The sequence below is a fragment of the Eleutherodactylus coqui genome, chromosome 2, assembly GCF_035609145.1.
Source record: "Eleutherodactylus coqui strain aEleCoq1 chromosome 2, aEleCoq1.hap1, whole genome shotgun sequence".
Taxonomy (NCBI): domain Eukaryota; kingdom Metazoa; phylum Chordata; class Amphibia; order Anura; family Eleutherodactylidae; genus Eleutherodactylus; species Eleutherodactylus coqui.
In genome coordinates this window covers 46028912-46173090 of record NC_089838.1, presented here as the reverse complement: position 1 = coordinate 46173090, position 144179 = coordinate 46028912, and the positions used below count along the sequence as shown (strand labels likewise).

Sequence of the window (144179 nt, the reverse complement as noted above, 5' to 3'; positions counted from 1 at the left end):
TTGTTCACCTGGCACGGCTGCAGATACCTATCGGCACCTTCCTGAGTCACTCCTGGCCTCTCTACTGTTTGTGCGGCGCATGGTGGTTACTCTGGATATTAGCTGGTGCTCATACTAATGGGTCTCCACTATGTAGAGACCCCGCAGCCCTTGAGCCTTGCACCATTGCCCACTACTCCGCAGCATGGTACTGCAGATATTATCACACATCTGGTGTAATCACCGCAGAAAGGGTCATAATCATTAGTGAGTTGGAAACACAATATTATCTGATGACAATGTGGAGCTCAAAGTGCGCAGGAAGGAAGGAAGGCGAAATTTCCTCATCTGGATCTGAGAATTCACACCTAGGGACACAACTGCCATTAATCTGGACTATGCTTTTGGAGGGTGCACATACCTTTCTCTTCGAGGGAGTTGGGTGGAAGGGGTTGCAGGTTTGCACATATTTTCCAGGGGCTCCACATACTTTTCTGTGGGAAGCGTGCATACTTTTTAAGAAGTGAGTCATCACCAATATGTCTTGCCTTTTCTATATAAGGAGGGATTATGGGCTGCCGGCGGAATCAGCAGTGTATATGTGGATCAGTAATGACCTTGCATTATGGGCTGTGGGCGGAATCATCAGTGTATATACGAATCAGTGATGAGTTGCATTAATGGATTATAAGTTCTGTAGAGTTTGTTTCTTCGTATCGCCACTTCCTCTTGCGGTTAGGGGCTGTTTGGGGGTGACATTGAGGGCAGTGATTTACGGCGACCGATACTTGCTGGATATTTGCATATCTGGGTCCTGACTGTTTTTGGGACACTTTATTATTAGCCAAAAGTTAATAAGTAACCATCACATTTCCTGCATTGAACATTCCCATCTTGTGAAATCTCCCCCCGCATCTTGTGTTAAGTCAGTAGGAAATACAGTAACGGCGTTTGCCTTAATTTGCATATAATAATCGCAGCTCTGCGGTTGCATCACACCCTGCACCAGTGATAATAACTTTATAGCTTACTAGCTGATATACTTGGCTTCGCCCGAGATAATTTGATACTGGTGTTTATCTAGTGTTCACACGGAAAATCTTGTGAAGTCGTGATTACTTTAGAGATACCGAGGAACAAAATGTGCTCACCATTTTGCATGGTTCTTGCGTTACCCAGGAAACACCACATGGAGGTAACCATGCGACATTTTCTTTATATAAAAAGACATCAGGAAGTGAGAGAATTAGATAACGTACGTAAAATTTGGACGCTAATTCTTTTGCGCTTAGAATTGAATAATCGAGTTAGGACCCATTAGCTTTTCCTATTTATGATCGTGCCAAATTTCAAGTTTCTATGACATTGGGAAATTGGAGAATTAGGTTCCGTACGTAGAATTTGGACGCTAATTCTTTTGCGCTTAGAATTAAATAATCGAGTTGGGACCCATTAACTTTTCCTATTTATGACATAATCAATGCTCGTGCCAAAATTCATGTTTCTATGACATCAGGAAGTGAGAAAATTAGATTTCGTACATAAAATTTGGATGCTAATTCTTTTGCGCTTAGAATTGAATAATCGAGTTGGGACCCATTAGCTTTTCCTATTTATGACATAATCAATGCTCGTGCCAAATTTCAAATTTCTATGACATTGGGAAACGAGAGAATTAGATTCCGTACGTAAAATTTGGACGCTAATTCTTTTGCACTTACAATTAATTAATCAAGTTGGGAGCCCTTTACTTTTCCTATTTATGACATAATCTATGCTTGTGCCAAATTTCATGTTTCTACGACATCGGGAAGTTGGAGAATTAGTGGCAAGTCAGTCAGTCAGTCAGTCAGTGAGTGAGGGCTTTCGTCTTTATATATATATATATATATAGATAGTAAGGCTGACGGTTCGTCCGCCTACAGGATGTGGAATGCAGCGCACAGACGGACATACGGGAAAGTACAAGAGCTCCGTTATGTTACACATCATGGTATATCATGGCTACAAGACCCTCAGTGGTGATAATATCCCCTGTAATACCCCCCAGAGCGCTCCCAATGGTTTATCCTGCTGCCCATTATGAATATTATTTTGTTTTAGGAACGCAACAATAAAATGTAATAAACGTCAAGCAGCTCCAAAAAAGAATAAATCTCTGCAGATACCACCCTGTACACTGGAACCATTCTGCACACCAGAGCCACGCTGCACACAGGGACCACCCTGCACACCGGGACCACCCTTTCAGGGGCAGTTCCCAGCAGTCTAGGTCTGACTAAAGGGGTTCAAGTTTAAGGTGATCCAGCAACTTGGTGACTCACAGTCCAGTGCCCAATGGCCCAGTGGTGTAATGTCTGGTCCCCAGTAACTCATTAATGTAGTATCCAATCCCTAGTGACCCACTGACACAGTGTCCAGTCCTTAGTGACTCTATAGGTTTGCTCTTACTTTATCACTGGTCCATAAAATTCTTTGGTTCACCAAGCAAATCAATTTACCTCCTGATATCCATAAGAATAGATTTTGAGGAGTGACCTAGTGATGATGTCTTGTCCCTGGTGGGCCAGTGGAGCAATAATGATTATTACTAGTATTAATATAGTAGCTGGTATCTAGCAGATTTTAAGTTACTGGTGACCCTATGATGAAGGATATAGTTGGTGTAACTTCTAATCCCTCAAGGTGCAAAGTGTAGTCCCTGGTGACTAAGTGGTGTAATATATAGCCTCTGTCAACAAAATTATGTAATATAGAGCCCACAGTAGGATGATGTATTGTCCCTGGTAACTTAGTGGTGTGATGTATAGTCCCTGGTATCCCAGCGGTATAATGCATAGCTCCTGGTGGCACAGTGGTGTGATGCATGGTGACCCAGTGTCTGATATAAAGTGATATAATAAGGAGGGGCCATTATACGGGTGTGATGTGTGACCTCAATATTTCTATATGTACTCCCACCCCCCCATAATTCACACATTTGCTGTTGCACCAAAAGCGTGAAATAAAGTATTGTAACTTAGATTGCAGACATCTGGCACGGGGAGTCAGCATGACGTGGCATAAATCCAGAACATTATAACCCGATTATGGATTGTTGTCCTTGTTATCATTAAGATAAGGGGGCCATTCCTGGTGTGATAACAGCGCTCTGCTGTATGCAGACATTTCTGGCACTGACTTGTTACATAAGGGTGTCACGATATATCACAACTTTTCGTGTCACAAGGTCACCAGTCAGTAGTCATTAGTGAAGTCATTGGTGGCCATAAAGTTCCTGATAAGTTATGTTTGTCATCAATTGTCTATGAGGATACAAGCGCGGAGGAGGAGCCGCCCCTTTGCCTCTGCTATATATAGCCTGGCACCCGTGCCACTGCCACTGCTGCATCCCCGCAGGACACCCGCCACCATGTCTCACCCCGCAGATCTCATCCACCTCTTCAATGGCATCCCCTTCACCACACGCTCCTCCGTGGAGCTGCTCAGATCCTTGGATAGATTCCAGGCCCGGGAGGATGATCTTCTCCTCGTTTCCTACCCAAAATCCGGTATGTGCAAGTCTTCCATCTTATGTATCTAGGCTATTAGAACCGAGCCCCGCAATATGTCTCAGAAGCTGAGATATGGGGAGCTGTGTGCTGCTCACTGCTCTGCTGTCCATGACCTGGAGAGGGTGCTGCGGTCAGCCGCTTTCTCTAGGCAGATAACCCCACAAACTGTTTCTCATTGCTCAGCTTGAGAGTGTGACATGAGGAAATATTGGGGTTCACTGCTAAATCTCTAGACTTTCAGTAGAGTTTGCCCCGTGTCATCGCTTGACAGTTAAATGTTGAAGGACTGATCGTCTGATGAATGACGCAGCCGCACATATATTACTCCATATTGGCGCTTACGGTATTTCAGATCACAAGTTCTCCCTGTCCAAAGAATATCCACAGGATAGAGGTAACCTACTGCTGAGATCCCCACCGACCTCCAGAATGGGACTCCCGTGCAACGCTCTCCTGTCACTGTGGGGTTACTTCTCCTCCTACAGTGATGTTATTGTGAATGGAGCACTGGCCGAGCATGTGTGGTCTGCGCTCCACTCACTTCAATGGGTTTAGTGGGATTACCCGAGCGGGTGCCACTAGCATAGCCACAGTCCCACTAAAAGTGAATGGAGCGCTAGTGCGACCAGCACTCCACTTAGTCTCCTCTGCACTGCAGAGGTGCAGTAAACTTGCAGTGAGGAGGATGGGGGACGCGGTGCAGCGTCCGAGGAGCGAGCCCCACAGCCTAGGAGACAGCGAGGTAGAGTTTGAACCTTGTCACGATGGCTCTACTTCCTCCCACTGGGAGGGTAACGGGTGAAACGTCCAAGGGGCCGAGGACAGCCTATTAAACAGGGAAACCAAATGAGGGATTACCTAAATCCTTTGTGTCACAAGTGACGCCACCGTTCCATCCTCTGCGGTGAATCCAGTTGTTGGTTTTAAAGAGTCCACACACAGGGATTTAACTTTCTGAGGTAAACCAGGTCGGTGAAGCTCGTTTACTTGCAATAACGTGATGATACACGCCATCAGGAAAACAGTGCAAAAATGTCAAAGTGGTGTGACAGGAAGGATTCACGGGGGAACAGGAGAAACCACAGTCCTGTTGTCTGTGGGTCCTTGTTCCGGCAACACACTCTCTTTTCTCCAACTCTCTACCAGTCAACACTCACATTTGGAAAAAGGGGTGCACTGCATGATGGTTTCTCACTCTCTCCCTCCTAGCATCAAAGGGGTACGTTCACATCTCCTGGGTACAACAAGCCCAGGGCAGGCTGTAGGTTCCTTTCAGCCTCTTCCATTCTGAAGGTGCCTGTGTGGTCCTTTTGCAGCACTTCCAACACTCCCCTCTCTTGCAAGCCCAGAACAGAACTCACTTGCACACACCTTGCAAACACATATAAGAAGCATGGTCAGGTGACCACCAACTCAACATAAAACGATACATTTCCAGACACACATCTCACATACTGGTTAACTCTTTCAGTGCTGCAGCTATGCAATACACATCAATCATGCAATACAGAAGACACTGAAATTACAGTGGACAAATGCATACACACTATTATGAATGGGCGCCATTGTTCAGGGCCACTGCACACGGGACCCCTGATCTCAAGATCAGTGGTGAGACCCCACCAATCAGCATGTAATCCCCTCTCCTGTGGATGGGGACAAAACTTGCAATCTTGGTACAGCCCCTTTAAATTCCACCCAGCAAAAGTTTGCTGGTGTTAAAATCGTGAAGGTTCATAGAATCATAGACTGGTAGAGTAGGAAGGGTCCACGGGGTCAGCAGGTCCAACCCCCTGCTCAGTGCAGGATCACTAAATCATTCCAGACAGAGGTCTGTCCAGCCTTTAAAGACTTCCATTGAAGGAGAACTCACCACCTCCTGTGGGAACCTGTTCCACTCATTGATCTCCCCCACTGTCTAATACCTAATCTGTGTTTCCTCCCTTTCAGTTTCATCCCAATGCTTCTAGTCTTTCCTTGTACAAATGAGAATAGGGCTGATCCCTCTGCAGTGTGACAACCCTTCAGATATTTGTAGATAGCTACTAAGTCTCCTCTCAGCCTTCTCTTCTGCAAGCTAAACAGTCTCAGATCCTTTAACCGTTCCTCATAGGACATGATTTGCAGACCGCTCACCATCTTGGTAACTCTTTTCTGAACTTGCTCCAGTTTGTCTATGTCTTTTTTAAAGTGGGTGCCCAGAACTGGACACAGTATTCCAGATGAGGTCTGACTAAGGAAGAGTAGTGGGGGATAATTACTTCATGTGATCTAGACTCTATGCATCTCTTAATACATCCCAGAATTGGGATTGCCTTTTTGGCTGCTGCATCACATTGTTTACTCATGTTCAGTCTGTGATCTATGGTTTTAGTATACCCAAGTCTTTTTCACATGTGCTGCCTCTTAGCCCAATTCCTCCCATTCTGTATGCGTTTTTTAAAATTTTTCTTGTCCAGATGTAGGACATTGCATTTCTCCTTGTTAAATACCATTCTGTTAGTCGCCACCAACTGTTCAAGCTTTTCTAGATGTTTTTGAATCCTCTCAATAAGATCAGGGGGTCAATAGGACTCTGAAGAAGTGGAGTGGGGAGTTCATAAGTCTACAAAAGTGCAGACAGGTCATAAAGTGGTTAGTATCCATATTTCTCCCCTCCGTCCGCCAGTTGCGCCCCTCACTCCCTGCTTTGTCACTTCCTCTAGGCACTCACTGGTTGGCGGAGATCATGAAACATCTTTACTTGTCTAAAGTCGCTCTGACATCTCCCATGGAGCTCGGCGACATTTCCAAGTTGGACGAACTGAACAATATGATAGCGAAGAGAATCATCCCGACCCACCTGAGCTACGACATGCTGCCACGGGACTTCAAGGAGAAGAAGTGCAAGGTGAGTAGGCACGGCTAGAGGAGGGGCTGCAGGGGGCCATTACTTTTACAGCTGCATTTGCTCATTATATATATATATATATTTACACACACACACACATTATATAAAGTAGAACACACAGCAGCGTAAAACCTCTCCAAAACGCCACTTTTCATGTAGATTTTGAATTTATGTTTCTTGTGGATATATTTGGCGCAGAATGCAGTTGCCCTAAGTGCATTTTTAACCTCTTCGTGACATAACTAATGTTAGTCTTAAGAGCCAGTAAATTGTTTCCCTTTTTAGTTGGCAGTGTCGTGGGGCGACGCTTGTATTCTGCAGGGCGACGCCTGGATTCCGCAGGGCGACTTCTAGTTTTAAAAGATCCGATTTTGGATCCATATAAAATATTTAAAACATTTTATTAATTTTTTTGCAGAGATGACACAAAAAGGCCATTTTGGCCGTTGGTTTTGTGATTTAATCTTCCAACGTTCACCGTATGGTACGAATATTATGTTACTGTTATTATCCAGGTCATTAGTATTATGACGTGACCAAATTAACCCCTTAGTGACAGCCTATTTTGATCCTAAGGAAGCAACAATTTTTGGGGGATTTTCATCTCCACATTTCAAAAGCCATAACTTGCATTCTTCCGCTGCCGGATGAGTGTTGTGTTTTGCATGATGAGATGTAGTTGTTATTGGCACTATTTTGGGGTACATATGGCTTTTTTGATCACTTTTATTTTTTTGGGAGATGAAATGAACAAAATAAGCATTTTGGCTCAATTTTTTAATAGCATTTGCCGTGCAGGATAAAAGTGTTTAATTTATTGTTCGGGTCGCTATGAATGCAACAATATCAAATTTTTTTTAAAGTGCACACAAAAGTTTTTTCTCTACAATTTTTTACGTGTTTTTAAAAAAAAATATTTTATTTATTTACATTTTTATGCCCCTCTGGGAGATCTGAACCTATGATGCTATGATCACACTGATAATACACTGTAGTACTTCTGTACTGCAATGCATTATTGCTAATCATGGCTACCACAGGCCATAATAGACCCTGACATCATTGTCTGGTATCTGGTTGCTATGGCAACCCATCAGCCCTCTGAAATTACGTGGTGAAATGCCAATGACATCACTTAGGGAGCGCCCTCCACCCGTGAACCCTTTACATGCCGTGATTAACATTGATTGCAGCAAGTAAGGGGTTAGTTTTTATTGGTTCCATTTTGAGGTACAAAAAAGAATTTAATTATTTTTTTATTCCTGTATTTTGGCAGGTTAGTAATGCCAAAGTGCTGCAGTAATATTTTATGGTGCAGGTTGTTACGGATGTGGCGACACCAGTTATACTTAGATTTATTTTTTCAATATTTAAAGCCTTGTGTAAGAGAGAAAAACAAACAAAAAAAACAAACTTTAAAATATTTTCTCTAAAAATGTTTAGCTGCCGCAGTCGGCAATGACTGCAGCACCTTCGGGGTTAAACGGTGTAGAGGAGCAAGTTCTCATCATTTCACTCTTCTACTAAGAAAAAACCTCTTTGATTGTTTAAGGAAGTGGGGTGATAATATGAAAAAAGGTCCCTGCTCCCCACCCTCTGCTTTGCACACACTGGCTGAAATGAGAGCTGTGGATTCGGTATTCCCGACCCTACTTCAAACAGCTGCGGCTCTGTAAGTGCTACCGGCAGGCTTGTGGGGTAATTGTAAAGAGTCTGAGCTTTATAACGAATGACCCCACAAGCCTGTTGATAGCGCTGATAGAACCTGGGCTACAGCTGTATGAAGTAGATCGAGCTCTGCTCATCCACAACTGTAACGTCCCTTCCTCCAGTGAATAGAACCCATCCTGGCCATTCTATAAAAACTCTGCAGCAGCTTACGTCTGACATTGTCTGTTCCCGCAGGTGATCTACATCATCCGTAATCCTAAAGACACGGCCGTATCCTTATATCACTACTACAGAGATAATCCCAACCTGCCGACGATTGAGGCCTGGAGCACCTACCTGCACATGTTCCTGCACGGAGAAGGTGAGTCTCATTACCCTTTATTACTACTGATTAGGGACTTCACACTGGGTGGCTTTAGCAGCTGCGTCCTGACCTGAGGCGCTGGGTTCATCTCCATCCTGTTCTCTATGATAGGGAGTTATATACTGTACTTACCTTCCCCAGTGACTGATAACAGGGACTAATAAACTGTACTCACCTGTCCTACTGTCACCTCCCCCCAGTGGCTGATTACAAGGAGTAATAGACTACACTCACGTGTCCTACAGTCACCTCCTCCAGTGGCTGATAACAGGGAGTAATAGACTGTACTCACCTCCCCCAAGTGGCTGAAAATAGGGAGTAATAGACTGTACTCACCAGTCCTACAGTACCCCCCCAGCCTGACATGGCTGATAACAGGGAGTAATAGACTCCACCCCCTCAGCCTGAAGTTGTTTGTCAGCATGCGGACAGTAAAGGGTTCATACACGTGTTTAGATAAGAGTAATGTTCTGTTACACGTGTGGCAGTGGCGGCGCTGCAAGCGGACAGAACCGTCTGTTCCCTTACGTGTCTCGCCCGCCGTGTTCAGTTGGCACAAAGGTCGCGATCAGAATCTGCTGTCAGCCCGGACTTTATCATGTTATGTACTAGCCGCTGACTGACACATTGTAACGGAGAGCAACAGGCACCACTGACTCTGGAGCTGCTGGGATGTGTGGTTCCACGGCACTAGAACACCCTCCCATCCCGTCTGCACTCATCCGTGTAATAGACATTCATTTTCAAGGTATCCGCTTGCCGTCATTAAATGCAAACCCTCTGATTTACATCCACACACTAAAGATCTGCACTGCCCTAATACCTCTCCCAGCTGAGGTGTTGTTACAGTGTAGACTGATCCGTGAGCACAATCCTCTGCTGTCCTAGACCTAATCCCACAGCTGAGGGTTTGTTACAGTGTAGACTGCTGTCCTGGATACTTAGTTACTATGTCCTGCTCACACAGCTGAGGGTTTGTTACAGTGTCATCCAGTATTATTTACCCTGATTAGGTACAATTGTAACAAGCTGTCACTGTAGAGTCTTTCTATCCACTGACAGGAAGCAGAGATATTGGACGTGGTATTAAATAGAATAAAAAGTTCTGCTGCTTTCTAACCGATTTTGTTTTTACGGTGATGACGTTTCCGGACAGGGAGGTGGCCCTTTAAATATGTAATATGTAATAACCTTTCATCTTTGCTCTGTTGCAGTCGTCTGCGGTTCATGGTTCGATCACGTCTTGAGCTGGGAAGAGCACAAAAACGAGACGGGGGCGCTCTTCCTGCATTACGAGTCCATGAAGAAGGTAAGAAGACGTGATTCGCAGTGACAGCCAACATGCTACGCGTTTCTGCTTCCCATAGTAGAGATTGAGAAAAGTCTGGCGACATTTGCGCTGCTGTCTTGGATCATAGCTTGTAGAAGGAGTCTGGACAAGATTGTTCTGTTAGAGCGCAGAATACAACCCCTAGCCGGTCAGGGCATGCTGGAGATGGTAGTGCTGCGATGACCATGATTGTTCTGCCCGCAGGATCCCTTCCAGTCAGTGAGGAGGATCTGCACTTATCTGGGGATCAACCTCCACGAAAACGAGATCCACGAGATCTGCAAGAAGACGTCGTTCTCCGAGATGAAGAACAGCGTGGAGAAGGAAAACAGCGACCCGAACCAAACAGTCTGCGCCCTCACCTCCAGCAAGAAGCTCGTATTCCGGAAAGGTGAGGCAGCACATGACAGCCCCCAGCCTTCTGCAGCTTGTGCTCCAGAGCTGCTCTTCACCCGTTGGGGGGGGGGGGGGGGGGCAGTGCCACTTTGGCTCTGTGGAGAGCTGCATACGGTTCCCTCCATCCTGAGAGAGGAGCGTCCACATGACGGCCCACACACTGCGGTGCGTCAGAATCCGACTAATATATAAAACACGATTTTAGGGTGCATTTTTCTCAACTTTCACGGAAAAAAGGAGAACAGGAAATTGAGACGGAAATTGTGTGTGTGGGTGGGGCCAAACATTATAGTATATATGCACCCCAAAAGTATGTGCAATCCCTTAAAAATGAATGTGCTCCCGAAAAGTGCATGTTTGCTTCTGAAGACTGTAGGTGCGCTGCCCTGCAAAAAAATTAATTCAACCTACAAACAAAATGTGCACCACCTACCGAAACGTATGCATGCCCCCAAACAACTATGTGCCTACTAAAAAAGAGTATGTGCACTCCAGAATTATACGCAGCTTCCCTAGAAAGTATGTGCCCCCCCAAAGTGTATATGTGCGGTCCTCCAAAACGTATGTGCACCCTAAAAATAGTATGTGCCCAGAAACAATAAATGCAACCCCAAAACAGAAGTATGTGTGCCCTAAAAATATGCACAGCCACCCGAAAAGCATGTGTCCCCCAAAAACTGTGCTCCCTAAAAAAATAGCACGTACACCCAAATATGTATGTGCCCCCGAAGTGTGCACCCTCCAACAAATGTTAGTGCACTGCCCTTCAAAAACCGTGCAATCCCCGAAGAATATGTGCCCTCAAAAACTATGTGCTCCCCTCAAAAAGTTGTATATGAGCCCCAAAAATTGTCTCTAAAAAATAGCATCTGTGTCTTAAAAATTTATTGTACCCCCGCCCCCCGAAAGTATATCTACCCCAAAAGCGTGTGCAAAAATATGTATGTCCATGCCTGAAAGCGCTGCGGAATAAGTTGGCGCTATACAAATAAAGATTATTATTATTATATGTCCATGTTCAACCACCAAAGGAAGGATGTGTGCCCCGGTAATATGCACACCTCCAAAAATATGTGCAACCCACAAAAAAGAATGCAACCCCGAAAATTGTGTGCCCTCCAAAAAAAATATATGTGCATTGCCCCTGAGACTATGTGCAACACCCTTACAAAGCTTGTGCACCCCAAAAACTGTGTCCCCAAAAATAGCATGTGCACCTGAAAATGTACTAACTCTGAGGAGCCAATGTGATGATGACTGTGAAACACGTGGTCTTCTTTTTCGCTGCAGGGACGGTGGGGGAGTGGAAGCATTACTTCACCAACAAGCAGAACCGGCTGTTCGATGAGATGTACAACAGGAAGATGCATTCCAGCAGCCTGGCCAAAAACCTCCACTACGAGAACTGAAGCACTGCGGGGGAGGAGCCTCGTGCCTCATCTCCATGTTACATACAAGATGCATCGAGGTCCAAGTGGAGACTGTGGGGGTTCAAACCAGTGCTGCGGGATGCTTCAGTCATACTTCCAATCATACTTTGTGGGAGGGGCTTGGGCTCTCAGCTGTTGGGGCCACAGATGCCCCACCTTATCCTATGTGCAGGAAGCTGGTCTACACCCAGTTCTGTGGGGGTGGGGGACACAGCCAAAATATAAGGACAGCACCGTTTATTACTTTGGATCTCTACCCGATGCGTTTTGAGCTAGTTTAATCTCAGCTACAAAAACGTCTCCCTTCCTGAAAACGCGTCAGCAGGTGTGCAGATTGGACACCACAGACCTCTCATCACGGCACAACGCACTCACTTGCGCACCTTATACTGTTATATAGTTGTAGGACGGCTTGAAATGCGAGACTTAGGGCAAGCGTGAACATTGACGCGTTTTGGGCTGTAGTGTTGTAGTTTAGTAAATGACAGTACGGCTTGAAATACGTAGACACAAATGCATTTTCTGTATGGGAAGGAGCTGGAGCTGTCCTTAAACCCATGTGGGAGACGTCGCCCAGAGCACGGCCCGTCCGGGGAGGCTGGTGGAGCCACAAGGTGGCGCTGTGGATCAAGCATCAAACAATGAAGGAATCAGATAATTTTTAAATTTCGTGATTTCTGTTCTCATGGCGAGAAAGTGTTACACGCGTCAGTCATAATGACGGACAGGGTACTAGCTCTCCGGTCATCGTGTCTTATGGGAATTCTGTAGGTTTCTGTGTGCTGCTCATCCTGTCTGCAGAGCATCGCACCAGTTGCTTCGTCCTCCTGGTGGCACACACTTTACCTCTGATGCTCAGACTAGTGGGGGTACACTTGGTGGCCCATGAGAGCATAGATATATGTATATGGACTTGTAAATAAACAGTTTCCGCTCTTCATCTGCCTCTTATTTCTTATGTCCGGGGGTCATGAGGACCTCGCTCATGTCTGGGGAAGGGGGTCAGAGTACAGCAGACAATTCCGATAATCTGCCATCCTACGCACTGGACACATACATCTGCTTGCACGTATGTCCCCAGCTCCAGAGCTTTAGTAACAGGATGGCACCACCATCTTCAGGAGTTGCCAAAGAGCCAAGCGTCAGCCCATCCCGTAATCGCCGCAGCCTCCGTGGAAGCGGGGTCTCTGCCTACAGGAGCCGCGGTGGCCAGACCAGAGCTGCCTCACTGAGTAAACTACTTGCAGCCGTAATTGTTCCATAAGGCCAAAAAGAGGGTGCACTATTACCTCTGGGGGCACCACTATTATTGTGGCTATTAAGGGGGCGCACCATTATTATTGGGGCCACTAAGAGGAAGCACTATTACTTTTGGGACCGAACTATTAATATTGGGGCCACTATTACTATTGGGCCATTAAGGAGGCACACTTAATGACCACTGGGGCCAAGAGGTAACATTTTATGCTCTCAGAAGTCACACCCCATTTTAAATTGGTTGGTATTTTTTGGTGACAAAAGGTGGTAATGCTAGCAGAGAGGGGCGAGTCTGTAGGAGGATGGGGGTTAGCGACAATTTTAAGGGTGGGGGAAGGGTTGTCCACTGTGAGCGGCCGCTATCTTTACTCTGTCCCTTTGTAGACTCATTGTATCAGCATGTGACATCACGGATGGGACTGTGATGTCATCAGTCTTACAGCAGGGTCAGAAATATAATACATTATACATAAATAAGCGCGCTTAGACATAACGAAGTCACCACGTAATATTTATTCCAGCGCCATCCGGTTCCGGACGATAGAAAAGAACATGAAGCCCGACCCGGAGCATAAATAAAATCAACCAACAGATTCTCGCATTTATCCTGACACTTGTATACTTATCGAAAGATGACAATTAAGTGGTGCGACTGCGAGAGCAACGGTGCACAAAACCGTACCAACCCCATCATCTCCCTTTTCTATAAGTGATAAGAAGAGACATAAAAAGGCAACAAATAAAAGGCGCCATTCTGCTTCCTGGTTGTATTTCACAACCATTTCCGCCACCTGAACGCCGACGCAGTTGCGCTATTAAATAAAAATATAAGTTAAAACATTCGTAAATGCACCGCAGGAACTGGTGAAAAATAATGGAAAAGGCGATATGTAATCCGTAGCATAGTGCAGTGCTGAGGAAGTCGCCATCAAGACGCGCTCCATGTCCCATTATCTCCCGCTCTCCATCAGGGTTATTATGTGTTCTGCGAACTCCTCAATGGCGCCGCAGCCGCCTCCTTGTGTGCATGAAAAGCTGTCCGTCATCTTGGCAGCGGTGGATGCGTCTACTGGGACCCCACTGGTGCCGGCGAACTTTAGACACTCCACATCAGAGTCGCTGCATCCTGCAGGGGGCAGAAGACAGGGTGATTATCACAGCAATCGGGGAGGAAAGGGACCTGCAATAGGCTACGCCTGCCAGACTACATCTCCCAACATGCACTGAGACACTGATATAAGGGATACTTAACTTTACCCACCTCCTTCCCCCCCACCTACCCACACAAAATAAAAAAGGCCACCGTAAGTATCAGCCTCCATCTTCTGTCGCCTTGAACAGCAATCAATGGGAAGAGACTGATCTGTGGCTGCTAGAGCATGCTGGGGATTATAGTACCTCAAGAGCCGCAGTATTAGACAATCTCAGGGTCCCTTTAAATAACCTTATAATGATAGGTAGAGTCTCTTCCTGTATCTATGACCAGCCCGGAGGCCCCTCCCCCATTATAGCGCCATATATGTGATACGTGGGGTTTGGCATTTGTAGGTTTACATGTGTCCAGGAGACCCCGCTCCCTCCACACTCACCCATGTACGCCACCTCATAGAAAGACAGTCCCATCTCGCTCATACGCATCTGCAGCACGGCCATCTTGTTGATGGTGTTCACCTCGACCTCACACGGAAGATTCATTGTGGAGATCAGCGACGGATGGATGTTCCTCTGCGAGATTAACAGGATCTGAGAAGGACGAAAAAGTCTAGAAAAGTTAGAGGGGAAGGTGGGACAATGGCGGAGAAATCAGGGTACATGCAGCACAATACTGAGGGGAGGGCTCAATGACAGCGAAGGCAGTCGAGAGAGTGGACGGGACAGCGAAGACAGCCGGGAGAGGTGGCACAACAATAAGGGGAAAGCGGGGATATGGCGAGGGCAGTCGGGAGAGGCGGCAGGACGGCGAGGGCAGTCGGGAGAGGCGGCAGGGCGGCGAGGGCAGTCGGGAGAGGCGGCAGGGCGGCGAGGGCAGTCGGGAGAGGCGGCGCGGCGGCGAGGGCAGTCGGGAGAGGCGGCGCGGCGGCGAGGGCAGTCGGGAGAGGCGGCGCGGCGGCGAGGGCAGTCGGGAGAGGCGGCGCGGCAGCGAGAGCAGTCGGGAGAGGCGGCGCGGCAGCGAGAGCAGTCGGGAGAGGCGGCGCGGCAGCGAGAGCAGTCGGGAGAGGCGGCGCGGCAGCGAGAGCAGTCGGGAGAGGCGGCGCGGCAGCGAGAGCAGTCGGGAGAGGCGGCGCGGCAGCGAGAGCAGTCGGGAGAGGCGGCGCGGCAGCGAGAGCAGTCGGGAGAGGCGGCGCGGCAGCGAGAGCAGTCGGGAGAGGCGGCGCGGCAGCGAGAGCAGTCGGGAGAGGCGGCGCGGCAGTGGTCCAGAGTTAGTGGGGTCCCTTCATAATGTTTTGCGTCTGTCTCATGTCAGCGTTTTAGGTGTGGTGTGCATTAGAGTTATGTGTATTGCACTTCTGCAGGATTAAATGGGTTAATGTCTGGTATGTCCTGTCTTGCCTGGAAAATGTAACTTTTGTGTGTATCTTTTGTGGTCATGTGATGATGCTATGTATATGTGTTTGTAAGAATGCAAAGAGTCAGGCCCCCTGCACACGGGCGGAAATTCTGTGGTGGGATTTCCCGCAGAATTTCCACCCGTGGAAGCTGCCATAGGATTGCATAAAAAAAAAACGCAATCCTAGGCAGACGTCCGCGATTTGTCCGCGTGAAATCACACGCGGAAAACAAATTGCGGCATGCTCTCAGAGCGGGCCACATCAGAGAGCCGGAGCCGCGGGAGAAGGTGAGACCCGCACTGGTCCCTGCAGGGGCGCGGGTCGGGTCACGCTGTGAGAATTCTCGCAAGGGATCTGACCCGGCCGTGTGCAGGCGGCATTAGTGAGGGAGAGAGACGTCAGTGAGCAAGCCACACAGACTTGGTCCGTGTGAGGAGAGAATAGAGGAAGCAGGGCAATTCCCTTCTGTTTGGCCTGGGCCCAGTCTACCCAGGATAGATCGGTGTTACCACTGAGCACTGTGAGAGAGAAGGACTACTGCATGGCTAGAAGAGGGTACAACTAATGTGTGAACCGGTAGAGAGTAAAAGTGTGTGAGAGAGAGTGAGAGACGCTGGGAGAGGAATCTTACAGATAACTTGGACTGTGGATTTATCCAGATATGCTAATCCTCCCTGTTACACCACTTTATCTTGTTGCATCTATGCCAGAACTGCTGATGTAAGTTGGACGTTGCCAAGTTACAGTAAACGGACATTACCAACCGTTCCCGCTTTCGTGCAGAAAGTTTCGTGTGTGGACTACTTTATTCCATTGTCTAGATTCACTGCAGAGGATGGAACGGTGGCATAACGTGTGACAAATGAACTACAGGTAACCTCTGGTTACTTTTCCCCTGTGATCTTCCCCAGCAGTAACTTAGTCAGATCCCGAGCTACCCTCAGGGGAGGAGATGGTAGAGCCCAGTTACAAGGTCTTTATCTATCCTGCTATCTCCTCGGCTATGGGTCCGCTTCTCGCAGTGGCGGGACAGCGAGGAGAGTTGGGAGAGGCGGCGGGACAGCTGTAAGTAGTCAGGCTCCTGTCTTTAATAAAGCTGTGTGTTCCTCAGGTTGCGCTGCACTCTGTTAGGGGTGCGGAGGGCGTCTCCTTGCTTTGTAGTGTTCTCTGTGCTGCACCAATGGAGAACGCAATGACTGACCAGTCTGGTAACAGCGCTGGGAAATTTGTGTCAGGCATTACTATGTATAATGAAATGGCGCAGTAGGAGAAGGACCTTCGAGGACCTCATAGCAAGTCCGGGAGCCTCTAAGAGCTGATTCAGCCCTTGTGCAGCTACGTACCTGAAGAATTGGGGGAGTGCTGTGACCTCTGACCTGATGCTATATGAGGTGCCTGGCCCCAGGATCAGGGTGGGGTAGTGGACCTGATCTCCTCCACGATACAGCTGTCTGTTCCAGCATTAGAAACAGAGAGAGGGAGAGTAAAACTAGCACACTGGACCCGACACCATGCAGATTAAAGGGGGTCTCAGTTACTGGGCAGCCCTTCTTAATGGAATGCCCTGTGTGAAAATAATAAGCACAGATAGAAAACCCATCTGGGGTCACCGGGATTAATTTAAAACAAAAAATAGGCCCGGCTAGCATAGTGGGTGGACGTGCACCGCTGAGCTCCGTCATTCATTCCAGGAGTCATGCTGAAATCTCTGCCATCCTGCAGTGTAATGACAGACAATGCCGGGGGTCCCTGGCGGGAAGGAGTGATGACTGGATAACAACCATGCAGGCAGATCGTGGTCCAATCCCATGCTCCTTTATCAAAAAAATATTGGCCTGATCCATCCATGGTTCTGAGGGAATTGGCCAACATAAAAAAAAAAAGACTTCAAACATATTGGCTGGAGAGTCGAAGAACTAGAGGACTCTCACCAAGAACTCCTACAACACAGCGAAGTTATCCAGAGCAATCCACTAGCACAAGACCATCTTAACCAAGCGCTTTAGAGGTTTCCCCGAAACCACAGCTACTAAAGCCCTTAACTAATTTTCCAGTCCTTGTTGTGTAGAGAAAGGGCAGAAATAGTCACAATTGAAGGCATTCATAAAGCCCTTTGTCCGAAACCTTCTCCGTCAGAGCCACCCCAGATGTCATCGTAGACACCTCGCAATTCTCCAAAAAGGCTGGTAATCTCAGGAAATACTTTTTGAGAACCAAAAGATCCTAATTTTCCAAGCACGTTTGCCCCAAGGCGCATCCTGAAGCCCTTAACAGATGCTTTGTGCACAAGTAAATTACCTGTAAAATGTTTCTTCCCTTTCGGCCTGGCCACATTTAAAGCTGGTTAACAAATCAGAACACCTGAAGACCTGAAAATGCATAGAAGAAACTTTGTATCCCTCCTCTCTTGACATTCCCTCGTTGCTCCCAGTACAGATCCAACAACAGATTCCACAACTGGAAAAGCTGGAAAATTGGAAGCTCAACACCAAGACCCCAAAATACCAAGGGACTACTTAAGACTTGAGATGACACTAATGGAAATCATACTAGATGATATACCCAACCCCCAACATTAAATATACATCCTTTAAAATTAGAGGGATGAACAGCCCTCAAAAAAGGAGCCAAGTCTTCTTTCTTCTGAGGAAGTTCAACGCAGAGGTGGTGTTTCTTCAAGGGACACATCTTTGACACAACTCAAGCTCCCTACATTCTTTTATAAGCCTTGGCTCCACGGCACATACTCCTCCGCCTCTAGAGGAGTCTCAATAGTAATTGGGAAAAATATTCCCTTGATCCCCACACTTACAAAAATAGACCCTTAGGCAGATATATTTTTCTGAGGAACGCAATTACTGACAACAAAGTCTCCTTCACCAATCTATGTGCCCCAAACCAAAATCAGATTACTTCGCATTCTCACTAAATTTGCAGACTTTGCAGAGGGTGTTGCGATAGTCGGGAGGACCTCAACTTGGAGGATCCTAAACCCAGAAGCAACTACACCTACTTTGCACACATCCACTCCACTTTCCATGGAATCGATACAGGGAAACACATAAGAAACGTCAGCACAACGGATATCTGATCAATCAGTATATCAGATCACATGCCGACATCTGTGACGGTAGTTAAAGGAACCTGCCCTGTATGAGAATGAACCGCTCACAGCTCTCAGATGAACTCACAGAAGTCTTCAATCCTAATGACACTTCAGAAGTCTTAACTCCCATACTATGGGAGACACAAAGCCTAATTGGAGGCAAATTAATAGCTTTAGGCACCAGAATTAAGAAACAGCGACAAAGAAATTAATTTCTTGCCAACCCAAATCTCCAGCTCAGAAAACATTTAAAAATTCACGAAACAGCAAAATCTAAGCGGACCTGAAAAATCTAAGAGAAAAACTCAAAAACATCCTCAATATAACCCCTTAGGCCGGTATCACACGGGCGCCCCCCCCCCCCCCAAAACAAAAGCACGATTGTCTCATGATGCAACATCACTACAAATCGCATCTATGTGAAGCCCATGCTTTCCAATGGGTTCTCTCGCATTAGTGATGTATTGTAGGTTTGTATTTTCGCTGCACTGCGAAAATACAAAAACGCTGCGTGCTCTAACAGCCGCGATTTGCGATGTTTGGTAGCCCATGTTTCCCTATGGAGCCTTCCTCTATGTTGCATCACATGAAAACGCGGTTTTCGTGCGGTGCAATGCAACTTTTAAAGTAGGAATTCCTACTGTTTGAGCCCTAAAATAAGCCCTAGCTGCATGAAAAAAAAAAAAAAAAAAACACCACACACAATACATCACCTAACAGGCACAGTCCACTCCGCCGCACACCTCCTCTGCAGCTCAGGCACTTTGTCTGCAGTGTTCATCCAGCGCATTCTGGTTTGGAGGGTCGAAAACCCCGCCTCCAGGAAGAGCTGGCATCTGTGAGGGGGCAGATGGGGGGTCCCTGTATCATCTGTGAGGGGGCAGATGGGGGGGGGGGGGGGTGTCCCTGTATCATCTGTAAGAGCATCGATGGTGCTCGTTACTTGAGCGAATACCACGCCGAGTTCGACCCCTCACCGCATTACCACTTCCTGCTATGACGTGCCAGCATGTGCATGTTCACAGCGGAGAGAAAGAGAAAGAGAGAGAGAAAAAAAGTCGGCACCCAGCGGGTCCAATACAAAAATGCTCCAGTCCCCCATTGACTTCAATGGGGTTCGTTACTTGAATATTATGAAAAGCTCTACTCGAATAACGAGCACCCGAGCATTTTGGTACTCGCTCATCTCTAATAGTAACCAGAGAGGATGGAGGTGCCTAGCTAGTCAACATTTATGTAACGCTCAAGTCCGGCGCCGTCCTATGGAGTGGAAATAGTTACTGGATTGCGTTCAGTCCTCCATCCCCGTCTGTCAGCTGCTGCGCCTGAAGCTGTTGTTGCATCGCCACCCACGACATGACTTGGCTCCCATGGCCCGATGTAGGCCATTGGCGTTCTGTCTGCAGTTGCACCCCGGGCATGGCGACACATCTAGGGTGACGTGTAGGATTCCGGAAGGACTCCCGGCTCGCACTGCTGAAGAGTTCTTAATGTAAGATACTGCGAACAAGGGACAGATAAGGACACGCTCGGCCCGTCCGCAGAATCACAGGTCACTACCGTAACCGGTCCGTGTAACAACTCAAGTCTCGATGTTGGGAATAACCGTCTCTGAGCAGCATTAGTACCGTCCGCAGCGTTTACCCGCTTCGCTTGCAAAGTCCGAAAGAAGTTTGGCAGCCGTAGGCCGATACTCAGAGAAGGAACGCTGACCGCAACAACTCACAGCTTCTTTGCAGTCTGTAAAAAATTATGTTTCATTGCCCGTAGGACACGGATGCTGGTGGCCCCACAGGGCTTCAGTCTTTTTAGCGCGGCGTCTGTGCGTGCTGCTGCACACCTCCAGCAAGACTACTCTTATCATGGAAACTAGTCCAGGTCCGCATAACATCCATGAGCATAGCCGCTGGCATAGCCGCTTTACATGGCAGCAAAAAACTGAAGAGAAGGTGCTATGGCGGTGAGGCCACCAAGGACAGAGATGGTGTGACAAGGACTGTGATACATAAGACCCCCTCCGTGCACTCACCGTAACCCCTTTTTCCATCAGTTTTTGAATCCCATCAAGATCCCGCAGACTATAAGAAATGAACTCATGCTTCTGATTCACGTAGACTCGGCCGTCGGTGAGGCAGCCATCGATGTTACAGACCAACAGCTTCACCACCGTGGGCACTTCTTTACCGAAGTACCCAAACCTGCCGGCGAAAAAGAAGACGTTACCTCACCTCACCAGCAGGAGTGCCACTCCTCCCAATTATATATAAAAGGAGGCACTGGAGGAGCATGAGTTGGGGGGGGGGGGGGGTGGTGGTCTCATCTTACCTTTTAACCCTTTGTTCTGCGATCGGCCAGTCCAGGTCAACATCTATGTCTATGCTGTGCTCCGGCTTCATCTCGTAATACGCCATCTTCCCGCCCTGAAAAATAATGCAGAAGTGAGATCGCCAGCTGGCAAATGTGGCCATGTCTGGTACTACAGCTCCAACATATCGGTGTTAGCGGGCCCCAACAATCAGAGCCGGTATATTTTACTGCACATCTCTATAGACACAAAATACAAGATGAGACACTGACCTGCAGGAGGCCGCGGGAGATCAACTCTTTGGTGGCAAAGTAGAAGGAGCCGTTCTCGAATAGTTCACCTCTCCAGTCCTGGCGACGTGGCCGACAAGCAGGGTTCAGGTTCTCCGGCACTGTGCCCTCACCTGTCCGGGACATCACCAGGGTCAGTCATCATTACTCTGAGCTTCCCCCTCCATATAGGATGCTGGGACTTGTAGTGCTGCTGCCCTCCAGGACCCACTCGCCAGTTTCTGGTTACTAGGTTCCTCCTGAAGGCCCTGGCAGTTATCACTAAATAAACCATGGACCATAAGCCTGACCCTCACCTGGCACCTTCACCTCTCGCCAGCGGAACATGTGATGGCGGACGACAGCAAACACGGAGTCATAGCCTTGATTGCGGATCATATCCACCACCTTGGCGAGGTCCAAAGGGTGGAGACACGGAGAGGTGGCCTGGATGTTCCCCACGATGTCCACCTCTGCAGAAGGAAAGAGCGTCAGGCCGCGTTGCTGCAGCTTATGGAAAGTGGCGCAAGATGGCGGCAGCAACGCGCAAAATGTAATAACGTAATCACATAACTCTTGATAATGAACAACAATCATGGACCAACACAAGGGAGACTGAGACCTTCCAGTCATGAAACAGGAGGGTCAGGATGAGCATGGAAACGGCTGTGACTGCAGCGACTGCAACGGGGGAGATGACTTTTGCAGCCACTATGGATTGTAAGCTCTTAAGACAAGGTATAAAGAAGCAGAAGACAACTAGGTTAGGGGTGTAAAGTACAAATCAGGGGGTCACTAACACCCCGAGAGCAAGGGGGAAAATTTCCGAACTACCATATGACTGCCCGGCAGGCTATGGGGCGACCAGCGCGGGACTACAAGCCAACGACCAGACCTGGGTGGTGCTGCAGGAACTCCTGGATGGTCTCCAGGGAGGGGGTCGTGTCCTTGGAGACCTCGGCGCTCCTCCGATGGACCTGCGCTCCGAACTCCTTCGCCACTTTCTCAATCTCATCATTGTCTGTAGAAACCCAAACGCTGTAAGACACAGGATACCAATCTTATCATTTAGCGCAAATGTGGTGATCTTCAGAAATATTTCTCCGTTGTGGTAAAAAAAAAAATAAATAGAATCGCAGCGTTAACGACTGTCCAAAGAAGAATATGATATTTACCAGCGTCCCAACCAAGACACCATATGTGTGACGCCGTGGACTACAACTCCCAGCATCTGTGTGTCTGGGTTCCTATGTAGCGAATTAAGGCCGGCTTCAAACTGGCTAGAAATTCGGTACGAGACGCGCAAATCTCGCATGAATATAGTAATACACGATTTGTGCAAATTGTCAGCGCGTCCGATCCTTGCGAGATCTGCCCATTGAAAGCAATGGGAGAAACTCTGCGATCCTCTTTCCCGAAGTGAAACAAAAACGCCTTTCATCTGCGGAAAGATCACATGTTGGCGAGCGCAAAATCGGGCCACGATTCCCATAAATCACGCTCACCCGTGTGAAGTTGTGGATTTTCAACAGAAAAACATTAATCAAAATCAATTTCTACGCCAAAATCTGCACAACTCTAGTGGATTTTGGTGCAGATCGCAGAAGACTTCACCTCTTTAATTGAAAGGCTGCAATCTGCCGCCGATTTTGGTATGGATCTGCACAAAAATCCACCAGGTGTGGACGCACGCTACAACAGAATGGCTTTAGGGCCCTGGGGGTCCCCGTGATAATAGGGGTCAGCAGAGGCATCTCCTCAGGAACAGAAGTCACATAAGGGGATCTCCACTTGGCAAAGGTCACATTAGAGTGTCTTTTTGGCGACCTCGGTCTCCTTGGTAACGGGGGTCACATGGGGCTGTCTCCTTCGTAACAGGGGTCATGTGGGGCTGTCTCCTTGGTAACAGGGTTACATAGGATGAGGGGTGTGTTCTTGGTGATGTGGCTGTAGGTCTACCTGTCGAAGGCTTGGCTGTCCAGCGCGGCCCGCAGCACCCAGGCGATAAGTGGCCTCCCGGCCAGCTTCCTGATGTTCTTCAGTGGGATGCCCTTACTGCCACCCCGGGCCAGTATCACCGCCGCCAGGTGCCCCCGCCGCTCTCCGGAGCCGCCGGCCGCTGCCATGTTCACAAGTCAGGAAGCACCACTTCCGCACACATCAGCCAAAACCTCGGTCATGTGACTGTGGGCTAGTGACCAATTCATCTGGCCAATGATGGGAGGCGCTCCTGTAACCTTTCCACTGCTGGAGAGTTGACTTGTGCTCCAAATACAGCATTGAACCTGGGAGGACAGTTAGGAGTTTAAGAGTTAATCTGCAAGTATTCACTGCCCGGGCTGTGGAGGAAGGCACAACATTATAGGACCACTGAGGGATCTCCGACAGACAACCGCTCAGGAGCTTTCTGCAGCGACAGGCAGAAGGCAACACTGTCAGTCCATGGCAGCCATAACACAGCAACTTCTGCAGCGCTACTGGTTCTGGTAAAACAATAGAAACCTAAATTAGACGACTGTCACACTACGCTTTAGAATGCCACGGAGCAGAAGGAACTCAATACAAAATCTGTTTCATAAAAGAACTATCCCCTGTAACCAGCACTATTCTGTCCTCTACTGTCACCACTATCCTCTGTAACCAGCACTATTCTGTCCTCTATACTGTAACCCTATCCCCTGTAACCAGCACTATTCTGTCCTCTACTATCACCACTATCCCCTGTAACCAGCACTATTCTGTCCTCTACTGTCACCACTATCCCCTATAGCCAGCACTATTCTGTCCTCCATCACCACTATCCCCTGTAACCAGCACTATTCTGTCCTCTTCTGTCACCACTATCCCATGTAACCAGCACTATTCTGTCCTCTTCTGTCACAACTATCCTCTGTACCCAGCACTATTCTGTCCTCTTCTGTCACCACTATCCCCTGTAACCAGCACTATTCTGTCCTCTACTGTCACCACTATCCCCTATAACCAGCACTATTCTGTCCTCCATCACCACTATCCCCTGTAACCAGCACTATTCTGTCCTCTACTGTCACCACTATCCCCTGTAACCAGCACTATTGTGTCCTCTACTCTCACCACTATCCCCTGTAACCAGCACTATTGTGTCCTCTACTGTCACCACTATCCCATGTAACCAGCACTATTCTGTCCTCTTCTGTCACAACTATCCTCTGTAACCAGCACTATTCTGTCCTCTATACTGTAACCCTATCCCCTGTAACCAGCACTATTCTGTCCTCTACTATCACCACTATCCCCTGTAACCAGCACTATTCTGTCCTCTACTGTCACCACTATCCCCTATAGCCAGCACTATTCTGTCCTCCATCACCACTATCCCCTGTAACCAGCACTATTCTGTCCTCTTCTGTCACCACTATCCCATGTAACCAGCACTATTCTGTCCTCTTCTGTCACAACTATCCTCTGTACCCAGCACTATTCTGTCCTCTTCTGTCACCACTATCCCCTGTAACCAGCACTATTCTGTCCTCTACTGTCACCACTATCCCCTATAACCAGCACTATTCTGTCCTCCATCACCACTATCCCCTGTAACCAGCACTATTCTGTCCTCTACTGTCACCACTATCCCCTGTAACCAGCACTATTGTGTCCTCTACTCTCACCACTATCCCCTGTAACCAGCACTATTGTGTCCTCTACTGTCACCACTATCCCATGTAACCAGCACTATTCTGTCCTCTTCTGTCACAACTATCCTCTGTACCCAGCACTATTGTGTCCTCTACTGTCACCACTACCCCCTGTAACCAGCAATATTCTGTCCTCTACTGTCACCACTATCCCCTGTAACCAGCACTATTCTGTCCTCTATCACCACTATCCTCTGTAGCCAGCACTATTCTGTCCTCTACTGTCACCACTATCCCCTGTAACCAGCACTATTTTGTCCTCTTCTGTCACCAGTATCCTCTGTAACCAGCACTATTCTGTCCTCTTCTGTCACCACTATCCTCTGTAACCAGCACTATTCTGTCCTCTTCTGTCACCACTATCCTCTGTAACCAGCACTATTCTGTCCTCTACTGTCACCACTATCCTCTGTAACCAGCACTATTCTGTCCTCTCTACTGTCACCACTATCCTCTGTAACCACCACTATTCTGTCCTCTCTACTGTCACCACTATCCCCTGTAACCAGCACCATTCTGTCCTCTACTGTCACCACTATCCTTTGTAACCAGCACTATTGTGTCCTCTACTGTCACCACTATCCTTTGTAACCAGCACTATTCTGTCCTCTTCTGTCACCACTATCCTCTGTAACCAGCACTATTCTGTCCTCTACTGTCACCACTATCCTCTGTAACCAGCACTATTCTGTCCTCTCTACTCTCACCACTATCCTCTGTAACTAGCACTATTCTGTCCTCTCTACTGTCACCACTATCCCCTGTAACCAGCACTATTCTGTCCTCTATTGTCACCACTATCCTTTGTAACCAGCACTATTGTGTCCTCTACTGTCACCACTATCCCCTGTAACCAGCACTATTGTGTCCTTTACTGTCACCACTATCCTCTGTAACCAGCACTATTCTGTCTACTGTCACCACTATCCCCTGTAACCAGCACTATTCTGTCCTCTACTGTCACCACTATCCCCTGTAACCAGCACTATTCTGTCCTCTACTGTCACCACTATCCCCTGTAACCAGCACTATTCTGTCCTCTACTGTCACCACTATCCTTTGTAACTAGCACTATTCTGTCCTCTACTGTCACCACTACCCCCTGTAACCAGCACTATTCTGTCCTCCATCACCACTATCCCCTGTAACCAGCACTATTCTGTCCTCTTCTGTCACCACTATCCCCTGTAACCAGCACTATTCTGTCCTCTTCTGTCACCACTATCCTCTGTAACCAGCACTATTCTGTCCTCTTCTGTCACCACTATCCTCTGTAACCAGCACTATTCTGTCCTCTACTGTCACCACTATCTTCTGTAACCAGCACTATTCTGTCCTCTCTACTCTCACCACTATCCTCTGTAACCAGCAGTATTCTGTCGTCTACTGTCACCACTATCCCCTGTAGCCAGCACTATTCTGTCCTCTTTACTGTCACCACTATCCCCTGTAACCAGCACTATTCTGTCCTCTACTGTCACCTATATCGTTTGTAACCAGCACTATTGTGTCCTCTACTGTCACCACTATCCTTTGTAACCAGCACTATTCTGTCCTCTCTACTCTCACCACTACCCCCTGTACCCAGCACTATTCTGTCCTCTACTGTCACCACTACCCCCTGTAACCAGCACTATTCTGTCCTCCATCACCACTATCCCCTGTAACCAGCACTATTCTGTCCTCTTCTGTCACCACTATCCCCTGTAACCAGCACTATTCTGTCCTCTTCTGTCACCACTATCCTCTGTAACCAGCACTATTCTGTCCTCTTCTGTCACCACTATCCTCTGTAACCAGCACTATTCTGTCCTCTACTGTCACCACTATCTTCTGTAACCAGCACTATTCTGTCCTCTCTACTCTCACCACTATCCTTTGCAACCAGCACTATTCTGTCCTCTACTGTCACCACTATCCTCTGTAACCAGCAGTATTCTGTCGTCTACTGTCACCACTATCCCCTGTAGCCAGCACTATTCTGTCCTCTTTACTGTCACCACTATCCCCTGTAACCAGCACTATTCTGTCCTCTACTGTCACCTATATCGTTTGTAACCAGCACTATTGTGTCCTCTACTGTCACCACTATCCTTTGTAACCAGCACTATTCTGTCCTCTCTACTCTCACCACTATCCTCTGTAACTAGCACTATTCTGTCCTCTCTACTGTCACCACTATCCTTTGTAACCAGCACTATTCTGTCCTCTTCTGTCACCACTATCCTCTGTAACCAGCACTATTCTGTCCTCTACTGTCACCACTATCTTCTGTAACCAGCACTATTCTGTCCTTTCTACTCTCACCACTATCCCCTGTAACCAGCACTATTCTGTCCTGTCTACTGTCACCACTATCCTTTGTAACCACCACTATTCTGTCCTGTCTACTGTCACCACTATCCTTTGTAACCAGTACTATTCTATCCTCTCTTCTGTCACCACTATCCTTTGTAACTAGCACTATTCTATCCTCTCTACTGTCACCACTACCCCCGGTAACCAGCAGTATTCTGTCCTCTTCTATCACCACTATCCCCTGTAACCAGCACTATTCTGTCATCCACTGTCACTACTATCCTTTGTACCAGAGTCACCAAGATACCCAGGAATCAACTACTGCGATACACAGAGAAGGAAGGAAATGATCGTGTACCTCTAATAGTGACCTACAACTCACAGCTAGAGGTACTAAGGAAGATTGCAAGGAAACTCCATCATACCCTACACAAGGATGACCGTCTGAAAACCATATTCCCAGGCCCTCCCTTCTCATGTTACAGGCAACCTCCAAGTCTAAGGAACTTTATAATCAGGGGTGCATTACCCTCTGACACACAAAAAGGAACTTATCCCTGCAATGTAAGGAGCTGTAAGACCTGCTCACATGTACTTACAATGGTCGGGATACAAATCCCCAACACACAGCAAGATACCAAGGACATTCACATGTTATACATCCAATGTTGTATACCTGATCTGGTGCAGTGAATGTCCTGTTGGGGGCCTTTACGTTGGAGAAACTGAGGAAAAACTGAAAGCGAGGATGAGTTCTCACCACCACACAATTAAAGAAAGAAAGGCAGAATTACCTGTGGTTAAGAATTGTTCTAGTCACGAACACAACATAGAACATATGAAAGTCACTATATTAAAAGGCAGTTGCAAGTAACAAAGCCATATAAGAATTTGGGAGTACAAACTTATAACAACTTTTGACACTTTCAACAGAGGCCTAAATTCTTCAAGAGGATTCATGCGTGGCTGGGAAGCATGAGAAATCTATAGCACAGATAACACTCTGGCCTGGTGACCCCCTAATAATAATTCAGAGACCATCAAACTTTCACAATCAGTGCACTATTTAGGGATTTAATTATTTCTCTACTCATCCTTTTCTGGTAAAAAAAAATAAATTGCAAATTAATCACATTCATGTCTGTGCCTTGTCATAAGTATGTGTGTATATATATGTATGCCTCCTAGGATCTATTTCATTAAGCCTGAGGAAGAATCCTGAGTAGGTAGGAAAGCTCACTATAACATCATGTATTTTTGTTAGCCATTAAAAGGTATTATATCTGCAAGATTGCTTGGTTTCTCTTGCTGAGAATAATCACACATTTCTATAAGAGATAAGAAGAGACATAAAAAGGTAACAAATAAAGGTGCCATTCAACTTCCTGGTTGTATTACAAAACTGCCCCTTGTCACCTGGACGCCAACTATGATCCATCCATAGTTTCGCTATTTGGACAGTGCTGAGGAAGTCGCCATCAAGACGCGCTCCATGTCCCGTTATCTCCCGCCCTCTATCAGGGATATTATGTGTTCAGCGAACTCCTCAATGGCGCCGCAGCTGCCTCCTTGTGTGCAGGAAAAGCTGTCCGTCATCTTGGCGGCAGTGGATGCGTCTGCTGGGACCCCGCTGTTGCTGGCGAACTTCAAACACTCCACATCAGAGTCACTGTATCCTGCAGGGGGCAGAAAACAAGGTGATCATCACAGCAATGGGGGAGGAAAGGGACCTGCAATAGACTGCGTCTGCCAGACTACAACTTCCAACATGCACCGAGACACTGATATAAGGGATACTTTACACCCCTCAAAATAAAAAAGGCCACCGCAAGTATCAGCCACCATCTTCTGTTGCCCTGAACAGCAATCAATGGAAAGAGACTGACCTGTGGCTGTTAGAGTATGCTGGGGATTGTAGTACCTCAAAAGCTTAAAGGGGTTGTCCCGCGCCGAAACGTTTTTTTTTTAAATTCAATAGGCCCCCCGTTCGGCGCGAGACAAACCCAATGCATGTGTTAAAAAAAAAAAAGTTTAGTACTTATCCGAATACCCACGCTGCGGCGACTTCTTCCTTACTTTAGTAAGATGGCCGCCGGGATCTTCACCCACGATGCACCGCGGGTCTTCTCCCATGGTGCACCGTGGGCTCTGTGCGGTCCATTGCCGATTCCAGCCTCCTGATTGGCTGGAATCGGCACACGTGACGGGGCGGAGCTACGAGGACCAGCTCTCCGGCACGAGCGGCCCCATTCACCAAGGAGAAGACCGGACTGCGCAAGCGCGTCTAATCGGGCGATTAGACGCTGAAATTAGACGGCACCATGGAGACGAGGACGCCAGGAACGGAACAGGTAAGTGAATAACTTCTGTATGGCTCATAATTAATGCACGATGTACATTACAAAGTGCATTAATATGGCCATACAGAAGTGTATAACCCCACTTGCTTTCGCGGGACAACCCGTTTAAGAGCCGCAGTAGTACACTATCTCAGGGTCCCTTTAAATAACCTTATAATGATAGGTGGAGTCTCTTTCTGCATCTATGACCAGTCCAGAGGCCCCTCCCCCATTATAGCGCCATATATGTGATACGTAGAGTTTGGCATTTGTAGGTTTACATGTGTCCAGGAGACCCCGCCCCCTCCACACTCACCCATGTACGCCACCTCATTGAAGGACAGTCCTATCTCACTCATGCACTTCTGCAGCACGGCCATCTTGTTGGTAGCGTTCACCACGACCTCACACAGAAGATTCATTGTGGAGATCACGGATGGACGAATGTTCCTCTGCGAGATTAACAGGGACTGAGAAAGACAAAACAAAGTAGAGAAAAGTTAGAGGGGAAGGTGGGACAATGGTGGGGAAATAAGGGAACATACAGCACAATACTGAGGGGAAGGCAAAATGGACGCAAGGGCAGTCGGGAAAGGGGGCAGGACAGCGAAGACAGTCAGGAGAGGCGGCAGGACAGTGAGGGCAGTCGGAAGGGTGGGGCTCATAAAAATAAGGGAAAAGCGTGGAGTCAGCGAGGACACTTGGAAGAGGCAGCAGGGCAGTGAAGACAGTCAGGCGAGATGACGAGATAGTGATGATAATCAGAAAAGGTGGTGGAAAAGCTCTGACAGTCAGGAGAGGCAGCGTGACAGTTTGGACAGTCAGGAGAGGGAACTAGACAGCAAGGGCAGGCATGAGAGGTGGCAGGACAGCAAGGGCAGTCGTGAGGGGCATCAGGACAGCAAGGAAAGTTGGGAGAGGTGGCAGGTCAGCGCGGGCAGTTGTGAGAGGTGGCAGGACAGCGAGGGCAGTTGTGAGAGACAGCAGGACAGCGAGGACAGTCGGGAAAGGTGACAGAACAGCTAAGACAGTCGTGAGAGGGGGCAGGACAGTGTTGGCAGTCGAAAGAGGTGGTAGGACAGTGAAGACAGCTGAGAGAGGCAGCAGAACTGCGTGGGCAATCATAATAAGTGGCAGGACAGTGAGGAAGGTCAGAAGAGGTGGCGGGACAGTGAGGACAGCTGGGAAAGGCCTCAGAACAGCAAGGGCAGTCGGGAGAGTCGACAGGATGACAAGGACAGTTGGGAGAGGCGGCAAGACAGCAAGGGCAGTCGAGAGAGGTGGCGAAACAGCAAGGGCAGTTGAGAGAGGTGTTGGTACAGTAAGGACAGTCAGGAGAGGTGGCAGGACAGCGAGGAAGGTCGGGAGAAGTGGCTGGACAGTGAGAGCAATCAGGAGAGGTGGTAGAACAGTGAGGACAGTCGGGAGAGGCAGCGGGACAGCGAGGACAGTTGGGAGAGGTGGCTGGACAGCAAGAGCAGTCGGAAGAGGCGGGTGGGACAGTGAGGACAGTCGGGAAAGATGGTGGGACAATAAGGACAGTCGAGAGAGGCAGCAGAACAGCAAAAATAGTTGAGAGAGGCGACGGGACAGTGAGGACAGTTGGGAGAGGTGGCAGGACAGCGAGGACAGTGGGGAGAGGCGTCGGGATAGCAAGAACAGTTGAAAGAACATGGGGAGACATTGCGGGCAGTAAAAGATAGCAGGGCAGTGAGGACAGTCGGGAGAGGTGGCAGAACAATGAAGGGAAGGCAGGCAAACAGCAAGGATAGTCGAGAGAGGCAGGCAGGCAGTGAGGGCAGCAAAATGTGGCATGAGATAGCAAGGGCAGTTGGAAGAGGTGTTACAACAATGAGGGGAAGGCAGGAAAACAGCTATGAAAGTTGGGAGGGGCAGCACTTAGCAGAGGGTGTGATTGCAGCAAGGACAGTCAGATGTGGTGCAATAGTGAAGGCAGCCAGACATCGGAGAACCTACCAAAGTTGATAAACCCCTTCCTTCATTCACTCACTGTGACCCCCCTTTGTACCCACTGCGACCCCTCTGTGCACCCACCATGACCCCTTCCTGCACCCACCGTGACCCCTTCATGCACCCACCATGACCCCTTGATCCAACAGTTTCTGTATCCCATGGAGATCTCGTAGACTGTAGGAAACTAGTGCTCATGACTGGTGTAGATTTGGCCATTGGTGAGGCAGCTATCAATGTTACAGACCAACAACTTACCAAAATAACCAAACCTGCCTGGGCAAATAAAGACATTACCTCACCTCACCAGCAGGAGCACTACTCATCCCACCTATGTATACAGGAGGCATTGGAGGAGACTGAGTTGTGGTGGGTTTGGTCCCATCTTACTTTTTAATCTTTTGTCCTGCGATTGGCCAGTCCAGCTCGACATCTATGTCTACGCTGTGTTCCAGCTTCATTTTATAATACCCAATCTTTCCAGCCTCAAAAGAAATAGGATATCAAAACTGTGAGCAGCGCAGAAGTGACATCAAGAGCTATACAATAATAGGCTACAATGCTAATAAACTTGGCCTAGGATAGACCATTAGGGTGCCATTCTTATGAGTGTGGCCATGTCTGGTACTGTAGCTCCACCCTTTTAGTCTCAGCTGGTACCAACAATCAGAGCTGGTATATTTTACTGCACGGCTCTATCGAAATACTAATGACCACCTGTCCGTGAGTGACAGTGTGAGTGTGTGAGTTACATATGATGATGTCTCCGTCATGTGATCAGTCACCGGGCCTCTGAGCTCCGCCCCTGATTACATGACGGTGATATGTCCTTCATTCCTGTGCACTGAATGAGGGATTTCATGTGATCAGTTATCAGGGCTCCACACGGCTGCTGTCCGGCTCTGCTGGTTTGGCACCTGTGATGACGCCACCGTCGTGGGATCAGAGGCGTAGCTCAGAGCCTCGGTGACTGATCACTTGACGGTATATAGGCAAAGAAATTCAGCAGCACTCAATTCAATATCCTGTTTATCGAGAAGGATAATGAAAATTGCACAGCCACGTTCCAGGAGCCATGGACCTCCAGCTCCCTCCAAAGTCCAACAAGAGCGCAAGTAGTGGCAGCAACAATGGTGTAATTTCTAAGTAAAGAGACTCTTTATTGGTCCATGCTAAAAAACAGGCAAGACTTTCTGTCTTCTGGCGCATGCACTCTTGGAGCCTGAGACGCAGATGGCATCATTATAGACATGCAGTTGGCGATCTGAAGGATGGACTTATTGGTATGTTTTATCTTACAGGTGTTAATGTGGGGGTGTGCACTTGTCTTGGTGTTGATGTATGCGATATGTGTATAAAAGACTAGCATTGTGATATTTCTGCAGGCTTGAGAAAGACCCAAAGGTCGAAACATTGCCTGTGTTTTAGCTAGAGCAATAAAGATTCCCTTTTACTTGTAAATTACACTGTTGTTGCCACTACTTGCGCTGCCACTACTTGTTGATCACATGACAATGACATCGTCACAAGTCCTGTAAGCACGCAGCTGCTGTCCGGCTCTGCTGGCTTAGGACCTTTGATCAACTCCAATGCCTTCCACTATATTATATCAGTAATAGAGATCAGCAAGCACACTCGTCCGAGCTTGATACTCGTTCGAGCATTAGGGTGTTCGAGATGCTCGTTACTCGAGACGAGCACCACGCGGTACTCGAGTCAATTCCATTTCCTTTCCTGCATGCTTAGCGCCATTTTTTAGCCAATAGACATGCAGGGAAGGCATTACCACTTCCTCCTGTGACGTGCCAGCCCTATCCCACCCCACAGCAGTGAGTGGCTGGTGAGATCAAGTGACCGCCGAGTACTTAAAGCGGTCGCGCCCGCGGCTCGTCTCAGACACACACTGGGAGAGATCAGGGAGAGTGCTGCTGCTGCTATAGGGAAAGTGTTAGTGTAGGTTCCTGTCCTCAAGAACCCCAACAGTCCTTCTTAGGGCCACATCTGACCGTGTGCATTACTATTGTGGCTGCTTGGAGCAGTTTTGCACAAATTTTTTTTTTTTCATCTCGGGCTGTGCAGGCCATTACAGCTATAGCGTTCTCAGTCTGCAGTCAATTATGCAGAGTATAGGGACAGTGCTGGTGAGACAGGGACAGTGGTAGTGTAGAATCCTGTCTACAAGAACCCCAACGGTCCTTCTTAGGGCTACCTGTGACCGTCTAAATTTTACAGGGTGTCTGGTGGGAGTTGTAGTCCATCACTATTGCACAGCTAGGCCTGTTTGCAGCCTTCCGTCTAATTTTTTTCAGCCTGGAGTTTGCATTACAATACCGCTCTCAGCGACAAAGTGTACGCAAACAATTCCATGATTAATTACACCAGTCTGTGTCCGCAGTGAATTTGAGACCCACAGCGTACAGCCTACGCAGCCACTTACAGAGGTAAAGTTATATACACACTATTCAGCCTGTATTCTATTTTTTTTTTTTTAAAAAGCCCCTTCGTTGGACTACCTTTCACTGTTTTAATTTTACTGGGTGTCTGGTGGGAGTTTCAGTCTATCAGTATTGCTGTTAGGCCTGTTTGCGGCCTTCCTGACTATTTTTTTCTGCCTGCAGTTTGCCTTACAATACCGCTCTAAATGTTACAGGGGTCTGCTTATACTGCTGCTACAGAAATGTTACTGGGGTCTGCCTATACTCCTACAGAAATAGTACTGAGGTCTGCCTATACTGCTGCTACAAAAATGGTACTGGGGTCTGCCTATGCTTCTGCTACTTCTGCTACATGTCTGCTACATAAATGTTACAGGGGTCTGCTTATACTGCTGCTACAGAAATGTTACTGGGGTCTGCCTATACTTCTACTACAGAAATGGTACTGGGGTCTGCCTATACTGCTGCTACAAAAATGGTACTGGGGTCTGCCTATGCTTCTGCTACATAAATGTTACAGGGGTCTGCTTATACTGCTGCTACAGAAATGTTACTGGGGTCTGCCTATACTTCTACTACAGACATGTTACATGGGTCTGCCTATGTTTCTGCTACATAAATGTTACAGGGGTCTGCTTATACTGCTGCTACAGAAATGTTACAGGGGTCTGCCTATACGTCGGCTACAGAAATGTTACTGGGATCTGTCTATACTGTTACTACAGAAATGTTACAGGGGTCTGCGTATACTTCTGTTACAAAAATGTTACTGGGGTCTGCCTATGCTTCTGCCACGTAAATGTTCTAGGGGTCTGCCTATACTGCTGCTACAGAAATGTTACTGGGTTCTGCCTATACTTCTGCAGAAATGGTAATGGGGTCTGCGTATACTGCACCTACAAAAATGGTACTGGGGTCGGTCTATACTTCTGCTACATAAATGTTACAGGGGTCTGCCTATACTGCTGCTACAGAAATGTTAGAGGGAACTGCGTATAAACAATAAAAACATTGAACACTATTTAAAAACACACTAACGAAAAAATATAGAAACAATCTTTAAAAATGTACACATGTTAATTTTAAATGGGTGCCTTCCGGCAAAAGGAAAACAACTGTTAGAATCAAGAACTTTGGATTAGTATTACTTTTTTTTAACAATGTAGATATGAATTCCCTTCACTAAGAACATAACGGTACAATTATTTTGGTTTTAAAACATACAGTTAGGGCCAGAAATATTTGGACAGTAACACAATTTTCGCGAGTTGGGCTCTGCATGCCACCGGATTGGATTTGAAATGAAGCCTCTACAACAGAATTCAAGTGCAGATTGTAACGTTTAATTTAAAGGGTTGAACAAAAATATCTGATCGAAAATGTAGGAATTGTACACATTTCTTTACAAACACTCCACATTTTAGGAGCTCAAAAGTAATTGGACAAATAAACATAACCCAAACAAAATATATTTTTTTCAATATTTTGTTGCGAATCCTTTGGAGGCAATCACTGCCTTAAGTCTGGAACCCATGGACATCACCAAACGCTGGGTTTCCTCCTTCTTAATGCTTTGCCAGGCCTTTACAGCCGCAGCCTTCAGGTCTTGCTTGTTTGTGGGTCTTTCCGTCTGAAGTCTGGATTTGAGCAAGTGAAATGCATGCTCAATTGGGTTAAGATCTGGTGATTGACTTGGCCATTGCAGAATGTTCCACTTTTTTGCACTCATGAACTCCTGGGTAGCTTTGGCTGTATGCTTGGGGTCATTGTCCATCTGTACTGTGAAGCGCCGTCCGATCAACTTTGCAGCATTTGGCTGAATCTGGGCTGAAAGTATATCCCGGTACACTTCAGAATTCATCCGGCTACTCTTGTCTGCTGTTATGTCATCAATAAACACAAGTGACCCAGTGCCATTGAAAGCCATGCATGCCCATGCCATCACGTTGCCTCCACCATGTTTTACAGAGGATGTGGTGTGCCTTGGATCATGTGCCGTTCCCTTTCTTCTCCAAACTTTTTTCTTCCCATCATTCTGGTACAGGTTGATCTTTGTCTCATCTGTCCATAGAATACTTTTCCAGAACTGGGCTGGCTTCTTGAGGTGTTTTTCGGCAAATTTAACTCTGGCCTGTCTATTTTTGGAATTGATGAATGGTTTGCATCTAGATGTGAACCCTTTGTATTTACTTTCATGGAGTCTTCTCTTTACTGTTGACTTAGAGACAGATACACCTACTTCCCTGAGAGTGTTCTGGACTTCAGTTGATGTTGTGAACGGGTTCTTCTTCACCAAAGAAAGTATGCGGCGATCATCCACCACCGTTGTCTTCCGTGGACGCCCAGGCCTTTTTGAGTTCCCAAGCTCACCAGTGAATTCCTTTTTTCTCAGAATGTACCCGACTGTTGATTTTGCTACTCCAAGCATGTCTGCTATCTCTCTGATGGATTTTTTCTTTTTTTTCAGCCTCAGGATGTTCTGCTTCACCTCAATTGAGAGTTCCTTTGACCGCATGTTGTCTGGTCACAGCAACAGCTTCCAAATCCAAAACCACACACCTGGAATCAACCCCAGACCTTTTAACTACTTAATTGATTACAGGTTAACGAGGGAGACGCCTTCTGAGTTAATTGCAGCCCTTAGAGTCCATTGTCCAATTACTTTTGGTCCCTTGAAAAAGAGGAGGCTATGCATTACAGAGCTATGATTCCTAAACCCTTTCTCCGATTTGGATGTGGAAACTCTCATATTGCAGCTGGGAGTGTGCACTTTCAGCCCATATTATATATATAATTGTATTTCTGAACATGTTTCTGTAAACAGCTAAAATAACAAAACTTGTGTCACTGTCCAAATATTTCTGGCCCTAACTGTATAAGGGTTAAAAGCAGATGGATTATAAATGGTCGATGGATCAAACATGGCAGCTGGGTTATTGTCATGAGAGGCAGGAGCCTGAAAACTAGGTTGCAAAGGATATGATGGCCAAAAAGGGGCTGTTCCTTGTATGGGGTTTGGCTGGTTAGCTGGGGGCACACTATGAAAATTCTTGTTGTTCTGGATTGCAATCTCCTGCAGGTTATTTGACAGTAAACACAGAAGGTTTATCAGCTTTGGCATACCCACTTCTGCCACCCCAGTGCTCTGCTGCCCTACAGCTGGAAGCCCTTGTTCTGCCATCAGGTTCTCCTCTCTTTGGACATCTTCTAATATAGATAAGAATATTTCATCGGGAACATCCAGCTCCTTCTCTCTTTGTATCTTGCGGACTTTTCTGGGACAAGAAGACCAACATGTATGGTTTGGAAGAAATAGGACCAATAAAATATTAGGATGATCATCATCAAGACCTGGCCCCCCTAAGGGTTGAAGTTTGGAAGGTAATGGTTGGCATGCTGCCAGGAATAATGAAGGCTTCCATCTTGTTGGTACTGATAATTACATATTTTAGTTTACAGCTGAGGTAGGAATAGAGCCGACTAGAACACAGCATCCCTGGAGGTCTGGGGACAGAGTTACAGCAGGCACATATCCTTGGTGGAAGCAGGCCAGATGAGATCCACATACTCCCAGACTGATTCTGGACTGATGAAGCCTTTACTTGTGATCGTCTTTGGTAATTCCTGACAAAGATGAGTGGTATAGCCAGAAACTTGCATTGCAAACACTTTGAAATGCTTAATAGAAAACATATGAATGAAGCCTTTCCATATTTCAGATTGAGATGAGGAGGAGTTCTGACTTTTAGTACCTAGAATATCCTTTTTATTGCTATCAAATGCCCCTCTTGTCTCAGAAAATAATAGCTTTTCCACATAGCTGTTGTCGCTTCCACTTTTGTTTTGTGGCTTTACTTTTGTCCATTGGCTCATATTCGTATCTGAAGGTTTGATTTTGCCCATGGAGGCAAAATTAAAGGTGGAGGCGCGGAACTGAGCCTGACCCTGGGCCCGCTAACGTGCTTCCCACACAGACTTTAGCGGGTCCTGGTCATGGTGTCTTGGCCTTGTAATGCCACCTCCTCCTCCTGCTTAGGGTCAGGTGATCAGCACTGGGCATCATGTATTTTCTCCCGTGTTACCACAGTTATCTGAGACACTGGTTTGGGCCAAAGAAGAGGAGCGTTACTGCATTGATGAGACCTTCACAGCTGTACTACCATCGAGTCCGCTCTATGCCTACGATTGTTGAGGGTGTGTGCAGAGACCTATGTCCTCGGCACAGTGAAAGTCTGGCATGTTTGGGCACTATCATTTCTTCATGTTTATTACTGTCTTTGGGTTCCTTCAGCTCGCCTACGCTGTGGGTGCACAAAGACTTCCCATAGCGGTGATTTACCTGTCCGTCACAAAGTCACTGACTGACTTGGGTAGGGTGCATAGCGCAGATGGCTTTCCCCTTGCGGTGTCGATAGAGCTATCTGACACCTAGACAGAATGAATACTGTGTGGGCACATGGACTTCCCATTGCTATGTCAGTCACAACACCTTGGGTCTCACAAGGTGTTTTCTGGGACCGAGCCTGGCCAAGGGCCCGCTCACATCCTTCCCACACAGGCTACAGTGGGTCCTGGTCATGGTTTCTTGGCCTTGTAAGGCCACCTCCTCCTCTTGCTTGGGGTCAGGGGATCAGCGATGCGCATCATGTATTTCTTCTCGTATTACCAGAGTTATCTGAGAAACTCATTTGGGCCAAAGGAGAGGACGGAGCGTTACTGCATTAATGAGACGTTCACTGCTGTACTAGCAGCATCAGAGTCCGCTTCATGCCCGTGATTGCTGAGGCTGTGGGCCGAGGCCTATGTCCTGGGGGAACTGCAACTGCGCCAGGTTGGGCCTGTGGAACTTTTTCCTGGCTAATCCAGTCTTTGGAGCGGTGAAAGAAAACGTAACTGATTTAATGAGACCTTCACAGGTGTACTAGCATCGAAGTCTGCTTCATGCCTACGATTGCTGAAGCTGTGGGCCGAGACCTATGTCGTCGGCGCAGTGTAAGTCTGCCATGTTTGGCCACTCTGATTTCTTTATTGTTCATGTCTTGGGTTGCGTTGGACCCACCTATGCTGTTGGTGCACACAGACTTCCCATTGCGGTGTTTGACCTGTCTGGCACAAAGACACTGTCTGACTTGGGTAGGGGCAGAGTGCAGATGGCTTTCTCCTTGCGGTGTCGATTGAGCTTTCCGACACCTAGACACATGGATTCCCCATAGCTATGTAACTCGAGGCCACGCTTGCAGCTGCTGATGGAGGTTGGCACTTTATTGGAATGAAGATCGAACGTCAATTTCTCATTGATTCTCAACAGCATTGTGGGCTATCGCCCCCCCCCCTTTTAAAGAGGGTCGCTGCCTGGCCCTGCGAACCCTCTGCAGTGTGTGCCTCCGGTTCCTCCTCATCGCAAACGCACTTATAAATAGACATGAGGGTGGTGTGGCTATGAAGCGAGCGTGTGGCATGAGGGCAGCTGAAGGCTGCGCAGGGACACTTTTGTGTGCGCTGCGGACGCAGGGTCGTGCGCGCGCGCGCGCGGGGGGGGGGGGGTTGGGCAGCAAGTAACCCAGGAGAAGAGGCAGCGGGTGTGACCCGCAGGCAGTGATTGTGCTTGGTTGGAAGTAGTGTGGTGCTTAGCTAAGATGTGCCTTGCTACTGAGGGTTTGTCCGAAGTAAAAATTGTTAAGGGGATGGGGGCACACTCTTGCCGCTTTTGTGGCTTAATAGTGGGACCTGGGAGCCTGAGATGCAGCCGTTGCCCTATCCGTTTCTGTGGCGTTTCCATCACTTTCGTAGGTTTTCCAGATTTTCACAAGTAAAAACCTGACGTTTGCAATTGGAGGGGGCGGGGCAGGGGGTAGAGCTAAGCCCCGCCCACCCTGCCCACTCCTATTGCAAACCGCTCGGAGGGGAGGAGAGAGGCAGAGAGCAGATGAGGGTAAGGAAAGAGGGGGGGGGGGACTGCTCAGATGAAAGCGTATATCGGCCAGCCGTGAAAATGCCGATCGATATACACTCATGTAAATAAGCCCTTAAAGTTATCAAAAAAGCCGTATAATACCCCAAATGACACCCATAAAAACTACAGCTCATGTCGCAAAAAATAAGCCTTCACAGAGCTCCATCCATGGAAAAATAAAAAAATTATTGGACTTTGAATGCAGCGATTTAGAAAAAATAAAAAAAAAGGGTTTTTATTACGGAAAAGTAGAAAAACCTTACAAAAAATAGTTTTGGTATCGTTGCAATCGTACCGACCCACAGAAAAAATGTCTTGTGTCATTTATGCTGCATGATTAACGCTGTAAAAGAAAAAAAAACAATGACAGAATTGATGTGTTTTCTCTCCCTGCTATCAATAAAAGTTTTACAATATAGTCTACGCACCCAAGAATGGCAGCAATAAAAACTACAGTTCACCACGCAAAAAACAAGCCCTCATATGGCCAAGTCAACGGAAAAATAAAAAACTTATGGCTTTTAAAATTGGGGATGAAAATGCACGAAAAAATCGTTGCATCCTTAATGCCAAAATGGGCCGTGTCCTTAAAAGGGTTAAGGCTGTAAAATCCCCATAATCAATGGCAGAATTAATATTTTCTCTCACGGTTCTCCAAAAACAATTAATGAAAGTTCTACAATACATTATATGGACCCAAAGATGGTGCCAATAAAAACTACAGCTCATCATACAAATAACAACCCTCATCCGGCCGTATCGACGGAAAAACAAAAAAAGTTATGATTTTTGAAAAGTGGAGATGCATAATGCAGTACCACAAAATGAACACTGGGGGGCAGTGGAGTCACATCAGTAATCCTCATAGGGTCCAGATAGAAGAGACAAGTCAGGGGTAAACAAGAGGGGCTGATAGTAATCCACAGCGAGCGAGCTTGACTACTGTCCAAGCTGGACGTCACCACTGGTCACCCATCAAGGACTATCTGACTGCCCACATAGCAGCGGGCGGATCATTGTGTATCACTCTGCTCTGGGCAAGAAGGATACAGGGTTTCTACCCAGCTTTCCCAGAGTCATGAGTGGCGGTCCTGACTACTAAGACAGCGATACATCTGCCAGGGACACGTCTGCCGGTTTCCACATCTCGCACTCTTGTCCACGGTCGCCCCCTCTAATATGCCACCATGACTATCGTCAGAGGGAGGACCCCACAACTGTGACAGGACACGGCTGGAGAGAGTAGAGCTCAGGAGGTGAGCCAGATACCAGTCAGTGAGGACAGAGAATCCAGCGCTAGAACGTCTCGGCTCCGAGCTCCTTTAACCTTATTCTGGTTAAGTATCACGGTTGCCCACGATGCCAGGGCTGGTGCATAGACATATGTGAACCTCGTGTTGGCGGAGGGCCTGTGAGCATTATTATTTGGATAAAGCAAAAAGATCAAAAAGGTAACAGAAACTGTGAGACACGAGCGTGATGACGGGGTGGCAATTGTGAAATACTGGAAATGACTGACAGCATTTACGGAAATAAAAGAATTCTTACCCCCCATCCAGATCTGTAACTGCTGCGGTCACATCTCACACTGGGGGTCTCTTTTCCATCCAAGTGCAGGAAGAGTCAGCATTCTCCCATGACCCCGACCTCCGTGATGAGAGTCACCGCAGGCTGTGCAGCATCTCATCCTCTCTGGGGATCAGTCCTCATTACTGGGAGGGCAAACAGGAAAAGGCGCAAATTATTAGAGGGCACAAGATGCAGTCATGTAATACACAGAAGCAACAATGTATACAGAATGTAACACCCAGTATCCGTATATATACAGTGCACAGTACCATTTCTCCTCTGATTATATATATATATATATATATATATATATATATATATATATACACATACATATACACACACACACACTCGGTCAGAAAAACAATCCAGCCTCTAGAGTCCAAGTTTAGTTTGTGCGCTGACAATGCCCCTGCTTGTGTCTGGAGACCTCAGGGTGAGCACCTCAATCCTGCCCCTGCTGGTGTGATGGTCTGGGGGGGGCCATCACATACGACAATCATTCCCCCCTAGTAGTGGTACAAGGGACAATGACAGCTCAGGACATCCTGCAGCCACATGTGTTCCTCTCATGGCGGCTTCTAGCAGGATAATGCTCAGCCGCACACACAAGGGGGTCACAGGAAGCCCCCACAACATTGTCACACTTTTTTGACCGGTATGGGACCATCTGGGATGTCAACTTTCAAAGACTACAAGTTTACATGATCTAGAAGCTCAGTTACAGCAAATGTGGAGTGATATGCCGCAGGATACCATACAGAACCTGTATACCTCCATGCCCGCCTGTATCATATCTTGTATCCAAGCTAGAGGCGGTACAACAAGGTACTAAAGCCTTCATGCCCGTCTGTATCACATCTTGTATCCAAGCTAGAGGCGGTACAACAGGGTACTAAAGCCTCCATGCCCACCTGTATCACATCTTGTATCCAAGCTAAAGGTGGTCCAACAGGGTACTAGAGCCTCCATGCCCACCAGTAGGGCATCATATGACCAAGATACATGTGGTAGAACATGGTACTAGATCATCCATTCCCGCCCATATCACATCTTGCATCCAAGTTAGAGGTGGTACAACAGGGTACTAGAGTCTCCATGCCCACCCAATTCACGTCTTGTATCCAAGCTACAGGTGGTGCAATAGGGTTCTAGAGCCTCCATGCTTGCCCATATCACATCTTCTATCCAAGCTTGAGGCAGCTGAACAAGATACCAGAGCCTCCACACTCGCCCGTATCACATCTTGCATCCAAGCTAGAGGTGGCCCAACAAGGTACTAGAGCCTCCATTCCTACCTGTATCACATCTTGTATCAAAACTAGAGGTGGTACAACAGGGCACTAGAATCTCCATGCCCACCTGAATCACATCTTGTATCCAAGCTAGAGTCGGCCCAATAGGGTACTAGAACCTGCCTGGTTTTCCGTATCACATCTTGTATCCAAGCTACAGTTGATATGACAGTGTACTAGAGCCTCCATGCTTGCCCGAATCACATCTTGCATCCAAGCAAGAGGCAGCCCAACAGGAAATTAGAGCCTCCATTCCCACCCGAATCACATCTTGCATCCAAGCTAAAGACTGCCCAACAAGGTATTAGATCCTCCACGCTTGCCCATATCACATCTTGTATCCAAGATATAGGCGGTAGAACAAGGTACTAGAGCCTCTATGTCCCACTTTAACACATCTTGCATCCAAGCATGAGACAGCCCATCAAGGTACTAGAGCCTCACTGCCCACCCATATCACATCTTGTTTCCAAAGTAGAGACGGTACAACAGGGTAGTAGAGCCTCCATGTTCTCCCATATCACATCTTGTATCCAAGCTAGAGGCAGCCTAACAAGGTAATGGAGGCTCCATGCTCACCTGTATCACATTTTCTATCTAAGCTAGAGCCGGTAAAACAGGGTACTAGGGCATCCATGGATACCCATATCACCTATGCCTCAATACCCATGCGTATCACATCTTGTATCCAAGCTATAGGTGGTACAACACCGTAGTAGAGCCTCCATACCTGCCCGTATCACATCTTGTATCCAAGCTAGAGGCGTCCAACAGAGTATTAGAGCATCTCTGCCCGCCCATGTCACATCCTGTAAAAAAGCTAGAGGCAGCATTACATGGTAGTAGAGACTCCATGCCTGCCCATATCTTGTATCTATGCTAGAGACAGCCCAACAGAGTAATAGAGCCTCCATGCCCACACACATCCTATCCTGTATCCAAGTAAGAGGGGTCAAAACAGGCTACTAGAGCCTCCATACCCGCCCATATCACATCTTATATTCAAGCTAGAGGTGGCCCAACAGGGTACTACAGCCTCCATGATCATACATATCACATCTTGCATCCAAGCTTGAGGCAGGCGAAAAGGTATTAGAGCCTCTATATCTGACTATATCATATCTTCTATCCAAGCTAGAGGTCGCCCAACAAGGCACTAGAGCCTCCATGTCCGCCATATCACATCTTGTGATATGCAAGATGTGATATGGCAGGGCATGGAGGCTTTAGTACCTTGTTGAGCTGCCTCAGGGTTGGATACAAGATGTGATATGGGCGAGCATGATGGCTCTAGGACCCTTTTGGGTCGGCCCTAGCTTGGATACAAGATGTGAAAGGGGTGGGTTTGAAGGTTCTAGGACCCTGTTGTGCCACCTTTAACTTATATACAGGATGTGATATGGGCAGGCAAGGAGGCTCTAATACACGGTTGGATGCCTCTAGCTTGGAAGCAAGATGTGATGCAGGCAGCATGGAGCCTCTAGTACCCTATTTGGCTGCCTCTAGCTTAAATACAATATGTAATATGGGAGGGCATGGAGCTTTAGTACCCTGTTGGGCCACCTGTAGCTTAAATACAAGATATGGACAGGCATGGAAGCTCTACTATCATGTTGGGTGGCCTCTAGCTTGGATAGAAGATGTGATATGGTTGGACATAGAGGCTCTAGTACCCATTTGACTGCCTCAAGCTTGGGTGCAAGATGTGATGTGGATGATCATGGAAGCTCTAGTATCCTGTTAGGCCCTTTCTAGCTTGAGTGCAAGATGTGATATGGGAGAACATGGAGACTCTAGTACTCTGTTGGGCAACCTCTAGCTTGAAGGCCAGATGTGATATGGCTGGTGGGGAGGCTCTAGTACCCTGTTGGGCCACCTTTAGCTTAAATTCAAGATATGGCTCTACTACCATGTTGGGCTGCCTCAAGCTTGGATACAATATGTTATATGGGTGAGCACGGAGGCTCTAATGCAGTGTTGTACTATCTATAGCTTGGATACAAGATGTGATACGGGTGGACATGAAGGTGCTAGTACCCTGTTGGACTGCCTTTAGCTTGTATACAAGGTATGGGTGAGCATGGAGGCTCTAGTAACCTGTTGGACCTTCTCTAGTTTGGATTAAAGATATGATACAGGTGGGCATGAATGCTTTAGCACCTTGTTGTACTGCCGCTAGCTTGGTTACAAGATATAATATAGGTGGGTAAGGAATCTCTTTCACCCTGTTGGACGCCTTTAGCTTAGATATAAGATGTAATACGGGTGAGCATGAAGGCTCAAGTACCCTGTTGATTCACCTCTAGTTGGATGCAAGATGTGATACAGCAGGGCATGGAGGCTTTGGTACCCAGTTGGGCCACCTCTAGCTTGAATACACTTGAGCCTCTATTCTCACCCGTATTACATCTTGTATCCAAGCTAAAGGCGTCCAACAGGGTGAAAGAGCTTCCTTACCCACCTATATTACATCTTGTAACCAAGCTAGAGACAGTACTACAAGGTGCTAAAGCACCAATGCCCACTTGTATCATATCTTTATCCAAACTAGAGAAGGTCCAACAGGGTATTAGAGCCTCGATGCCCACCCATATGTTGTATCCAGGCTAAAGGCAATCCAACAAGGTACTAGCACCTCCATGCCCACCCGTATCACATCTTTAATCCAATCTATAGATAGTACAACACTTCACTAGAGCCTCCATGCTCATCCATATCACATCTTGTATTCAAGCTTGAGCCAGCTCAACAAGGTACTAGAGCCTCCATGCCTCCCTGTATCACATCTTGCATCCAAGCTGTAGGTGGTCTAGCAGGGTGCTAGAACCTCCATGCCCACCTGTATCACATCTTGTATCCAAGCTAGATGCAACCCAATAGGGTATTAGAGCCTTCAGGGCTATCCAAAAATCACAGAGGTGAGGAAAAAGAAAAAAAAAAACACATTATTCACTGAAAAAGCCAAAAATACAATACCTGAAGGTCTGCAAAGCAGACACAGTCGCCATAGGCACGATCGCCATAAGGCAGGCACAATCGCCACCGGCACAATCGCCGTAGGGCAGGCGCAATGGCCTTAAGCCCTGAAAATATGTAGTCAGCCAGACAATAATGTGTGGAGGAGCAGCTTGTTCCTGGCAGGCTAATATGCAGTCACCCACTCAACCCAGCCCAGATTGGGGAGGAGTGACTGCATATACTAATAGCCTGCACATGTGAACGATACCAAAGATCTCAGCCATAGATGGGTGGTGACCCACCATACAGGATAACAACCCTGGCTGATATGACAGCGGGTTGCCCTGTATCTCCAAGGTGGGCCACACTGGCTGACATCTTGGGCTCCCCCACCAACTAGCAAACTACATACAAAGATACTAATGCATACTAATGAAATGCGGGTGTTGGTACTGCATTTTGGCCAAAACGCATAGGCTGACGGACCGCGTCGAGGTCACACCGCTTCCGTCAGTACCTACGCTAACTCACAATAAATTACATAAAATCACAGAGGTGAGGAAAAAGAAAAAAAACACATTATTCACTGAAAAAGCCAAAAATACAATACCTGAAGGTCTGCAGGTATCCAGTATGGTGGGTCATATTTTCAGGGCTTAAGGCCATTGCGCCTGCCCTACGGCGATTGTGCCGATGGCGATTGTGCCTGCCTTATGGCGATCGTGCCTATGGCGACTGTGTCTGCTTTGCAGACCTTCAGGGCTATCCATATCACATCTTTTATCTAAGCTAGGGGCATCCAAAAGGGTATTACGGCCTCTATGTCCAACTGTATCACATCTTGTTTCCAAGCTAGAAGAGGCCAAATAAGGTACTAGAGCCTCCATGATCATGCATCTCACATCTTGCATCCAAGTTTGAGGCAGGCGAAAAGGTATTAGGGCCTCTATGTCCAACCATATCACATCTTCTATTCAAGCTATAAGCGGCCCAACATGGTAATAAAGCCTCCATGCCTGGCCATATCTTGCATTTAAGCTAGAGGTGGCCCAACAAGGTACTAGAGCCTCCATGCCTGCCATATCACATATTGTATTCAAGCTAGAGGTGCCCCAACAGGGTACTAAGGCCTCCTTGCCCTCCCATATTACATATTGTATCTAAGCTAGAGGGAGCCAAGTAGAGTATTAGAGGCTCCATGCTGCCTGCATCACATCTTGCTTCCAAGCTAGAGGCACCTAACCCTGTATTAGAGCCTCCTTGCCTGCCCGTATCACATCCTGTATCTAAATTAAAGGTAGTACAACCGGGTCCTAGAACCTTCAAACCCACCCATTTCACATCTTGTGTCCAAGCTAGGGCCGACCCAAAAGGGTCCTAGAGCCATCATGCTCTACCCATATCACATCTTGTATCCAACCCTGAGGTGTTAAGGTACTAGAGCCTCCATGCTCTGCTGCATCACATCTAGCATCCAAGCTAGAGGTGGCTCAACAGGATACTAGAGCCTTCATGTTCACCCGTATTACATCTTATATCCAAGCTAGAGGTGGCCCAGCAGGGTTCTAGAGCCTCTATGCTTACCCGTATTACATCTTGTGTCCAAGCTAAAGGCATCCAAAGAGTAAAAGAGCCTCCTTGCCCACCTGTATCACATCTTGTAACCAAGCTAGTGCAGTACAACAAAATACTAGAGCATCCATGTGCACCTGTATCATATCTATAATCCAAGCTAGAGGTGGACCAAGAGGGTACTAGCACCAACATGCCAGCTTGTGTCATATCTTGTATCCAAGCTAGGGGTGGTCTAACAGGGTGTTAGTGCCACCATGGCCACTAATATCTTGTATCCAAGGAAGAGGCGGACCAACAGGGTACTAGAGCTTCCTTGCCTGCACTATTCACATCTTGTATCCAAGCTAGAGGCGGCCCAACAGGGCACAAGAGCCTCCATGTTGACCCATATCACATATAATATCCAAGCTAGAGGCAGCCAAACACAGTAGTAGAGTCTCCATGCCCGCCCATATCACATCCTGTACCCAAGCTGTAGGTAGCCTTACAGGGTACTAGTGCCTCCATGCTCACAAGCACAACTTGTATCCAAGCTACAGGCAGTACAGCAGGGTCCTAGAGCCTCTATGCTGCCTATACAACATCTTCTATCCAAGCTAGAGACAGTACAAAAGGGTACTAGAGCCTTCATGCCCCCCCCCCCCCTCCGTATAACATCTTGTATCCCAGCTAGAGAGGGCCAAACAGAGTCCTAGTGCCACCTGCATCTCATCTTGTTTCCAAGCTAGAAGCATCCAATTCCACAGAGTATTAGCTGCCTGTATCACATCTTGTATTCAAGCTAGAGGCAGCCCAGCAAGGTACTAGAGCCTCCATGCCTGCGCATATCACACATTCCATCCAAGCTTGAGGCAGCCAAACAGCATACTGCAGCCTCCATGCCCACATCTTATATCCAAGCTAGATGCAGCCTACCGGGGTACTAGAGCCTCCATGCTGCCCATATCACATCTTGTTTCCAAGCTAGAAGCGTCCAACAGAGTCCAAGGTAGAGGCGGCCCGACAGCATACTAGAGCCTCCATGTTTGTCATATCTTGTACCCCTTCTAGGGGAAAGATGTTACTGACAATACTTGAATATATATATATATATATAGTTCTTCCAGTTCAGTGTTTCCCAGTATTGCATCGGAGATGTAATTATTGGTAGTCATCAGACGTTGTCACGGGTGTTCATATTATAGCATATTCTGAAAAGGTGACCTGCTATGGTCTGGAGTTGGGAAAGAGTTCCACTGTCTTGATTTCTTTTTACAATGGGGGTGTATATATATATATAGCACAGTAAAACTTCTCTTTGTTAGCTGGCGGATACTTTATTATTGCAGTTTTAAGATGAGGGTTTATTTTAGGAAGTCAAATGAAATCTTAATAAGCAGAAATTCCACACATTTCACTTTATGACTTAAACAATTTTCAACGTGAAATAAAAGTGATAAAGCCGCTGGCCTTGAGATTAGCTCTGAAGCTGGAGAACAGTGAGTGCAGCTCTGGAGTATAATTAATTGAGGATTAGTGCAGGATAAGGTGGCTATATAATAAGGGGAGTTAACACTTTATATCTTGAGCACAGGTGGAGTGCCGAGCAGCACAGAATATTTCAGATGAATGGATTTCTGTGTGCAGCATGCAGACCAGTCAGCTGTTTATTGGTATATCTGCTCCTTGGGAAGCTGAGTGAGGATGAGGATGGTCTCCATCGCAGCTATTACTTTGCTAGGACCCATCTTTCGTAGGCTGCCGAGTTGCCCCCTTATGTAGCAGGGGCCGCGTACATCCGTTGATCCGGGATCCCTCCGTACACAGGACTGATGTCGGATGGCAGGTGGGCACAGTATGGGGCAGAAGATGCCAGCCTGTGTAGGTACCGTAAGGACAGCCCTCCTCTCCCCTCTGTCCGGGGTCTCCCCACCCGCCACCGCAGGGCTGCAGCATCCCGGAGCCTGGACTGCGGTGAGTATCGGGGAGGATGGGGGTTGTCTCAGGGCGGAGGATGTTGGGGTCAGTGCTCCGGATCTGGTGTGTCAGCAGTGCTGTATGGGGGGTTATTGCAGGGAGAAGTGGAGGGTCCCTGATGGGACTGGATAGAAATAATACACCCGGTAATATGGTACTATAGAGACCTTGCACAGTATATAGGGGGTATAATGCCCCGTATATAGGGGGTATAATGCATCGTAAATAGGGGTATAATGCACAGTATAAAGGGGTATAATGCACAGTATAAAGGGGTATAATGCACAGTATAAATGGGGTATAATGCATAGTATAAAGGGGGTATCACGTACAGGGTGTATATTACCCGGTGTATACATTACACTGCATTGTGCGGTATTGCACCATCAGGTACACAGCAGCCAGCAGGGAGTGCTCTCTGCACATTCTCAGCATCAGTTCCCCTTTTGTCATGAGTGTATACATATATACTGTGTGATTACCGTTACTTTATAGACCTCCACTACTATACAATGTAAATGTCACTTGGCCCATACTATCTATAGAGACTCATACTATAGGGCTGTCTCAGTATTAGTTACTAGCACACATCAGGTGACATTACACCCAAGTTGTACCCCTAGATCAGAGGACCTTCAGCACATGTTGCATGTATACAGGATCCCTAAGATTGTGTGCCTCAACGATGCCCCATATGGTAAAGTACTTTCTGATCAGAAACCCCCAGCACCCCCAGATCAGAAGCCCTCCACTCATGTGACAGGGACCCCAGATCAGTAGTCCCAACGCAACAGATGTGCCTTGTGACAGGAACCCCCTGATCAGGAACCCCCACCGAGAACATCCCACATGACAAGGACCCTAGATCAGGAGCTCCCAAGCGATGTACTATGTGACAAGGACCCCAGATCAGGAGCACCCACCCAACAGATTGGCCATGTGACAGGGTCCCCCAGATCAGGAGCCCCACCCAACAAATGTGCCATGTGACAGGGACCCCTAGATAAGGGGCTCTGCCCAACCTATGTGATAGGGACCCTCAGATCAGGAGCCCCCACCCAGAAGATCCCAGATGACAGAGACCCCAGATCAGGCACCACCACCCAGCAGATCCCACATAACAAGGCCCCCCAGATTAGGAGCCCCACACAGTAGATGTTTCATGTGACCGGGACCCCCAGATCAGCTGCTGACGCTCCCGTTTGCTCTCATAGTTCCTAATAAGTGGAGTCTGGAGGGGGATCTGCAGGAAACTGGAGAGGAGGCAGCAGCTGATCTCACAGCCTAAAAATACTCCGAGCCGTCCTTGTGGTAGAAGCCCCCAGAGCCGGATCAGCCCTGCCTGCAGCCCCCCAGAGCCCCCATAAGGTAAGAGGCTGGGGTATTACCAGGGGTCAGTGCCGGGGGGGGGGGGGGGGGGGGGGGGGACATTATCCAGAATTTCTACACTAAGGATCAGAGTCTAGACAGTTACACAGCGCAGATTAACCCCCTGATGTCCTCTACTGGACTCTGATATTTACTAGTAAGATAAAAGTGTAAACAGTGTGATACATTGTGTCAGTGTATACATTGTATCATACTGTACATATTCTACACATTGTATCATCTTATATGTACTGTATACATTGTGTCATCCTATACACATTCTACACATTGTATCAGTGTACATAAAGCTATATACATTGTATAATTTTAAATGTACTATATACATTGTATCATCACATATGCATTTCATACATTTTATCTGTGTACAAATGAAGCTGTATACATTGCATATATGTACTGTATATGCTCTGTCATCTCATATACGGTACATTCTATACATTGTACCACCTTAGATATATTCTATACCAGAGGTGCAGAGCTCCAGTCCTCAGGGCACCCTGCCCTCCCCCAATAGGTCATGTTTTCAGAATATCCTATAGTAAGAACACCTGTGGCAATGTCTGAGGAAATCTAGAAAATCTGACCTGTTGGGGGTCCTGAGGACTGGACTGGGCACCCCTATTCCTTACAATAGCAATATTCTATTGCTTCTCTGTACAACATGGAGCTGTATACATAATATCTATCACCTTATAAGTCATGTGTACATCATATCATCCTATAAATACAGTACATACATTGTATCATCTCATACACATTCTACACACTGTATCTCCATGTAAAATAGAGCTTTATGTAGTGTAACATGTTATATGCAGTGAATACATTGTATCTACACATTAGATTATACAGTTGATATTAGTTATACTTTATACTTTAATACATAGCACAGGCATTCTACAGGAGGGTTTGTATGTGATCTGCTGGTGATATTATATACCCATCGTGTTCTGTTACCGTTGCTGCAGTTTGTTTCTTGCACTGGTTCAGCACGTTACTGGTGTTACACAATTTATCTTCATTCACCGTCTGATGAAATGTGTTTATTTTTCACAACCATTTACCGTATGATGATGACGATGAGGTGAGAGCCTGATATTAGACTATTGGCTGATGCCGTCCAGTTCTTCTGATCGAACTCTCCACATTGCTGACGTCACTCATATGTCTGATGACTGATCCTGTCAGCAGCTCTGTGCTCTACACAACATGATGTTCATACTGTGCGCCTTGTAGACCTGTAATGTCATAAACCACATATTATGGCTTATTCATTCTTGTCTCCCATATTAAGAGTACAGCAGATTCATCAACATAACTTTTCTTATCCTGTACTGATCCCGAGTTACATCCTGTAATATACCCCAGAGCTGTACTCGCTATTCTGCTGGTGGAGTCACTGTGTACATACATTACTTATCCTGTACTGATCCTGAGTTACATCCTGTATTATACTCCAGTGCTGCACTCACTATTCTGCTGGTGGAGTCACTGTGTACAGACTTATCCTGTACTAATCCTGAGTTACACCCTGTACTATACTCCGGAGCTGCACTCACTATACGGCATGCAGTTCCATCTCAGGCAGATATACAAATGATGAGAGTGGTGGTGTGATTAGATGAACAGTCTAGTCACCGGAGGCCCTATAAGTGGTTCCCCTCTTGGCCTGTAAAAGACTCTTTAAGGCTCCTCGTATATAGTGACCTCTTCTTCCGCTTCTGTAGAGCTTGTTGGCCACTAGACGCCTCTACGACGCAGAGATTTCACCCCGTTACCAGAGTCTGAGAGGGGCGCATTATTGGGATGTGAGAAGCTGGATGGTCGTATCGATGAATTGTCCCCCACTGGGCCATTATGACCAGACTGTTAGGGGGTGTTGGGACATCGAATGTGTGAGGGCACACAAGGTGACCAGGTTCAAGACGCCCCCTACAGACCACCAGTAGAGAGGAGCATTTGATCGTCCAACAAGCACCAGCAACATCAACTGTTTCGTTGTCTGCCATCCAGACACAGGGGGCACCATCATTACACCCTGGTGTCTGTCGGAACCATTTCCAGGTGCTTGGCTGAAGGACATTTGGTCTCGTGGCCCCCATTACATGTACAGCCTTTGTTACCCACCGCCATTTGCAGTTTTGTTGTGAACGATGAAACTGGACACTACGGAGGGGAACCAGGTTGTCTTAAGCGATGTATCCAGGTTTGGTTAGGGGAGAGATGTTACTAACAATGAGTGTGTATGTAGAGCGATTCAATATAGCTGTAGTAACAGTAATAGCTCTTTTGGCTTCCTGTTAGCTCTCAGGTATCAGAACTTTACATCTCCTGCCGGTTCAGCTTCTGAAAGTTTTAGTTAGAGATGAGCGAGCACGCTCGGATAAAGCAGTTACTTGAGTGAGCATCGCTCTTCTCGAGTAACTGCTTACTGGTCCGAGCAGGCTTGGGGGGACGGCGGGGGTGGGCGCTAGGGGGGAGCAGGGTGGAGAGTGAGAGAGATCTCTCTCTCCCCGCCCCGCCCCCCCCCCCCCCTCCGAGCTTGCTCAGACTAGTAAGCAGTTACTCAAGAAGAGCGATGCTCACTCGAGTAATTTCTTTATCCAAGCATGCTCGCTTATCCCTAGTTGTAGTGTTTGCACTAGTAGTTGTGGATGAGGGCTAAATGTGATTGTTCTCAGTAAGAGAAATCAAGTAATCTTGTAGATATGATGCCTTTAATGGCTAACAAAAATACATACTGTTACAGCAAGCTTTTGGACCTCTCGGGGTCCTTCCTCAGGCAGAAACACATGGCTTAAACACACATGGGCACTTGCGCTTATATGCTCCCGGCTACAAAGCGTATTACTACATGAAATGGGGTTTTCTTTCTTTGACTATTCAAACTCTGCACTAAAAAAGCGGGAAGATAGGTCCAGATCTATCTTTGTTGCACGTAGTATTAATGCGCGAGTATCCTGATAGTCCAACTGAAACCATTGAAATCAATGGTTTTGTTTCATCCTGTTTTGTGGCTGTATTTTCTCAGCCGCAAAATGGGACAAAAACACACCAATCTGTTTAAGCCCTAAGTGTAGAAGATACTACATTATAGTGGGTGGGAGTAGTCAATGCTGGATTAACCCTGTGGCGACCGCTGGGCAGGAGGAATCTCAGGACCCCTCGCAGATTATTTTACACAGCGTCTGTAATTTCACCAACCAGCAATTATAAGAAACTGATTTTGTGACGCAAACAAACCGTAACAATTATTAATGTTATTAAACAAGTGACCCATTGTTACTATTCATAACTCTGCTGCACTCTAGTCGACACTTTTCTACATTTTTTTGTTGGCAAGAATTTTTAGGATATGTGTTGGAAATGTTTCTTATACATCGTATAAAGCTGCCATAATGGCGGTGAGTTCAGTCGTTGTTGTGTCGTTGCCGATCGCTGACTATTTTTTAGCAGTTTCAACTTTGAAAAAGTTTGTTCACCAACAGCGTTTGCGATCACAAAAACACCTAGAAATTCTTAATGCTGCCAGAACATTTGGAACCTTAATTGCTGACGATGCTGACAATGCTGGCGCCGCTAATGATGCTGGTGCTGCTGGCGCTGTTGACCAAGCTGTTGCTGTTAGCAATGCTGACGCTGCTGAAGATGCTGGCACTACCAGCTATAGTATGTTGCCAATCTTGACCATGCTGGTTCTGCTGGCGATACTGACACAATTTCATCAGCTTTGAAATCTCCTGTGATATGAAATACTGTCAGGGAACGGTTTGACCCCCGGACTGGAGTGCAAGGTCTTTTATTTAGTGTTTCTGTTTCTTTGAGTTGATTCTTTTATTCTGTTTTTTGAAAACAATTTCAGAAAGTTTGTAATTTTTTTTCAAGATTAAATCAATGTAATTCTTATCTGTTGTCACAGGGACCCAGAAAGGTACAGAGCCCACAGTCCAGTGCCTAATCTGACTATTTGGTGGCAGCAGCAATGTGACTGCAGCTCTGGATGTGGCTGGAGGATTAGACAGGATGTAACAGCAGAATAGAGACTGTAGCTCTGGATGTGACTGGAGGATTAGATAGGATGTTACAGCAGAATAGTGACTGCAGCTCTGGTGGTGACTGGAGGATAAGACATGATGTAACAGCAGAATAGTGACTGCAGCTCTGGATGTGACTGGAGGATTAGACAGGATGTTACAGCAGAATAGTGACTGCAGCTCTGCATGTGGCTGGAAGATTAGACAGCATGTAACAGAAGAATAGTGACTGTAGCTCTGCATGTGGCTGGAGGATTAGAGAGGATGTTACAGCAGAATAGTGACTGCAGCTCTGGAGGTGACTGGAGTATGAGACATGAAGTGACATCACAACTGTGATTGCAGTGATTCTCTGCTTTTCGTGTTTCAGGGAGAATGAGCCTCTCGTTCTGCGGTAATGACACCAACACCTCCTACAATGTGAATAACGGCGTGCTGAACAACATCTGCTTCCTGGACGCCCTGAACCTCGTGCCTCACGTCTTCCTGCTCTTCATAACTTTTCCAATTCTGTTCATAGGTGAGTCCAGAATCTGCTGCTGGAGGTCAGAATCCCATGGTTACCTGGGGGATGTATACATACATGTAATCTGCATCCGGTTACTTGGGGGATGTATACATACATGTAGGCTGCACCCAGTTACCTGTGGGATGTATACATAGATGTAGGCTGCACGCGGTTACCTGAGTGATGTATACATGCATGTAGGCTGCACCCGGTTACCTGTAGGATGTATACATACATGTAGGCTGCACGCGGTTACCCGGGGAATGTATACATACATGTAATCTGCACTCGGTTACCTGCGTGATGTATACATACATGTATGCTGCACCCGGTTACCTGTGGGATGTATACATACATGTAGGCTGCACCCGGTTACCTGTAGGATGCATACGGACATGTAGGCTGCATCCGGTTACCTGTGGGATGTATACATACATGTAGGCTGCACCCGGTTACCTGTGGGATGTATACATACATGTAGGCTGCACCCGGTTACCTGTAGGATGTATACATACATGTAGGCTGCACGCGGTTACCTGGGGGATGTATACATACATGTAGGCTGGATCTGGTTACCTGGCGGATGTATACATACATGCAATCTGCATCCGGTTACCTGAGGGATGTATACATACATATAGGCTGCACCCGGTTACCTGTGTGATGTATACATATATGTATGCTGCACTCGGTTACCTGGGGGATGTATACATACATGTATGCTGCACTGGGTTACCTGTGGGATGTATACATACATGTAGGCTGCACGCGGTTACCTGGGGGATGTATACATGCATGTAGGCTGCACCCGGTTACCTGGGGGATGTATACATACATGTAGGCTGGATCCGGTTACCTGGCGGATGTATACATACATGCAATCTGCATCCGGTTACCTGTGGGATGTATACATACATGTAGGCTGCACCCGGTTACCTGTGGGATGTATACATACATGTAGGCTGCACGCGGTTACCTGGGGGATGTATACATACATGTAGGCTGGATCTGGTTACCTGGCGGATGTATACATACATGCAATCTGCATCCGGTTACCTGTGGGATGTATACATACATATATAGGCTGCACCCGGTTACCTGTGTGATGTATACATACATGTATGCTGCACCCGGTTACCTGGGGATGTATACATACATGTATGCTGCACCGGGTTACCTGTGGGATGTATACATACATGTAGGCTGCACGCGGTTACCTGGGGGATGTATACATGCATGTAGGCTGCACCCGGTTACCTGGAGGATGTATACATACATGTAGGCAGGACCCAGTTACCTGTAGGATGTATACATACCTGCAATCTGCATCCGCTTACCTGTAGGATGTATACATACATGTAGGCTGCACGCGGTTACCCGGAGAATGTATACATACATGTAATCTGCACCCGGTTACCTGTGTGATGTATACATACGTGTAATCTGCACCCGGTTACCTGTGTGATGTATACATACATGTATGCTGCACCCGGTTACCTGGGGGATGTATACATACATCTAGCCTGGATCCAGTTACCTAGTGGATATATTCATACATGCAATCTGCATCTGGTTACCTGTGGGATGTATACATACATGTAAGCTGCACCCAGTTACCTGTGGGATGTATGCATACATGAAGGCTGCACGCGGTGACCTGGGGGATGTATACATACATGTAGGCTGCACCTGGTGACCTGGGGGATGTATACATACTTGTATGCTACACCCAGTTACCTGGGGGATGGATACATACATGTATGCTGCACCGGGTTACCTGTGGCATGTATACATATATGTAGGCTGCACGCGGTTACCCGAGGGTTGTATACATACATTTAGGCTTCACCTGGTTACCTGGGGGGTGTATACATACATGTATGCTGCACCCGGTTACCTGGGGGATGTATACATACATGTATGCTGCACCGCGTTACCTGTGGGATGTATACATATATGTAGGCTGCACGCGGTTACCCGAGGGTTGTATACATACATTTAGGCTTCACCTGGTTACCTGGGGGGTGTATACATACATGTATGCTGCACCCGGTTACCTGGGGGATGTATACATACATGTATGCTGCACCGCGTTACCTGTGGGATGTATACATACATGTAGGCTGCACGCGGTTACCTGGGGGATGTATACATGCATGTAGGCTGCACCCGGTTACCTGGAGGATGTATACATACATGTAGGCAGGACCCGGTTACCTGGAGGATGTATACATACATGCAATCTGCATCCGGTTACCTGGAGGATGTATACATACATGTAGGCTGCACCCGGTTACCTGTAGGATGTATACATACATGTAGGCTGCACGCGGTTACCCGGAGAATGTATACATACATGTAATCTGCACCCGGTTACCTGGGGAATGTATAGATACATGTATGCTGCACCCGGTTACCTGGGGGATGTTTACATACATGTATGCTGCACCTGGTTACCTGGGGGATGTATACATACATGTAGGCTGGATCCGGTTACCTGGCGGATGTATACATACATGCAATCTGCATCCGGTTACCTGTGTGATGTATAAATACATATAAGCTGCACCTGGTTACCTGTGGGATGTATACATACATGTAGGCTGCACCCGGTTACCTGTGGGATGTATACATACATGTAGGATGCACCCAGTTACCAGTGGGATGTATACATACATGTATGCTGCACCCAGTTACCTGTGGGATGTATACATACATGTAGGCTGCACGCGGTTACCTGGGGGATGTATACATGCATGTAGGCTGCACGCGGTTACCTGGAGGATGTATACATACATGTAGGCAGGACCCGGTTACCTGTAGGATGTATACATACATGCAATCTGCATCCGGTTACCTGTAGGATGTATACATACATGTAGGCTGCACCCGGTTACCTGTAGGATGTATACATACATATAGGCTGCACGCGGTTACCCGGAGAATGTATACATACATGTAATCTGCACCCGGTTACCTGGGGGATGTATAGATACATGTATGCTGCACCCGGTTACCAGGGGGATGTTTACATACATGTATGCTGCACCCGGTTACCTGGGGGATGTATACATACATGTAGGCTGGATCCGGTTACCTGGCGGATGTATACATACATGCAATCTGCATCCGGTTACCTGTGGGATGTATACATACATGTAGGCTGCACCTGGTTACCTGTGTGATGTATACATACATGTAGGCTGCACCCGGTTACCTGTGGGATGTATACATACATGTACGCTGCACCCAGTTACCTGTGGGATGTATGCATAAATGTAGGCTGCACCCGGTTATCTGGGGGGTGTATACATACATGTAGGCTGCACCCAGTTACCTGTGTGATGTATACATACATGTATGCTGCACCCAGTTACCTGGGGGATGTATACATACATGTAGGCTGCACCCGGTTACCTGGGGCATGTATACATACATCTAGGCTGCACCCAGGTACCTGTGGGATGTTTACATACATGTAGGCTGCATGCGGTTTCCTGTCGGATGTATACATACATGTAGGCTGCAACTTTTTACCCCGGTGATATATACATATATGTAATCAGCACCCGGTTACCTGGGGGATGTATGCATACATGTAGGCTGCACCCGGTTACCTGGGGGACGTATGCATACATGTAGGCTGCACCCGGTTATCTGGGGGATGTATACATACATGTAATCTGCACCCTGTTACCTGGGCCGATCTATACATACATGTAGGCTGCACCCGGTTACCTGTGTGATGTATACATACATGTATGCTGCACCCGGTTACCTGGGGGATGTTTACATACATCTAGCCTTGATCCAGTTACCTAGTGGATGTATTCATACATGCAATCTGCATCCGGTTACCTGTGGGATGTATACATACATGTAAGCTGCACCCAGTTACCTGTGGGATGTATGCATACATGAAGGCTGCACGCGGTGACCTGTGGGATGTATACATACATGTAGGCTGCACCTGGTGACCTGGGGGATGTATACATACTTGTATGCTACACCCAGTTACCTGGGGGATGGATACATACATGTATGCTGCACCCAGTTACCTGTGAGACCTATACATATATGTATGCTGCACCCAGTTACCTGTGGGATGTATGCATACATGTAGGCTGCACCCGGTTATTTGGGGAGTGTATACATACATGTAGGCTGCACCCGGTTACCTGGGGGATGTATACATACTTGTATGCTACACCCAGTTACCTGGGGGATGGATACATACATGTATGCTGCACCCAGTTACCTGTGAGACCTATACATACATGTATGCTGCACCGCGTTACCTGTGGGATGTATACATGCATGTAGGCTGCACCCGGTTACCTGGAGGATGTATACATACATGTAGGCAGGACCCGGTTACCTGGAGGATGTATACATACATGCAATCTGCATCCGGTTACCTGGAGGATGTATACATACATGTAGGCTGCTCTCGGTTACCTGTAGGATGTATACATACATGTAGGCTGCACGCGGTTACCCGGAGAATGTATACATACATGTAATCTGCACCCGGTTACCGGGGGGATGTATAGATACATGTAGGCTGGATCCGGTTACCTGTAGGATGTATACATACATGTAGGCTGCACGCGGTTACCCGGAGAATGTATACATACATGTAATCTGCACCCGGTTACCGGGGGGATGTATAGATACATGTAGGCTGCACCCGGTTACCTAGGGGATGTTTACATACATGTATGCTGCACCCGGTTACCTGGGGGATGTATACATACATGTAGGCTGGATCCGGTTACCTGGCGGATGTATACATACATGCAATCTGTATCCGGTTACCTCTGGGATGTATACATATATGTAGGCTGCACCTGGTTACCTGTGGGATGTATACATACATGTAGGCTGCACCCAGTTACCTGTGGGATGTATACATACATGTATGCTACACCCAGTTACCTGTGGGATGTATACATACATGTAGGCTGCACGCGGTTACCTGGGGGATGTATACATGCATGTAGGCTGCACGCGGTTACCTGGGGGATGTATACATGCATGTAGGCTGCACCCGGTTACCTGGAGGATGTATGCATACATGTAGGCAGGACCCGGTTACCTGTAGGATGTATACATACATGCAATCTGCATCCGGTTACCTGGAGGATGTATACATACATGTAGGCTGCACCCGGTTACCTGTAGGATGTATACATACATGTAGGCTGCACGCGGTTACCCGGAGAATATATACATACATGTAATCTGCACCCGGTTACCTGGGGGATGTATAGATACATGTATGCTGCACCCGGTTACCTGGGGGATGTTTACATACATGTAGGCTGGATCCGGTTACCTGGCGGATGTATACATACATGTAGGCTGCATCCAGTTACCTGTGGGATGAATACATACATGTAGGCTGCACCTGGTTACCTGTGGGATGTATACATACATGTAGGATGCACCCAGTTACCAGTGGGATGTATACATACATGTATGCTGCTCCCAGTTACCTGTGGGATGTATGCATAAATGTAGGCTGCAACCGGTTATCTGGAGGGTGTATACATACATGTAGGCTGCACCCGGTTACCTGGGGGATGTATACATACTTGTATGCTGCACTCAGTTACCTGTGGGACCTATACATATATGTATGCTGCACCCAGTTACCTGTGGGACCTATACATACATGTAAGCTGCACCGGGTTACCTGTGGGATGTATACATACATGTAGGCTGCACGCGGTTACCTGGGGGATGTTTACATACATGTAGGCTGGATCCGGTTACCTGGCGGATGTATACATACATGCAATCTGCATCCGGTTACCTGTGGGATGTATACATACATGTAGGCTGCACCTGGTTACCTGTGGGATGTATACATACATGTAGGCTGCACCCGGTTACCTGGGGGATGGATGCATACATGTATGCTGCACCCGGTTATTTGGGGAGTGTGTACATACATGTATGCTGCACCCAGTTACCTGTGGGATGTATACATACATGTAGGCTGCACGCAGTTACCTGGAGGATGTATACATGCATGTAGGCTGCACCCGGTTACCTGGAGGATGTATACATACATGTAGGCAGGACCGGGTTACCTGTAGGATGTATACATACATGCAATCTGCATCCGCTTACCTGGAGGATGTATACATACATGTAGGCTGCACCCAGTTACCTGTAGGATGTATACATACATGTAATCTGCACCCGGTTACCTGGGGGATGTATAGATACGTGTATGCTGCACGCGGTTACCTGGAGGATGTATACATGCATGTAGGCTGCACCCGGTTACCTGGAGGATGTATACATACATGTAGGCTGGATCCGGTTACCTGGTGGATGTATACATACATGCAATCTGCATCCGGTTACCTGTGGGATGTATACATACATGTAGGCTGCACCTGGTTACCTGTGGGATGTATACATACATGTAGGCTGCACCCGGTTACCAGTGGGATGTATACATACATGTATGCTGCACCCAGTTACCTGTGTGATGTATGCATAAATGTAGGCTGCACCCGGTTATCTGGAGGGTGTATACATACATGTAGGCTGCACCCGGTTATCTGGAGGGTGTATACATACATGTAGGCTGCACCCGGTTACCTGGGGGATGTATACATACTTGTATGCTGCACTCAGTTACCTGTGGGACCTATACATGTATGTATGCTGCACCGGGTTACCTGTGGGATGTATACATACATGTAGGCTGCACGCGGTTACCTGGGGGATGTTTACATACATGTAGGCTGGATCTGGTTACCTGGCGGATGTATACATACATGCAATCTGCATCCGGTTACCTGTGGGATGTATACATACATGTAGGCTGCACCTGGTTACCTGTGGGATGTATACATACATGTAGGCTGCACCCGGTTACCTGGGGGATGGATGCATACATGTATGCTGCACCCAGTTACCTGTGAGACCTATACATATATGTATGCTGCACCCAGTTACCTGTGGGATGTAGGCATACATGTAGGCTGCACCTGGTTATTTGGGGAGTGTATACATACATGTAGGCTGCACCCGGTTACCTGGGGGATGTATACATACTTGAATGCTGCACTCAGTTACCTGTGGGAGCTATACATACATGTATGCTGCACCGGGTTACCTGTGGGATGTATACATACATGTAGGCTGCACGCGGTTACCCGAGGGATCCATACATACATTTAGGCTGCACCCGGTTACCTGGGGCATGTATACATACATCTAGGCTGCTCCCAGGTACCTGTTGGATGTATACATACATGTAAGCTGCGCGCGGTTTCCTGTCGGATATATACATACATGTAGGCTGCACCTGGTTACTCGGGTGATGTATACCTATATGTAATCAGCACCCGGTTACCTAGGGGATGTATACATACATGTAGGCTGCACCCGGTTATCTGGGGGATGTATACATACATGTAATCTGCACCCGGTTAGCTGGGCGATGTATACATACATGTAGGCTGCACCCGGTTACCTGTGTGATGTATACATACATGTATGCTGCACCCGTTTACCTGGGGATGTATACATACATGTAGGCTGGACCTGGTCACCTGGGGTATGTATACGACTCGTTAATACATGTAGGCTGGACCTGGTTACCTGGGAGATGTTTACATACATTTAGGCTGCATCTGGTTACATAGGAATATGTATACATACATGTAAGCTGTACTTTGTTGCCTGGGATGATGTATACATACCTGTAGGCTGCACCCGGTTACATGGGATGATGCATACAAACATGTAGGCTGCACCTGGTTACATGGGATGATGTATCCATACATGCAGGCTGTACTTTGTTGCCTGCGATGATGTATACATACATGTAGGTTGCACCTGGTTGCCTGGGATGATGTTTACATACATGTAGGCTGCATGCGGTTACCTGGGGTATATATATATATATATATACATATGGGCTGCACTCGGTTACATGGGATGATGTATACATACATGTAGGCTGCATCCTGTTACATGGAATGATGTATACATACATGTAGGCTGCATCCTGTTACATGGAATGATGTATACATACATGTAGGCTGTATCCTGTTACATGGAATGATGTATACATACATGTTTTTGGAGAACTATGAAAGATAGTGGAGAAGCTTTCATGGTAAATGTAGTTGGAGGACCCCCACAGTCTGCATCGCCTGCCGGCTTGCTGTGTGGGGGTCATGTAACTGGTTGGATCTGGCGCATATTTGACATTTCTATATTGTTTGTAGGATGGGGGAGTCAAAGCTCCAAAGTCCAGATCCATCACAACACTTGGCTGCACTTCCCGGGACACAACCTGCGCTGGATCCTGACCTTCGTGCTGCTGTTTGTCCATGTGTGCGAGATCGCAGAGGGCATCGTGTCAGACGCGTGAGTCCACAACAGCTATATGCACACTGAAGGGTCCTGAAACAGCAGCAATCATCAGAGGGCAGAACTATGTCTACTGCAAGAACTTTACTCCAGTCACATCTAAAGCTGCAGCCATAAAGATGCTCTTGTATCATGTTTTATACTCCAGTCACCACTAGAGCTGCCGTCACAATTCTGCTATTAGATTATGTCTTATCCTCAAGTCACACCCAGAGCTGCAGTCACAACTCTGCTGTTGTATCATCTCTTATACTCCAATAAAATCCAGAGCTGCAGTCTTAATTTTTGCATCTCTTTGCTGGTATACTCATCTTTATTTGATGAATATCCTGAAGGTTTTTTGGCCAAAACCAGAGCCTTTGTATAGCGTGCAGACAACTTGGATTATCTCCTCACCTATTGTTTGTTTGTAATATATGCTGCTGAACATTTTTTACTTATTGAACATTCAGAGCTGCAGTCGTGTAGTTTATGGTATCTATAACCCAGCTCAGCTATCTTCATTGATGTGTTGTGTGCAGGAAGATGACATCGCGGCACCTCCACCTCTTCATGCCAGCCATCGTGGGGTTCATTGCAGCGACCACGTCCATTATCTACTACCACAACATCGAGACATCAAACTTCCCAAAACTGTTACTAGGTGAGAGAGCCACACAAAACCATGTAGAGCTCACAGAGAGAGGGCAGCTAGGGTCAATGTAGAAAGAGAGAGAGGGGGCAGCTAGGGTCAATGTAGAAAGAGAGAAGGGGCAGCGAGAGTCAATGTAGAGAGAGAGAGGGGGCAGCAAGAGTAAATGTAGAGAGAGAGAGGGGGGCAGCAAGAGTCAATGTAGAGAGAGAGAGGGGGGCAGCGAGAGTCAATGTAGAGAGAGAAAGAGGGGGCAGCGAGAGTCAATGTAGAGAGAGAGCGGGCAGCGAGAGTCAATGTAGATAGAGAGGGGGCAGTGATAGTCAATGTAGAAAGAGAGAGAGGGGGCAGCGAGAGTCAATGTAAAGAGAGAGAGCAGCAAAACTCAATGTAGAAAGAGAGAGGGCAGCAAGGGTCAATGTAGAGAGGGGGCAGCGAGAGTCAATAGTAAAGAGAGGACAGCGAGGGTCAATAGTAAAGAGAGAGTAGGCAGTCAATGTAGAGAGAGAGGGCTGCAAGAGTCAATGTAAAGAGAGCAACAATGTTCAATGTAGAAAGAGAAAGGGCAGCAAGGGTCAATGTAGAGAGAGAAAGGGCAGTGAGAGTCAATTAGAGAGAGAGGGCAGTGAGAGTTAATATATAGAGAGAGGGGTCAGTGAGGGTCAAAGTATAAAGGCAGAGAGGGCAGTAAAAGTCAATGTAGAAATGTAGAGAGAAGGCAATGGGAGTCAATGTAGAGAGCGAGAGGGCAGCGAGAGTCATTGTAGAGAGAGAAGGCAGTGAGATTCAATGTAGAAAGAGAGCAGGCAGTCAATGTAGAGAGAGAGGGCTGCAAGAGTCAATGTAAAGAGAGCAACAAGGCTCAATGTAGAAAGAGAAAGGGCAGCAAGGGTCAATGTAGAGAGAGAGAGAGGGCAGCAAGAGTCAATGTATAGAGAGAGAGGGCAGCGAGAGTCAGTGTATAGAGAGAAAGGGCAGCAGGATGTGGAGAGAGAGGGTACCAAGCCTCAATGTAGAAAGAGAGAAAGGTCAGCAAGGGTCAATTTAGAGAGGTAGGGCAGCAAGGGTCAATGTTGAAAGAGAGAGGGCAGTGACGGGCAATGTAGAGAGAGAAAGGGCAGCGAAAGTCAATGTATAGAGAGAGAGGGAAGCAGGAGTCAATGTATAGAGAGAGAGGGCAGCGAGAGTCAAAGTAGAAAGAGAGAGGGCAGTGATGGTCAATGTAGAGAGAGAAAGGGCAGTGAGAGTCAATGTAAAAAGAGAGAGGGTTGCGAGAGTCAATGTAGAGAGAGAGGGTACCGAGCCTCAATGTAGAAAATGAGAAAGGGCAGCAAGGGTCAATGTAGAAAACGAGAAAGGGCAGCAAGGGTCAATGTAGAGAGAGCAGACATTGAGATTCAATGTAGAGAGAGAGGGCAGTCAATATAGAGAAAGAGAGGGCAGCAAGGGTCCATATATATATAGAGAGAGGGCAGCGAGAATCAATAAAGAGAGAGAGGTGGGACAGCAAGAGTCAATGTAGAGAAAGAGAAAGTAAGAGAGCAGTGAGGCTCAATATACAAAGAGTGAGGGCAGCGAGAGTCAATGTAAAGAGAGAGGGTACCAAGGCCTCAATGTAGAAGAAGAGAAAGGGCAGCGAGAGTCAATGTAGAGAAAGAGATGGCAGCGAGGGTCAATGTTGAGAGAGTGAGAGACGGTAGTGAGAGTCAATGTAGAGAGGAAGGGCAGCAGGGGTAAATGAAGAAAAGGGCCTTTGAGGGTCAATTTCAAAAGAGAGGGCAGCGAGGGGCAATGTAGAGACAGAAAGAGGGCAGCGGGGGTAAATGAAGAGAGAGATAGAGGACAGCTAGGGTGTTTGGAGAGGGTCAATGTAGAGACAGAAGACTGCAAGGGTCAGTGTAGAGGGAAATCCTAGTGATGATCAATGTAGTTCAGTATTGGAAAAGTGCAGTGCAGTTGAATGTGAGACGAGTGTAGCACTGATCAGTGTGAAGAGAGCGCAGCGCAGTTGAGTGTAAAGAGAGCGCAGCTCAGTTGAGTCTAAAGAGAGAGCAGCTCAGTTGAGTGTAAAGAGAGCACAGCTCAGTTGAGTGTAAAGAGAGCACAGCGCAGTTGAGTGTAAAGAGAGCGCAGCTCAGTTGAGTGTAAAGAGAGCGCAGCTCAGTTGAGTGTAAAGAGAGCGCAGCGCAGTTGAGTGTAAAGAGAGCACAGCACAGTTGAGTGTAAAGAGAGCGCAGTTGAGTATAAAGAGAGCGCAGCGCAGTTGAATGTAAAGAGAGCGCAGCCCATTTGGGTTAGAGGAGTGTGCAGCCCATTTGGGCGTAAGGAGAGTGCAGCGCAGCTGGGTGTGAGGAGAGTGCAGCGCAGTTGGGTGTGAGAAGAGTGCAGCGCAATTGGGTGTAAGAACAGTTCATTGTAGTTGGGGTGAGAGCAGTGCTGTCCCCAACCGGCCTCGATCTGTGCAGTTGTGGACTGTCATGTGAATGTTACCCCTTGTGTTCCCTGACAGCGCTCTTCCTCTATTGGGTTTTGGCTTTTATCTCCAAAACCATCAAGCTGGTGAAATATTGTGAGAACGGCATCGGCGTTCACCAGCTGCGTTTCTGCATCACGGGGGCCATGGTGGTTCTTTACGGTTTACTCATGGCGGTGGAGATCAACGTCATTCGGGTGCGGGTACGTCATTGCTTTATCTACCTCCTCCTGCTCTCAGCTGCTCTTCTGATGTTGTCCCACCCTCTACTTCCAGAGATACGTGTTCTTCATGAGCCCCCAGAAAGTGAAGCCCCCCGAAGATCTCCAGGACCTGGGAGTTCGCTTCCTGCAGCCGTTCGTCAACTTACTGTCCAAAGCGACATACTGGTGGATGAACCCGCTCATCATCACTGCACACAAGCGGCCCGTTGAGCTGAGAACCATCGGCAAATTACCCATCGCCATGAGAGCGCTCACCAACTACGTCAGCCTGAAAGACGCGTATGACGAGCAGAAGGTGAGATAGCCGGTGGCGCTCACTACTGCAGCACATATACAGACATGGGGGAGCTTGTTACAATGTATCCAGTGCAGAGAAATCCTCCGGGCTCCAGACTGATACATTGGAAAATAGCTGGATGGAAGCAGAATGCTCCCATTTACTGACAGCAAGCAGAGATCTAGTGAAGAACAGAAACACAAAAGTCTGTTAGAAAGCAGCAGACGTTTTATTACTACATGAGGATTAACCCATAAATTTCTGGGGCCCCGTAGGTAGATGTGGCGCCAGCGGTGTAGACTGCGCTGCCTGGCTGGTTTCTCCCACTGCTGTCTTGTGCAGGTAGATGTGATTCCTATTTCGGCCCCTGGGTGGTGCTGCTATTGGCGGGCAATTGGAGTGTGCAGGGTTAATAATGTTATCGCCTGTCATGTTCAGATATCTGGCACTCGTTGCATTTTTCCATCGTGAGGTGAGACGCTGTTTTGAGCCGTGGTTTAAACAAGTGCCTGGACCGATGCCAATCTGATTGTAGAGTCTACGCTGCTGCTTTCGGGACGTCATCTTCACTTAGGGCACATGGACAAAAACGCGTCATAGAGCACAACTCCTCACCCAGGGCACATGGATAACATGGCGTCACGAGACGTAACACATCGCTCAGGACACATGGACAAAAGTGCGTCATTGGGCACAACACATCACTCAGGACACACGGACAACAGGGCATCACGGGTTGCAACACATCACGAAGGGCACACGGATAAAAGCGCGTCACAGCGCAAAACATCACCAAGGGCACACGACCAAAAAAGCGTCATAGGACTAAATACATCACCCAGGGCACACGGGCAAGAGTGTCACGGGGCACAACACATCACCCAGGGCACACGGACAAGAGGGCATCATGGGGCACAACAACCATAACACCCAACAGGGTCCTCTAGGAATGTGCTAAATATAACACATGTATCTGATGGGGGGTGTAGTAGTGCATGATACTGTCCGCTGAGCTGTGTATCTAATCCTGCTCTGTGATACTGTCTGGTGTATCTAATCCTGTCGTGTCTCAATGATATTAGAGGATGGGGGTTGTACTTGTGGATGACATCTTACATCTTGTGTCCTGTACAGAAGAAGGTGATGGATCAGCCCCACAAGACTCCGTCCATCTGGTTCGCCATCTATAAGGCGTTTGGGCGTCCGATCCTGCTGAGCAGCACCTTCCGGTATTTGGCTGATCTTCTGGGGTTCGCCGGTCCTCTCTGCATCTCAGGGATCGTTCAGCATCTCGGAGCCACGAATGAAACCAAAACAGAACAGGTGAGGCTATCTGTCCATTCTGTGGGGCGAGGCCATCTGTCTGTCTTGTGGGGTGTGGCCTGTCCCTGATTCTGTGGAGTGAGGCCTGTCTGTTCTGTGGGGTGTGACCAGTCTGTCCTGTGGGGCTAGGCTGTCCCTGCTTCCTGTGTTGTGAGGCCTGTCTGTCTTGTGGGGCGAGGCCATCCGTCCGTCTTGTGGAACGAGGCCTGTCTGTCCTGTATGGCAACACCTGCCTGTCCTATGGGGCAAGGCCATCTGTCTGTCCTATGGGGCAAGGCTGTCCGTCCATCCTGTGGGGCGAGGCCTGTCTGTCCTGTGGCGCAAGACCTGTCTTTTCTATGACGAGGCTGTCTGTCCATCCTTTGGGGTAAGGACGTCCGTTCTGTGGGGCAAGGCCATCTATCCTGTGGGGCGAGGCATGACCATCCTGTGGGGCGTGGCCTAGCTGTCCTGTGGGGCATAACCTGTCTGTCCTGTGGTGTGAGGCCTGTCTGTCCTCTGGGGTGCGACATGTCTGTCCTTTGGGGCCAGGCCATCCGTCCTGTGTTGTGAGGCCTGTCTGTCCTTTGGGGTGAGGCATGTCCGTCCTCTGGGGCGAGGCCTGCCTGTCCAGTGCAGCAACACCTGCCTGTCCTGTGCGGCAAGGCCATCCGTTCGTCCTGTGGGGTGAGGCCATCTGTTCCTCCTATGCGGTGGGGCCATCCGTCCGTCCTGTGGGGCGGGGCCATCCGTCCGACGTGTGGGGCGAAACCTGTCTTTCCTACCTGGCGAGGCCATTCATCCTTCTTGTGGGGCAAGGCCTGCCTGTCTGTCCTGTGGGGCGAGGCCTGCCTGTTTGTCCTGTGGGGTGAGGCCCAACTGTCTGTCTTGTGGGGCAAGGCCATCCATCCGTCCTGTGGGACGAGGCCTGTCTGTACTGTATAGCAACACCTGCCTGTTCTATTTGGCAAGGCCATCTGTCTGTCCTATGGGGCAAGGCTGTCCGTCCTGTGGGGCGAGGCCTGTCTGTCATGTGGGGTGGGACATGTCCATCCTGTGGGGTGAGGCCTGTTCATGAGTCTTGAAGTGTCACTGCTCTTACTGGAGAGAATCCTTCCCTGCTGATGACACAAGGGGTGAGGCTTCTGACATGATGGTGACTATCACTGCTGTAATAATTATATGCCCCTTGTTTTTTACCCCTAGGACCTGCCCAGCAGCCCATTCGTCAGTGTCTGCTTCCTGTCCTCTAAGGAGTTCCTGGATAATAACTTTGTCTTGGCCGTCCTCTTATTTCTGGCGCTGATTCTCCAGCGGACGTTCCTGCAGGCATCCTACTATGTGGCCATAGAGACCGGGATCAACCTCCGGGGAGCTCTCCTGGTGCATATTGCCCACTCCACCAGCCTGTAGGCCTCTGTAGATGGCGGCTGATGAGATACTGACACTTTCCTTTTCCTCCAGGCAATGATCTACAACAAGATCCTGAAGCTCTCCACCTCCAACATGTCCATGGGTGAGATGACGCTGGGCCAGATCAACAACCTGGTCGCCATCGAAACCAACCAGCTGATGTGGTTCCTCTTCCTGTGCCCCAATCTGTGGGCCATGCCTGTGCAGGTACAGCGGCCACCTAGGGGCACCTCTAATGCAGGGAGCGGGTCTGTGACAGTAATGGGTTGGGAGGAGGCTTGGACTACCTCTCAGACAGGATATACAGGCTGGTTGTCAGCAGTAATAGATGGGGGCGGGGCTGTGACTACCTCTCAGACAGGATATACAGACTTGCTGTCAGCAGTAATAGATGGGGGTGGGGTTGTGACTACCTCTCAGACAGAATATACAGGCTGGTTGTCAGCAGTAATAGATGGGGATGTGGCTGTGACTACCTCTCAGACATGATATACAGGCTGGTTGTCAGAAATAATACATTGGGCGGGGCTATGACTACCTCTCAGACAAGATATAGAGGCTGGTTGTCGGCAGTAATAGATGTGGGTGGGGCTGTGACTACTTATCAGAGAGGACATACAGGCTAGTTGTCAGCAGTAATAGATGGGGGCGGGGCTGTGACTACCTCTCAGACAAGATATAGAGGCTGGTTGTCGGCAGTAATAGATGCGGGTGGGGCTGTGACTACCTATCAGACAGGATATACAGGCTAGTTGTCAGCAGTAATAGATGGGGGTGAGGCTGTGACTACCTCTCAGACATGATATACAGGCTGGTTGTCAGCAGTAATAGATGGGGCGGGGCTGTGACTAGCTCTCAGACAGGACATACAGGCCAGTTGTTAGAAGTAATATATGGGGCAGGGCTATGACTACCTCTCAGACAAGATATAGAGGCTGGTTGTCAGCGGTAATAGATGCGGGTGGGGCTGTGACTACCTTTCAGCCAGGATATACAGGCTGGTTGTCAGCAGTGATTGATGGGGCGGGGCTGTGACTACTTCTCAGACATGATATACAGTCTGGTTGTCAGTAGTAATAGATGGGGCGGGGCTGTGACAACCTCTCAGACAGGATATACAGGCTGGATGTCAGTAGTAATAGATGGGGGCGGGGCTGTGAATACCCCTCAGATATGATATACAGGCTGGTTATCGCTTCGGGCATTGCGGTTGCTATGTATACTATATTCTGACTCTTGCTCTGTGCAGATCATTATGGGCGTCATCCTCCTCTATAAGCTGCTGGGGGTCAGCGCTCTGGTGGGCGCCGCGGTCATCGTGTTGCTCGCCCCGGTACAGTACTTCATTGCTACGAAGCTGGCGGAGGTCCAGAAGAACACGCTGGTGAGTGTGGCCCCGGGGTCCGGTCGTGACCCTCAGGCGAGGAAGTAATGTCTCTTCCTCTCTTCAGGATTATTCCACCGAGAGACTGAAGAAGACTAACGAGATCCTGAAGGGCATCAAACTGCTGAAGCTCTATGCCTGGGAGAACGTCTTCTGTGCCAGCGTGGAGGAGACCCGCATGAAGGAGCTCACCAGCCTGAAGACCTTTGCGCTGCACACCTCTCTCTCCAGTGAGTGCCAGGCAATGGGGGGGCAACAATGGGAACAGAAAATGGGAGTACATGTCTGGAAGAGGGGCTTTGGCTTCTGAGACGATACTAGAAGTCGAGGATGGGAGTCAGAGGTGTACCACTAGGAGTCGCAGGGGTTGTAATTGCAACCGGCTGTGGGTAGCACTTCGGGATCGGTGGGACATTTCCTGGGGAATTTGGCAGCCAATTAGAGGCTGCAGGCAATCCCGACACGCGGTCCTCCCTTCCACTGAGGACCTGTTGTTGTGATCTGGCTAGCCATGCCTAATACTGAGGAAGAGTGCAGAGTCTGTGGAACATGCAGAGTAACCAGGTATGTACTGTATGCAATCATATGTGTATTGCTGGTATAAATTATACTGCTTGTACACGCATAAATAATTATGTACAGGAGATACCAGGTTATACCAGCATGCTCCAGATCACTAAATAAAGGAAATGTATAACTTTTACCAGCTGTACATATATAATTATATACCAGAGATACCCAGGCTATTCCAGCATGCTCCATATCACTATACACAGGATGTATAACTTGTACCAACTGTACATATATAATTATATACTGGAGAAACCCAGGTTATACCAGCGTGTTCCATATTAATATATACAGGAAATGTATAACACATGACATCTGTACATATATAATTATATACCAGATATACCCAGGCTATTCCAGCATGCTCCATATCACTATACACAGGATGTATAACTTGTACCAACTGTACGTATATAATTATATACTGGAGATACCCAGGTTATACCAGCGTGTTCCATATTAATATATACAGGAAATGTATAACACATGACATCTGTACATATATAATTATATACCAGAGATACCCAGGTTATTCCAGCATGCTCCATATCACTATATGCAGGATGTATAACTTATACCAACTGTACATATATAATTATATACTGGAGATACCCAGGTTATACTGGCCTGCTCCATATCACTATATAAAGAATGCATAACTTATACCAGCTGTTCATATATACCCAGGTTATATCAGCTTGCTCCATATCACTATATACAGGATGTATAACTTATACCAGCTGTGCATATATAATTTTATACAGGAGATACCCAGGTTATATCAGCATGCTTCATACCTATATATATAAAGGTGAAAGCCCTTACTGACTGACTCACCACTAATTCTCTAACTTCCTGGTGTTGTACAAACGTGAAATTTGGCAGGAACATTCTTTAGGTCCTAAATAGGAAGAGTAAAGGGGTCACAACTCGATTATTCAATGCCAGTTGCAGAAGTAAGTGCACCCCTCTGTAATGTAACTTCCCAGTGTTGTACAAGCATGAAATTTGGCACAACATTCTAACTGACCTCTGTGTGTATGTACTGAGGAGAGTCCAGCTCACCTCTATGTGTATATACTAAGAACAATCTAACTAACCTCTGTGTGTATACATTGAAAGGCTGTAAAGTACAGAAGGAAGCGGCCATGGCCTGCAGGGATGGAGCCTTAAAGGCTAAGAAAGGGCTGCAACCTCCAGTCTGGGGGTAAATTTTGAATAAAATGGGTGTTACATTTAAGGGTAAAAAATGAGGAGAGTGGGAGGGGTGAATATTCTGCAGAGGGACATCGGTACATGCAGTCTGAGGAGAATCTTACACTCCTCTATGTGTATATACTTAGAAGAATCTAAGGAAGAGGACATGGACTGCAGGGATGACACATGCCTTTAAGGCTTAGAAGAGGCTGCAACTTCCTGTCTGGGGTAAAATTTAATTAAAAAGGGATGTTACCTTTAAAGTTAAAAAGTGAAGAGAGTTGGAGGGTGGCACATTCTGCAGAGGGACATTGGTACATGCAGTCTGAGGAGAATCTAACGCTCCTCTATTTGTATAGATATTTTATTCTGCGGTTCCTCTGAAGTAATCACGATGCCATAACATTTTCCATGCGAACAGCAGGTAAACACCTGGACCAAAGTAATTCGAACGAAGCCGGGTGTATCAGCTAGTCACTGGAGATATATAATTTAGTTCAGCTGTACATATATAATTATATATAGGAGATACCCAGGTTATACCAGCATGGTCTATTTCACTATATACAGTATGATTGAAGCACATGTCTGGAGGAGGGGCACTGACTCTTGGAATTACATTAAGAGCTGCGGATGCCGAGCGACATCTCAGAAACTGGGTCATTCCAACAGATGGGAATATACCGGGCAAAGCTGCAGCCTGCGGGGTGAAAGCAAGAGAGTGCCCTATTGTCTCATTGTGTAGGTGATACAGAGGAGGGGTGGCAGAATTAACCCTTTACGGATCTAACTGTATTCTAGAGAGCGGATTCTCCTCAACTGCTTGATTGTTAGTTACGAATGAAGCCTATGAAGCTTATAAAAGCAGAGCCTATAGCGTCTGGAGTCAATAGTACTGGAGCCTATAGAGCCCATAGCAGCAGATTCTATAATACTGGTGTCTATAGAGCCCATACGTGGATCCTATATCACTGTAGCCTATAGAGCGTATAGCTGCTTCCTATATCACTGGAATCTGTAGAGCCCATAGCCGGGTCCTATATCACTGGAGCCTGTAGAGTTTATAGCTGAGTCCTATATCACTGGAGCCTAAACAGAGGCCATAGCTGGATCCTATATCACTGGAGCCTAAACAGAGGCCATAGCTGGATTCTATATCACTGGAGCCTATAGAGTCAATAGCTAGATCCTATATCACTGGAGCCTGTATAGTATAGAAGTTATAGCTGGGTCGTATATCACTGGAACCTATAGAGCTTATAGCTGGATCCTATATCACTGGAGCCTAAACAGAGCCCATACGTGGATCCTATATCACTGTAGCCTATAGAGCGTATAGCTGCTTCCCAGAGCCGTAACTTGAAGTTCCCAGACCCCGATGCAAAACTTGTAACAGGGCCCCCAACTATAATGCTTTACTTATAGTACTGGGTTCCCTATATGGAGAAGAGAGGCCTTATGGGCCCCCTAAGGCTCCTGGGCCCGGGTGCAACCGCATCCCCTGCATCCTCTATAGTTACGCCCCTGCTGCTTCCTATATCACTGGAATCTGTAGAGCCCATAGCTGTGTCCTATATCACTGGAGCCTGTAGAGTTTTTATAGCTGGGTCCTATATCACTGGAGCCTAAACAGAGGCCATAGCTGGATCCTATATCACTGGAGCCTATAGAGTCCATAGCTGGATCCTATATCACTGGAGCCTATAGAGTTTATAGCTGGGTCATATATCACTGGAACCTATAGAGCTTATAGCTGGATCCTATATCACTGGAGCCTAAACAGAGCCCATATCTGGATCATATATCACTGGAGCCTATAGAGCTTATAGTTTGGTTCTATGGGGTACTTATTGGAATCAATGTATCACTGATGTGCTGAAGATAAACAGGAAACATGAAGCTGATTGCCAATGTGCAGTAATGGGGATGGGTGGTGATTGGTCATGCTGGGAGTTGTAGTTTTCACTGCTATTTTCTGTGTTTTGCAGTATTCATGAACGCAGCCATCCCCATAGCGGCCGTGCTGGCGGTAAGATCAATTTGTGCCTGGCAGGTTATATATTTGTATTCACGCTGATTGGGGATTAACACTCATCTGTCGGGGTTCATTTACTTTCCTGTGTGGCTTTGTGACGGTGGGGCCCCTGCTAATTTTTGATTGTTTCTTGCATGACCCGCAGACATTTGTGACGCATGTGTACGTGGAGGGTGTGACCCTGACTCCGGCCAGTGCCTTTGCATCCTTGTCGTTATTCCACATCCTGGTCACGCCGCTCTTCCTGCTCTCCACGGTGGTCCGGTTTGCGGTGAAGGCGCTTGTCAGGTGCGTCATCACATTCCTTATTGTTACTGGTGGCTTGTAAAAACCCATTATGACCACTTGGGGAGGGGGGGCGCCGTACTGTTACCTTAGTCAGAAGCCGATTCCACCTAAGTGATGTACATAGTAGCATATTGGATAGAGTCATCCCTTGTAGTAGTAGAACCGTACACCGTAACCCCCAGGTGCCATTTATTACATAACTATATTATCAGCGGAGGGTGTCTCTTCCATCGCTCTGGCGGTCGGATCTGTTGTTCTGTAGTCTTATGTATTCAGGTTCACTGTATACCTTGCCTTCCGCTCGGATGACATCACATCTCGGCTTCTCTCCCTGCAGCGTTCAGAAATTAAGTGAGTTCTTCACCAGCGACGAAATCAGAGATGACAGCACGAGGAACGGCGAGTCCCCGGCCCTGCTGGACGCCTGCCGGAAGCATCCTGGAATTGTACGTACCGCGCTAGTCTCAGGTCGCCGCTGACGTAAACGAAATGCTGAGGAGCAACCAGAGGCTAAAATCTGTCCTGATCTAATACTTCTCTGTGCTGAGGGTTTGTTACAATGTATCCAGTCTAGACATCCTCTGCACTCCCGGCTGATATATTGTAACAAACCCGCTGGACCGGAGGGAGATTTGTGCTGCTGAGGTGGTCGCCTCGCACTGATACATTGTCACGCTGTCTTTTGGGAAGTTTCAGGTTAAGACGGGTTTTCAACCTCTGGATGAAAGCAAGGAAGATCCAGTTCACTGACAGCAAACAGAGATCCTTAAGAGTAAAGAATGAAATGCGCAGCGTCTCATCTTTTAACCCCTGAAGGACAGGGCCTATTTTGGTTTAAAGACACAACAGTTTTTGTGGGATTTTCATTTTCATTTTTCAAGAGCCATAACTTTTTTATTTTTCTGTTGACTCGGCCGTATAAGGGCTTGTTTTTTGTGTTGCGATTCGCGAAGTATAGTTTTTATTGGTACCATCTTTGGGTGCATATGATGTATAGTAACACTTTTATTATTAATTTTTTGAGAGCAGGGAGAGAAAACACATCAATTCTGACATTTTTTCTGCAGGCGGTATGATTACAATTATACCAAAAACATTATAATTTTTTTAGGTTTTTCTACTTTTACACAATAAAAACCCTTTTTAAAAAAAACATTTAAAATTATCATTATTTTTGCATTGTTGCATTCCAAGTTATTTTTCCATTGATGGAGCTCTGTGACGGCTTGCTTTTTGCGACACGACTTGTAGTTGTAATTTGCACCATTTTGCGGTACATAATAGCTTTTTTTATCTTTTTTATTGCGCTTTTTTTGAAGGTAAAATGAATAAAATAAGCATTTTACCTCAGTTTTTTATGGCTTTTGCTGTGCAGGATAATTAGTGCGCTGAAAATATAGTACAGGTCGTTTATTTATGGACGCGATGATACCACATACGTCGGGTTTTTCTTACATTTTTTTATAATATAATTTTTTTATATTATATAAATAGGGGAAAATGCGCATAAACTCTTTTTTTTTTGAATATTTTTTATTTAAATGTTTTTTTTGTTACACTATTTCTTTAAGTTTTTTTTGTCAAATTATGTCCCTGTAGGGGACTTGTACCATGACATCTATGATCGCTATGGAAAGTCATTTCAGGACCTGTGTTCTGCAATGCCTTATCGCTGGTCATATCAATCATAGACAATGGCAAAGCAGGACGCCTGTAGCTGGTATCCTGTTGCCATGACAACCCATCGGCCCTCTGCGATTATATTGCAGGGGTCCAATGACATCACAGAGGATCGCCCTCCATCTGTGAACCTTTTACATGTCACGATCTGCATAGATCCCGAGAGATCCACATGATGTAAGGTTACATCATGTTGCCTTAAGTATCAGCTTTCCATGATGTAGCCTTACGTCCTGTGGCGGGAAGGGGTTAAAATCCTTGCGTGGAAAAAATCTGCGCCATATAGACTACCGAGCAGATTTCAACACTTTCTTGCTGTGAATTCGCTACAGGTTCCACATCAAATCCACGTCGTAATCCGTCGCAGCCTGAATAAGAGCATGGCTCTTAATCTGCTTGGCACATCTCTGAACGTCCTTAAGCCATAAATTAGTATCTACGTCAGTTATGAGCTGGTGTGGATTTCCCTTTGCGCAAACTTGCAGTGTAAGTGAGCCGGCCCCCTCCTGGTTAGCACCATTTATTTAGAAAGTCCCTGATTATTGCGCAGACTCGCTGTGAACCAAAAATTGCAAATTTCTTATGCCACAAACGTGCTGCAGATCCATTGGTAAATGTCCGTTGTCTGTTACGCAGTTGTAGCATTGCAGCTTTATTTAAACTGGTTGAGCGCGGTAGTATTGCTGTGTTAGTCGCATTAGTTATTAGTCATTGCTTTAGATGCCGACCTGAATACCGGAGTACTTAGAGACTGCAGTCACTGTAGCATAAGGGTACTGCAATGGGGTCTACTGAGATGCAGAGAAACCCCCTCACTGTACCTAGCACACAGATGGGGGCGCTGCTAACTCTGACTCATTTGTCTGCAGCACTCAAGAGCCATCAACAGGAAGCAGCCACTGAGGTACCAGCTGGACCGCTACGAATCGTCCCCACGAAGACAACTACGCCCCCAGGACAGCGAGGAGGCCGCCATCAAGGTGTCTCCCATCTGCCTTCTCAGTACATCTAGACGGCTGCGGTGTCAGTTAGAAGGATGATGGATACGTTGTACCTACCGTAACCTCTGTAAGTGGGAGGGGCTTATCTTCAGGTAGTAATGGTGGCGTTCCTTCTTTTCCAGGTGTATGGCGGATACTTCTCCTGGGGGACAGGACTAGCGACGTTATCAAATATCGATATCCAAATACCGACAGGTAAGAAATCCATCACACCAGTACCGCAGCGCTCATTGAGTTACATCATGCTTAGCCTCCAGTCACATACGGAGCTGCAGTGACAGCTTTCTATGCTGCACTGCATTGTGGGAGATGTCATGTTTTTAACCAACATTTCCATGGCAACCTGTGAAAGATTCTGTAGATTTCGGGCATCCAAGGGGCGGAGCTTTCACCTTCGGGCCCCATGATTGGCACAGTGTTACCTATATGTCTGTCGCTGTTGTCATGGAGTGGTGGTACTAATCATCAGCGTGTTGTGCGCAGGTCAGCTGACCATGGTGGTGGGACAAGTCGGATGCGGCAAATCCTCATTGCTGCTCGCCATTCTCGGAGAAATGCAGACGCTGGAGGGACGAGTGTGCTGGAGCAAGTAAGTGGCGCAAAACTCTGACTTTACAGGTGACGTCGTCTGCTGCAGTGAATTCGTGTTGAGTGGTTCGCAGCCGTGCTACACCCCCCATCATGTGCTCACTGTATCTAAGCCCGTGTGATACAGTCTCCGAGCTCTACACTACACCCCCCCTCATGTGCTCCTCAGCTGTGGTATCTAAGCTCATCCTGTGTGATACAGTCCTGATGTGGGATACTCACCTGTTTCTTCTCCAGCTTCCTGCGGTAGATTTTTCTCTGTCTCCGTCCTCCTGGCGTTCCTCTTTTGCCACCGCGTTTGTTATCTGCAGAACCCTTTCTATATAATCCCTTTCTGCTGCACATTTCAGACTCCCTGCTGAAGGCGACCGCAGAGCAGACGGACTCTACAGGTACCGACCTCCTCCCAACGCTAATTACTAAACCGCTGATCTTACGTGTTACCCCATAGGGCGGCCACATGACAACAGCAGAAGGTTGCCATCAGACCTGCATGTGTTATCTAGATCCACCTGTGAGCAGCCTCCCCCAGTGGCTGATACCAGGGAGCAATAGACTTTACTCACCTCTCTTACAGTCACCTCCCCCAGTCTGACGTGGCTGATAATAGGGAGTAAAAGACTGAACTCACCTTTCCTACAGTCACCGCCCCCAGCCTGACATGGCTGATAACAGGGAGTAATAACCTGTACTCACCTGTCCTATAGTCACCTCCCCAGCATAACATGGCTGATAACAGGGAGAAATAAACTGTACTAATAGACCATAGACTGGAATAAAAGAATGACTACAGCCTGGTATGTGGCTGGAATATAAGAATTGAAACTGCAGCTCTGGCTGTGAGTGGAGTAGAATCGTGAGCTCAGCTCTGGTTGTGACTAGAGTATAAGCATTGTGGCTGCAGCTCTGGTTGTGACTCTGGGACCACACCCCCTTCTCAATGCAGGGTCACTAAATCATCCCAGACAGATGTCTGTCCAGCCTCTGAAGACTTCGATTGAAGGAGAACTCGCCACCTCCTGTGGTAATCTGTTCCACTCATTGATCCCACTCACTGTCTAATATCTATTCTGTCTCCTCCCTTTCAGTTTCATCCCATTGCTTCTAGTTTTTCCTTGTGCAGATGAGAATAGGGCTGATCCCTCTGCACTGTGACAGCCCTTCAGATATTTGTAGACAGCTATTAAAGGCCCATTTATGTGCAACGATTATCGCTCAAAATTCGTTAAAACGATGGTATATGAGCGATAATCGTTGTGTGTAAATGCGACCATCCTGCACTTTTTGTCTGAAGGATGATTTTTAGGTGAGTATAAAAATCATCATGCAGACCTCAAGTTGTGTTCTCTACGGGAGCTAGAGATAACATTGTATTTTCTCTGCATCCCATGTGAGAAAACAGACCGCACGCTGTGTTCTTCAAGGGAGCTGCTAATTACATTATATTCATGCCCTCAGCCTGTGACAGGCCCTGAAAGAACAAAGAAGCTGACTGCAGAGCTCAGACCACCTGCTGAGCTCTACAAGCAGCTCTAGGGGGCTCATTTGCATGCAAACGCAGCTGATAAAGTACAAATGGGCATTAGTGCCCATTAGCACTTTATGCAAAATGATCGCTAAAACTGTCAATCTTTCAATTGTTTAAAAGATTGTCTTTGCGTGTAAATGAGCCTTTCGTCTCCTCTCAGCCTTCTCTTCTGTAAGCTAAACATTCCCAGATCCTTTAACCGTTTCTCATAGGACATGGTTTGCAGAGGAGAGTGAGAGAGATCCCTCTCTCGAGTATGTCGCCTTACCGAGTATGCTCGCTCATCTCTAATAGCCTGTATTCTTGTATTCCCCCAAAAGCACAGGGAAGATCAGTTGATGTTACATCTACTTTCTGAGAGAAAACCGATACAAAGTAGGAATTTGAAAGTTCGGCCTTCTCAACATCATTCTGTAAAAATCCTATAGTATCTTGGACATTTCTTTTGACTTCCAAAATCCTTTTTTATTGCTTTTAGCCCCTCTTACAAGCCTCAAATCATTATTAGCCTTAACTTTTCTGACACTTACCCTACAGTTTCCACATTATATTCTTCTTTAGATATTCCCCTCTCTTTCCATTTGATAAACATATTTATATATGTGACGAATATGTGTTTTGAGAATCTCATTTCACAATATTTCCCAACCTTTTTTGGGCATTTCTGTCCTCAAGAACATCCAGCCATTGGATTCTTCTTATCCTCTTTATGAGTCCATTGAAACCTGCCTTTCTGAAATCCAACCTTTGTGGTCTGAGTTTTCTCAGGTCTTCCTCCCCTTATTACCCAACATTCAAGGATAGCATGATCACTGCCTCCTAAGGCCCCAGCCACCCTTACTTGCTCAACCTTTCCCTCCCTGCTGGTAAGAATTAGGTCCAAGATAGCAGATCCCCTCATTTTCTCTTCTACCTTTTGAAAGATAAAGTTGTTGTTGGATCCATTACTTTTACCTGAGAGAGATTCCCAACAAATGTCTGGATAGGTAAAATCTCCCATGATCACTATGTTGTAGCTTTTTTTGAGAGCTTGGCCATCTGATGTAGAAAGAGTTCATCAATATCTCCTGCTTGTCTTGCCTATAGTAAATACCTACAATGGTGTCCTTTCTGTTGTTCTCTCCTTGTATTCTTACCCAAACAGTTTCTACAAAACTGCAATGCTCTGAATCTCGCGATGTCTTTTGAGCGATAATCATTGCGTGTAAATGCTACCATCATTTTCTTTTCGACCGAACGATGATATTTAGTTGAACTTAAAATCCATAATTTGGCTGGCCAGCTGATAGCAGGGACCGCATGCTGTGTTTCGCCACAGGAGTGCTGATAACATTGTATTCAGCTTCAGTCCCACGGCAGAACAAAAGAGCTATATGCAGAGAACAGACCGCTGGCTGTTTTCTGCATAGAGCTTAGGGAGGCTCATTTACATGCAAATGAAGCTAATAAGCTACTAATGGGCATTAGTGTCCATTAGCAGCTTATGCAAAATGATCGTTTAAACTGTCAATCATCCTACAAATCCGCTACAAGACGGATTTATTTGGTGATGTGCAGGCGCACCTCCACTCCGCCACTTGCGCCGCTCCATGGCGGAGTGGAAGGGGGTGCACATCATAAGCTATGCCTACACAAACAGGCAGACACGTGAGGGCAGATATCGTTGCCACACGTATGCGATTATTAAGCTAGCAGGGATACTCGGCGTTGCCCAGGATTAAAATTTGAACTAAAGCTCTACTGATGAGTGTAGCAAGGCGCCTGCTAAGTATAACCATTGGAACTGCAGCTCTGGAGGTGACTGGAGTATAAAGAATCGTGACTGCAGCTATGGAGGTGACTGGAGTATAAAGAATCGTGACTGCAGCTCTGGAGGTGACTGGAGTATGTGCCGCTGTAGTCCATCTGTTTATGACTTTTTCTCATGTTTTTCTCATTCGGTAACATGCAGCGCAGGAGAAGTCACCGCGGAGGAGGAGGACAGGTACAATCTGTGGTCTGGTGGTCCTGCTCATCTCTGATTCTCTAACATGTGGTGATTCTGGGGGCTCCTGATGATTGCTAGTGATTGTAGTGCCTGTAACCGCCTCCATTAACCGCAAACTCTTCATTTCCAACCCCTGATTCATTAACCGTAACTTTCCTCCCTCCCGTAATTCTTACAGGGACGTGGCTGGACCGACCATGTGTGCCGCGCTCATTAATAACGCTGCGCTCTCTGCTTCGCCCGGAGAGTCGCTTCTCTTCTGATTCATTGTCTCTTCTGCCTCTTATTTGGGGGATATGAGCCTGATCTCCAGAATAGGGGGCGCTCTATATACTGACCTGGACCATTATAACTGTGGGGTGGGGCCCCTCAGCAGCTGACCATGCACAGGGCCCCACCACATGCAGAACTTATGATAATCCAGTACCTGCTGATGACCGTGTCCCTGTCATTTGTCGGAGGCTCCGCCCTTCTCGCTGTTGTCAGTGCGGTTGGAGCTCCTCCGCTTTTCCTCCGCCGTCTCTTATATTCTCCATTTCTCTTTGCAGTAAGAACAGATATTCGGTGGCGTACGCAGGACAAAAGCCGTGGCTGCTCAACGCCACTGTGGAGGAGAACATCACCTTCGGCAGCCCATTCAGCAAGAAGAGGTGAGGACCTGCGCTGGTGCATGCCGCCATATAGTGCCCCAGTGCAGTCGTAGTGCTCAGGTAGCTTGTACCTGACTCCTCCGCACCTGCAGAGGCTTCAGCTAGGTGCAGGTTGTGTATACTTCGTCCACATATGGAGACATCACAGGGACTGCGGCTGAACCACCCGTGCTCTCTTCGACGCCCGTGCTTTCTGTTATAAATCCTCCTGTCTTCCATGACTGATCCCTGTTCTTGCGTTCTACAGGTATAAGGCGGTGACGGACGCCTGCTCCCTGCAGCCGGACATCGACCTCCTGCCTTTTGGGGATCAAACAGAAATTGGAGAAAGGGTAATGTGCAGGCATAGCATGAACCCTCAGAACATGAATCTTGCCCCGCCATGAGAATCAGGCTATTTATCGTACCCGACCCCCACCTCCTGCCACAAGACATGGCTGTGACTGTGCTTCCCCTCTGAGCCACAACACCCAGGATATGAATCATTCCCCCCCCCCCCCTTCCCCCAGCCACGAGACCCAAGACATGAATTGTTCCCACCGCCAGCCACGGACCCGGGCTATGAATCGTGCCCCCCATCCCTAGCAACAAGACCCTGCCTAGAAGTTTGCAGTTCTGGTTAATGCTTCCGGCTAGAGGCCCCTTTTATGACAAGTTCTGTCACTTTATTTTGGCTCACAGAAGAACTCTGTTTACTGTCCGTGAATGGAAACATCCAGAAGATGAAGCCCTGTACAGACGTGATACATTATCAAGGACTTCCAATCTCTGAATGTTCCCTTTTACTGACAACAAGCAGAGTTCCTGAAAATAGCGGAACACTGAAAGTCTATGATAAAGTTACAGAACTTTCCAGTGGTCCTCCTGCAGTGAGTCGGACGCTGCATGGCTCCGTGGCGCCCCCCGTGGGCTCTACTCTGCAATGGACGGTTGGGCTAGAAGTTCTAAATGTCTGTAATTTACGTTATATGATGCCACTTTACATGTTAGCCCCCATTATCCATCCTCCACCTCCCTCCTTCCCCATGGTACCCCCGGGACCCCAAGATGACGCCGCTGGCACTCCGCATATGTAAATGTTTAGCAGCTGATGTCCCATTATTCAGCAGATTCCCGACACATCCTGCGATCCCAGTGCCATAAGTACAGCGTCGCTGCGCACAAGAACTAAATATACCCTGATGTGTGCATTCCTGCAGACCGCAGAGGGTCATTTATTCCGCAGCGCAAATTGTTTTGACACTTATAGTGATAATAACATCTGATACTGGGGGTGCAGGGACTGGTGTGACAATGATACTGGGGGTGCAGGGACTGGTGTGACGATGATACTGGGGGTGCAGGGACTGGTGTGACAATGATACTGGGGGTGCAGGGACTGGTGTGATGCTGATACTGGGGTTGCAGGGACTGGTGTGACAATGATACTGGGGGTGCAGGGACTGGTGTGACGATGATACTGGGGGTGCAGGGACTGGTGTGATGCCGATACTGGGGGTGCAGGGACTGGTGTGATGCTGATACTGGGGGTGCAGGGACTGGTGTGATGCTGATACTGGGGGTGCAGGGACTGGTGTGACAATGATACTGGGGGTGCAGGGACTGGTGTGATGCTGATACTGGGGGTGCAGGGACTGGTGTGACAATGATACTGGGGGTGCAGGGACTGGTGTGACGATGATACTGGGGGTGCAGGGACTGGTGTGATGCTGATACTGGGGGTGCAGGGACTGGTGTGACAATGATACTGGGGGTGCAGGGACTGGTGTGACGATGATACTGGAGGTGCAGGGACTAATGTGCGGATGATACTGGGGGTAAAGGGACTGGTATGAGGATAATACTGGGGTTGCAGGGACTGGTGTGATGATGCTGATACTGGGGGTGCAGGGACTGGTGTGATGCCGATACTGGGGGTGCAGGGACTGGTGTGATGCTGATACTGGGCGTGCAGGGACTGGTGTGACAATGATACTGGGGGTGCAGGGACTGGTGTGATGAGGATACTGGGGGTGCAGGGACTGGTGTGATGAGGATACTGGGGGTGCAGGGACTGGTGTGACGATGATACTGGGGGTGCAGGGACTGGTGTGATGCTGATACTGGGGGTGCAGGGACTGGTGTGACGATGATACTGGGTGTGCAGGGACTGGTGTGATGCTGATACTGGGGGTGCAGGGACTGGTGTGACGATGATACTGGGGGTGCAGGGACTGGTGTGATGATGATACTGGAGGTGCAGGGACTAATGTGCGGATGATACTGGGGGTAAAGGGACTGGTATGAGGATAATACTGGGGTTGCAGGGACTGGTGTGATGATGCTGATACTGGGGGTGCAGGGACTGGTGTGATGACACTGATACTAGGGGTGCAGGGACTGGTGTGACGATGATACTGGGGGTGCAGGGACTGGTGTGACGATGATACTGGGGGTGCAGGGACTGGTGTGATGATGATACTGGGGGTGCAGGGACTGGTGTGACGATACTGGGGGTGCAGGGACTGGTGTGATGCTGATACTGGGGGTGCAGGGACTGGTGTGATGCTGATACTGGGGGTGCAGGGACTAATGTGATTATGCTGATACTGGGGGAACAGGGACTGGTGTGACGATGATACTGGGGGTGCAGGTACTGGTGTGACGATGATACTCGGGGTGCAGGGACTGGTGTGACGATGATACTGGGGGTGCAGGGACAGCTGTGATGCTGATACTAGGGGTGCAGGGACTGGTGTGATGATGATACTAGGGATGCAGGGACTGGTGTGAGGATGATACTGATACTGGGGGTGCAGGGACTGCTGTGATGACACTGATACTGGGGGTACAGGGACTGGTGTGATGCTGACACTGGCGGTGCAGGGACTACTGTGATGACACTGATATTGGGGTGCAGGGACTGCTGTGATGATGATACTGGGGTGCAGGGACTGCTGTGATGATGATACTGGGGGTGCAGGGACTGCTGTGATGATGATACTGGGGTGCAGGGACTGCTGTGATGATGATACTGGGGTGCAGGGACTGCTGTGATGATGATACTGGGGGTGCAGGGACTGCTGTGATGATGATACTGGGGTGCAGGGACTGCTGTGATGATGATACTGGGGGTGCAGGGTCTGGTGCGATGATGATACTGGAGATGCAGGGATGGGTGTGATGCTGATACTGGGGGTGCAGGGACTTTTGTGATGATGATACTGGGGTGCAGGGACTGGTGTGATTGTGATACTGGAGTGCAGGGACCGGTGTGATTGTGATACTGGGGTGCATGGACTGGTGTGATGATGATACTGGGGGTGCAAGGACTGGTGTGATTGTGATACTGGGGTGCAGGGACTGGTGTGATGATGATACTGGGGGTGCAAGGACTGGTGTGATGATGCAGAAATTGGGGATGCAGGGACTGGTGTGATGCTGATACTGGGGGTGCAGGGACTGGTGTAATGACGATACTGGGGGTGCAGAGACTGGTGTGATGACGATACTGGGTGTGTAGGGACTGGTGTGATGACCCTTATACTGGGGGTGCAGGGACTGGTGTGATGACGATACAGGGTGTGCAGGGACTGGTGTGATGATGCTGATACTGGGGGTGCAGGGACTGGTGTGATGATGATGATACTTGGGGGCAGGGACGGGTGTGAGGATGATATTGGGGTTGCAGAGACTGGTGTGATGACGATACTGGTGGTGCAAGGACTGGTGTGATGATGATACTGGAGGTGCAGGGACTGGTGTGATGCTGATACTGGGGGTGCTGGGACTGGTGTGATGACCCTTATACTGGGTGTGCAGGGACGGGTGGGATGACCCTGATACTGGGTGTGCAGGGACTGGTGTGATGCTGATACTGGGGGTGCTGGGACTGGTGTGATGACCCTTATACTGGGTGTGCAGGGACGGGTGGGATGACCCTGATACTGGGTGTGCAGGGACTGGTGTGATGATGATACTGGGTGTGCAGGGACTGGTGTGATGATGATACTGGGGGTACAGGGACTGGTGTGATGACCCTGATACTGTGGGTGCAGGGACTGGTGTAATAGCATCTCCATTCCGTTTTTTTTTGTAGGGGATCAACTTAAGTGGCGGTCAGCGGCAGCGTATCTGTGTGGCGCGGGCGCTGTATCAGAACACCAGCATCGTATTCCTGGTAAGCCCCGTTGTACCTGTGCTTTATCATTATGCAGATATTTTAGGACTCCACCTTACATGGGTTTCTCGGAAGGCAATATGGCCGCCATTTCAGTTTCCCAAGTGCTGCCCGCCAGACATCTACTGAAATGGTGAAGTGATCCGGCCAAGAAATCTATAACCAACCGCTAACCTGCACCCAATCCCCATAGCCAACTGGACCAACCAACCTATAACTAACTCCTAATCTGCTTCATTCTGTGTGATTGTTATAAATTAGTATGGTTTATGGGTAGGTACAGCTTTGTGGTTAGCTATAGGTTGGTCTGTTTGAGTTTATGGGTAGGTACAGGTTAAAGGTTACGGTTTATGGGTAGGTATATGTCAGTGGTTAGTTATAGGTTGGTGTAGTTACGTTTATGGATAGGTACAGGTTAGAGGTTAGTTATAGGTTGGTCTGCTTGGGGTTGTGGGTAGGTACAGGTTAGTGGTTAGTTATAGGTTGGTCTGGTTGGGTTTATGGGTAGGTATAGGTTATGGTTCATGGGTAGGTTAGTTATAGATTGGTCTGGTTGGATTTTCGGGTAGGTACAGGTTTACAATTAGTTATCGCTTGGTCTGGATGGGTTTACGGACAAATACAGGTTAGCAGTTAGTGAGGTGAACGGGTAGGTACAGGTTTGCTGTTAGTTATCAGTTGGTTTAGATGGGTTTACGAGTAGGTACAGGTTTACAATTAGTTATCACTTGGTTTGGATGGGTTTACGGGTAGGTACAGGTTGGTGATAGATTAGTTTGGTTATACTTGCTGACTGTAATTTAGCAGAATCTTTGCCCTCCAGAACTAACCCTCTTTTTAAACCTACCTAATACCTTTCTTCACTAATTCTAAACTTCTAAATCTTTCACACTTGACCCCCATCCCTAATGCTAACCTTTTAATACCGTCCCCTAACCTGTAATAGGCCCAGCCCCCTGGCCTTTACTTCCAACCCTAGACCTTAACTTGTGACCTATCCCCATGCACTATATGCCAAGCCACAACCTGGCTGCAGCCGCCGGTCACAGTGTCCCCAGGCAGGGACGGGTATATGACACCAGCACCGACCTCTGACCTCTCCTCGCAGGACGATCCGTTCTCAGCTCTGGACATCCATCTCAGCGACCACCTGATGCAGGAGGGCATCCTGAAGTTCCTGCAGGAGGACAAGCGGACGGTCGTTCTGGTGACGCACAAGCTGCAGTACCTGACGCACGCCGACTGGGTAACAGCGACACTCACCGCGGCCACTCACAAACCTCCACTGCGGGCAATGCTGCATCCCTCCCCCCGTGTCATTACGGATGGAACATTCCACAGTAACTGACTGTACCACCACTGTGATTATCCCTGTGAAGCTCAGCTGATAACAGAGAGCAATAGCCTGCAGCCTCCTGTAAATAGGACATGTTTTGAAGTTTTAGACTCTACATTTGAAATCCTCACCATTTACAGTATCTGTGCTTGCTGTCAGTGAATGGAAACACAATCATGTTGTTGAGACACGACAGACGAGAGATTTGTGCTGATACATTGTAACAACCCCTCAGCAGAGGTTTGGATAGGATGCAGCCTTTGTGAATAGTCATGGATGGTTCCATTCACTGACAGCAAGTAGAGATCATGAAATGGTTAGACAAAGTCCATTTGCAGAACATGTGATTGCCATTTGCAGGGCGCTGACCCTTTCGCTTCTGTCGGCCGCTCCTCCGCGGTTGATGTGTCAGGTCATGTGATGTGCGCTGCCCTCCTCCTTGCAGATCATCGCTATGAAGGATGGCTTCGTTCTCCGCGAGGGCACCTTGAAGGACATCCAAAATAACGACAATGAGCTGTATGAGCACTGGAAGACCCTGATGAACCGCCAGGACCAGGAGCTGGAGAAGGTAGCTAGTGGAGTTCCCCTTTAAGCTCTGGTATTCCCGGATCGCTGGTGCTCATTAATCACCGGCGGTTTTGGCCTCATAAGGTGACGGCGGCAGCGAGACGCCATTTATTATCTGCCAGTGAAATGTTCTGTCTGTATAGTGTCCTCCGCACACAGCCGAAGCTGCCAGGAACACCGCTTGTCTGGGATCTGCTGGCACGGCTACTAGATAGTATGCTGGGTGTGGGGCCCTCATCAGGAAGCAGCAGGGGCCCCGGACACTGACTCTTGTGGACCTGCTGGAAGGTGATCCAACCTGCAGCAGACTACCTTTATTACGCTGCTGCTCACGCAGGGTATATGGGAGCAGGGTGTGGAGGGGATTTATGGGGGTGGTACATAGGGGCATATGGGGGCGGAACACAGAGGACATTTGGGGCCTGGCATGGAGGTGATATAAGAGGGGGTACGCAGAGGTATATGGGGGAGGAACATAGAGGTGATATATAGGGACAGTACACAGGGGAGATTGGGGGCCTGACATGGAGGTGATATAAGGTGGGTTGCGCAGGGGTATATGGGGGCAGAAAATGGAGGTGATATATAGGAATGGTACACAGGGGATATGGGAGTGGAACATGGAGGTGATATATGGGGGCAGTACACGGGTATATGGGGGCAGGAAATGGAGGTGATGCAAGGGGGCGGTACACAGGAGACATGGGGGTTATATATGTGGGCAGTACACGGGGGACATAGGAGCGGGACATGGAGGTGATATATATGGGGGCAGTAAACAGGGGACATGGGGGTAGTAAGGCAGCTGGTATTGTTATGATGCTGGTACTGAAGGGCGGTGATTATCTCTTTGCTCCACCAGGGGGCGATGAGTACTGTAAACATTCCACGTTAGTAATGTCCTGATCCCGATGCAGCCGGCGCTTTAGTCTCTTCGTTTACAGTTCGTCGCCATCATAGTACTGTGTACATTTTGTCTCTTGGTGTGTAGCCTGGGTACATATGTGTTACACCACACATGATGTACAGCTCTCACACCTGTGGCACCCAGCAGCTGCCGTCCCATCTCACACCCTCATTCCTCGGGCTGCACCGCTGAGATGTTGCTGATGCCATATACGTACGAGCTCTCTGTGTCACTAATACATAAATGCGGCCCTCGCGTCTCCGTACCCATCAGGGAGGGCTGCAGTAACAACCAGCCCTGCACTGACCCATAGTGCCAAACTTGCCCTTGTGCACGTCACAGTCCCTTAAAGTCTTTATCGGCCAACCTGCACAGTCCGGCGGATGAGTACACTTATGTCGGTATGACATCCATTCCCCCGAGTATTGGCCTCTACGTTGTGCTGGTCCTTCGTTTCTGTGCTGATGATCCGGTCGCACTTTGACTCCTCCCATGCGCTGTGGGGTTCTTCACCCCAGTAATTCAGCCGCTCCTTCAGCCCTCAGGTCATCAGAGCCCTTGTGGAAACTGCCTCCACCACTATACCTGCCGACCCTTCCCCACTGCATCACATGACGCTACACAGCCAATCAGAGCTCTACTCTGGGAAGTTCACAATAGTCTCTCATGGCTCCATTCACTTCTATTAGCATTATCCTCTGCTTGTGTTGGAGCTCCCTCTTGTGGTCAACCTCAACAGCACAGTCTATATAGAGCTCCATCCAGAATGGCACAGAGCAGCCGATGGTGGACTTGCACTCCAGAGCAGTGATGAGCTGCTGTGATTTGTAGGAGGGGAGCAGACCGCTGCTCACCCCTCTTACATGTGCACTGAGCTGATTACTGCAGGAAGCAGGCAGCTCCATTCTCACTGCAGTGGCCAGGTTCGGAGTTACAGGCATCATGTCTTGTACTTCAGTCACATCCAGAGCTGCAGTCACTATTCTATTGTTACATCATTTCTTATCATCTAGTCACTTCCAGAACTGCAGTCACTCTTCTGATGTTACATCACATGTTATCCTCCAGTCACCTTCAGAGCTGCAGTCACTATTCTGCTGTTACATCATGTCTTCTCCTCCAGTCACCTCCAGAGCTGCAGTCACTATTCTGCTATTACATCATGTCTTCTCCTCCAGTCACCTCCAGAGCTGCAGTGCGTGTAGGGTTGTTCTCAGTGACTCTCCCTTGTGTGTACAGGACACAGAGGCAGACCAGGCGGCGCTGGAGAGGAAGACCCTCAGAAGAGCCATGTACTCTCGCGAAGCCAAAGCACATCAGATGGAGGAGGAGGGGGAAGGTAAACCATCCACAGCATGTCTGCTATTGTCTCTGGTGTCTGCCATCAGTGTTTTGTGTCCACTATTGTCTCTGGTGTCAGCTGTCAGGGTCTTTGCTGGGGAAAGCAGGTCCGCTATTATCTCTGGTGTCAGCTGCCCCTATCTTAAGGCCCATTTAGACACAATGATTATCGCTCAAAAGCCGTCTTTTGAGCGATAATCATTGTGTCTAAGACCCCATTTACACTTAAAGATAACCGCTCAATACTCACTCAAACGACAGTTTGAGTGACAGTTTTGAGCGATCATCTTTGCATTATAGTAGCTAATTAGATACTATACAACTATGCAGACGCAGCGGGACACCCCCGCTATCTCTCGCCGAATACTACAGCTGTTCTGCATGAGCAAACAGCTGTAGTGTTCTATGTGCTTACAGCCCATGCCCCGCTGTGAATTCTCAGCAGGACACAGGCACAGAGAATGTTATCAGTGCAGCCGGCTGATAACAGCCTGCTCTGCTGATAACAGCTGATCACTCAATTCTAGCAAGCTAGAATTCAGCGATCAGTGACTCGTGCACGAAAACTGCACGATGTCCCTGCATTTAGACAAAACGAGAATCGCTCAAAAGACAGCTTTGAGCGATTTTTGAGCGATTCTCTTTGTGTCTAAATGGGACTTTAATGTGCCCATCTTTCACTGTTCGGCTGAACGACAGTTTTCAGTTGAAAGATATCTGTGTGTGTAAATGGGCCTTTAGGTGAGGTTGGCAGGTGCACTATTGTCCTTGGTGTCAGCCTTCAGGGTCTTTGCTGAGGACGAAGGGTGGCAGGTCTGTTATTGTCTCTGGTGTCAGTCGTCCGTGTCTTTGCTGGGGGCGCAGGTCTGCTATTGTCACTCATGTCAACCATCTGTATCTTTGCTGAGAGTGTAGGTCCACTATTGTCTCTGGTATCAACCGTTCATGTCTTTGCTGGGGGGGGGGGCAGGTCTGCTATTGTCTCTGGTGTCAGCCATCCATGTCTTTGCTGGGGGGGCAGGTCCGCTATTGTCACTGATGTCAGCCATTTGTATCTTGGCTGGGGGGGCAGGTCCGCTATTGTCCCTGGTTTCAGACATCCGTGTCTTTGCTGAGAGTGCAGGTCCGCTATTGTCTCTGGTATCAGTCGTCGGTGTCTTTGCTGGGGGTTCAGGTCCGCTATTGTCACTGATGTCAACCATCCGTGTCTTTGCTGAGAGGGCAGGTCCGCTATTGTCACTGGTATCAACCGTTTGTGTCTTTGCTGGGGGGGCAGGTCCACTCTTGTCTCTGATGTCAGCCGTCCGTGTCTTTGTTGGAGGGGCAAGTCTGCTATTGTCTCTGGTGTCAGCCGTCAGGGTCTTTGCTCTCATCACACAGAGGAAGAGGAGGAGGAGGATGAAGAGGACGAGATGTCTTCCGCCCTGCGGCTGCGGACGAAGATGCCATGGCGGACTTGCTGGCGGTACCTGACCTCTGGCGGTTACCTCCTGCTCTTCCTGATGGTTATCTCCAAGCTCCTGAAGCACTCAGTGATCGTCGCCATCGACTACTGGCTGGTGCGCTGGACGTCCGCATCACAGAATGTCAGTAGTGACTCCACCGTGTATAACGTGACGGTAAGACGGCGTTATTATAACCCAGCAGTATTATAATCCGCCACCTGCCTGCAGTCATACATGGATCGCATGACCTTCTACATGGCAGGACTGGAGGGACATGGAGGAGCGGCAGACGTACTACGTGATGGGGTTCTGCATCCTCAGCGCCTCTGGGATCGTCCTGTGCCTCATCACCTCACTCACCGTGGAGTGGTTGGGCCTCACGGCGGCCCGGAACCTGCACAACAACCTGCTGAAGAAGATCATCCTGGCGCCAATCAGGTAATGCGGCCATAACCGGAGAGCCGAGGACGCTGGCCACTGTAGAGAATGTCATCTACATCATTAACCATGCAGCAGCCCTACTAGCTCTCAACTCTCCATCCGTGCATCAGTTCTACCTGCTTCTATACCTCTGTTCTCCCTCTCGTCTCAGTTCCCCCTTAGTTTTCCCTGGCAGTCAGAGAACCTCCCTGCTACTATACCTCAGTTCTTCCTCCCTTCTCATTCCTCCCTTAGTTCTCCCTGTTCTCAGTTGTCCCTGGCAGTGAGAGACCCTGCCTGCTTCTATTCCTTTTAGCATTTCTTTTTCTCTCGTCCCTCCCTTAGTTCTTCCTGGCATTCAATCACAATGTGAGGAATGTTCTCTGTGTGTTTTGTGAATCTGCGGATTGATAGCAGTGTAATTCCCCTTTAAGGCTGACGCGTTTACATCTGGTTCTTTTTATTGTATCTACAGGTTCTTTGACACAACGCCAGTCGGCTTGATTCTAAACCGTTTCTCGGCAGACACGAACATCATTGATCAGGTGAGAAGGCGGCACGACGCCCACTGTGCTCAGGCTGGCGCAGCTCCCACTCATGTGACGCTTGTGTTTCCTGTAGCACATCCCCCCCACCCTGGAGTCTCTCACCCGCTCCACCCTCCTTTGCCTCTCCGCCATCGGGGTCATCAGCTACGCCAACCGCTTCTTTCTGATCGCACTTATCCCGCTCGGCGTCGCCTTCTACTTCATCCAGAAGTATTTCCGAGTCGCCTCCAAGTGAGTATGACGGTGCAGCAGAGACGCATCTCTCAACCTAACACCCTGCTTCTCTGGGCAGTAAGGGGCATACTGGGTGGTATGCAGGATGTGGGTGGCTGGTGCCAACATGGGGCGCAGTGATGGTCGATTGGAAAGTGGTTTGAACCAGCCATTGTTCAGCAGGTCCAGAACGCCCCTTTAATAGCAGCTCCTCCTGCGGTCACTTACCTGTCAGATAAGCTGGGGGCTTGGGCATAAAAATGGCAAATGAAGTTCAATGTTGATAAATGTAAGGTTATGCACATGGGCAGGAGAAACGGATGTCACCAACATACACTAAATGGGGTACTGCTAGGGAAAAGTGATATGGAAAAAGACCCGGGAGTACTAGTGGACTGTAGATTTAACTAGAGCAACCAATGCCAGTCAGCTGCTACAAAAGCTAATAAAGTCTTGGGATGCATTAAAAGAGGTATAGGGGCAAGGATGAGAACATTATTCTACCACTATATAAGGCACTCGTCAGGCCCCACATGGAATACTGCGCACAGTTCTGGTCACCGGTGCTCAGGAAAGATGTTGCAGCGCTTGAGGGGGTTCAAAGAAGGGCAACTAAACTAATACATAGAATGAAGGGACTGGAATACCCAGAGAGGCTATCCAAATTGGGATTATTTACCCTGGAAAAAAGTCGACTAAGGGGTGATCAAATAACTATGTATAAGTACATGAGGGGACAATACAAGGATCTCTCCCATGATCTGTTTACACCCAGGACTGTGACTATAACAAGAAGGTATCCGCTACATCTAGAAGAAAGCAGGATTCATCACCAACACAGAAGGGGGTTCTTTACTGTAAGAGCAGTGAGACTGTGGAACTCTCTGCCTGAGGATGTGGTGATGGCAAAATCCATAGAGGAGTTTAAGAGGGGACTAGATGTCTTTCTAGAGCGCTAGGATATTACAGGATATAGACATTAGGTGACCAGCGGGTTGTTAATCTGGGTCTTACATTCAGGTAGGAATTATCAAAGATTGATCCAGGGATTATTCTGACTGCCATTATGGAGTCGAGAAGAAATTTTTCCCCCGAATGGGCTAATTGGCTTCTGCCTCTGGGTTTTTATGCCTTCCTCTGGATCAACAAGGGGGTTCAAACAGGCTGAACTAGATGGACATTGTCTTTATTCAGCCTAATATACTACGTTACTATGTTCTGTGTTTCCAGGGATCTCCAGGAGTTGGATGACAACACTCAGCTGCCGCTGCTCTGCCACTTCTCCGAGACAGCGGAAGGTCTCACCACCATCCGCGCCTTCAGGTATGTCTACCTCATATGATGTTCAGTGGCTGCACCACAAAGTAGTGGGTGATACTGATAGCGGGTCACAGTGGTAGCGGGTGGCAGTGATAATGAGTAGCACTGCTAGCGGGTAGCTAGTTGCACGGGTAGCGCTGCTAGCAGGTTGCACTAGTAGCAGATTGCGCTCATAGTGGATGTAGTTCCCAGTGAGTGTTTAGAAGGGACCAGATTCTATCAGATACATCCATATGGGGGCGCCCTTTTCCTCTTTGTTGAGTGTTCTGTAAGCAGCAGCTCAGACAGACAGGAGACGGTGCTGATAACTGTGTGACTGCTCATAATGAGGTGAAGCGCAGGAGCCGCGGGCGATTCAGGTGACTTCTTCTCATCCACAGACACGAATCCAGATTCAAACAGCGAATGCTAGAGCTGACCGACACCAACAACCTGGCCTACCTGTTCCTGTCTGCTGCCAACCGCTGGCTGGAAGTCAGGACTGTAAGAGCACTGAGCACCCACAGCAATTATTGACCGCCCGCACTGCAACATAACACTCATCGCCCGTCCACACTGCACACATAACACTCATCGTCCGTCCACACTGCACACATAACACTTATCGTCCCTCCACACTGCACACATAACACTTATCGTCTGTCCACACTTCACACATAGCACTTATCATCCGTCCACTCTGCAGACATAACACTCATCATCTGTCCACACTGCACACATCACACTGATCGTCCGTCCACACTGCACACATAACACTGATCGTCTGTCCACACTGCACACATAACACTGATTGTCCGTCCACACTGCACACATAACACTCATCGTCCATCCACACTGCAGACATAACACTCATTGTGCTGGATTACGGTTTTCTCCAGCAGGCTTTGGGGTATTTTGTCGCTTTCCAAATTGTGTGGAAGCAGTATGCGCACACTGACCAAGTCAAACACAAGGTATGAATCTCATGTTAAAAATGGCTCTCCGTCCAGAAACAGCCAGACAGGGCCTTTTATTGTACAGACACACAATGGGCGTGCAACAGGTTACATCAGTAACATATAGGATTCTCATTTGTCGGATCATACAGAATCCCCCACCTCTCTGCCCACCTCTCTGCCCACCCTCTCTCACGTCCGCCATAGTATGGACTTTGTATTCTTTAGCATGCAGACAACCTTAAGGAATTCTGTGTAGTTGACAAGATGTGTTTAACTAGCTTGTGTTTGAAGAGTGGAAGGGGGCCTAGGTAAACACACAGGATATACACGACACTATGGCCCTTTAACTTCTTAGAAACTGGTTGAGCAACTTCGATGTATTTAGAGCAAATACATCACCCATCCATTGGCTAGCAAATACCATGATTAGATTGTGTGTGTCCTTTGAACTCCTCAGAGCTGAAAGTCATTACAATAGCAAAATACATTTGGGTTATATACAAATAGCGATAGACATTTTATACTAAATAATCATCATGTCTATCACAATCCCCCCTTAAAATGTCTATCCTCTAATTCTTTATCTAATTTTCACAGTCTTCTGCGCATGAGCCTATAACCGGAGCGCGTTGAAGGTTCGTTTTAGGGTCTTCAAGGGGGTGTAGGACTTGTCCACTCCTTCTGGGGATGCATCCAGCAAACTCATGATGGGAGCGGCTTTTCCAGCATCAGTTTCACAGGTCTCTCTGACACAGGGGATAACACAGCGGACTAGAACAGAAAAGGTAACCATCAGTTCACATACAACAGCGACGCCCGTCTGTGCCAGGATCCTTTACCACCCGCTCATCCATGGCGAGTGCTGGTCCCAAAAGTTAGCTCTTTTTAGTTAGTGCGGTCAGCTTCTTAATGGCAAGTGCGTCTTTACCCGCGGGTCACATGTCGTCTAGGATGTAGGTATGACAAGTCTCCCCTATCATCTTTCAGACACTCCCCTTTTTAGCTAAAGTCGTCTCTAAGGCCATTCTATTTTTAAAAAAGTCGTAGTCGAGGTAGGTTCTATTGGTCGACTAGTCCCTATAAGGCGTCTCTAGTATAATTTATAAACCACTGCTAATTATAATAAACATAATTAATCCAGTCAACATTTATTTACCCTAATGATCAGGAAAGTGGACTCGAATCTAGTTTTAACTTGGTCTCTAATTTTTAAAACTTGTCAGGTACCCCCCTTGGCTATCCCATGACGTCAATGTACACGTGTAGATCAAAACTACCACCAGGGGTCTCTCTTCTCGCTCTAGTATAATGTTACAATACTAGTAGCATGCACAGGTACGCACGGCGTGGGACTCCCTAATCTTCACCCACACCAATGTCCCTCCTGGAGATAGTCCTAATGGTGAACACGTCCAAGTCGCCTCACCCTTGCGTCAGGGTTTTCCCACTGCCCGTAAGTCCCTACTCCTAGGAGGGGGGGGATCCCTACCTCACCTCAGAGGGAGGCCATGGATTCCCTGGGCTCATTTCCGGGCATCCATACCCTCTATCTGTACAAGTTAACACCCCACAGGGTGTGCCCTCGCCGGAACCTAAGGTCTTCTGCACTATCCCTAGGCAAATGGGAATTCCACTGACAATCCATCTTAGGAGATCGGGGCAGGCGCAGTACTAGTACATTTCTCCTTTTTCTTTGGTAGCGCATGTGGTTGGCATTATCGGAACTGGCTCTTCATCTTTTTCAAACAAGGGAAACGTTGGTGTCTGACAGGATGTGGAGGAGCATAAGGGCTTTACTAAGGCACACTCCCCTGTCCAATTACCCTCCAGGCGGGTCCTCTACCTCATGTCTCCACAAAGCCAGTAAACGTCTCCTAAGGACTGGACCTGATTCTGCATCTATTCCCCTCCTATCATACTGTAGGAGGAGCAATACCCGTTGGTGAGTTCCCCAAAAATCTCCCTCCACCCTGCCTATTTGCCTGGCAGGTGTAGTTTCCAGGGTAGTCAGTAATACTCTCTCCGGTGCAAAACACTTAAGTAGTTATAGAGTATTCCTTCTTCCATTTCTCACGGACAGTGTAATTAGCGGAAATGTTCGTGAAGAGACTAATAAACCACTCTTCAGCATCTACAGGGAGATTTAGGGGGACCATCCCCGAGTGTAGTCGGGCACTACCGCACACGCAACAGTTAGACTTGTTGCTCCTGTTAGCATTGTACCTCATCAACTCCAACCAGAGATTCTGGTCAGAGTAGCCAGTCGCTACTGTCAAGGTGTCCTCAAAAGTAGGGTCGGCTATGATCATCATGTTCGTCAAGGTCTTTATCTTACGGCGGAGGGGGTTAATTATGGGCACGGGACTAAGTGAAGGCTTCCATTCGGCTGCATCTACCATACCCCTTATTTTAAACTTCCCTAAGGGATCTATCCTCCCGTACCGGTATGTCCCCAGACTATAAGTCTCCCCGTCCCCCGGGCTTGGATCTCCCATGGTTAATGTAAAAACCGCATTAAAACCAAGCAACATACTAAGTTCAGCCTTCCAATACCTGCTGTCCTTATTATTCTCAAGGAGGGTTATACGACTAATTAGGGATTTCCCGCTCCTATTTTTCTTATTTTAAGGCACTTCGCGGTTTATAGGACTAGTCTGTTCCTGCGTTCCATCCCACTAATCCCCAATAACGGCAGTCTTCTCCCCAGACGTTATCAGTGGCGCAAACATATTGTATTCCCCGGGTATATAAGTCATATAACCAGCTGGACTGAGCTAAATCTGGCCTGCGGTGGGATCTTGCGCCTAGACACGGGACCACAGTACAATAGTCGAAGGAATATGCGGCTACTTGAGCATTGGACGAGTTATACTAGAAGGTAACCATACCCCCATATTCTTCCGACTAAGGATTCCAGTTGCTACCTTCCTCTCTCACTAGCCCTAACCAGAGTAACGTCTTTGGCACAACTAAGACTGGTCTCCCGGATCTGAAGCTTTCTTACAGTATGAAGCGTTGATCCATGTAAGTCTTTCGGCTAGTTTCACAGCTGTGGCAGTAGTCAGAAGCACCTGGTAGGGGCCATCAAATCGGGGCTCAGGAGGGTGCTTCCTGGGGAACTTCTTGATGCACACCCAATCCCCAGGCTGCAAGATATGTGTCCCAGTGTCTGCCTCTGAGTCTGGAAGAGAACACCTGTGCATAGGCTTTGGTTAGTTCTTTAACAACGGAAATCACATACTCAGTCAACACATCAGATTGTAATTGTAACTACTGAGGATAGTAACGACCTAGTCTTGGGGCTAGCCCAAACAATCTCGTAGGGAGATAATGTATAATCCCCCCTGGGTTCATATCTAACACTGTATAAGGCTATTGGATGACAGTCTTTCCAAAGTGGCGTCATTTTTAAGTATCTTACTTTTAGCGTGCCACTACGTCTCTCCACCTTTCCACTACACTAAAGGTGGTACAGTATGTAAAAGGCCTGGGATACACCCAGAGCAGACATGACATGTTACATTCACCTGCGAAGTTTATACCTCTGTCTGACTCTGAATCACTTCTGGTACCCCATATTCACAGTTTACCTTGTTCATGAGCTTCTTTGCGGTTACCTACTTGTTTGCCTTGGTAACAGGGTCGGCCTCCAACCTGCAAAGACATCAACAACAACAAGCACGTAGTCATACTTCCCAACAAGTGGGAGCTGAACGTAGTCAATTTGCAATCCCTGAAATGGGTAGAGTGGTCCCGGCAAGTGTGGTGTGGCAAATTTACTTCTGCCCTGACTTACCCATGGCATAGATCATGCTAAACCGGACAAATGATGCAGCAGCTACAGAGAACCTAGAAGTCGCCCAACCTCTTTCAAGCGTCGTCGTCATTACTGCTTTACTAGGTGGGTCTTTCCGTCCATCAGCTGGGCCATCATGGGATACAGGAACTGTGGTGGGCAAGTGCTGTTGACTGTTCACCACACGCTGTCCTGTTTCTGCTGCTCCCATATTAGTCCATTTATTCTTTTCTTCCTTGCTGGCTTGTAACTGTAAAAGTCTTTAGCATATCAAAGTCCAAATTTTTGTCAATGTCCAAAGTTTTTTTACCACTGACTCATGCTGTCAGTATCTTTCTTCTTTCTTCCACGGCTTGAGGGCCGCTGCCTTTGCTGCGCTGTCAGCGAGGGTGTCGTCTCTCGCCTCTCCAGTGTAGGAATCGGTGCGAACTCTCAACTTTGTCAGGTAGAAGCAGGGCCTCCATGCGACTCTGTACCGTTGCACCATTCTCAACTGGTTGTCCTGCTGAGGTAAAAACTGTCTGGCCTTCCATATTGGGCCGTAATCATGAGCTATGCCAAATGCATACCAGGAGTCAGTGTAAAGGATTGCCGGTCTTACCTCTCGCCACTCTACACGCCTCAGTGAGGGCCTTCCATTCCGCTTATTGTACTGTGACATGCGGAGGCAGAGCTTCTGCTTCTAGGACATCTTGTTGTGTGACCACTGCATATCCGATGTGGAGTCATCAATCCTCACCCTGGTACCATCTGCAAAAAGCTCAACATATGCATTATCAACAGGGGTTCTGGTAACTGTTTGCATATCTGCAGTTTCTTACTGAATTAGTACTAAATAATCGTGCTGATGTTCTATTTCACATGGCTCGGAACCTTGTAGCACAAAATCATTTATTTATTTTTTTCAAACCCAATAGCTGATCTACAACACCTAGATCATCTATGACCCAGATCACCTATGCCTCCCCCCTTTTGAACCGCAATACTCAATGGAAAAAGAGTCATTGCGTTCAAACTAGTAAACCAAGAGGCACAAAAACAAGCACTTTGTAGGTCAAGGTGACATTGTATGCAGCGAAGTCTGAGCGAAAATCTCCTTAAAAAAATTTTTTTTTATTTCAGGTCGCAGTTAGCATTTTTTAACACAAGGGGGCGCCACACAATTCAAATTTTACGTCACCCAGTGTAATAGTATTTCAGGGTATGGCCAGCGTTTAGCTTTTACTCTCCTGTCGGAATATAATTATAGCTTCAGTGTAGACTGACACTAGAATATACAAAAGGCTTAAAGAAAAACTAAAGAATACGGATGACTTAACATCCTACTCTGGGCAATTCAGTCCCTCTTTCTTCACATAAAAAGTAAAATTACTTCACCAAATTGCATGAAAAAGTTTGCTGGGTGACTATAGGGAAATTATTCCATCTGTAGGAGCCTTCCATAACATCATCTGTCTGAGCATCCATTGGAGAAGCGGGCAGTGGAAAACAGAGCCCCTGGGAACATGAGAGAGCGTCCCCTGTCATGTATTCCCGGCCTCTGCCCCCCATGCATCAACTCCAATCTTCCATGCGCTATAAACCAGCTTAGTCATCTACTATGTCCCAAGCTGCATCTCCACAAAGGTTTGTTTCCCTGAACTTATCACACATCCAAAGTGGCCACATCTTGGAGCGTAACAAAGTCTGGTCAAACAAAACCTTACTTCAGACAATCATGATGTTAGCACTGGATACAGTGGCATTGGGAAATATAGGCTTCCCAAATGCAGCAAAATGGCCGCCAGAGGCAGAAAGGGGCGGGGCTACAAATCTCCCAAGTGAGGCAAAATGGCTGCCGGAGGAACGGGCGGGGCCAGGGGCAGCAGCACTCCCAGGTGAGGCAAAATGGCTGCTGAGTAGCAGCACTTCCAGGTGAGGCAAGATGGCTGCTGGAGGAGGAAGGGGCGGGGCCAGGTCCTGTCCCGGATGGGGAGGGACCGGAAGTAACATCACACACCCTGAAAGTGAGCACATGGGGGGAAGTAACTTCAGGGTGGGGGCAGGCCTCACTACATTTACTGCAGAGTCACACTATGTTGGATTGTAAACATTGCAAGCACGGCCGCCATTACAGGGAGGGGCCGCAGTCAACACAAAGACATTACATTGTTCATAAGCAATACACATACCCCCCTACATGCTTTCCCCTCTTCAATCTCTTAACTACATTATACCTCCTTCTAGCAATCTAAAAACACATTTCTTTCTGCTAGGCTTCCTGCTCATCTTCTGAAAACTTTCTACAACCTATCTTACCTGTCCATGACCTAACATTTCTTTCTGCAACTTTTCCTGGTCCTTCTCTTTGTATAACATTTCTACATGTTCAGTAAACTCTGCTGCCTTCAGCAACCAGATGACAAGCTCTCTGACCTTTGGCCTTGCTCACTTTGCTCAACTCTATGCTACCTGCTTATTCTAGCCTATTCGAAGTTTCTGCACACAGTACTGTTTCTCTTGTAAAATCTGCTTTCTTCAAATCCTTCCCATATAACCTCTTTCCCACTCAGATTACAATGCACATTAATTCTACAAAACACAGGGAACGACAAAGTAAACAGAAAGGGTTAATTGGAAAAAGCTTTCAGCTCACTCTTATCAGCAGCCCTCCCCCCAACAATAAACACTGCACATTCTTTCTATAATACCAGACAGACGGGATTACTGGAGAATACCCACAACGGCTCAAGGTATATATATATCTCATCCACCTTTATATCAACCCAAGGTATATATCTCATCTACCTTTATATCAACCCAAGGTCTACTAGCAATCCCGAAGAGCACTTCCTGTACACGTCTTAGACAGGACATTTAGCTATACACAGAGACTGACGATTATTTTCAATGACCAAAACCTCAATAATATTCTGGAGAAATCAGCCGTCACAAAGCACGACTATACTTCATACGTATATACCTTTCCACATATGAGAACATAACACGCTCAATCATAAAGTTAAGTATACGTATCATAAATCTTCCTAACCTCACACTAGTTTTACCTAGGAGCACGTGTCACTGGCGTGTTCCCTCAGACTTAAACAGCCGAGTCCGCCCTCCCGACACATTAACCCTCACAGAATTTATCTCTTGGTCTTGTATACACAATTTTTAACCGTCTCAGACATAACAGCATACACAGCGTACAAAATACCCCTAGACAGGTAACGTGGTGATTTTCCCGAGTGGACAGAACTAGAGTTATTACCTGTCTTTCAGTGAAGGTCCAGTCTGGCTCAGGAACAGGCAGAAAAGCAGTCAGAACCCAGCTTTGACACAGGTAGATAAAGCAATCTTACCGTGTTCTGTAGATTTTCGGGCCCCTGAGTTCTGCGTGCCATCTGCCGATCTCTGTACGTTCCAGGCTGTGACCTCACAGATCCACTCGCTCACCCAGGGACTCCAATTGTGCTGGATTACGGTTTTCTCCAGCAGGCTTTGGGGTATTTTGTCGCTTTCCAAATTGTGTGGAAGCAGTATGCGCACACTGACCAAGTCAAACACAAGGTATGAATCTCATGTTAAAAATGGCTCTCCGTCCAGAAACAGCCAGACAGGGCCTTTTATTGTACAGACACACAATGGGCGTGCAACAGGTTACATCAGTAACATATAGGATTCTCATTTGTCGGATCATACAGAATCCCCCACCTCTCTGCCCACCTCTCTGCCCACCCTCTCTCACGTCCGCCATAGTATGGACTTTGTATTCTTTAGCATGCAGACAACCTTAAGGAATTCTGTGTAGTTGACAAGATGTGTTTAACTAGCTTGTGTTTGAAGAGTGGAAGGGGGCCTAGGTAAACACACAGGATATACACGACACTATGGCCCTTTAACTTCTTAGAAACTGGTTGAGCAACTTCGATGTATTTAGAGCAAATACATCACCCATCCATTGGCTAGCAAATACCATGATTAGATTGTGTGTGTCCTTTGAACTCCTCAGAGCTGAAAGTCATTACAATAGCAAAATACATTTGGGTTATATACAAATAGCGATAGACATTTTATACTAAATAATCATCATGTCTATCACATCATCGTCCGTCCACACTGCACACATAACACTCATCGTCCGTCCACACTGCACACATAACACTTATCATCCGTCCACACTGCAGACATAACACTCATCGTCCGTCCACACTGCACACATCACACTCATCGTCCGTCCACACTGCACACATCACACTGATCGTCCGTCCACACTGCACACATAACACTGATCGTCTGTCCACACTGCACACATAACACTGATTGTCCGTCCACACTGCAGACATAACACTCATCGTCCGTCCACACTGCACACATAAGACTGATTGTCCGTCCACACTGCACACATAATACTGATCGTCCGTCCACACTGCACACATAACACTCATCGTCCGTCCACACTGCACACATAGCGTCCATCTATACTGCAACAAAACACTCATCGTCCGTCCACACTGCACACTCATCATCTACACTACACACATAGCGTCCATCTATACTGCAACATAACACTCATCGTCCGTCCACACTGCACACTCATCGTCCACACTGCACACTCATCATCTACACTGCACACTCATCATCTACACTGCACACTTATCGCCCATCTACACTGCACACATAACACTTATTGTCCTTCCACACTGCACACTCATTGTCCATCCACACTGCACACTCATCGTCCATCCACACTGCACACTCCTCGCCCACACTGCATACTGCACACTCATCGTCCACACTGCACACTCATCATCCACACTGCACACTCATCATCTACACTGCACACTCATCATCTACACTGCACACTCATCGTCCATCTACACTGCACACTCATCGTCCATCCACACTGCACACTCATCGTCCATCCACACTGCACACTCATCGTCCATCCACACTGCACACTCATCGTCCATCCACACTGCACACTCATCGTCCACCCACATTGCACACTCATCGTCCACTCACATTGCACACTCATCGTCCATTCACACTGCACACTCATCGTCCATTCACGCTGCACACTCATCGTCCATTCACGCTGCACACTCATCGTCCATTCACGCTGCACACTCATCGTCCATTCACGCTGCACACTCATCATCCATTCACACTGCACACTCATCGTCCATTCACACTGCACACTCATCGTCCATCTATACTGCACACTCAACTCTCATCGTCCATCCACACTGCATACTTCCACTTGTCATCTATCGACACTGCACACATCTGATTACATGTCTATCCACACCGTACACATTATCCATCTGTATTGCACACATCATCCATCCACACTGCACACAATGCTCATCATCAATTGAAACACATCCTATTCATCATCCATCATCCACATATCATCCATCCACACTGCACATATACACTTATCCATGCACATTGCACACATAATCCATATACATTTTACTCCTCATCCATTCACACAGTGTAATCACTCGTCCATCCACCTTGCACACATTCACTCCTCATCCATCCAAAAAGTACACATTATCCATCCCCACTGCACATATAGCACTCACCATCCATCCACACTGCACACCTAACATTCCTCCTGCATCGACATTGCATAGACGGCTATCATCCATCCATTCATGGCACACACATTTCAATCATCCTCCATCCTTGCTGCACACTTTCATCCATATTGCATAAATCCCGCTAATCATCCATCAACACTGCACACATTCACTCCTAATCCTTCCACATTGCACATAAATAACTCTCATCATTCATCCACACTGCACATATCATCCATTTCACCAGACATAATGCTCATCATTCATCCACTCTGCATCAATCATCCATCCACACTGCATGCATCCTGCTTATCATCCATCCACAATGTACAGATTATCCGAATGCACAACACACATCATCCTTCCACACTGCACACAATACTCATCATCTATGCACGCAAAACTCATAAAACTTATCATCCATCCACACCGCGTACATCCTGTTTATCATCCATTAACACTGCACACATCCCATTCATCATCCATGCACACTGCACATATCCATCCCCACTGCACACATAACACTTATTGTCCATCAACACTGTACACAATGCTCATCATCCATCTACACAACACTCCTTATCCATCCACACTGCACACATCTCACTCATAAGGAAGCAGCAAGAATTCTCCAGCTTTTTCTCCAGTTTCTCATGCAGAATACTACACTGAAGACATGTTGGTGATTAGCGGCGCCCTCATGTGTGCACCATATTGTGTCCTCTTAGGACTACCTGGGAGCGTGCATTGTGCTGACAGCGGCGATCACCTCCATTAACTCTGGACTCACCTCTGGCATCGTGGGATTGGGCCTCACCTACGCCCTGACGGTTTGTGTCTCTTTGCTGATTCCCCTTCGCCCCCTACTGGTTCAGTGTCTACACAGCCTGCTGCAGTTCATTGTGCGAGATGTACTGCTTACACCGGGCACTCGGGAAGTGAGGGGCATTATGGGGGCTTAGCTGAGCTGTTCACTTCTGTAACACCGTGACTAGATGGATCATCCTTCAAAAAATCATTTAGTTTTCGTTCGTCGTTCAGTTTTAGCCGGGATAAAAATTATCGTTGGCTCGTTGAATGTTCACACAGAAACCCTTCCCGACCCACGTAGAGGGCAGATACTGCGCGGGGGTGAGGAGGAACAACACCCTTCCCAAGCCACGTAGAGGGCAGATACTGCGCGGGGGTGAGGAGAAACAACACCCTTCCCAACCCACATACAGGGCAGATACTGCGCAGGGGGGAGGAGAAACAACACCCTTCCCAACCCACATACAGGGCAGATACTGCGCGGGGGTGAGGAGAAACAACACCCTTCCCAAGCCACATAGAGGGCAGATACTGCGCAGGGGGTGAAGAGGAACAACACCCTTCCCGACCCACGTACAGGGTGGACGCTGCGCAGGGGGTGAGGAGGAACAACACCCTTCCCGACCCACGTACAGGGCGGACACTGCGCAGGGGACGAGGAGAAACAACAGCCTCCCCGACCCACGTACAGGGTGGACGCTGCGCAAGGGGTGAGGAGGAACAGAACCCTTCCCAACCAACATAATAGGCGGACGGTGCGCATGGGGCGAGAAGGAACAACACCCTTCTGAACCCCTGTAGACAGCAGACACTGCACGGGACGTGAGAAGAAACAACACCCTTCTCAACCTACGTAAAGAACGGACACTGCATGGGGGGGGCGAGGAGGAACACCACCCTTCCCGACCCACGTACAGGGTGGACACTGCGCAGGGGATGAGGAGAAACAACACCCTCCCCGACCCACGTAGAGAGCGGATGCTGCATGGGGGGGGGTGGGCGAGGAGGAACAACACCCTTCCCGACCCATGTAGAGGGTAGATGCTGCGCAGGGGTGAGGGGAAACAACACCCTTCCTGACCCACCTAGAGGGCAGACGCTGCACGGGGGGCGAGGAGGAACAACACCCTTCTCGACCCACGTAGAGAGCGGACTCTGCGCGGAGGGGCGAGGAGAAACAACACCCTTCCCGACCCATCTAGAGGGCGGACGCTGTTTAGGGGGCGAGGAGAAACAATATAATTCCCGACCCATCTAAAGGGTGGACACTGCGCAGGGGGCGAGGAGGAACAACACCCTTCCTGACCCATCTAGAGGGCAGACGCTGCGCAGGGGGCGAGGAGCAACAACACCCTTTCCGACCCACGTAGAGAGCGGACTCTGTGCGGGGGGCGAGGAGAAACAACACCCTTCCCGACCCACGTACAGGGCGAACGCTGCATGGGGGGGTGAGGAGAAACAATACCCCTCTCAACCCACGTAGAGAGCGGACGCTGCACAGAAGGGGGGGGGGGGTGACATTAGGATAGGGCTGGCATGCTCCTGTGAGCAGAAGAGTGACTGCAGCTCTAGAGGTGACTGGAGAACAAGACATGATGTAACAGCAGAATAGTGACTGCAGCTCTGGAGGATAAGACATGATGTGTCATTGCTTCTGGGGTGTTCAGTAAGGTCTTTCTCCGCCCACATTCTGCAGGTGACGAACTACCTGAACTGGGTGGTGAGGAATCTGGCGGACTTGGAGGTTCAGATCGGAGCGGTGAAGAAGGTGAACAGTTTCCTGAACATCGAGTCTGAGTGCTATGAGGGGTCGCTGGGTACGTATGCCCGCCATTGGGGCGGAGCTCTTACCCTATAGCTCCCCGTACCTCCCACTCAGTGTGGCCCCTGCTGCGCCCCGATCGCTGTGATCTCATGTTATCACTTGGGCGGCGCAGCACAGTAATCGCTTCCCGTGTTTCACCTCATTGATTCCAGATCCACAGCAAGTGCCTGATGATTGGCCGAAGAGCGGCGAGATTAAGATCAGTGACTTGTGTGTGCGATACGAGTCCAACCTGAAGCCAGTGCTGAAACATGTGAAGGCGTACATCAAGCCGGGCCAGAAGGTAAATACAACCCTCATTATGGTAATCGTTATACCGTTATAATGACCTTGGGGGGGTCATTATAAATATCATGGAGTTTATAGTCGCTGCATCCTCCCACAATTCCCTGCCTGAATGTCTCCTGGTTACAGACGTAGTTGGATCCTGCAGTCCCTCCTCTTTTCCCCCCATCGTCCTACTAGTAAGTGACGCAGGATTGGCGCGCGGTCGGCACAGGGGCTGCGTACAGAGTACAACAGCACATTTTAAAATTATGGGTGAAGTCTCGTTCTCTGTATCTGATGCTCTGGTATTTTGGCTGCTACCCAGCCCCCTAGTGTCTCAGCAGTGATAGTGCCCACCCCCCTAGTATCCCAGCAGTGATGGTGCCCCCCCTAGTGTCCCAGCAGTGATAGTGCCCCCCCTAGTGTCCCAGCAGTGATAGTGCCCCCCTAGTGTCCCAGCAGTGATAGTGCCCCCTGTGTCCCAGCAGTGATAGTGCCTCCCTTAGTGTCCCAGCAGTGATATTGCCACCCCCCCCAGACCTCCAGCAGTGATAGTGTCCCCCCAGACCTCCAGCAGTGATAATGCCCCCCCCCCCCAGACCTCCAGCAGTGATGGTGCCACTCCCCTAGTGTCCCAGCAGTGATGGTGCCTTACCTAGTGTCCCAGCAGTGATGGTGCCTCCCCTAGTGCCCCCCCCCCCCCAGAGCCCCAGCAGTGTCAGCAGTGATAGTGCCCCCCCAAGTGTCCCAGCAGTGATTGTGCCCCCACCATAGAGTCCCAGCGGTGATAGTGCCCCTCTTAGTGCCCAAGTAGTGATAGTGCCCCCCTAGTGTCCCAGCAGTGATACTGCCCCCCCCCCCCCCTCCCCCAGAGCACCAGCAATGATAGAGCCGTCCAATAGTGGCTGCAACAGTAATTGTGACACCCCCCCCCCCCTCTATTTGCTCCCTTCTCACCCTGAACCTCCGGCTGGACAGCAGCGCAACATCATCTATTATTTCACTCTCTCTTTAGCTTCAGACGCCGCTGCAGTAATCAGAAGCCTTGACCCCTCCCCCCTGGGTCTGCACCGTGCACATCCTCTGAACCTCTCAGTACAGCAATGGCAGTCTGAGAAGGAGCTAAAGAGGGAATGAGTGAAATTGTATACCTGGCTAGAGGTTTACTAATGGGGGCACAATTGGTATTGAGGGGCCCTAGTACTATTGGGACCACTAATGGCATGCATATTACTATTGGGGGCTTTACTAGTATTAGGACCACTACTGGGGCCGCTATTGGAGGCACTATTACTGCTGAGGTCACTATTAATATTAGGATGAGAAGCAAACTTTTGGTTGTCTGCAGCCTGGCAAGGTGAATATCTGTGGAATTCCTTCTCTTCTCAGGTGGGGATCTGCGGTCGCACAGGCAGCGGGAAATCATCCTTGTCGCTGGCATTCTTCCGGATGGTGGACATATTTGACGGTTGGTTGATATAATTACATTCATGCCATTGATGCGCCCCCTGCTGGTTCAGTAGCTGCAGTGTGGGAGTAGTAGTATATAGGAGAAGCCGACCTCGGTGCATTCTAGGATCTCAGGGCTCCACGTGTGCGGCCTCCAGCACTGAGCTGTTGTATATACTGGGGGGCCATGCTGCAGCCTCTCCCATCACCCCATCATCCTGGGGCTCACTGCCTACTGTGCTTTCCTTTGTGCTCTCTGCCACTTTCCCCGGTTCTGGGTCCCCTCCATAGTGCCCCCACAGTAAAGAGATGACCCTAGCAGGATTTACCATGGAAGGGGCCAATCTAAGCTCTGCACAATCCCAGAGCTGCCACAGGGGCCAATGATCTAAACTGGGGGCCGCTTATCCCCAACCCCAATTATCTAAACTGGGAGCCCTCCTGTGCAACCCCCCTCCATGGCTGAAGAGCATCCTCAGATATCATTGTTTTTCTCAATTGGTGGAACTACAACCCCCAGCATGGCCGGGCAGCCGCATGTTTTACAGGTGTTTCTGTCTTCCTCAGGTAAGATCGTCATTGACGGCGTAGACATCTGTAAGCTGCCGCTGCACACGCTGCGCTCCCGGCTCTCCATCATCCTGCAGGACCCTGTACTCTTCAGCGGCTCCATACGGTCCGTCTAGAAGAAAGCTGGAACCTGTGGACTTTGTTTCATTTCCTCACTGATGTCAAGATCTCTGCTTGCTGTCACTGTCCCTTTAACTCCTCTGTGCTGCTCCTGTTTCAGGCTAAACTTGGACCCTGAATGTACATGTTCAGACGAGCGGCTGTGGGAGGCACTGGAGATCGCGCAGCTTAAGAACCTGGTGAAGTCTCTGCCGGGCGGTCTAGGTATGCGGTTAGGGAGGGGAGCTGCGCACTTCTCCATGTAAAGGAGGGAATAGAGGGTGGCCGTCGAGACCGCCTACAATCTGCAGGGTCTGCCACATGTTTTATGCTTTGTACTCTCAGTCAGCGCTAAAGACATAAAAAAATGGTGCATATTGTAGATACTGCCCCTCCCCTGACAGGTGGATGACTGTCAGGATGACTAAATGTCCTCTCTTCCCTTGGCACAGACGCCATGGTTACCGAGGGCGGCGAGAACTTCAGCGTCGGACAGAGGCAGCTCTTCTGCTTGGCACGAGCATTCGTCCGGAAGAGCAGCATCCTCATAATGGACGAAGCCACCGCCTCAATCGATATGGCGACTGTGAGTGACCCGCCGTGTCCTGTGTTAATATTCTGCTGGGGAGTGAGAGGATGTGGGGTGCAGCGGAGAAGCAGTAGGATGCAGGGTGCAGCAGGTAGTGGGAGAATGCGGAGTGCAGTGGGGAACCAGGAGGATGCAGGGAGGGAAACGGAAGGATGCGGGGTGCAGCGGGGAAGTGTGAGGATGCGGGATGCAATGGGGATGCATGAAGATGTGTGGTGCAGCAGGGAAGCAGAAGGATGCAGGGTGCAGCGGCAGGATGCAGGGTGTAGTGGGAGGATGCGGGATGCAGCAGGGAAGCTGGAAAATGCGGGGTGCAGCGGGGAAGTTGTAGCAGATAGTGAGTTGTTTTGCCCGCCCATCTGGCGCTCTGTTCTGCACAGTTTTCACTTTAGTCGGTGAATTCCACCATTATAAATCACAGAGAATCAGTAAACTGCTGGCAGTGCGTTCTCTGCTGTAGATGGACGTGGCCTCACGTGGCGCCTCGTACATGGGGATTTACTTCTCCACAGACCTGAGGCGATTCTACGCCATTTATGAATATTACTTCGTACACTTCTACATGAGCTCCTGCTGTCGGTGACCCTACAATACAATGAATATTCACAGCATTCTGCTTCTCTGCGCAGGAGAACATTCTGCAGAAGGTGGTGATGACGGCGTTTGCTGATCGCACGGTGGTCACCATTGCAGTAAGTACAGGGAGTTCCTGGGGGGAGTTACGGGGTCTCTGCTGTCTCTGTACTTCACCTTCTCTTCTTCTCTCCGTCTCTTGTGTCGCTCTCTTCTGTACTGAAGCACCGCGTGTCCTCCATCTTGGATGCAGACCTGGTGTTAGTCTTTTCCGAGGGTATTCTTATAGAAAGTGATGCGGCGGCGACTCTGCTCAACAACCCGGACGGTCTCTTTACCTTTCTGGTCAAGAGTCACAAGTAGAATCAGTCAGGGAGTCCTCGCTACTGTCTGCCTGGTATGACCCCCTCCCCAACTGACCATTACCCCTCCTAACCCACTGTATGCGCAAAGGGTGGGTGTGAGGGTGCAGTCGGCACAAGTCTGACCACGCAGAGTACTAGTGGTCCGCTGAATCCCCCCGTAATGGAGCTTAAAATATTGAGTTACACAGGGAGCAGAAACAACAGTCCTAGCAGCCTCCCTCCTGCTTACTGATTGTCTCCTCCACATTCTGCGTGTCTCCCCCTCCCTGCACAGCCTCCCTCTCCTTGTGTCTTTGAGAGGGAAGGAGGGGAATGCAGCCGCAGTTCCTCTATATGCCTGTAGGCTGCACACTTTCTGAGGGTGGGGGAAGCAGCACATTGAGCCATTTGATTGGCTGGCATCACACCTGATGACCCCATCCACTTAGCACAGTTATAGATGATGTACAGAACAGAGAAAAAGACTCCAAATCTGCAGGAAGCCCCAAATATTCTCATATACAGGGAAAGGGAATAACCTCTAGCCCCACCCCCCGGCGCAGTTTTCCTTCCTCCTGAGATGCTGCACCCTTTCTCCTGACTACGACTTCCAGCATCTGCGCCGGCCTCACACTCTCCTCCTTCTTTGCAGCATCGGGTTCACACCATCCTCACCGCTGACTTGGTGATTGTGATGCGTCGAGGGAACATTCTGGAATACGGCACTCCGGAGAGTCTCCTGGCGCAGGAGGACGGCATCTTTGCGTCCTTTGTCCGGGCCGACATGTGATGTCATCGGCGTGGAGTATTTTTGTAGCTTTTTATATGAAGTGTTTATATTTTCTATTTATAAACTGCATGAAGGAGAATTCTGCGTCTCCAGCGTTTCTACCGCACTGACAATAAAGGGTTATTCACAGACTCATCCGTCTTACTGCTGCGTCATAGTCCTCTCCACTCCAGACCGATACATTGTAACAAACCATCCATTCTGATGGGTCACCTCAGAGGATTGTCTAGACTGGAAACAATTGTAACAAAACCCCCTCCGTGAGGAGTATCGGCTCAAGATGGATTTCCAGCCTCTGAAGATGAACAAGAATGTTTCCATTCACTTACAGCAAGCAGGGATCTGGAAAAGTAGAGTTTGAGGCGGCAGTTTGTTTTGTTTTATGGCAATGAAACTTTAGGTACAGAAACAAACACATTTACTGCACAACCACAGGGGGCGCTACAGACGCCTCACCGTAGCGTCTATACAACCGCATCTACAAATATAGACAGTATATATCCAGTATATCTCTGTAACTGGCAGCGGAAACCACTGTGTGTACAGGCTGCCCCCTGGTGGTCCTGAGGTAACTGACACCACTCTATACAGTCTACCACCTGGTGGTCCTGCGCTAGGTAACTCGGTACTGAATACAGACTGCCTCTGAGATAACTGAACCATCTGTGTACAGACTGCCACCTGGTGGTCTTGCGGTAACATAGCAATGTGTGTAGACCACTGTGTACAGGCTGCCCCTGGTGGTCTTGAGGTAACTTATAGCAATACACAATCAAAAGAATAAACCCTCACCTCCTCTCCAACAGGAAACCAGATTCACTATTGCATAAGTCAACGGAGCTCCAGACACGCCAACTGTCCAAACAGCACTACTAGGCATAAATTCTTACAACGTGTCGGCTCTACGTGAAAAAAATGCTTTATTCTTTAAAACAGCAGGCATCAGGCGCGTAGATGACACGTATCCACTAGCATGAAAAGTAAGGTTCTCACCCGCAGCACAGAGGTCGCCCCAGTTATGGGTCAGGCTAGAGAGATGCAGCGCCAAAATAGGAGACCAAACCAGAAGGGCTCCAAAATCGTAATCCAGTAATAGAGTAAATGGCAGCATATGCAGATGTAAATAGTGCAAAAAAGTCCTTTATTGCCCCATCACATCTTTAAAGCCTGATGCCTGCTGTTTTCAAGAATAAAGTAATGTGTTTAGACTACCTCCTAGTTGTCCTGGGGTAGGTAACACTACTGTTTACAGACTGCTCCCTGGTGGTCCTGAGATAAATGATACGGCTGTATACAGACTATCACCTGGTGGTGCTGAGGTACTGACCCCACTGAATATAGATTGCCCCCCGATTGTGCTAAGGAAATGACACCACTGTACACAGACTATTCCCTGGTGGTTCTGAAGTACTGACCCCACTGTATACAGACTGCCCCCTAGTGGTCCTGAGGTAACTGACACCACTGTATACAGACTGCTCCCTGGTGGTCCTTAGCACACAGCCTGTATTTAGTCATACAGTGGTAGTTGGTCCCACTGTGTACAAATGAAATCTATAGAAACAGAATTTCGGTTGAAGTTTACTAAAAGTTTGTCAAGAGCCCAAAACTCTGTCGAACCGGAAGGCCACATAAAATTAGGATTGACAGTTGGTTCCATATATGTGGCTCCGTGGTTAGCACTCCTGCTAACAGCATCTGTATAGAAAAACTCTGCACACTGTTGTCCTCAGTCAGATTTGAACCTATAACTCCACTGCTGTGTGAGAGGTGTGACCAGTGCCCTGCTCCCCTCTTCCCTCTTACTGATGGCAGCGGCTGAGTTCCAGACAGCCATGCTAATTCCCACATTCTTCCACTGTTAGCCACTCTGCTGCTTTCTGGACAGATCCCTAAATTTGAGAATCAGGGTGTACTATTAAAGTTGGCCACAAGCAGGGGCTATTGCTAAAAAAAAAGGGCAATAGAGCTATTAGAGGACATTGGGAATCTTCTGGAAAAGGGCACCATAGGCCCATGTGACACAGCAGGAAAAGTCCAGCGGCCATCTTGGAACTGAGGCATAGCCTTGTTCAGTTTGAAGCAGGAGCGGCCAGTTGAAGTGGCAATGGCGGCATCCCATGGTGGTGGAGCGGCAGAGGGCCTGTCCAACTATAGTGGACAAGAGCAATGCAATCTGGAACCACTGGAGGCTGAATTACACTGTGACAGCTGTGATGACTTGGGGGCCGAATATGGTGGCAATGACAGTGACGAACTGGATGGAAGGAGTCTCTCTTTCCTCATGGGACAACTGTTGGTGACGGCATCATGTTCTGAAAAAGCTTGCCCTAGTGATACTTCTATATACAGTGAACTACCCCTAGTGGTATCTGTGTGAAGAAAGCTCTCCCTAGTGGTGGCTGTATATATCTGTATCTAGTGAGCTCCCCTTGTGGTGGCTGTATGTATCTGTATGTAGTGAGCTCCCTCTAGTGGATGTATGTATGTATGTAGTGAGCTTCCCCTAGTGGTGTCTGTATATATCTGTATGTAGTTAGCTCCCCCTAGTGGTGGTTGTACTGTATATATCTGTATGCAGTGAGCTCCCTCTGGTGGTGGCTGTATATATCTGTATGCAGTGAGCTCCCTCTGGTGGTGGCTGTAGATATCTGTTTGCAGTGAGCTCCCTCTAATGGTGGCTGCAGGTAGTCAGAATTTTGTCCTGTACCTCTATGGCTGTGTGCTGTCACAGTATGCAGATATACTATGTAGCACTTGGCACATAATGTTGGGGCCGCTCTGGCGGTTTTGTACACCCTGGGAGTTTGCTTTATGATGGCCCGTAATGGTGTCTGGAGCTGGGGGCTGCTATATGGTGGAGGCCAGAATATCCCTTTGTCCCGTGACATGGTGCTGATCTTGAGGGGCTGAACTCACGGTTACATCGTAGTTACCTTTTTCACCCCTGTCATCACCGCTTGTCGACTTCGGCCTCATCAGGACTTTATTGATTCTCTTTGAGAAGGAAGTTGATGCTTTTTCTGCCCTCCTTTCCCACTTTGACGTGACAATTTTTAGGGCTCACTTATGGATTTGTCCAGATTGTGGGCACAGGGGGTCCTGGCACATTGTAATACAGCAGTCCAGGGGTCAGAGCTCTTGTTTGATGTACCTGGGCACATTACCCTGAGCGCAGCGCCCGGGCCTCCAGGGACAGTCAGTCCTAATACAGGAATCGCTTTCAGACCCTCCCCCACACGTCACCACTCGCTGCTCCAGGAAAACTTCCAGACTGACAGCTGGACGGGGAGCAGACGGCTGTGGGGAACGTCCCGGGCAGCCAAGAAGAGCAGCTCTGGAGGGAGATGCAGGCTGAGTGACAGAGCAGGACATCAAGGTGCAGGGAGCGGTCAGTCTGTGGTCAGGACTTAAGTTCTCAAGGTGCAGGGAGTGCCCAGTCCTGAAGACATCGAGGTGCGAGCAGCAGTCAGTCCTAAAGACATCGAGGTGTGGTCCCTGTGGTACCTGAGATCTCTACAATGTGGACTTCTGGTAAGTGATGGCTGTGTCAGATAGGAGACTTTGTGTGCGGCGCTGCGTAGGTTGGGGGGCACTGCGCCCAGGATGGGGGGGGGGGGCATCTCCAGATATCCCTAGCAATAATGAACACACTCATTCATCTATATATGTACCCCATATATATAGCCCAGGTATATCGCACATCTGTCGCATATAGCCATGACAAAAACTGAGTACATTCTCTCTGAATTCTATAGTTTTACATAACAAAACATCTGCAGAAATTTGTAGAATAAGGTTAATAAAACCTCAGATGAATAACACAACAAATCACAAGTCAAAGTGCAGAAGCAGTGTGTGAAAAATGAAGGACATCCCCTGCATCAATCAGTAGCCTGTAGAACCACCTTTAGCAGCAGTAATGTGCAGTCATCGTTCTTTGCATGACTTTATTACCTCTCACTTCGTTCTGGAGGAACTTTGGTCCTCTCTTCTTTACAACATTGCTTCTGGTCATTGAGTTTTGTGGGTAATGTTGCTGGTCATTATTGGCCAGGTGATAAAAACGGAACCTAGAACTCCAGCACTAACAACTGAGCAACCACACTTGTCTTATCTGCTCCATAGGAGGAGGAGAACAAGGAGAACAACCACAATGAGAACATTAAAAACTCCATTCAAATGTTGCCCTTGGTCAGATTTGAACCTACAATGCCAGCACTGCAAGGCTGCAACAGTTTTCCTTCTCAGGAGGAGGAGAAGATGAGGAAATACAACATACAAACTCCATGTACATGTTGTCCCTGAACAGATGTAAACCTATGAATCCAGGAGTATAAGGCAACAGTGCCAAGATTGTTCTTTCTTCTCCTTTCTCCTTTTTCTAGAAAAGAAGAAGGAGAAAAAGGAGAAAGAACAAAGGAGGAGAATAATAAGGAAATCTTCTCCGTCTTCTAATCCTTCAGAGAAGGAAGAAGCTTGGTGTCTTGCAGTGCTGGAGTCCTAGGTTCACATCTGACTATGGACAACATCTGCATGGAGTTTGTATGTTTTAATTGTGTTTATTCTTCTTTTTCTTCTCTATCTCCTCTTGCTCTGGAGAAAAGAAAAGGAAGAAGTGGTGGGGTGGCTCAGTTAGTGCCTTGTAGCGCTGCAGTCCAAGGTACAAATCTTATGAAGAGCAACATCTGTACAGAGGTTTTCCGAGTCCATGCAGATGCTGCCCTTGGTGGAATGTGAACCTTGGACTACAGCGCTGAGCCACATTCATTGGAAAGGAACCACCATGCTGCTTTCCTTCTGGAGGGCAAATTAATACACCTGATTTTTACTTCCATTGACTTCATTGAGAGTCGGAATCAGCTGTCCCAATTCACAATGATTGTTTGAAAATATTCAAACAATTGCTCGCTATTTGTGGGCATTCAGTTCTGTGCGGCTCTCTTAAGGGCTGGCTGCAACATTTCAGTTGGTTAAGGTCTGGAGTTTGTCTGGGCCACTGCAGCACCTTCTTTCGCAGCCATTCTGATGTAGATCTGCTAGTGGATCGTTGTCTTGTAGGATGATGCAGTTTCGGCTTTGGATAGATGATGAATTCGTGGTTGACTTAATGACTGCAAGGGGCACTGTGGCTGCAAAACAAGCCCAACTCATCACCCCTCCACCACCGTGCTTGACAGTTGGTATGAGAGGTTGGTGCTGGACATTATGGCCAAACATCTTCACTTTGGTCTCATCTGTCCAAAGGACATTGTTCCCGGAATCTTGTGGTTTGTTCTTATTAAACTCTGCAGACTGTAGCCATGCTGCCATGTTCTCTTTCTCCTGGCAACCCTTCCACACAAGTCGCACGTGTTCAGTCTCCTTCTAAGTACCGTCATGAACTTAAACATTTAACTGAGACTCAGATGTACACTGTGATGATAAAAGTATTGGCCCCCCAGCAGTCTGGCGCTGTCAGGTGATGTGTGAGCATTAGGTATAAAGGAGAGGATCACGCAGGATATCCCAGTACAGAAACCATCAAGTGCGCCCAGGAATAGAACTGACAACGGGGTCTGGCGGTGGGATGTCACCAGGTGTAGACCTGACAATGAGGTCTGGTGGTGGGATGTCAGCAGAATTACAGCTGACAACGAAGTCTGGTGGGGGGATGTCACAAGGTGTAGAGCTGACAACGGTGTCTCGCGGTGGGGTGTCACCAGGTGAAGAGCTGACAACGGGGTCTGGCGGTGGAATGTCACCAGGTGTTGCGCTGACAATAGGGTCTGGGGGTGGGATGTCACCAGGAGAACAGCTGATAACGAAGTCTGGTGGGGGGATGTCACAAGGTGTAGTGCTGACAATGGGGTCTGGCGGTGGAATGTCACTAGGTGTAGAGCTGATAACGGGGTCTGGTGGGGGGATGTCACCAGATGTAGAGCTGACATCGGGGTCTAGTGGTGGGATGTCACCAGGTGTAGAGCTGACAACTGGGTCTGGGGGTGGGATGTCACCAGAAATACAGCTGACAACAGGATCTAGTGGTGGGATGTCACCAAGTGCAGAGCTGACAATGGGGTCTAGTGGGGGGATGTCACCAGGTGTAGAGCTGACAATGGGGTCTGGTGGGGGATGTCACCAGGTGTAGAGCTGACAACAGGGTCTGGTGGGGGGATGTCACCAGGTGTAGAGCTGACAACTGGGTCTGGCGGTGGGATGTCACAAGGTGTAGAGCTGACAACGGTGTCTCGCGGTGGGGTGTCACCAGGTGTAGAGCTGACAACGGGGTCTGACGGTGGGATGTCACCAGGTGTTGCACTGACAATAGGGTCTGGGGGTGGGATGTCACCAGGAGAACAGCTGATAACGAAGTCTGGTGGGGGTATGTCACCAGGTGCAGAGCTGACAACGGGGTCTGGCGGTGGAATGTCACTAGGTGTAGAGCTGATAACGGGGTCTGGTGGTGGGATGTCACCAGATGTAGAGCTGACATCGGGGTCTGGTGGTGGGATGTCACCAGGTGTAGAGCTGACAACTGGGTCTGGGCGTGGGATGTCTCCAGGAATACAGCTGACAACAGGATTTAGTGGTGGGATGTCACCAAGTGCAGAGCTGACAATGGGGTCTAGTGGGGGGATGTCACCAGGTGTAGAGCTGACAATGGGGTCTGGTGGGGGATGTCACCAGGTGTAGAGCTGACAACGGGGTCTGGTGGGGGGATGTCACCAGGTGTAGAGCTGACAACTGGGTCTGGTGGGGGGATGTCACCAGGTGCAGAGCTGACAACTGGGTCTAGTGGGGGGATGTCACCAGGTGTAGAGCTGACAATGGGGTCTGGCGGTGGGATGTCACCAGGTGTTGAGCTGACAACGGGGTCTGGCAGTGGGATGTCACCAGGTGTAGAGCTGACAACGGGGTCTGGTGATGGGATGTCACTTGGTGGAATGTGAACCTTGGACTACAGCGCTGAGCCACATTCATTGGAAAGGAACCACCATGCTGCTTTCCTTCTGGAGGGCAAATTAATACACCTGATTTTTACTTCCATTGACTTCATTGAGAGTCGGAATCAGCTGTCCCAATTCACAATGATTGTTTGAAAATATTCAAACAATTGCTCGCTATTTGTGGGCATTCAGTTCTGTGCGGCTCTCTTAAGGGCTGGCTGCAACATTTCAGTTGGTTAAGGTCTGGAGTTTGTCTGGGCCACTGCAGCACCTTCTTTCGCAGCCATTCTGATGTAGATCTGCTAGTGGATCGTTGTCTTGTAGGATGATGCAGTTTCGGCTTTGGATAGATGATGAATTCGTGGTTGACTTAATGACTGCAAGGGGCACTGTGGCTGCAAAACAAGCCCAACTCATCACCCCTCCACCACCGTGCTTGACAGTTGGTATGAGAGGTTGGTGCTGGACATTATGGCCAAACATCTTCACTTTGGTCTCATCTGTCCAAAGGACATTGTTCCCGGAATCTTGTGGTTTGTTCTTATTAAACTCTGCAGACTGTAGCCATGCTGCCATGTTCTCTTTCTCCTGGCAACCCTTCCACACAAGTCGCACGTGTTCAGTCTCCTTCTAAGTACCGTCATGAACTTAAACATTTAACTGAGACTCAGATGTACACTGTGATGATAAAAGTATTGGCCCCCCAGCAGTCTGGCGCTGTCAGGTGATGTGTGAGCATTAGGTATAAAGGAGAGGATCACGCAGGATATCCCAGTACAGAAACCATCAAGTGCGCCCAGGAATAGAACTGACAACGGGGTCTGGCGGTGGGATGTCACCAGGTGTAGACCTGACAATGAGGTCTGGTGGTGGGATGTCAGCAGAATTACAGCTGACAACGAAGTCTGGTGGGGGGATGTCACAAGGTGTAGAGCTGACAACGGTGTCTCGCGGTGGGGTGTCACCAGGTGAAGAGCTGACAACGGGGTCTGGCGGTGGAATGTCACCAGGTGTTGCGCTGACAATAGGGTCTGGGGGTGGGATGTCACCAGGAGAACAGCTGATAACGAAGTCTGGTGGGGGGATGTCACAAGGTGTAGTGCTGACAATGGGGTCTGGCGGTGGAATGTCACTAGGTGTAGAGCTGATAACGGGGTCTGGTGGGGGGATGTCACCAGATGTAGAGCTGACATCGGGGTCTAGTGGTGGGATGTCACCAGGTGTAGAGCTGACAACTGGGTCTGGGGGTGGGATGTCACCAGAAATACAGCTGACAACAGGATCTAGTGGTGGGATGTCACCAAGTGCAGAGCTGACAATGGGGTCTAGTGGGGGGATGTCACCAGGTGTAGAGCTGACAATGGGGTCTGGTGGGGGATGTCACCAGGTGTAGAGCTGACAACAGGGTCTGGTGGGGGGATGTCACCAGGTGTAGAGCTGACAACTGGGTCTGGCGGTGGGATGTCACAAGGTGTAGAGCTGACAACGGTGTCTCGCGGTGGGGTGTCACCAGGTGTAGAGCTGACAACGGGGTCTGACGGTGGGATGTCACCAGGTGTTGCACTGACAATAGGGTCTGGGGGTGGGATGTCACCAGGAGAACAGCTGATAACGAAGTCTGGTGGGGGTATGTCACCAGGTGCAGAGCTGACAACGGGGTCTGGCGGTGGAATGTCACTAGGTGTAGAGCTGATAACGGGGTCTGGTGGTGGGATGTCACCAGATGTAGAGCTGACATCGGGGTCTGGTGGTGGGATGTCACCAGGTGTAGAGCTGACAACTGGGTCTGGGCGTGGGATGTCTCCAGGAATACAGCTGACAACAGGATTTAGTGGTGGGATGTCACCAAGTGCAGAGCTGATAATGGGGTCTAGTGGGGGGATGTCACCAGGTGTAGAGCTGACAATGGGGTCTGGTGGGGGATGTCACCAGGTGTAGAGCTGACAACGGGGTCTGGTGGGGGGATGTCACCAGGTGTAGAGCTGACAACTGGGTCTGGTGGGGGGATGTCACCAGGTGCAGAGCTGACAACTGGGTCTAGTGGGGGGATGTCACCAGGTGTAGAGCTGACAATGGGGTCTGGCGGTGGGATGTCACCAGGTGTTGAGCTGACAACGGAGTCTGGCAGTGGGATGTCACCAGGTGTAGAGCTGACAACGGGGTCTGGTGATGGGATGTCACCAACCAATTAGTACGGGACATCACAACTTCTGGACCTTCCAGAATCCACCGTTGGCAATGTTATTGGGAGATGGAAGCCATCTGATGTGTTCGGTGCTGCCACGTTCAGGGAGACCTCATAAACTGACAGAACGTGGACAACAAAGCCTTATAGCAGCTGTGAAGACATCACACACATCGTCTGCCCTCCCTCAGGAGGTCTCACAGGCCATTGGAACATCCATTAGCACCAGAACCATCCGTAGGGAATGGCATGTGAAGAGTTACCATGGATGAGCGGCCACACACAAAATCAGAGCAGTGAATGCACAGCAGCGCCTGCGATGGGGCTTGGAGCGTTGGACTGTAAGTGAGTGGAAGCAAGTGTTATGGACAAATGAATCACAGCACACCATCTTCCGTTTGGATGGCGGCACTTGGGTGTGGCGGTTGTCTGGAGAGAGGTTTCTATGTGACGGCATCGTCCCAAAAATGAAGTTTGGAGGGGGTTCTGTTATGGAGTGTGTGTGTGGGGGGGGGGGGTTCTGCTGGGAAGGACTAGGGCCATTGGTTATAATGAAATTCACCCTCAGCACTAATGGGTACAGAGACATTCCGGACAATGTGGCATCACCTACCCTGTGGCAATACTTGGGTACAGCTCCATGTCTCTACCATCATGACCAAGCACCATGTCATAGAGCACGCAGTGTGGAGGAGCCGAACGTCTGCAGACTTAACTGGCCAGCCCAAAGTCCAGATCTCAATCCCATTGAGCGGGACAAACCACACTTATCATCCCTGCATCATTATCTGAAGCTGTTCTGGAGGAATGGAGGCAAATCCCTCCACACATCTATGGGGATCTGGTGGGAACCAGCCACAGAGGGTTACTGCAGTCTTTGAGGCTGAAGGCAGCCCAACACCAGATGGAAAATGGGAAGAAAACCCAACTTCCTTGTGTGTCCCAGTACTTGTGTCAGCGAAGTGTATCTTTTGGGTATTTTGCAATTTCCTTAAGCATTGCATGGTCTGAACTTGGGGTGAATTTACTGGGACATCCATCCTGGGTGGATTGTCAGCTGTTTGCATGTTTTCTACAAAAATAATCTTTCTTGCTGTAGAATAATGATGGGCAGCAACAGTAGCTTTTCTCCTTGACATTGTGTTAACACACCTGAGTGCTCCAGGCCAGCAAACTGCCAAAACTTCTGCTTTTATAGAGGTGGTTACACTTTCTCAATGATCAATTAATCAAGGGCATTTGATTAGCATCTAGCTGCTAGTTACCCTCTTAATTCCTATGGAAGCAGTAAGGGTATACTTAATTTTTCACACACTGCTTCTGCATTTTTGTCTAGCTTTGGGAAGTAAATAATAACACAGTGTTATTACTGTCATGTGTTGTTGTTGATCTGTAAGAATTTCTAAGGACGAGTTGTTTTTTCATTATGTCTTGATACATAAAATCATAGAATTCAAAGAGGGTGTACTTAGTTTTTCTCATGTCTGTATGTACCCCACATATATATATCCTATATAAAACCAACATACTGTATATCACATACACACCAAAGCCTCTGAATATACGATCACCGCTGCTCTCTAGTAATTGGATAGACGGCATTCTCAGTGATGTCACCACTGCTCTCTAGTGACTGGATAGACAGCATTTTCAGTGATGTCACCGCTGCTCTCTAGTAATGGATAGGCAGCATTGTCAGTAATGTCACTGCTGTGCTCTAGTGACTGGATAGGCAGCATTGTCAGTGATGTCACCGCTGCTCTCTAGTAATCAATAGGCAGCATTGTCAGTGATGTCACTGCTACTCTCTAGTGACTGGATAGACAGCATTGTCAGTGATGTCACCGCTGCTCTCTAGTAAAGGATAGGCTGCATTCTCAGTGATGTCACCGCTGCTCTTTAGTAATTGGATAAATGGCATTCTCAGTGATGTCGCCACTGCTCTCTAGTGACAGGATAGGCAGCATTGTCAGTGATGTCACCGCTGCTCTCTTGTAATCAATAGGCAGCATTGTCAGTGATGTCACTGCTACTCTCTAGTGACTGGATAGGCAGCATTGTCAGTGATGTCACCGCTGCTCTCTAGTAATCGATAGGCAGTATTGTCAGTGATGTCACTGCTACTCTCTAGTGACTGGATAGGCAGCATTGTCAGTGATGTCACCGCTGCTCTCTAGTAAAGGATAGGCTGCATTCTCAGTGATGTCACCACTGCTCTCTGTGATGTCACTGATGTTTTTGGTCTTCATAGGAGTGATTTCATTCTGTGTTCTTGCCCCTTTAGATTGGACCCCCCGGAGGTAGCAGGACCGGCTTTCTTGCCAACGGCCCCCTGTGTCTTATAGATGGTCAGTGGAGCATGAGAGAAGCAGGATGTTGGCCCGGAAGAGCATTATACCCGAGGAATACGTTTTGGCCAGAATTGCTGCAGAAAATCTACGGAAACCTAGAATCCGCGACCGTCTGAGAAAAGCCCGTTTTGTAGCAAAGAATGGAGCATGCAACGTGGCGCACAAAAACATCCGTGAGCAAGGACGTTTCCTGCAAGACGTCTTCACCACCCTGGTGGACCTGAAGTGGCGGCACACGCTGGTCATCTTCACCATGACCTTCCTGTGCAGCTGGCTGCTGTTCGCAATGATGTGGTGGTTGGTGGCCTTCGGTCATGGTGACATGGACATCAGAGAGAACTCAATGAGCTGGGAGCCGTGCGTCGACAACGTCAAGTAAGTAGGGTGGGTGGGGGCATGGGGGCAGAGTCACTGAGCTGAGGGAATCTGGAGCTGCAATGGCAGCCATATTGGCTGTCGTTCCTCTTTCCGAAGTTTTCTGGAGGGGGCGCTCTGAATGCTGCATCCTCTTGCTTTGGGTTCTTATGAGTTTTTTAACTTTGATGGAGAAACCATTTTACTACAATATGCTCAGGCAGATTTGTGCAATCGTTATGTTTTGCGCTCTGTAAATTCAACACTTTAACCTTTATTGTCTTCGTTTTACTACAAATCAGGAAAACATTCTTTCGTAAATGATGCATTTCTGAAGTTCCTGCGGCTTGTTTGCTGCTGTGTTCCTCTCATTACACTTCCTGTCAGTGCTGCAGCAGCTTAGCTCTTTCATAGGCATATTGGGGCACATCTATGAAGGTTTGTACAAACTGGCATACAAAAATTGCAACTTTTCGTACTTTTACATTTGCGACTTTTTTAAAGAGAGGGCAGGGCCTAGTGATAGGGGGCGTTGTTGCATCAGCCCATGACTGGCATACATTATAGCAGAAACCTACACCAGCTCGGAGCAGTGACAGCTACAGCACCCCATGACAGTCATGGCGGCAGCGCCCCAGAATAGGTTTTTATTATGTGGATAATAAGAAGTTCCTATCTGGATCTGTGCAGTGACCGCCATTTTTTCCTCCTCCAGGTCATTTACAGCTGCCTTTCTTTTCTCCATTGAGGTTCAAGTGACTATTGGGTTTGGGTTGCGCGTGATGACAGAAGAATGCCTCCTCGCCATCACCCTCCTGATTATACAAAATATTGTTGGTTTGATTGTAAACGCCGTCATGTTGGGTTGCATCTTCATGAAAACAGCGCAGTCCCACCGCCGGGCCGAGACCCTGATCTTCAGCCGCCATGCTGTCATAGCTGTGAGGAACGGGAAGCTTTGTCTCATGTTCCGCATCGGGGACCTGCGTAAGAGCATGATCATCAACGCCTCCGTGAGGATTCAGGTGGTCAGGAAAACGGTCACTCCGGAAGGCGAGGTCATCCCCATCCAGCAGATCGATGTCCCCGTGGACAACTCGATTGACAGCAATAACATGTTTTTAGTGGCGCCGCTGATTATCTGTCATGTGGTAGATAAGAGGAGTCCGCTGTACGACGTGTCCGCCTCTGACCTGTCCACTCAGGACCTGGAGATCATCGTCATCCTAGAAGGAGTAGTGGAGACCACAGGGATCACAACCCAGGCTCGGACCTCTTACATCACAGAGGAGATCCTGTGGGGTCACCGCTTTGTGCCAATCGTCTCGGAGGAGGAAGGCGTCTACTCTGTGGACTATTCCAAGTTTGGCAACACAACTAAAGTGGCCACACCCCGCTGCAGCGCCCGCGAGCTGGATGAGAAGCCATCCATATTGATCCAGACCCTTCAGAAGAGTGAGCTGTCCCACCAAAACTCCCTGAGGAAGCGCAACTCCATGAGAAGGAACAACTCCATGAGGCGCACCAACTCCATGCGGCGCAACAACTCAGGACTCATGATGCCCAAGGTGCAGTTCATGGCCCCAGAGCAGAACAAGTCATCGGGGGAGACATGACGGGGACACTCTGCCCTCCTACACCATTCTCCTCTGCCTTACCTTCCTCCATCTCCACACTTCTCTATCCTTCTCTACCTTCTTTCTTCCTCCTCAACCCCCTCCACTCTGTTCTGCTACCTCCACCTTATTCTCCATTTCTCTGCACTCTTCAGACTTTCTTCACCCTCCTCCTTCTTCCTTCCTTCATCGTGTTTCCACCCATCTCCTCCTTCATCCTCTGTCTTCTTTTGCCCTGCTCCATTATCCTCTTCTTTCCTCAATCTTCGCCCTCTATCCTTCTCTTTTCTCCCTCCTCCCCCTTCCTCTTCTTCTACCCCCTTCTTTTTCCCCTCCTCCTTTTTACTCTCTTTTCTCTTCCTTCATCCTCTGCCCTCCTCCTCTTTCCTTCTTGCTCTCACCTCCTCCACCCTCTTCTTTCCTCCCTCCTCCTTCTTTCTCTGCCCTCCTCCGCCGTCCCTTTGCCCTATTTATTGCCTTGTGTAACAATTTCTCATCATTTCTAGTATTTGTACATTTTTTACCTCCTGCGTAATGAATAAAAGTCTTACCCAGAATCCTCTGGTCTCCATTCTACACTGAAGCCCCCATAGACATTATATGGGGGATGGTCTGATGTCAGTGGACAACTCCGAGCAACTGGAGCTCATCCTCAACAGTCCCCAGGGTTCAAGGTAAGTAGCCCAACTACATAATATTGTTCCCCTCATTACCCTCTTGGGGTAGGTGTACTCCAGACCCAACCTACCTCTGGTGAGGAGTGAAGTTCCTCTTTTATGATACTGATACACAATCAATCATTTAACCCTATCTTTCTGATTGCTTTGATTTTCTGATTGCTTTGAGTCGTGCAGTCTCCATACACTATACACAGAGAGAAGAGGAAATCCTGCTCCCCTATCTCTATCTCTCCCATATACTGTACACATAGAGAAGAGGCGATCTTGCTCCCCTATGCCTATCTCTCCCATACACTGTACAAACAGAGAAGAAGAGATCCTGCTCCCCAATCATTATCTCTCACATACACTGTACACATAGACATAGGGGAGCAGGATCTCCTCTTCTTTATGTGTACAGTGTATGTGAAAGATAGAGATATGGGAGCAGGATCTCCTCTTCTCTGTGTGCACAGTTTATGTAGAGATAAAGATTAGGGAGCAGGATCTCCCCTTCTCTATGTGCACTGTGTTTGGGAAGAGATAGAGAAGAGGAGATCTTGCTCTCCGATTGCTAACTCTCCCATACACTGTACACATAGAGGAGAAGAGCTCTTGATCCCCAATCTCTATCTCCCCCAATACAAAGCACACACAGAGAAGAAGAGATCCTGCTCCCCTATCTCTATCTCCCATACAAAGTACACACAGAGAAGAGTAGGTCCTGTTCCTCTACCATTATCTCTCCCATACACTGTACACATAGAGAAGAGAAGATCCTGCTCCCCCATACACTACACAGAGAGAAGAGAAGATCCTGCTCCCCCATACACTGTACACATAGAGAAGAGGAGATCCTGCTCCCCTATATCCATCTCTCCCATACACTGTACACACAGAGAAGAGGAGATCCTGCTCCCCTATATCCAGCTCTCCCATACACTGTACACATAGAGAAGAGGAGATCCTGCTCCCCTATCTCCCCCATACACTGTACACATAAAGAAAATAAGATGCTGCACCCCTCTCTCTATCTCTCCCATACATTGTACACATAGAGAAGAGGAGATCCTGCTCCCCAGCTTTATCTCCACCATACATCGTACACATAGAGAAAAGTTGATCCTGCTCCCCTATCTCTCTCTTTCACATACATAGTACACATAGAGAAGAGGAGATCCTGCTCCCCAGCTTTATCTCCACCATACATTGTACATATAGAGGAAAGGAGATCCTGCTCCCCTATCTCTCTCACATACATTGCACATACAGAATAGGAAATTCTGCTTATCTATCTCTGTCTTTCCCATACACTGTATATAGAGAAGAGGAGATTCTGCTCTCCTATCTCTATCTCTCCCATACACTTTACACATGGAAAAGAGCAGATCCTGCTCCCCTACCTCTTCCAGACACTGTACACGTAGAGGCGATCCTGGTCCCTTATCTATCATATGCAGAGAAGCAGCAGAATGGAGAACATTGTACAGTCTATGTGTATATCTGCTACTCTCTCTCTCTCTCTTGGCTCCTCCTGTCCTCTCCCTTTTCTCTCTCCATAGACTCCAATGGTCAGCATGTAATCTGGTCGGTCAGTGCTTGTTTATAACAAGACTGATTTAGCAGTTTTTCTGAGTTGGTGAATAGTTTAAGATTGAGAAAGAAAAAAGACTGAGAAGTGGGGAAGAAGATTGAAAGCTCCTTGGAGCCTCCTGTACTGTTTAGTTATGTAAAGTTTGTTCTAGGTGCCAGACTTGGGTAGGGCTTCTCACACTGGAGGGCTTGTTACAATGTATCAGTGCAGACAATCCTATTTAAGCTATACACTACAGTTGTACACATCTTCCTCCTGTATTGATGAAGGTCAAGAACAAACTGAGACTTAGGGCTCCTGCACACTGGCGATTGCAATATCATTGCATTTTTTTTTTTACGCAAATTTCAATAAGACTTTCTAATGTACAAACACATCGCATAAAAATCGCAAGGCACAAACTTGTGATTTTTGTGCGATGCATTTTTAACATTAGAAAGTCTTATTGACATTCGCGTTAGAAAATCGTCAGTGTGCAGGAGCCCTAAGGCACAACCTTTAGATGCACATACAGGTCATGTGCAACCCTTAGATTACACGAAACCACTAAGTCCAGCATACAAGATACAGGAGCATATTAAACAGATTTTTAATAGACTTCAAAATTACTAAAATGTTTAAAAAACATGGTATATACGGTGTCCATATAAACAGGTTCACACAAAGTAGTAATATTACCTTTAGACAAGCCAATACATTAGTATAATAAATATAGTAGTCAGTCCTTATACATGCAATAATTCAATCCAATATGCATACAGAAAAAGGAGGACTTCAGATATATCAGGAGTGCGTATATACATCTAAGGGTTGTAGTATAAGACCTGTAAGTACATCTAAGGGTTTTAGTATAAGACGTGTATGTACATCTAAGGGTTAAAGTATAAGAGCTGTATGTCCCTCTAAGGGTTGTAGTATAAGTCCTGTATGTCCATCTAAGGGTTGTAGCACAATACTTGCATGTACATCTAAGGGTTGTAGTATAAGACCTGTATGTACCCCTAAGGTTTGTAGTATAGGACCTGTTTGTGTATCTAAGGGTTGATGTATAAGACCTATAAGTACATCTAAGGGTTGTAGTATAAGACCTGTATAATTGTCCATCTAAGGGCTGTAGCATAAGACTTGTATGTACATCTAAGGGTTGTAGCATAAGACCTGTTTGTACATATAAGTGTTGTAGCATAAGACCTATATTTCCATCTAGGGGTTGTAGTATAAGACCTGTATTTATATCTAAGGGTTGTAGTATAGGACCTGTGTGTATATCTAAGGGTTGTAGTGTAAGACCTGTGTGTACTTCTAAGGTTGTAGCATAAGACCTGTATGTCCATCAAAAGGTTGTAGTATAAGACCTGTATGTTCATTTAAGGGTTGTAGTATAAGACCTGAATGTCCATCTAAAGGTTGGAAAGTGCAGCCCACCCGTCCACGAGCGGAGAATCATAGCGATTCTCCACTCGCGGGCGGCAAATCTCAGCAGGCTCCTGCTCCCGGGCGGCTGGGGTTGTAGTATGAGACCAGTATGTACATGTAAGGTTGTAGTAGAAGACCTGTATGTGCATCTAAGGGTTGTAGTATAAGACCAGTATGTCCATCTAAGGGTTGTAGTATAAGACCTGTATGTACATGTAAGGGTTGTAGTATAAGACCAGTATGTCCATCTAAGGGTTGTAGTATAAGACCTGTATGTACATCTAAGGGTTGTAGTATAAGACTTGTATGTACATGTAAGGGTTGTAGTATAAGACCTGTATGTACATCTAAAGGTTGTAGTATAAGACCTCTATGTACATCTAAGGGTTGTAGTATAAGACCTGTATGTACATGTAAGGTTGTAGTATAAGACCTGTATCTACATCTAAAGGTTGTAGTAGAAGACCTGTATGTGCATCTAAGGGTTGTGGTATAGGACCTGTATGTCTATCTAGAGCTTGTAGTATAAGACCTGCATGTACATGTAAGGGTTGTAGTGTAAGACCTGCATGTACACCTAAGGTGTGCAGTATAAAACTGGTATGATTGTCCATCTAAGGGTCGTAGTATAAGACCTGTAAGTACATCTAAGAGCTGTAGCATTAGACCTGTATGGACATCTAAGGGTTGTAGTGTAAGAACTATATGTACATCTAAGTGTTGCAGCATAAGACCTGTATGTGAATCTAAGGGTTGTATTATAAGACCTGTAAGTAAATCTAGGTGTTGTAGTATAAGAGCTGTATGTACATCTAACTGCTATAGTATAAGACCTGTATGATTTGTCTGTCTAAGGGTCGTCGTATAAGACTTGTATGTATATCTAATGGTTGTAACATAAGACCTGTATGATTGTCCATCCAAAAGTTGTAGTATAAGACCTGTATGTACATTTAAGGGTTGTATTAAAGGACCTGTATGTACATGTTAGGGTTGTAGTATAAGACCTGTATGTACATCAGGGTGTTGTAGCATAAGACCTGCATGTCCAGCTAAAGGTTGTAGTATAAGACGTGTATGTCCACCTAAGGGTTGTAGTATAAGACTTGTATGTACATGTAAGGGTTGTAGTATAAGACCTGTATGTACATTCAAAGGTTGTAGTATAAGACCTCTATGTACATCTAAGGGTTGTAGTATCAGACCTGTATGTACATGTAAGGTTGTAGTATAAGACCTGTATGTACATCTAAAGGTTGTAGTATAAGACCTCTATGTACATCTAAGGGTTGTAGTATAAGACCTGTATGTACATGTAAGGTTGTAGTATAAGACCTGTATGTGCATCTAAGGGTTGTAGTATAGGACCTGTATGTCCATCTAGAGCTTGTAGTATAAGACCTGCATGTACATGTAAGGGTTGTAGTGTAAGACCTGCATGTACACCTATGGTGTGCAGTATAAAACTGGTATGATTGTCCATCTAAGGGTCGTAGTATAAGACCTGTATGTACATCTAAGAGCTGTAGCATTAGACCTGTATGGACATCTAAGCGTTGTAGTATAAGAACTATATCTACATCTAAGTGTTGCAGCATAAGACCTGTATGTGAATCTAAGGGTTGTATTATAAGACCTGTAAGTAAATCTAGGTGTTGTAGTATAAGAGCTGTATGTACATCTAACGGCTATAGTATAAGACCTGTATGATTTGTCTGTCTAAGGGTCGTCGTATAAGACTTGTATGTATATCTAATGGTTGTAACATAAGACCTGTATGATTGTCCATCCAAAAGTTGTAGTATAAGACCTGTATGTACATTTAAGGGTTGTATTAAAGGACCTGTATGTACATGTTAGGGTTGTAGTATAAGACGTGTATGTACATTTAAAGGCTGCAGCATAAGACCTGTATATACCTTTAAGGGTTGTATTAAAGGACCTGTATGTACGTGTTAGGGTTGTAGTATAAGACCTGTATGTACATCAGGGTGTTGTAGCATAAGACCTGCATGTCCAGCTAAAGGTTGTAGTATAAGACGTGTATGTCCATCTAAGGGTTGTAGTAGAAGACCTGTATGTCTATCTATGGGTTGTAGTATCAGACCTGTATGTAACCTAAGGTGTGTAGTATAAGACCTGTATGTCCATCTAAGGGTTGTGGTATAAGACATGTATGCCCATCTAAAGGTTGTAGTAACCTGCAGTCATAGTGCTTCTGCTGTCACACGGCTAAATGTCTGACCATTGTCTATGTGTATAACATCGCTTACACTCCACCTCGCCATACAGTGCACATCTCCAGCCCCTTTACCTTCTGTATCACCCCATTACTTGTAGTATGTAAGCTCGTTGGAGCAGGACCCGCACCCCTATTGTTTCCATCAACTGATTACTATGTAACCGTGGTTCTGTTATGTTTGTACTTTTTGTCTTTCTGTATCCCCCTGTCTATGTAAGCGCTGCGGAATATGTTGGTGCTATACAAATAAAGTTTATTATTATTATAAGACGTGTATGTCCATCTAAGGGGTGTAGTATAAGACTTCTATCTACATGTAAGGGTTGTAGTATAAGACCTTTATGTCCATCTAAGGCTTGTAGTATACGACTTGTATATACATGTAAGGGTTGTAGTATAAGACCTGTATGTATATCTAAGGGTTGTAATATAAGACCTGTATGTACATCTAAGGGTTGTAGTAGAAGACGTGTATCTACATGTAAGGGTTGTAGTATAAGACCTGTATGTACATCTAAGGGTTGTAGTATAAGACGTGTATGTACATCTAAGGGTTAAAGTATAAGAGCTGTATGTCCCTCTAAGGGTTGTAGTATAAGACCTGTATGTACATCTAAGTGTTGTAGTATAAGACCTGTATGTACATCTAAGGGTTGTAGTATAAGACCTGTATGTACATCTAAGGGTTTTAGTGTAAGACCTGTATAATTTTCCATCTATGAGTCCTAGTATAAGACCTATATGTACATCTAAGGGTTGTATTATAAGACCTCTATGTACATGTAAGAGTTGTAGTATAAGATCTGTATATACATCTAAGGGTTGCAGTATAGGACCTTTATGTTTGTCCATCTAAGTGTTGTAGTATAAGACTTGTATGTCAATCTGTGGCTTGTAGTATAAAACCTGTACGTACATCTAAGGTTTGTAGCATAAGACCAGTTTGTACATCTAAGGGTTGTAGCATAACACCTGTTTGCCCATCTAAGGGTTGTAGTATAAGACCTATATGTTCATCTAAGGGTTGTAGTATTAGACCTGTATGTACATCTTAGGGTTGTAGTATAAGACCTCTATGTACATCTAAACGTTGTTGTATAAGACCTGTATGTACATCTAAGCGTTGTAGTATAAGACCTGTATGTATATCTACGGGTTGTAGTATAAGACCTGTATGTACATGTAAGGGTTGTAGTATAAGACCTGTATATACATGTAAGGTTGTAGTATAAGACTTGAATGATTGTCCATCTAAGGGTTGTAGCATGAGACCTGTATGTACATCTCGGGGTTGTAGTATGGGACTTGTATGTACATCTAAAGGTTGTAGTATGGGACTTGTATGTACATCTAAGGGTTGTAGTATAAGACCTGCATGTACATCTAAGGGTTGTAGTATAAGACCTGTATATGTATCTAAGGGTTGTAGTATAAGACCTGTATGTACATCTAAGGGCTGTAGTATAAGACCTGTATGTATATCTACGGGTTGTAGTATAAGACCTGTATGTATATCTACGGGTTGTAGTATAAGACCTGTATATACATCTAAGGGTTGTAGTATAAGGCCAGTATGTACATCTAAGGCTGGCACCTTAGTCCCAGTTTTTTCTTGACCATCCTCATTACATTTACTATAAGTCACCCAACAGATTGTACCTGTTACCGGGTTGGCTGCACAGCACTCAATTTCCAATGTACGTACCTCGTTCACTACTTCACTCCCAGGATACCTAACAGGACCTCTACCTTTACCCTCACCGGAGGAGCTCTACTGATGCTTCTACACCATGTCCACCCCCTCTTGTCCTGACAGGTTTTACAATGCATGGAGTAGCAGCAGGAGAGGGACATCAGCACCAAGGGACAGGGCAGACAGTGGGTATATCAGTATTGAGTGGCAGAATAGACAGGGGTATATCAGCACGGAGCAGCAGGACAAATAGGGGGGGGTATATTAGCACGGAGTGGCAGGACATACAGGGGGTATATTAGCAACGAGGGGCAGAACAGGCAGGAAATCGGCACCAAGCGACAGGACAAACGGGAGATCAGCAGCAGAGATTTCCTTAAAAGGAGAGTAATCAGAGCCTGAATGCCTTGTTACATCAACCACGAGCACAGATGCAACCAGGAGGCACTTACTACAAAGGAACCCAATCATGGAGTGTAGCGGAAATGACTGCAGAATTTTGAGTTTCAAAAGTATTTCCTCCCCTGCCCCTCTCCCGGGTGTAACTGCAGCTCTGGATGTGACTGGAGTAGAAGACATAATGTTACAGCAGAATAGTGACTGCAGCTCTGGATGTGACTGGAGTATATGACATGTTGTAACACCCGAAAACTGAGTGCTGCTTTGGAAATAACTGTAGGATAAGACATGATATAACAGAAGAATAGTGACTGCAGCTCTGGATGTGACTGGAGGATTAGACCTGATGTAACAGCAGAACAGTGACTGCAGCTCTAAAGGTGACTGGAGGATAAAACATGATGCAACAGAAAAATGGTGACTGCAGCACTGGATGTGACTGGAGGATAAGACAGGATGTGACTGCAGAACTGCATGACGAGCTCCAGGTGATGCAGGATGTAACTGCAGAATAGTGACTGCAGCTCTGGAGGTGACTGGGTTTAACAGCAAAATAGTGACTGCAGCTCTGGATGTGGCTGGAGTATATGACATGATGTAACAGCCGAATACTGAGTGCTGCTCTGGAAATGACTTGAGGATAAGACATGATGTAACAGTAGAATAGTGACTGCAGCTCTGGAGGTGACTAGAGGGTAAGACATGATGTAACAGCAGAATAGTGACTGCAGCTCTGGATGTGGCTGGAGGATAAGACACTATGTAATAATAGAATAGTGACTGAAGCTCTAAAGGTGACTGGAGGATAAAACATGATGTAACAGCAGAATAGTGACTGCAGCTCTGAATATGACTGGAGGATAACACATGATGTAACTGCAAAATAGGAACTGCAGCACTGGATGTGACTGGAGGATAAGACATAATGTAACAGCAGAATAGTGACTGCAGCTCTGGATGTGGCTGGAGGATTAGACACTATGTAATTGTAGAATACTGACTGAAGCTCTGGAGGTGACTGGGTGTAACAGCAGAATAGTGACTGCAGCTCTGGAGGTGACTGGAGTATATGACATGATGTAACAGCCAATTACTGAGTGCTGCTCTGAAAATGACTGTAGGATAAGACATGATGTAACAGTAGAATAGTGACTGCCGCTCTGGAGGTGACTGGAGGGATGTAACAGCAAAATAGTGACTGCAGCACTGGATGTGACTGGAGGATAAGACATGATGTAACAGTAGAATACTGACTGCAGCTCTAAAGCTGACTGGATGATAAGACATGATGTAACAGCAGAATAGAGACTGGAGGTCTGGAGGTGACTGCAGGATAAGGGTGACTACCCACTAGCATTTTTTTTTCTGCTGCAAATTTGCTCCTATTTTTTCTTCCAATTGTCCATGGGACTTTCTAATGTTAAAAACGCAAAGTTGCGTTGCGTTGCGGTTTTGACATTAGGAAGTCCCATTGACAATTGGAAGAAAAAATAGGAGCAAATTCGCAGCAGAAAAAACCCGCTAGTGGGTAGTCACCCTTAGACTGAATGTAACAGATGAATAGTGGCTTCAGCACTGGATGTGACTGGAGGATAACACAAGATGTAATAGCAAAATAGTCACTGCAGCTCTGGATGTGGCTGGAGTATATGACATGATGTAACAGCCGAATACTGAGTGCTGCTCTGGAATTGACTGGAGGATGAGACATGATGTAACAGTAGAATAGTGACTGCAGCTCCGGATGTGACTGGAGAGTAGGACATAATGTAACAGCAGAATAGTGACAGCAGCTCTGGATGTGACTGGAGGATAAGACACGATATAACAGCAGAATAGTGACTGCAGCTCTGGAGGTGAGTGGAGGATGAGACATGATGTAACAGCAGAATAAAGACTGCAGCTCTAAAGGTGAATGGAGGATAAGACATGATGTAACAGCAGAATAAGGACTGCAGCTCTGGATGTGACTGGAGAATAAGACTTTATGTAACAGCAGAATAGTGATTGCAGCTCTAAAGATGAATGGAGGATAAGACATTATGTAACAGCAGAATAGTGACTGCAGCTCTGGATGTGACTGGCTGATAAAGCAGGATGTAACTACAGAATAGTGACTGCAGCTCTGGATGTTGCTGGATGATAAGACATAAGTTAACAGCAGAATAGTGACTGCAGCTCTGGATGTGACTGGAGAATAAGACATGATGTAACACTAGAATAGTGACTGCAGCTCTGGATGTGACTGCAGAACTGTGACTGCAGCTCTGATTATTTGAAGGGATGTAACCTGAATTATTTAAAGGGTCCAGTTGGTGATTAATGTGAGCACTCCAGAGTTGCATGACAGCACGTCCTAAAATCTGCAGCTCCGGAACCCTCACGTTTACAATCTGAGACTTACTGCTCTGTGAGGCTGTATTCACACGGCCTGATATCGCGCTTGTCAACGTGCATTTAATCCGCAGATGCGAGGTATTTTTCATGCAAAAATGCTGTGCATCACTTAAGTGAGATTGCGATCTTCCAGTGTTTGCTTCATTGCTTCACCATGTCGGAGCGTCGGCAAGTGTTTTCCATTGATTTAAGTGGAAACATCACATCGCACTTGCATGCACATCATACGGTGCACAATGTATTTTACTGTCCCACTGAAAACAATTGGCCCGCAAAAAAATAAGACTTGCAGTGATTTTTTTTACCCCGCAGAACCACTCATGTGTAAAAGAAGAATGAAGTTCAGGTTCACTAGAGTTTTGTGTGTTTTCCAATGCACAAAACTCACGTGAGATTTGTTCTCATGTGAATGTACTAATCTACTCTTATTCTGCTGATACATCCTGTCTTATCTTCCAGTCACATCCAGAGCTGCAGTCACTATTCTGCCATTACATCATGACCTATTCTCCAGTCACCTTCTGAGCTGCAGTCTCTATTCTCCTGCTACATCATGTCTTTTCCTCTCATGTTACATCATGTATTTTCTTCCAGTCACCCCCAGAGCTGTAATCACTATTGTACTGTTACATCATGTATTTTCTTCCTGTCACCTCCAGAGCTGCAGTCACTATTCTCCTGTTACATCTCTCATATTCTCCAGTCACCTTCAAAGCTGCAATCATTATTCTGCTATTACATCATGTCTTTTCCTTCAGTCACCTCCAGAGCTGCAATCACTATTCTCCTGTTACATCATGTATATTCCTCCAGTCACCTCCAGAGGTGCAATCACTATTCTCCTGCTACATCATGTCTTTTCTTCCAGTCACCCCCAGAGCTGTAATCACTATTGTACTGTTACATCATGTATTTTCTTCCTGTCACCTCCAGAGCTGCAGTCACTATTCTCCTGTTACATCTCTCATATTCTCCAGTCACCTTCAAAGCTGCAATCATTATTCTGCTATTACATCATGTCTTTTCCTTCAGTCACCTCCAGAGCTGCAATCACTATTCTCCTGTTACATCATGTATATTCCTCCAGTCACCTCCAGAGGTGCAATCACTATTCTCCTGCTACATCATGTCTTTTCTTCCAGTCACCCCCAGAGCTGTAATCACTATTGTACTGTTACATCATGTATTTTCTTCCTGTCACCTCCAGAGCTGCAGTCACTATTCTCCTGTTACATCTCTCATATTCTCCAGTCACCTTCAAAGCTGCAATCACTATTCTGCTATTCCATCATGTCTTTTCCTTCAGTTACCTCCAGAGCTGCAATCACTATTCTCCTGTTACATCATGTATATTCCTCCAGTCACCTCCAGAGGTGCAATCACTATTCTCCTGTTACATCATGTCTTTTCTTCCAGTCACCCCCAGAGCTGTAATCACTATTGTACTGTTACATCATGTATTTTCTTCCTGTCACCTCCAGAGCTGAAGTCACTATTCTCCTGTTACATCTCTCATATTCTCCAGTCACCTTCAAAGCTGCAATCACTATTCTGCTATTACATCATGTCTTTTCCTTCAGTCACCTCCAGAGCTGCAATCACTATTCTCCTGTTACATCATGTATATTCCTCCAGTCACCTCCAGAGGTGCAATCACTATTCTCCTGTTACATCATGTCTTTTCTTCCAGTCACCCACAGAGCTGTAATCACTATTGTACTGTTACATCATGTATTTTCTTCCTCTCACCTTCAGAGCTGCAGTCACTATTCTCCTGTTAAATCTCTCATCATCCAGTCACCTCCAGAGCTGCAATCACCATTCTCTTGTTACATCATGTCTTATCCTCCAGTCACCTCCAGAGCTGCAATCACCATTCTCTTGTTACATCATGTCTTATCCTCCAGTCACCTCCAGAGCTGCAATCACCATTCTCTTGTTACATCATGTCTTATCCTCCAGTTACCTACAGAGCTGCAATCATCATTTTTCCTGTTACATCATGTCTTATTCTGTAGTCACATACAGAGCTGCAGTCCCTATTCTGGTGTTACATCATGTCTTCTCCTCTAGTCACATCCAGAGCCGCAGTAACTACAGATAGTCCCCGACTTGCGAACATTCGATTTACGAACTTCGCAAGATGCGAACAAGCCTGATAGAAGCCTGTCCAGTCAGATCGTGGGACACTGTGCTGTTGCTACCGTAGGCAGCCCAGGGCCTTCTGAAAGGCCCCAAGCTGCCTAGCAACTGTACAGCGTCCCGCGATCTTATCATGGGACACTGTACGGGCCCCCTGAACGTCAGGTGCCGGCTGTTCCTAACAGTCGGCACCTGACAGCGGCATATAAAGTGTTAACAAGTCCGACGAGCGGCGCGGCTCATCGGAACTGCTGCCGCGGGTGTCTGCTGTAAGAACAGCCGGCACCCGACGTTGTATGGAGCGGCATCCACCCGCGATCCCGCTCCATACAAGCATTTGTTCGGACTTGCGAACAAATGGACTTGCGAACAGGCTCCTGGAACGGAACCTGTTCCCAAGTAGGGGGCCATCTGTATTTTGTCAATACATCTGCCCTATGTTCCCCCATGAGAAGGGCTCCCCTTAGTGGTGATAACATGACGCCTGGAGGCCAGAATGCCCCTCTTTCTGTACCCTTCCCAATAAGGACAAACACCTTTTTCTTTGGATAATTTTTTGGCCACAGCAGCCTTTATTAACAACAAACTGTAAATTAATTACCAAAAATTAACGAGGGGGGAGTCCCTAGAGTCACACAATCTGGTGCTACCACACTCAACTAATACACGCTGCCCCACAGCCGTAGACAGGCTCAGGGACAACGCAAGCCTCCCATAGGTGGCTACCACACTTGGGGCTTACAGCCGGCGGAGGGTCTACTGCCCCCCACCACCAGGCCAAGTCCCTGCACCAGATACTACACCAATTACAGAGGAGGGAGTCTTAACGGATAGGACCAAACCCACCCAACTCCCCCCCTACACAATTTCCACCGACTCCAAGGACTCCCCCACCCGACACTGCCATGACAATTGAACCTATAACCAGTCCCCCACCCACCAATACCAAAACGGGCGGGCGGGTGGGCCTCTCCGCTATCTTCTCTCTAAGGTGACCACCCATGAAGCACCCCCTCTTTATATATCCCCCCCTCCCACTAAACTTTCCACCTATCCTGACCCATACACCTATCTTCTAGAACCTTCTAACCCCCACCTCCAATCAACATTAACCCCTTACTGACTACCTGCTATCTGGCCCCACGCGTCATGCCGGGCTTCCTCTTAAAGGGGCCACGACCCCTCCCGCTCCAGCCCATGACTTTCATATTGCAGCTTAGTGAGACTGTAACATGTGAGGATGGCGGAAGGTCAGTTTTCCGTGGAGCTCGGACTGCCCTCCTGTGATGTGGTTCTGAACAGATGGACGCAGCGCTGTCTCTTGTGCATCTACTTTCCATTCGCTCTCTGTGATCCCGGACTACTTCCGTCCTCCATCATTACACTGTAGTGCGGCATCATGCTCTCTAGTCCAATGTCCGATGGTGTGGTGCTTCGTGCAGCAACGATGGCCACGAATAGCGATATCTAGGCAGCACAGCTGAGAGTAAATACTCCGCGGAATCTCCTTATAAAGAGCTGCAGATGGGCAGAGTGTTTATAACTTCCAGGACGATGTATAACTCCAAGTCACTGCAGATATAACCTTGTATGACTGATAATAGTCCTATCTATATGCCAAACTATACCTATGTGATACCGGCTGTACATACATAATTATATACCGGAGACACCCAGATTATAACAACATGGTCTATATCACTATATACAGGACATGTATAATTTATATCAGCTGGACATATATAAAAAGGAGATACCCAGGTTATACCTGCATGCTTTATACCACTATATACAAGATGCATAATATATACCAGCTGTACATATATCATTATATACAGGAGATACCCAGATTATATCAGCATGGTACATAGCACTATATACAGGATGTATAACTTATACTGGCAGTACATATATAATTATATACAAAAAAAAAACATGTTATACCAGCACACTCCATACCACTATATGCAGGATGCATAACTTATACCAGCTCTACATATATAATTATATACAGGAGATAACCAGGTTACACCAGCATACTCCATATTACTATATACAGGAGATGCATAAGTTATACCCACATTACTTATATAATTACATACATGAGATACCCAGGTTGTACCTACATGGTCCATACCACCATGTATGTGAGTTATACAACTTATATGAGCTGTACATACATAATTATATACAGGGGATACTCAGGTTATACCAGCATGCTCCATATCACTATATACAGGGAGATGCATAACTTATACCCCCAAAACATATATAATTATATAAATGAGATACCCAGGTTATGCCAGCATGCTCCATATCACTATATACAGGATGCATTGCTTATACCAGCTGTACATATATAATTATATACCGGAGAAACCTAGGTTATACCAGCATGCTCCAGTTCACTATATACAGGAAATGTTTAACTTATACCCACTTTACATATATGAGATACCCAGGTTATACCAGCATACTCCATATCATTATATACGGGAGTTATATAACATACCAGCTGATCATATATATTTATATATAGAAAATACCTAGGTTATACCAGCATGCTCCATATCACTATATTTAGGAGATGTATAACTTATAACAGCTGTACAAATATAATTATATACATGAAACACCCAAGTTATACCAGCACTGTCAATATGATGATATACAGGAGAGGTATAACTTACATATCTCCTGTATATAATCATATATGTGCAGCTGATGCATATAAGTTGCATATTAGCAGCTGTAGATATATAACAATGTACAGGAGATACCCAGGTTAAACCACCATGCTCCATATCATTACATACAGGAGATGTAGAACCTATACCAGCTGTACATATATAATTATATACAGAAGATACCCAGGGTGTACCAGCATGCTGCATATCATTATATAAAGGAGATGTATAACTTATACCCACTTTACATATATAATTGTATACAGGACATACATAGGTTATACCAGCATGGTCAATATCACTATATACAGGAGATGTATAACTTACATATATCCTGTATATAATTATCTATGTGCAGCTGATGTAAATACGTTATAGCAGCTATAGATATATAGCTATGCGTAGGAGATACCCAGGTTATACCCGCATGGTCCATATCACTGCATACAGGAAGATGTATACTTTATACCACCTGTACATATATAATTATATACAGGGGATATCCAGGTTATACCAGCATGGTGCATATCACTATATACAGGAGATTTATAACTTATACCAGCTGTACATATATAAAAATGTATAGGAGATACCAAGGTTATTTCAGTGTAGTGGGCCAGAGTTAACAGGGCCGCTCCATAAGTATGAATGTGTTTGTCTCATGCAATTGTATTGTCAGTGTCTTAATTGTGTGTGTATTTGATGTGTATTGCACCTCTGCAGCACTGAATGGGTTAACGTCTGGGTTATGTCTGAAAATGTATCTTGTTGTTTGTCACGTGATCATATGATATATATGTGTTTGCAAGGTGAATGCAAGGGAGTCTAAGAGAGAGCCTTTTTAGTGAGTGGGAGAGACTGTGCCTCGTCTTGCGAGGATCGCCAAGATGGAAGAGGCTGACCAATGGCGTAATGTCTGCCCTGGGAGCAAATTACCCAGGCCTCCTCAGTGCTAAAATGGAGAACTAAAAGAGAGTGAGAGGAACTGCCAAGCAGCGCTAAGTATAACGTCTAACTGTGAGTGTGTACCGGTAGAGAGCTGGAGAGAGTAAAGAGAGTTGCCTGGAGCAGAACCCCCCAGATAACTGGGACTGTGGATTCATCTGTCATCCTGTGAATCCTCCCTGTCACACCACTATTTTGTTCGCACCAGTGTCCTGCTGGCTGATGTAAAGTTTGTGAACTGTTGACTGCTTATTCAAGTAAACGAGTTCTACCGACCGTTCCTGGTTTTGCTCAGAAAGTTACTCTTGTGTGTGTGGACTCTTTGTTACAATTTCTGGATTCACCGCAGAGGACGGAACGGTGGCGTCACAAGTGACAAAAAGGACTCAAGGGTAAACTGCGGATCAGGTTTTCCCTGTGAAACTCCCCAGCAGTGGCTTGGTCGGGTCCCATGCTACCCCCAGGGAAGAAGATGGTAGAGCCTCGTGACAAGGCCTCAATGTACCCCGCTATCTCCTCGGCTGTGGGCCTGCTCCTTGGACACAGCACCAGCATGGTCCATATCTCTTTATACAGGAGATGCTTATGTTATGCCAGTGTTTATATTAGGGCTGGTGCAGTCTTTGTGCACATTGATTATTACGCTCTGCTGTCAGGTGTATTATAACTTTTGTACTGAGTGACTAATACTGGAGTGCTTGTGTTGTACCGTAGTCACATTTTGTGTTGTTGTTTGGTCTGACGCCAGGTCCGGGGTGAATTATGACTTCCACACCGTCACTGCGGGCCGTGTTCATCCTCTCATTTTTGAGCAGTTCGTGTCAGATAAATTAGAAGAATGGCGACCGGCCAAGTGGCTGCGGCCGACTGATTGGGGGCGGCATTAGTCGGATTTGGCGGGAGAGGATGTTCTGGTCCGGTTGATAAAGTTTCCCACGACCTCACGGGTCTACAGCGTTCTAATGACAGATGTTCTGCATTTATGTTACATGCGAAGGACGTCGTGCGATATGAATGGGGTAAATAACACGCCGAGGACAAGCCAGCTATTTATAATATCACGCACCGAAAGTAGTCCTTAAAGAGAAAGAGACCTCATTACTGAGTGCAGCTCAGTACATGATAAGTAATGTATGTACACAGTAACTCCACCAGCAGAATAGTGAGTGCAGCTCTGGAGTATAATACAGGATGTAACTCAGCAGCAGTACAGGATAAGTAATGTTTATCTGTGATATTTCCTATCATGCACAGCGTTCATTGCCATTCGTGATGTGAGAAGATTTCACATGCTTTCCATTATTGGGGTCACTTAGAGGCACAGAGGATGATGGGAGTTGGTTTCCTCGTTACTGATTTTCCCACAGTCTTGTCCATTCTTCTGAGAGTTTTCGGAGATGTGGCGTCTGGTGAGATGATGGGCCTTCCCCTCCTCAGGCAGGGACGTGGGGCAGATGTGTCGCTCTCCGACGGAGCTGTGTGGGAATATTTCGCAGCAGTACACAGTAACGAGCTGGGGGCAGATGAAGAGGTCAGCATGGCGAATGAGGGTCATGCAGCTCTTCACAGAGAAATGGTGCAGAAGTTATGTGACTGAAGAAATCAGCAAGCAGTGGTTAGATTACAGCTCCTATCATCTCTGCAGCGTTCTCATTAGATTCCCTTTTTTGACCCCCCAAGTATTCTGTTGTGGCCTCAGGAAAGCTGGGTGACTGTCTGCGTGAGAGCGCCCCCCGCTGATGTTTGTTCCCAGTACTGTCAGAACATTTAATGAGATGCAGCCGCCTTCTACGCCGTGCAAGGGGGTCATTTACTTTTACAGCAGTAATTTAGTGCAGCCACACTTCAGAACATCAGTCACGCAATCAACTAATAAACCGCTTCTCCAGACTCCACTGATGATTTTCCAAGCGTCCTCCATCGTCGCTGAGCCGCCATCCAATCACAGAGGAGGAAATTCCCAAAGGAGACAAATAAAGCATAGAATCCGAGCAACCGTACTT

The 144179-nt window shown here is 47.6% G+C and overlaps 4 protein-coding genes and 1 long non-coding RNA gene across 10 annotated transcripts in view; 4 read left to right on the top strand and 1 right to left on the bottom strand.

Moving 5' to 3' along the window:
- Positions 1-12552, top strand: part of LOC136611288 (sulfotransferase 1C2-like) — a 14874-nt gene extending 2322 nt beyond the window's left edge. The window contains exons 1-6 of one of the 3 annotated variants that reach the window (XM_066590755.1): positions 3363-3530; positions 6239-6423; positions 8329-8455; positions 9673-9767; positions 9993-10179; positions 11475-12552. In XM_066590755.1, the coding sequence (XP_066446852.1) occupies positions 3392-3530; positions 6239-6423; positions 8329-8455; positions 9673-9767; positions 9993-10179; positions 11475-11593 (852 nt within the window). In that variant the 5' untranslated portion in view covers positions 3363-3391 and the 3' untranslated portion in view covers positions 11594-12552. Of the gene's footprint in view, positions 1-3362; positions 3531-5575; positions 5677-6238; positions 6424-8328; positions 8456-9672; positions 9768-9992; positions 10180-11474 lie in introns of those variants that run through there. The other 2 variants (XM_066590756.1, XM_066590757.1) reach the window with 2 other exon arrangements.
- An 813-nt stretch (positions 12553-13365) lies between these two features.
- On the bottom strand, positions 13366-27862 carry CMAS (cytidine monophosphate N-acetylneuraminic acid synthetase). The gene is made up of 9 exons (XM_066590754.1): positions 27749-27862; positions 23060-23385; positions 21996-22138; positions 21418-21573; positions 21104-21234; positions 20852-20946; positions 20556-20724; positions 14461-14614; positions 13366-13997 (listed from the first exon to the last, which is right to left on the bottom strand). The coding sequence occupies exons 2-9, from the start codon at positions 23224-23226 to the stop codon at positions 13822-13824; spliced, it is 1191 nt and encodes a 396-aa protein (XP_066446851.1). The 5' UTR covers positions 23227-23385; positions 27749-27862; the 3' UTR covers positions 13366-13821.
- On the top strand, positions 23499-28206 carry LOC136611287 (uncharacterized). Its single transcript, XR_010790243.1, has 2 exons — positions 23499-23586; positions 27366-28206. It is a non-coding gene; the product is annotated as an uncharacterized lncRNA (long non-coding RNA).
- A 22131-nt stretch (positions 28207-50337) lies between these two features.
- On the top strand, positions 50338-112702 carry ABCC9 (ATP binding cassette subfamily C member 9). 4 transcript variants are annotated; one of them, XM_066590751.1, is made up of 41 exons: positions 50338-50491; positions 54917-55066; positions 63313-63454; positions 63979-64100; positions 66598-66758; positions 66838-67080; positions 68197-68385; positions 69571-69747; positions 69829-69984; positions 71027-71161; positions 71229-71391; positions 74917-74957; positions 75109-75251; positions 75589-75697; positions 77801-77911; positions 78055-78127; positions 78416-78521; positions 78871-78912; positions 82000-82032; positions 82584-82685; positions 82933-83017; positions 86764-86844; positions 87953-88090; positions 88626-88751; positions 90897-90996; positions 92379-92617; positions 92706-92881; positions 93339-93408; positions 93485-93642; positions 94855-94947; positions 95325-95427; positions 105980-106081; positions 107758-107878; positions 108039-108169; positions 109543-109621; positions 110170-110278; positions 110393-110496; positions 110724-110857; positions 111490-111552; positions 111659-111830; positions 112430-112555. In XM_066590751.1, the coding sequence occupies exons 2-40, from the start codon at positions 54922-54924 to the stop codon at positions 111794-111796; spliced, it is 4743 nt and encodes a 1580-aa protein (XP_066446848.1). In that variant the 5' UTR covers positions 50338-50491; positions 54917-54921; the 3' UTR covers positions 111797-111830; positions 112430-112555. The 4 variants fall into 4 exon arrangements, with proteins under 4 accessions (XP_066446848.1, XP_066446846.1, XP_066446847.1 ...); XM_066590749.1 differs by having other exon boundaries at positions 66598-66764; XM_066590750.1 differs by lacking the exon at positions 111659-111830 and having other exon boundaries at positions 66598-66764; positions 112430-112702.
- Positions 112703-115841: 3139 nt separating this feature from the next.
- KCNJ8 (potassium inwardly rectifying channel subfamily J member 8) lies at positions 115842-126559 on the top strand. Its single transcript, XM_066590748.1, has 3 exons — positions 115842-116101; positions 123966-124407; positions 125102-126559. Exons 2-3 carry the CDS (start codon positions 124055-124057, stop codon positions 126000-126002), a joined length of 1254 nt encoding a protein of 417 aa, XP_066446845.1. The 5' UTR covers positions 115842-116101; positions 123966-124054; the 3' UTR covers positions 126003-126559.
- Positions 126560-144179: the final 17620 nt, after the last annotated feature.

Bases quoted from the DNA above. Each gene is read 5' to 3' on its own strand.
- CMAS (XM_066590754.1), bottom strand. From the start codon at position 23,226: ATGGCAGCGGCCGGCGGCTCCGGAGAGCGGCGGGGGCACCTGGCGGCG. The intron at 21,235-21,417 runs GTGAGGGTCAGG...TGTCCCGGACAG, and splicing joins GCGAGAGGTGAAGGTGCCAG to GTGAGGGCACAGTGCCGGAG. The intron at 20,725-20,851 runs GTAAGATGAGAC...TTTCGCCGGCAG, and splicing joins GCAGAACAAAGGGTTAAAAG to GTTTGGGTACTTCGGTAAAG.
- ABCC9 (XM_066590750.1), top strand. From the start codon at position 54,922: ATGAGCCTCTCGTTCTGCGGTAATGACACCAACACCTCCTACAATGTG. The intron at 94,948-95,324 runs GTATGTCTACCT...TCTCATCCACAG, and splicing joins ACCACCATCCGCGCCTTCAG to ACACGAATCCAGATTCAAAC. The intron at 110,858-111,489 runs GTGAGTGACCCG...TTCTCTGCGCAG, and splicing joins CCTCAATCGATATGGCGACT to GAGAACATTCTGCAGAAGGT.
- KCNJ8 (XM_066590748.1), top strand. From the start codon at position 124,055: ATGTTGGCCCGGAAGAGCATTATACCCGAGGAATACGTTTTGGCCAGA. The intron at 124,408-125,101 runs GTAAGTAGGGTG...TTCCTCCTCCAG, and splicing joins CCGTGCGTCGACAACGTCAA to GTCATTTACAGCTGCCTTTC.